A 140122-nucleotide genomic window follows, 5' to 3' on the forward strand; every position below is an offset into this window, starting at 1 on the left:
CAACTCTTCTTTGAACTTACCGACAGGACATCAAAGACAAAGGTTATTTTTATTATAAAGCAAGCCGACGTCGGAAGCCGACTTTGGACTCGGACGCCGAATTTTTTTTAAAGGATATCAATACAAAGGTTATTTTATTGCAAAGCAAGCTGACCTCAGAAGCCGACTTGGATTCTTTTAAGTGTGCCGATTTTTTATATTTTAGCTTCGAATAAACAAAGACGGCCGAGATATGGAAGCTAACTTTGGTTTCTTTTCACCAGTATTCGCGACATTTTTTAAAATAAAGTGAAACAATGAACAGTTTTTAAAGTTTACAATATAGTGCTTCGTGCACGAACATCGATGACACAGCATCATCCAGAAGATTTGGAGCAAAATAAAATCACGTGATGAATTCGTGAAGGCCAGAAGAGAAACAGATCATTTCGCCGACAATATGAACGTTAACATGGATGAAACTCTAGTGTACTTTGATCACATTCCTAGATGGACTGATGATAAGATGGGCGTCAAAAGTGTGAGAATTAGCGAGACTAGTGTAGATTGGAAAAATCTGACTTTTGTCCTTGCAGTCTCCGCTTCAAGTGGTGTGTTGTCTCTAACATTTTTTCACGGCATGAGAAAGCTAAAAATATATTCATCTACCAAAAGAATAGATCCTACGTGTGCAGGAAAAGGTTGTGTTGATGAGATACTGCTGCAGTGGATCAAAGAGTTTTATCTCAAGTACACATTTTTATATTTTTTTTTAATAAAATTTCAGTTGGAGTGCAATTTCCGACATGTAATTTTCGAATGATTTAAAAGGTGTCCCACAACTTACGACTCGAAAAAAACGATGTGTCCCAGAACAAACAGTGCACAAAAAAAATTACTTTTAAAATTAATTTATGGTGTCCCAACAAATACGGTGTCACAACATATACGGTAAATACGGTACTGGTACCTTGAGCGCACATGCAGTTCATTGCAATACAGCCAGTGGATTTACAGGCTAATAGTTGATTCCAACTACACATTGCCACAAGACTTTGTCTTTGAACGGTCCACTTTACGGCGAAATATTTCCGCTAAGAGGATGTGAATTTGTAAAGGTCTCGTAGACTACCTTACGTTGGGGTGGGGTGCTCCCAGTATTACCTTTAATTATTACAGAAAACCAACCCTGGCTCGTTTTTGTTAGAAATTGAAGTAGTGATAGAGATGCAAAGCTCCGAGCCCCCAGTCGGCGATATCGACAGTTAAATTACTGAATACACAAAAGGTGAAATTCAAATAAACAACAAATTTAATATAGTCCTTCCTCAAATGAAATTCAATATTCAAAACCCTATCACTCGTCTTTCACTCGACCAAGTGACGGCCTCTTTCATCATCTGACTTAGTGTGATTGACTTTCCTCCTGTGTTTCTACTCATCTGTAGTATTTCTTAACTCGTACCCAGTACCTCTTCAGTCCAACAATCACGTCCTTCACCCTTCCACTTCCGTTTTCTCCTTGTATTGTCTCCCAGAGACTCGGGACCAACTGTACCAGGGTATTTCCCTTCTCTGTCTCCTACAGCTCCTCCGGTCCCTAAAAGCTTCCTGTCCGAAGCTCCTTTGCAATTCCCAGAATAACAATGTTTTCCGCCAATTTCGAATGACGTCGGAGTAGCTTATAACTTCCTTATGTAATTCCCGCAAGATGGTTTAGCGACTACTGACGTTTAGTTTCAAGACAATAGATTTAAACTTGCGATTCCAATGGTGGCCACGCCTTGCTCAATTCCAAGTGGATGTCGATTCACCCATGGTCTACATAATTAGCAGACACTGCCCCCTCCCCGGCAGTCTGTCAGGGGTGGATTTACGACCCTCGCTTGATGTTCCTTTGAGCCTAACACCGGCAATTCATGCCACTTACCTGTGAATCGCACGCAGCCAAATAAGGTGCCAGTAACAAGTTCCTATGGCCATGTTATATACAACTGGCTTCCCACCCGTTCTTTTGATGTCCGCTTACACAATCGTAATATAAGCCGGCCGGCCAGCTGTGTACACATCGTTTTGACACTCATTGTTCGCAAGGCTGACACTCGCAACATTTGTGAAGCGAATAATTAGCCTCAGGGTCTAGCATATACATGTTACAATCTGGCTATTGTTCCTTACTTATAATGTGACAGAATTGTAAGTTGTTTTCTTCCTGTCTGTATTATAGGATAGAACGATTTTATACTAATATTTATTCTGGATTTTAGGTACCTCCGACTTGTCATGTAATGCAATGTTATTAAATTTATTATAGTCTGTTTACAAGTTCACCAGTATATAACTGAACAGAAGGATTGTATTCACATTAATGTTGCAAGTCTAAGGGACGAGAGAATGCTACTTCTAGTACTGTAAGATTCTCGTCAGATAAAGGTTTACATATGGACCTGATTATTATGATAATCTTGTACAGTGGTCCAGAGGATTTGATTTTTATAAAATAATCAACTTTACTTACGCGCATGCGTCACGTACGTAATTGCGTGTTATACATGACTGTCACAGATAATACACGGATTTCGATGTTATATTTTCAGCTGAAAGCGGTGAAGGAGTGATAGTGATAAAGCCATAGTGACAGCGCTATGTTTAGGCCTGGCCATAGGGCAAAGCGAACGAGGCAACCGCCTTGGGCTCCGTGCTCTCAGGAAATCAACTCCGCAATGCATGTCTTTTCGGCGGTAGGCCCCCTAACTGTTGTGGGCCCCGGAATTTTGTCCTAGGTGTCCTACACTGTCCGACGTAGTAAAGAAATGTTTCAATCCTCTTTAGCTCTGGTCCAGAAAATTTTAACATTAGCATTCTCAAGGTTGCGAGAATTCCCACCTGGGTATTGTTCCTTCTCGTGTTCCCATGCGGTCTCAGCTTGTTTTTTGGATGCACTGCTTTTCTCAAAACCGATCGCTTTAAAGCGTGCAACACTACCCACCTCCGAAAATGTAGATCTGACAACGGAAAATATCTAATAAGTATCGGCAACTTTACGCTTCGCAAAAACACGTATCAACAAATTTTGTTTAAAAAATTATGCTAATCGGTAGTTTAAATTACTAACAAGAAATTATTAGACTGACGTAATTAAGTCGTGAAAATAAACAAAGTAATAGGTTTTATTAACATACAGACATAAGCTCGGAGTTGGTCGGCGTTGGGATAACCATATTTGAATTGGTAACACTCAGTCTCGACCGCTCCTGTGGCCTAGTGGTCAGAGCGCCAGCCTCGGATGCGGGAGTTCGTGGGTTCGATCACCGGCCGAGTCATACCAAAGACTTACAAAAACAGTACTAAGAGCTGCCTCGCTTGGTGCTCAGCATTAAGAGGTTAGTGTTAGGACTGGTTGGCCTGGTGTCAGGATAATGTGCCTGGGTGGGACATCATGCTACATGCCTGAGGCATGATGCCCAAGTGCTAGACATCACTATAAACTGCCACACTGCAGACATCCTAACGATATGACTGAAAAATTGTTAAAGTTACGTTAAAAATCCAAATCATACAGTCTCTCATAATTATACATTTCAATGCGGTTTCCGTATTTTCAAGTACATATGTTGTGCATTTATCTCAGTCTTTCTAGTCTTTTGAAAGCCGCTTTGTTGAGTGTATGGGTATAGGTTAGGTTGGGCAATTTGTAAACTTTGGGTGCTAGTTGATGTCTAGAATTGTCATTATTTTGCCTATTCTACTAAGACTGCAATGGTGAAGGTAGTCATCCACTTTTAAGCAACTTGACACACTTGCATGGTATTTTTTAGTCTCTTAATGAAGGGAGTAAGTGATGTAGAAATAGCAAGCGCTCGACTTATTTGCGTGTTGAAACTGATGCGTCCATTTTAGGCGGTTTTTTTTTGTGTTTTTTTTAGCAGCATCTCTTCTAATGACTTAATGCAGACATGTACATTGTTATCTGAAGTGATTATTTCACCTTTGTATGGGTTTGTCCCATCGTATGGTTTTGTGTTGGGGAAACTGTTCCCAGTCTTTATGAAATTCACCAAGGTTAAGTTTTCTATACTTGAGGGACTTAACGATAATCCCGTAAACAAAAACGGTAACATAATTATTTGGAGGAACACCAGAAGTCAAATCAACTCGGATCATCCAACTTGCTTTTGTCTTGCCATATAAATCAACTCGGATCATCCAAAACTGGATTCTGTCTTGTCAAATATATTAACTCGGATTATCCAGTAGATTTAGTGTTTAGGAAAGCCAGCTGGTATACATTAAAACTGTATGGACTGACACGGATATCTTGAAAACAACTTGCTTTGCCCAAATACTAAATATGTACTGTGTTCATATGTCTAATACATTTTTGAGGTAGGGTAGATTTTAGCTCTTACACAATTAATTTGGTAATGATACTGAGCAGTGAGAGCACATGCTCCACACCTGCTTCTTTGTTCATTACGTGTGGACTGTGTACAGTACATTAGCAGCTGTAACTAGTGCTAAATTGAAGGCTGCAACAATTATTACTTGGAAATATCACCTTTGATTGTCAAGAACGTTCAGATATGTGTACCTTCCCCAGACAGGCATGAAACTGCATTAGCATTTCGAAGTAAACCACTATGGGTTAGCAGTTTCCCCAGCATAACAGATTCAACACTGTGCTTGTCATGAAAGGAGACAAAATGGAGATTTGTCTCAACAGAAATTGCTTGTGTTGGGCTATTAAACCTCAGATGAACCAATCAATTAAATGTCTTAATACTTAGCCATGAACCTAGTCTGTCATGACAGCTGCCATCTAATACATACAGACTGAAACTTGTCTTGCCATATAAATTCATATAAAATGATGTAATAATAAATCCAGTTATCATGTCCTACCTCTATATACAGGTCACCTGGGCATATAGGATAAAATGTTGTGAGCCTCAGGTGTCCTATTATAATGTATAGATTTTAACATTATAAGTTCTAATATTCCTTTTACATTAGTTTGTATACATATACTTCAATTGCTGGCTACAGACTGAAATAACGTCCTTTTTAATCTCTCCCCCTCTCTGTCTGTGTGCATATACATTTATAAGTAATAGAAATAAATCTGTTATGACACTAGCTTTTTGCTGCTAGTTCAAAAAATATTTATTAACATAACTGAGGTACAGGCCAACCCCATTATAATGTACTTCGTTATAACACAAATTTGGATATAACACTAGTGTGGCTCCCAAATGTTCACAGCCTCTATAAAATTCTCCTTCCATCATAATTTTATATTTACTGAGTTTTATTTTCACAGTAGGTGCCAGTTTTCTTTCTTAGGGCTGTTCCATTTAAACATACATGTGTCCCAGAGAAGGCAGTTTTTTTTATAATTATGTGCCAGGGTACTTTGGTTTCAACGAGTTCACATTAAAATGATATGAAAATTCTAAATTGCATCCATGGGTAAGTACCCCACATTAAAAGTGCCTTCCCTGGGTGCCAGGTATGTTTTACTGCAACATCACTTAATTTGGTGAGTTGTTATTGTATTACTAAGAAATATGTCATCTATCACTGAATAAAAATGTCAAAGATTTACTACTGTCAATGCAAACCTGTTAATAGGACATCAATGGACCTGGGTTTTTTTCAGTCTCTTTCCCTCTCTTTCTCTTTGTACATAATACAAGCACAAGCAATAAACGTGGTATGCCACACAAAAATTTGCTGCTAGTTCAAGATATATTTACTAACAAAAGTTATTAGGTGGAAAAAACCCACTATTATGCACAGAATTTTGGATATAACACTAGTATGACTCTTTCAATTTCCTCATGATTGATTTTAATTTCCAAAAAACTGTATTGTGAATGTTCAATACAGATCTGTTGATAAGACATAACTGGATTTGGTTGTTTTTGTTGTTGCCTATAAATTCTGAAGATGTTGGCTCTGTTGATAAACTAATTTGCACTGAACCAACTACAATAAAGCTATGAATTCCTTTTGTGTTTTTTTTTTTTTTTGTATACAAGTGTCATTTACTGCGGGGAAAACAAAAGACCACTTACAATAAAGCTATGAATTCCATTTTGTGTTTGTTTTTGTATACAACTGTCATTCACTCCAGGGAAAACAACAGACCAGCTACAATAAAGTTATGAATTCCTTTTTATGTTTGTCTTTGTATACAATTGTCATTCACTCCAGGGAAAACAACAGACCAGTTACAATAAAGCTATGAATTCCTTTTTGTGTTTGTCTTTGTATACAATTGTCATTCACTCCAGGAAATACAACAGACCAGCTACAATAAAGCTATGAATTCCTTTTTATGTTTGACTTTGTATACAATTGGCATTCACTCCAGGGAAAACAACAGACCAGCTACAATAAAGCTATGAATTCCTTTTTGTGTTTGTCTTTGTATACAATTGTCATTCACTCCGGGGAAAACAACTGACCACATACAATAAAGCTATGAAATCCTTTTGATGTTTGTCTTTGTATACAATTGTCATTCACTCCAGGGAAAAGAAAAGACCACCTACAATAAAGCTATGAATTCCTTTTTGTGTTTGTCTTTGTATACAATTGTCATTCACTCTGGGGAAAACAACAGACCACCAAAGCTTCTTCATGAACTGATATACACATCCTCACACCAAATATTCACAAGAAAAAGTCAATCACCTGAATTAAGAAATTTATTAATTTACCTTATTAATTGCAAATGATCAAAAATAATCCCTCAGCAAAATGTTGTTGCAATAAATCAGTTGCTGCTCTATTTATGACAAATGACAGAAATTAAAAACAGTTAAAAATATTACAAAACAAGTGACACATTTATGTACATGTGCTTGAGTGTTGTCAGACAATCACCAGTAAATCATTCAGCTGCTAAAAGTAAAAGAGTTCTTCAATAAACAAATATAATCTATTCCCCTTCTGTAAATAAGCAGAATTAAATATTTTGTTGATGTATATAGTACAAGCCCAGAAAATTTATTCACTATTGCTGAACATGTGTTTGAAGTTTTTTTTTTTGTCATTTGCTATGTAATTCATGTACCCCCCACTCTACTTCATCTTGCCTATAAAATGTGTGAATATAAATATATCTATGCATCATGCCTTGCATGCTTGGTTTACAGTCATCATGCTTGGTTTACAGTCATCATGCTTGGTTTACAGTCATCATATAACCGCTCTGGTGGTCTAGTGGTAAGAGCATCCACCTCAGATGTGGGAGGTCATGGGTTCAATCCCAAGCCAAGTCATAACAAAGACTTACAAAAATGGTACTAACAGCACTCAGCATTAAGAGGTTAGTGTTAGGACTGGTCAGCCTGGTGTCAGGATAATGTGACTGGGTGGGACATCATGCTACATGTCTGCGGCATGATGCCTCAGTGCTAGACATCAGTATAAACTACCACACTGCAGATACAGTACCGATATGCCTGAAAAATTGTTAAAGCTATGTTAAAAACCCAAATCACAAACACTCACACAGTCATCATATGGCTTCATCAATATGCTTAAAATCTGACTCAATCTTTTCTAGTTTTGTAAGACGTAGTCAGAAATGCAGATCACAGTGATATACATTTTAAATGTCCTTGCGATGCTACGTTAAGTTACAAATGAGATATTTGCTTTCATCCTGACAGTGAATATGACATGTGCAAATGTAGTTTTTGGACACCTTAGTTTGGAATACAACCAATTATGATTTAGTTGGTATAGGGCGTTACTGTTATAAAATATGCTGCTGTCTGTGCTTGTTGTGTTAGTGTGCAAAACAACAGTTATTTGCATATTTTTCTGTTAATAATGATCACATTTCAATTAATACTCAGCTCAGTTCAATTAATACAGGGCTCCTTTCATGTAATCTTTTCTTTTCAGAGATTAACTAAACTGTTTGAAATCTGTCAAACTGTCCTTGCTAATGAAATCTAATTTTTGCATTGAATTCAGCCACATTATGTTCTCTTCTGGGATTATTAAACACCGTTTCTTTGTAGTTTTGAGGACACTGTTAAGGATTAAATGAGATTAACTGTTTAGTACACATGTACTTCAACTATTCATGTTCTTTTGCCAATTTTCTTAAACATGCATGTACTAAACCAGTTTTCTGTAAACAAACAAATTATTTAATACAGTCATTGTGTTTTAAGTATTCTTGTTAAACATGCATCCATTTAAAGTTGGTAACTGCATCACTGAGGCTGTATATTTATACTCATCCCCATCCCTCATCTTGTAGAGTCTAGATATTACTCGTACAACATTTCTGCAGTTGAATGACTTGTTTCATTACTGCATCATATGACACATGATGGCACAATGGACATATCATCATGGTATTATGGGGTTTCCCTGTATTTTGGGATGTACACTAGCAAGTTTTTGTTGCCAAACTTTTGTCCTCAGTTAACTCAGTGTCCTTAATTTCATTTTCAGTTTTCTTTAAAGGGAACACATAAGTTATAAAATGCAAGAAAATATGAAATCAATTTCACTAGTATATGCAGCCAAATTATCAATAACTTTTTGTCTCAGTTTCACCAATTAAAAGTTTCTGCTTTTACTTACTAGCAGTACTAATATTAGCATTAAAAGTCATATTTTAACATTCCTTTGCAAATCTGCATGACCATTAAATGCAACCAATCATTAACTGTCAAAAACTTTTATATTTCATGCTATTTTGTAATTTCATCACCAAAATAAATCCATGAATACATTTCATGTTATTCTGCAATTTAATCACCAAATTAAATCCATGGATAAATTTCATGTTATTCTGCAATTTAATCCCCAAATTAAATCCATGAATACATTTCATGTTACTCTGCAATTTAATCCCCAAATTAAATCCATGGATACATTTCATGCTATTTTGCAATTTAATCACCAAATTAAATCAATGAATACATTTCATGCTATTTTGCAATTTAATCACCAAATTAAATCCATGAATACATTTCATGCTATTTTGCAATTTAATCACCAAACTAAATCCATGAATATATTTCATGCTATTTTGCAATTTAATCCCCAAATTAAATCCATGAATACATTTCATGCTATTTTGCAATTTAATCCCCAAATTAAATCCATGAATACATTTCATGTTATTCTGCAATTTAATCACCAAATTAAATCCATGGATACATTTCATGCTATTTTGCAATTTAATTACCAAATTAACTCCACGAATAAATTTCATGTTATTCTGCAATTTAATCTCCAAATCAAATCCATGAATAAATTTCATGTTATTCTGCAATTTAATCACTGCATGTTTCATAACTCTCTTTACCACAGTAAGTATGTAAATTTAATGCACACTTAAATATGCAGGTCCCAGACCCAGTACAATTACTTAATGCACATAGACATATGAAGGTCCCACATGTGATTTTACAATAAATTCTAGTTCATTTATGCACGTTTATTTGAAGAAAAAAACGTTAAATGAATTCACTGCCCAACATGATGCCTGAAACATATTTAAAACTATTCTGTTAAAATAATTTTTTTGTAATCTTATTGAATACTATTCACTTGATTCCTCTTCCAGAAGAGCAAGACACTATTTCCCCAATTTTCTACCATTCTAAAATAATTAGACATACTTAAAATTATACAAATATAATATGCAATTTATACATAAAATATAATTATAATGGAAAAAAGTGTATAGATTTAAGCTCGGAGAATATGTTGCTGCAAAATGAATTTATTTATAAAATTTGGTAGAAATTTGATGAATTTACTCCAGAAATCTTTTTGAAAGCAGTTTTCACAATTTGGGAAGTTTTTGTGGCTTTAGGCTTCTGTATGTTATGTCCTACATGAAAATAATATCCAGTCACATTTAGATCTAAGTGCACTGCTGATGAATGTTTTAATGACTGACCTGCCCGTAATATGGATTTTCATGACATTGTACACAAATTTTCCCTTCATATTCTATACACAATTCTGGGCATTTAAGTGACAAAATTTATAAATAAAAAGCAAGATTTTCATCCTAAGGCACTGTAAGAAATACTTTTCCATCCTTGATTTAACTTTGATAATAATTTTTATTGCTTGCCCAATACGTAGTCATCCCATGCATATGTTCTTCTAAACCACCAGTAAAAAAGACTCCACCTCCAGCCTCTGAGCCAGCCATAAACCTCATTGCCCAGCATGCCTAACACTACTGCCACAGCAAACTGAACTAGTCTGGTAACAGAGGGGAGGAACCACTCAATCTTGGAGGTTTCTGAGGATGAAGCTGGGTGGTCTGGAGACTCTGGTTCATCTTGATAGACTTGGTGTTGGCTTATCTTTCCAATCTCATACAGAATCTAAAGTGAAAAGCAGAAATAATATAATGTCTTTAGTGTTCAATAATTTTGTGGAATTAAATAGCAGTATAGTTTATAAATTGGATATGTATTAAGAGAAAGCACAGCTGTAACAAAATTAAGATTTCATCATCATGTAATTTATTTGCAATTTTATGTGGATAGATACTCTTTTCTATTAATATATTTCACTGTACAATCATATCTTAGAAAATAGAGAAAAAAAACAGAAAATATCTTAAACCTGATTTACTTCAACCAAAAGGGAAATTGCTTTTTTCCAATTCCTTTGCTTTGGTAATTGACCACGTCATGACTTTCGTTTTCTATTACTTCAGGCAATCCACAACCGGCCCTAATGTTAGCAATACAGGTTTTAAAAGTTAAGTCTAAGCTAAAGACATTTGATTGGTCAATTTTAAGTCATACTTAAATTTCAGCCAATCATAATGCTGGACTTATGACCTAAATTTCAGACCAGATTTAAGTTCTATTGGTAAATAAAACTGTAAATTTGTCCTGCACATTTTACAAAATACATGCAGAGATTGCTTACTTTAAAATTACCATATTGGCAATGGAAATGACATTTTTAAAGTTGAACAAACTGGCATAAATTATAATTTACTACTCTGCAAAGCTTCATGTTGCATTCAATTGTTATAGATAATTTTTAGCATTATCAGTGTACAAGTAACTTCTTGTATAAAATAATGCAAGTCAAAACATTTCAGCATCATTAAATTGTTACCAATGTTAAATTTTGGTTTCTGAGTGACATAAGATTATTGCACAGCATCAATGTAAGAGCACTGTGAATGGCACATACTATGCCTGACTTAAGTTTTTAATAGTCCTCTGAGAAGAAATTAGAATTAATAGTCCCTGTGAAGGAATTAGAATTAATAGTCCTCTGTGAAGAAATTAGCATTAATTGTCCTCTGTGAAGGAATTGGAATTAATAGTCCTTTGTGAAGTAATTAGAATTAATTGTCCTCTGTGAAGGAATTAGAATTAATTGTCATCTGTGAAGGAATTAGAATCAATAGTCCTCTGTGAAGAAATTAGAATTAATTGTCCTCTGTGAAGGAATTAGAATTAATTGTCCTCTTTGAAGGAATTAGCATTAATAGTCCTTTGTGAAGTAATTAGAATTAATTGTCCTATGTGAAGGAATTAGAATTAATTGTCATCTGTGAATGAATTAGAATAAATAGTCCTCTGTGAAGAAATTAGAATTAATTGTCCTCTGTGAAGGAATTAGAATTAATAGTTCTCTGTGAAGGAATTCGAATTAATAGTCCTCTGTGAAGGAATTAAAATCAATAGTCCTCTGTGAAGAAATTAGAATTAATTGTCCTCTGTGAAGGAATTAGAATCAATAGTCCTCTGTGAAGGAATCAGAGGGGATTGATTGACTCTGGAGATTATTGATCAATGGGTCTCAGTGACCTTGACCTTTCATCAATCTAATTTTACCCAATCTAATTCATACCTTTGGTCAAGGTATGAAGTCTTGAACTAAGGTTACAGCACTGAAACAGACAGACACCAGAACCTTTGCCATACTTTTTTACCCTAATTTTAAGAATCCATAAAGTTTGGTCATGGAACTTTACTCTAACAAAATAGTTTTTACATTCAAAACCAATTTTGAGCCACAATGACCTTAAGGCATGTGGTACAGAACTAAAGTTATTATGCAAAAAGCAGTTCTCTTTCATTCAGTGTCCTTTGAATACTTTACCCTCGATATCAATAACTTCAATAAGCCAAGTAAATAGCATCCACAAACTTTAGTATAAGTCTGTGATGTAGAACAAAAGTTATTGTGCAGAAACTATTTTTTTAAAATTCTGTCACAGTGACCTTAACCTAAAAATCTCATATATTGTTTACCAATATGCAAGTCATTCACAAACTCTGCTGAAGATACATGGTTAAGAACTGAAATTTTGTTTAGAAGCCATCCTTCTTTCAGTCACAGTGACTTTGAAGTGGAAGCTATCCATTTGTTTGGTCAAGTTGAGTGATGTAAATAAATATTATTATATATTCAGCATTTTTCTACTTTGAGTTATGTTGGCCTTTTAATCCCGAAGTCAATATGCAGAATCCTTACCCAAATTTCAAGCCATCAACAAAGTTTAATTTTGGTATTTGACACAGAAACTGATGTTATTCTATGGAAACCATTTATCTTCTTGCAGTCATTGTTCTTGGACCTTGGACCTTTTGAGGCTGAAAATCTTTTACCTTACCCTTAGTGCAAGCTATCGACAAATTTTGTGAAGGTACATAGCTGAGAAATGAACTGTCATTACAAAAAAACATTTTTTCTTTAACTCACAGTGACCTTGGTATTGGATGTTTTGAACCTCAAATCAATAGGCTTCTTTTTACCTCAGGTGCAAGCTTTCTGGTCCATGTATGTGATGTAGAACTAATGATATTGTACATAAATCATTTTTCTTCTTCCAATCAATTTAACTTTGACATTTAACAATTAGACTAAAAGGTCAACAAGCTTTTTCCTTATCACAATTACAAGTTATCTATAACATTTGTTATAGGTATGTGATGAAGACCAATGTTATTATATGAAGACCATTTTCTCTGTGTAGTTATGATGACTTTAATGTTTGACATTTTGACCCTGAATCTCAGTGGACTTCATCCTTTCCCAAGCAATCAACAAAGCTGAACAGAAGTTATGTGCAGAATAGGTTCATGTACAACAGAATGGACATGGCATATGAAAACTTTTACTCTCTCCCAAACCCTTTTTAGATGACTCTAATGTTTTGATTTGGCCACCCTGTCATCAGCTAAAACAAGTTTTATTAATTGTAACATGGATTCCCAACATAAAATTCCTTTATGAAAGGGTAAAATTGAACCAATTCAACCATTTAAATAAATTCAACTGTACAACCATGCTGACTCAGAACTTTCATATGATTCACCCTAAATTAATTTAATGTTTGCAGAAATCTGCAAATCTTTCTAATGGATTTCAGCTGTCACTCTTTACACTACTGTGTCAAGAAGGAGTTATTTAAAGTTACTTGCAGGGGGAATGAATGGAGCAACATTGCTACAACAATGTAGGGAAAAATTAATAAAATGCCTCTATGAAGCTTTTAATAGTTTCCATCAGCAATTATAAACATTAATTATCAAGCATAAAATGGACTGAGAATAAAATAATCTTGATAACAAAATCAAAGTCCATTTTCAAATTACCAATTCTATCAATCCAGCATCATGAGTCAAAAGCCAAATATAAACAAAGTCAGTTATGCAAAAAATATAGGTCAGTCACTTACTTTTGTACTGAAGATACAATACTTATTAAAATGCATACCTTCATAAAAGTTTCATGATTTCAGGTATAACAGCATACATATGGGATGCAAAAGAACCCATCTAGTTATGAGCTAAATCCAAAAACTTGCACAAACCCAAAAAAATGTGAAATGTAGGCCACAGTGACCTTCTTTTGTTACATGGTTGACCTACTAAATGAGATTCTTATAATCAACTAGTCAGATAATCATAATATAATGAGTGCTGGAAAAATAAAATGTGAACAAAAAACTGTTCACAAGTTAGTGATGCATGAAATACAGAAGCAAAAAGATTTGTCAATACATTCATCATTAGATCATAATATGCAAATGGTTTCACAGTGATTGATACAAAATTTGAAAGACACTATAATTAGGATTAGGTTCCAAGTCTAAAATGGCAATAACTCAAAAGAAAAATTGCAGGAACTCTGATTTTTCAATATTCACAGCTTCTCATGATGACCATAATGTGTACCATGTTCCACACTGATTCATAAAAAAAAATCAAAGACTAGATGGATTCAAAAGATTTTGTCATACGCTGTGTTCAGCTGCATGTCAAAAAGGGAAATAACTCATATATAAATTGCAAGACCAAAGTGGTTTGCTGACTTATGCATCTTCAGAGTTACCCAGTTTCATGGCAATCCAATGAATACAGCAGACAACAAGATTGTGTGTCACATGGCTGTACCTGTGGATTCCTATAATCTCCCACCTGAAAAGAGGCAGTTATAAAAAATATACAAGATGGGACACACACTTTCACTTTGCATGAAGTGCTAATGACTGCATCATTATCACCAGCAAAGTTGCAAGGCGGAAACAAGGTCTACCTTAGCTTATTTAATAAGATCCATGGCTAATGTTATGACTTATGTAAAAGAAAGAAGTGAAACCAACAAATTTAGTAAAGTCTCCGAGTTAAAAGTAAAAATTTATGAGATACTTATAGTATTGCGAATTAAATCCCAAATAATCCTAGAAGTCTTTAATATCATAAATCCAGAAGAGTAGGAATGTTCAGAATAAATTCCAAAAATCTGGATACCTTGATGTACTACAATGATACAATCCACAATGTCTTAGAATGAGTTCTCATTAATCCCATGAGTAGGCACAGAAGTTGCATATGAATCACCATTTCACATATTACTTAACTGAGTAAAAATGGTTAGTGTGATACTGTACTTTAATGACTGTAGTGGGTTAGCCTGTTGTGCCAATTTGATTATGTGAAGTTCACAAGGTGGAACAACTAATATAGGTAAATCAATGAAATATGAAAAGCATATTGAAGAACAAAAGATATTACATATCATTGTATTGAATAAAAATGTTTACACCATCTGTATTAATGATTATTGACTAAACTGTGAACAGCAGCAACATTTCCTTGAAATCTGAATTTTCTCCATGTAGGCAGGCTAAAGTAATGCATGATTTCTTCAGTTGCTGGTAGAGTGTTCAAGTGTCATTCATTTTTTAAGGTGATTTGGGAAGCATTTTGCTATCAACAAAGAAAGCAAAGCCCAGCAAAAATAAATTTCAGAATTCCTGGTTGATGGAATTTTTCTTCATGAAGCACACCATTAAGGGGCAGGGATATTTAATTCTTTGCAGATGCTGCCAACAGCATATCAACAGACATTATTCCAGTTTGCATGATGTCTGTTGAAATAGGAGCACTGCCTGTAATATATTCAACATGATGAATTAACAGTCAGGTTATTTCTGTCTTATTTATCTTAATCTTGTTAAAATACAAACTATCAATTGACCAATGCTGTGAAGGTCAGTAATAAGCACAGGCTCATGTTTGCATTGATAAAACAAAAACGCCCCGAGCACTAGACAGAGACATTTATTACTGCTGTATTACCTGTATAGCCTTTTCCCGGGTTCTTCCTCCACCATTAATACTGGCTGCCATGTATAGCCTATCGTGTGCTGAAAAATGGCATTAAACCCTACAACAACAACAACAACAACCTGTATAGCCCCCATTAACCTTGCAAATTTTAATTCCCCCACTTTCTCCCCAATGAAATAGTCAGACCTAAATGTGAGGTATATTCATTTTTCTATAAAGACAAGCATATCTCATGATCATTAGAAAGTGAAGACTGAAAGGATGTGTAGGAATACTCTCCCATCTAGTCCCTCCCTCTACCCCAATCCCTGACCAGGTTTATTATTACTTTAACTCCTCAGAGGGAATTGATCTGGTTGATACCTATGTTCAACAAATCACTTTATCTTGTCATTTAGAATTTTATATACCCCATTTTTGATGGTGTCGCTGGTGTTCCTGGTGCAACCCGTATTGCTACATGTTAGGTCATGATACAACTGTATTGACAAGACCTATAACTGCAGCATCTGGATTTTGAATGATACCATTGACTTGCAGCTGGGATTTGGCTAAAGCGGTGGAAAAAACATAAATATAGAAAACTATCTTTTAAATAGGGACATAAACAAAGTAATGGCTAGAAATATCTATAGACTTTTTATTTAGATTACAAACCCTGTGTTTTAAATATTGTAGATAAACAAAGTTAGTTTTTGTAATGCTAAACATAAGCCTGAAAACAAGATTTTTCCATAGTGTTTGAAATGTTAAACACATTTGAATGTAATTTGATTGGATCACAAATTCTATCTATATCTTCAATATCTATAATTTTGGGTCCAATAGAGGGCATCAACTGAACTGTGGTATATTTTATAAAGTTTCTAAAGATCTTCCTTTTTTGAATATATTATTACATTGTTGTATTTAAATATTGTTTCTGCACATAAGACCCATCCAGATTCATTTAGTTGTGTAATGGTTGTGATGCAATAGGACCATGTCAGTCATAGTTTGTGTAGTGGATGTGATACAATAGGACCATGTCAGTCATAGTTTGTGTAGTGGTTGTGATGCAATAGGACCATGTCAGTCATAGTTTACGACATAATCAGTAAAATGCAAGGGTAGTCACTGAAGGAAAATGTTTTCTCAACTGAGGTAAATTTACTTCTGGTAACTGACCATGGGGCCTGGCTTCTACGTTCTCATGAGAGGAAATATAATAAGTTAAATGCCTGGAGTTTGATTTAAACAGAGATGTTGATCCCTACCAGATTTAGAGTGTGTGATTGGTAAAAATAAAACTGTCTATTGTTCTGATTAATATTGCTACTAGAGATCTTTGTATCAGATTAGATGATTTCTATTATCTAATAAAGAATACAGTTTTTATTGCGGTCTGATTGGTTAAAGTGTATAGACACTTAGGTACCAGTAGTAGCAGAAAAGTTTGAACAGAACCATGCATCTAATTAAATCTATTTTTTGCCATCCAATGGATTTTAGCAACCTGATGTACATTTTTATGTAATGTCACTGCGGCTATGATGGTTTACACATTGAGCATGGTGATGACAATACTAAATCCACAAACTATTTTTTTCTTTGTCAGTATATTAAATGCCTTGAAAAAGACAGACAAGTTATTTTCCGATTTGAACTTCCAATCCTCTTCTATAGGCTTATAAGAAAAGTTGGTTTATTTTCCGTTTGATGACGATGCCTTTTTTGGTCACATGCACTGACCCCCCTTGGGACCTCAAAACTCACTTTCTGAATCTAAAAAACCCAGCATTTTCTGGGAATATGGCAGGTATGCAGAGTATATGAAGGAACTTTATAATACAGGATAAGATTAAGACAAAATCCATGTTATAAAAGCTATTGTCAGTGAAGGTCTAATTTAATAAGAACCCAGGCTAAATTCATTCTTAAGTTGGGCAGACTATATGAAGGGTTTTTACAGTGAGGGATAACAGAACATGTATTAACAATATAAGCAACGGTATAAGCATGCAAAAAAAATAATAACTCATTTGAGTCAGAAACATATGACATTCATAATTAGGGTTTTAGTGTAATATAAGCAATGGGATTTGCATGCTAATGTAAACAATGACTCATTTTGAGTCAGAAACTTGAGACGTGCATAATTAGGATTTCTGTGCAAATATAAGCAACGGGATTTGCATGCTAAAATATACAATGACTCGTTTAGAGACAGAAGCTTGAGACATTTATAACATGCAATACAATTATGGCTCTACAGAGCTCATCTGGAGAAAAACCAAAGATTGTTTCATGAATAATAATCATTACTATTTAAATCATAATCAGTTCTAAACATATTTCCAAGTCATTATTTTTTAAATTCTTATATTCTGGAGTCACCAATGAAATGTTGTTTTGGCTAGATATTACAGGAGAGAAGTGTTGTAAATATAAAATGAAATAGGTATTAAAATTTACATTGACAATTACCACTGTGATAGTTCTTACACAAATTGCAATTTACTTGGGGTGTATGTGATGCTATTTATAAGAATTATCACAAAGATAAAACTAAAAAGGTGGCCATAAAAGATGCTCCTACCCCTCCCCCTTTTTATCCAAAATTGATAAGATTCATCCTAACTCCAAGCACAAGTCAGCCACTAAGACTGGTCTGTGCCTATAATGTAGAATTAATGCTATTGTGTGGAAACCACTTTTCTTCTTTCAGTCAAGGATATCACTCTTGGACCTTTTGATGCTTAAACTGACAAGCTTCTTTCTTAACCCAGTGCAATCCATCCACAAACTTTGTTTCTAGATACACAATATGTAACTTACATTATTGTGCAAAAAATAAATTCATTTATCAGCCACAGTAACCTCCTTGACCTTTGACCTTTTGATACCAAAACTGATAGGCTAGTTTGACCTTTGGATCCCAACATCAACAGGCTTCCTAATTACCATGTTTGCAACATTTATGCTGCTGTGCAGAAACCATTTGTCTTTCTTCCATCACAGTGACCTTGTCCTTTGACATTTTGATCCCCTAACCTAAACAGCTTCTTCCTTACTCCAAGTGCAAGCCATCCACAAAGGTTATTCCAGGTCAGTTGTGTAGAAAAATATGTCATTGTGTGGACACCTTTTTTCTTCTTTCATGCACAGTGATCTTGACCTATGAGTCCAAAAGCAACAGGAGTCTTCCTTACCTCAAGCACAAGCTATCCATGTGAGCTAGTCCTGGCATGTGATGTAATTGATGTTATTGTGTGGAAACCATTTTTCATCTACATGTATTAGTCACAGTAACCTCCTTGATCTCTGACCTTTTGACCTCAAAACTGATGGGCTTCGTTCCTTTCCCAAGTACAAGCCATCTACAATGTTTGATGTAGGTATGTGATATGGCACTAATTTTATTATACTGAAGCTATATTTCTTCTTACAGTCACACTGACCTTAATCTCTGAACTTTCAACTCCAAAATCAAAAGGCTTCTTCCCAAGTGCAATCAACCTACCAAGACTAATCCAAGAACAGTTTACTGTGTGCAAACTAAAGTAATCATGCAGAGGAGGAAATATTATTAGACAGATGGGCAGAGAGACAACTCTAAATTCATAAAAAGGCAGGAGAATAATATTTGGAAGCTGACCTCAGAGTCATAAAGAATGCCAAATTTCAGGTCAGTTCCTCAAAACTTTCTGACCAAATAAAATGTGGAAGCCATCCTCAAGTTTATAACATATTCAAAATTTCAGGTCCATTCTTCTGAAGTTCCTGACCTACTTTCACAAACAAGAATTGTATTTTATTATTTGTATATTCCTTAACACTAAAGGTTGCACCACTCATAAAAATGCATCTGCAAGGAACAACAGAAGAATATTCATGGTGATAGGAAGGGTGAGGGGCAAGAAAATATAAACCTTAAAGAAAATAGTAAACAGTTTGAAGCTCTGACTTTCTATCCTAAATTTAGTACTGAAAGAAAGGTGGTCAATTAAACTTTATCTCCTTTATCCAAGACATTTTAGTCATGGAAATGATCAACATTATCAGCACCAGGCATATCAAACGCACTACAAAAAGCTCCTAACTAAAGACATATATATAAGCCTGAATTAAACACAACATATACCTTGATACATGTCCAACATTAAAGTTTTGATGGATACCTGGGCAACTCATTTGTTGGGTACCTGGGCAACTCATTTGCTCTGCTCAAGATCTAGTGATAGAATGTGAAAGACAAGGCAAAATGTCAGTGAATGAAGATGATTTTCAGAATCAAGAAAGAAGGGCTCAGAAGGCACTCTCTTCAATTAAACATGACATCATGGAATTGTGTGCAAAAAGTTTCCATATCGTTGTATTTTAACACAAAGATAAAAGAGGTCATGTTGCCTGCTTTGTAATTATGCATAGAACAATAGCCATTGTCATTGTATGTTTTGTAATTATGCATACATCATTAGCCATTGTCAGTGTGTTTTGTAATTATGCACAGAACATTAGCCATTGTCAGTGTGGTTTATAATTATGCATACATTATTAGCCATTGACTCAGTGTGGTTTGTAATTATGCATTAGCCATTGTCAGTGTGTTTCGAAATTACGCATAGAACATTAGCCATTGTCAGTGTGGTTTGTAATTATGCATACATCATAAGCCATTGTCAGTGTGGTTTGTAATTATGCATTAGCCATTTTCAGTGTGTTTTGTGATTACACATACAGCATTAGCCATTGTCAGTGTGTGTTTTGTAATTATGCATACATCATTAGCCAATGTCAGTATTTTGTAATTATGCATACATCATTAGCCATTGTCAGTGTGTGTTTTGTACTTATGCATATATCATTAGCTATTGTCAATGTTTTGTAATTATGCATACAGCATTAGCCTTGTCAGTGTGTTTTGTAACTATGCATACATCATTAGCCATTGTCAGTGTGGTTTGTAATTATGCATAGAACATTAGCCATTGTCAGTGTGGTTTGTAATTATGCATACATCATTAGCCACTGTCAGTGTGGTTTGTAATTATGCATAGAACATTAGCCATTGTTAGTGTGGTTTGTAATTATGCATTAGCCATTGTCAGTCACTTGACTCACTGTATTAAGTTTACATCCAGGGTTCATGCCATGTACATGTACATAGGGATTATATCTTTCAGTATAGCCACACAGTGTGATGCCATCTCAGGATAGCATAATGCTGTCCCATTTAAATGTATCTGTTTTCTATTTAAAGTTGTTCTGGATTCCAACTGTTAGAAGTGCAAGTGTGTGTGTGTGTGTGTGTGATTAGAATTTTTAATGTAGCTTTAACAATTTTTCAGTCATATCGCTACGATGTCTGCAGTGTGGCAGTTTATAGTGATGTCTAGCACTGGGGCATCATGCCACAGGCATGTAGCATGATGTCCCACCCAGTCATATTATCCTGACACCACGCCGACCAGTCCTAACACTAACCTCTTAATGCTGAGTGCCTAGCGAGGCAGCTGTTAGTACCATTTTTGTAAGTCTTTGGTATGACTCTGCCGGGGTTTGAACCCGCAACCTCCCGCATCTGAGGCGGACACTCTAACCACTAGGCCACCAGAATGGTCAGGTAAAAATGTAGACAGTACAAAATATTACAAACATTACCATGTGTTAGATTAATATCGATACCAGGCTGCCCAGACTATGGAGAAATTTCCAGATAAAAGTCTGGAAAAGATGCCCAAACTATGCTGCCTGCAGTATTTTAATATCACGCAGATATACTTGATCTCATCTCTTAAGAAAGTATTAACAGTATTGAGATTCTATGTTATAATGTACATGACATAAATAATACACTAGGTTTGTTTACAACAATGCCTACGACATTCTTCCTGATTGATATAAATCTATTTTTCATTATCTTCAATGTATGATTCTGGCATGTTTAGGTATCTTTATTAATTGAATTTTAAACACATAGTGCCACAACATTTCTGTTTTACTTCTTTTTTTTCCAGCCCTGGTTTGGTTATCCATTGCCGAGTTTTGAAAGCCAAAGTGGGCCAATATATGTTTCATCCAAAAATGTACTTTAAAATCTTAAAAGCTTCATATGCTGGTCACCTGGCCAGGTTTGACTTTGATCATTATACAATGTATAAGTAAACCATGGTCTACAAAAACCTAAAGCTGAAATGAAAACAAGCTGGTCAAATGTTTGGAGCATTAGATGGTACTGTAAACATCAAGTAATGTAAAATGAATTAAATAAAAGCATCATCTCAATTAAACCCATTTTAGGTTGACAAAAGTAAAACCGATTTTAGGAAGAATGTAGGTCGATCATTTTATCTGTATGTGGGCTAGGCATCATGTTGATGTAATGCACATTATGATCTCATAATCTATAAAATGTCAAAATGTTATCAAGGGATGAAATCAGAGCCTATCCAGTAGAGTAAATGTGCCACTATGTGCTATTGTTTTTTCATATTTTCCATGGACTGATATCTCCAAATTATCTATGCAAATACAGTTTTGGGCAGGCAAAAAATAAAGCTTCATTAACTGAGGACTAGGACACTAAAATAAATTAAAATTTATACAAACCTCCCTAGCTGCTCTTTCTCCGGACTCTATTGCTCCCTCCATATAACCAGCCCTGTAAGTAGCACTTTCTGTACCAGCAAAGTGAATTATTCCAAATGACTCACGGAGATATCTGTGTATATAATGATTTCGTTCTTATAGTCTCTTAGTATAATGGATATCACTGAATATAATGATTTCTGTCTTGTAGTCTCTTAGTACAATGGATATCTGTGTATATAATGATTTCGGTCTTATAGTCTCTTAGTAAAATAGATATCTGTGTATATAATGATTTTGGTCTTAAAGTCTCTTAGTAAAATGGGTATCATTGTATATAATGATTTCAGTCTTATAGTGTCTTAGTATAATGGATATCATTGTATATAATGATTTTGGTCTTATAGTCTCTTAGTATAATGGATATCTGTGTATATAATGATTTTGGTCTTATAGTCTCTTAGTAAAATGGATATCATTGTATATAATGATTTCAGTCTTATAGTGTCTTAGTATAATGGATATCATTGTATATAATGATTTTGGTCTTATAGTCTCTTAGTATAATGAATATCTGTGTATATAATGATTTCGGTCTTATAGTCTCTTAGTATAATGGATATCATTGAATATAATCATTTTGGTCTTATAGTCTCTTAGTAAAATGAATATCATTGTATATAATGATTTTGGTCTTATAGTCTCTTAGTATAACGGATATCTGTGTATATAATGATTTTGGTCTTATAGTGTCTTAGTAAAATGGATATAATTGTATATACAGTAATCCCCCTCTTATAAGTCCACCCCTAATGCAGCAGGGAAGTGGCCTTATAATGAGGGTGGCCTTTCTAGAGGGGGATAACAAATGTGAATAGTAAATACATACGAAGAAAGTCACAAGTACATTTAATTCTAAAACATTTAATATTTTCATTAAAATATCACATGCATGTTGTGAAATAAATGAAAAACAAACTGTTAAATCATTTTCAAAAGAATGTTATGAATAACCATTGATATAGTTTTAAAACTGTCTTTATAATTATGTTACAGATCACATCATCTGTCACTCTGTTGGTAACAGTCTAAAAAACAAACCAGTCTTGTCACAATTAAAAATATCCTTGCTGTCATATCCCCTGCAAATATCGTTTAGTCTTTTGTTCCAATCTTCAACAACTTCATTATTAACATCAGCTGATTCTCCACTAAGGACAGAACACTTAACATTGTGTTGCACTTGAAATCTGTGCAACCAACAGTTACTTGCAGTAAAGTCGTCATATCCCAATTCAACTGACAAAATTGTTGCTTTTTCTTGTCATTCAAATCAGGATACAAACATCTCCTGGCTGAAACGATCTTCCTTTCTCTGTCCTTTTCACCTTCCCACCTCTGCAAAATTGTTTCCTTATCTTTTACGATATTGTTTATCTGAGTCTTTCCGACATTAGTTTTCCGCAAGGATCCTCGACCCATCTCCCCACCCCGAACCTCTCGGTCAGTTGAATTACTTTCACTTTCTCTTCTAAACTGACAATTTTTCTTTTCCTCGATGACATGTTGATCTTTTTGCAGTAAGTTATTCATGTTGCCAACTACAATACTGATAAAACAATTTTGTATGCCTCTAAACAAACTGCCGTGTTTTTAAAGGAAGTGATCTTGTCATGTTATTCGTTAGTCACAGTCTGGTACCCTATTGTTTTTATACATTTCTTTACACTAAGTGAGTGAAGCCAAAACGACTTCGATATGTACCATTTAACATCACGCAGATTTGACCTCGCGGCCATTAAGATTTGTAATTTTGACAATTATTGTCAGTAGTAATAGCCACTAATTATCAAAGTGAACATTTTACTAAGGGAAGCCATAAAGACTATCAAACCATTTTCCTGCTGACTTGGATATTGTACATCGATACTGCCACTTCTCAGCTGTTACTACTGTTCAATAATTGTAATCTTAACAATTATCAGAGTGACTAAATCGGACATCTTATGATAACACAGCAGTAAGGCTAATTGGATTACATGTACTTACCCTTTTGTATGAATTAAAATTTGAGTCTCTCGGTTTTTATGGAATAAATTTGGCTTCTCGTGAGGCATAAATGATATAATATTAACCTTAGTGGTACATGTACTTTACTCAAAACTTCTTTCAGTAACGAAAACCTGACATCAGGAAACAGAAATCAGATTACTTAACATACGTTATGAATAAAATACTGGTTATGGAAACATATTCAAATAAAATGCGGCCGCTTGTGAGGGGCAAATTTTATATTATTGCACTAATATGCTGGCCGCTGGTCACATTAGCCGGGTGGCCTTTCGCGAGGGGTACTTTTGAACACAAACTCGTCGGTGCCAACGGATTCTGGAAGTAAGGAGCGGGTGGCAGCTGGTCAGGGGGGCCGTTCAAGAGGGGGACTACTGTAATGATTTTGGTCTTATAGTCTCTTAGTATAATGGATATCATTGTATACACCACTCCCTTGATAACTCGCGCACATTGGGGTCCAGAAACATCGACCGCACTATAAGTGAGGCGTGAGTTATCGAGGGACCTATAAAATAAGCCCAAAACCAATAAAGTGATTGACGACATAACGGAGAAATAAGGGGGGGGGTAGGCAGATTATACTGTTGAATACTCACTTTATAATCGTTCTGAGATTAACTGTTAATAAATATCTCTTCATAACGGTGTACTTTATTATTTCCTCATAGGACAGCATTAATTTCAGGATAAATTACAGTATATTGAGGCGATCATCGAAAACATTATACCACGTGGTTTCCGTTCGCTTAACATGTGTACCACTTCACACATTGTGTACTACATCACTAATTTTTATGTTGAATTGGATACATTCTAGTTTTATTGTTTGATCCAAATTAGATGTTTTTTTATATACAAAAGATCGACTCTTTTCGAGAAACAGTGTCGATCGAACAATAGATAGATAAATAGATTTGAATGTGATAGAAGTAAAATGGAAAACAAAAAAAACAAGGGTTAATCAGTACTAACATATTTAATTGGTCTACAGATTTAAAACAACGTAAATTAGAACAAGTTAATACTTGCTGTTTGTGCCACGCTTGACAAATATCAATTCAGTTTTTGAAAAAATCAGTTATTTTTGTGTGTGTGTTACTCTTGGTTTCTCTGCCGCCGAGCAAAATCCTTCAGATTTCTCAACTGCATGAGTTTTACGTAGTCAACATTTTGGGTCTCCAGCCACCTTATGGCAATATCAAAATATTTGATTGCTTCCTGTGCAGAGGGGTGGTGGGTGCAACATCTGTGTCTTCATCACTTTCAACACTTGTGTTACTCCAGTTAGAATCGTCTTCTGCTGAAATTTGTTCGCTATAGAAATAATTATAGTTTCATCTGACATGTATTCGGCTGTGGGGCAATCATTGTCAGCACAAATCCACTCCTCCATATCATCAAGAGAAACGCCCATCTCAGGACCATGAGTCTGTATGAATTTCTCCCAAACAGCCTCGGCATTAATGACATCAGTTTCACTGAAACATTCGAAGTCACTATCATCATCGCTGTCTCTGTTACTGTTTTGCTTTACGTCAAAGGCAGCTCCAAGACCCTTAATCCAGCATCCGAGGTCTCTTGTAATCGACTTCTTTTTTTTAATGCAACAAACACTTCCCCAAGTTGTTGATCAAAACAAAGCCAGCATGTACATGTAATTAGGTTCTCACAGAAGTACTCACGGGTTTCGATGTGACGGTCGATTGACTCTTTTCATGTTTTCAATAAACAGAATATGTTGTGATTATAATGTTTACACTGAAATGGAATTAAAGGATTAGAACATGACTTTCACACAGGAAGACGTTTAATTGGTGTTTATTTCATTCTCTGTTGCCACCTGTTAGCATTTACCAGAAGTTTTCATTGATCGCTATTTCACCAGACTGTTTGTTTACAGTATACTGACAACTATTTATCATAAAAACTTACATAATATATGATATCTTTAAACAGAGGTCTCGCTACAATTTTAAAACTGGGTCTTTCTGCCTCTGAATTCAATCACTAAATATCAGTACATTTTCTCACTCGGCCGCTAGTCAAAGCCTTTGAACTAGCCACCTAGCTGTTGCATCATGTTCTTTTTTTCTTTTAATGTACTCATAAAATGGCAACAGTACATCAAAGAGTCTTTCAGTCACGGAATTCTGTCAATGTAAATATCAGCACAGTTAACTGATCAACACATTTTCCCACAAAGCAGGTGGCTGAAACAGGACCGGCAAATCTTTGAATTTTCCCGCGCACCTATTATATGCGTACGGAGGACTCCTGCCTCAGTGATTTTCTGCGTCCCAGGTCAAAAATTGGCGTCCAAATATGCGTAAGTAAGCGTTTTTGAGATCTCTGAAATTAATTCTTCTTTAGAACTTGCAAATTTCAAAATATGGATTATTTTTTTACAGGCATTAATCACCATTTTCGATGATAAAACAAGCAATGTATCAAGGTTTTATTTATCAATTCTTATCGTAATTTTTTCATGTTCAGCATATTTTAAAGATATTTTAAATACATTTTCTCTGGAAAAAATCGGGAGCCAAGACGGGCACCGCGTTATAAGCGGGATCGCGAGTTATCCGGGTGCGAGTTATCGAGGGAGCGGTGTATAATGATTTTGGTCTTATAGTCTCTTAGTATAATGGATATCGTTGAATATAATCATTTTGGTCTTATAGTCTCTTAGTATAATGGATATCTGTGTATATAATGATTTCGGTCTTATAGTCTCTTAGTATAATGGATATCATTGAATATAATCATTTTGGTCTTATAGTCTCTTAGTATAATGGATATCTGTGTATATAATGATTTCGGTCTTATAGTCTCTTAGTATAATGGATATCATTGTAAATAATGATTTCAGTCTTTTAGTCTCTTAGTAAAATGGATATCATTGTATATAATGATTTTGGTCTTGTAGTCTCTTAGTATAACGGATATCTGTATATATAATGATTTTGGTCTTATAGTGTCTTTGTAAAATGGATATCATTGTATATAATGATTTTGGTCTTATAGTCTCTTAGTATAATGGATGTCTGTGTATATAATGATTTTGGTCTTATAGTCTCTTAGTAAAATGGATATCATTGAATATAATGATTTTGGTCTTATAGTCTCTTAGTATAATGGATATCATTGTATATAATGATTTTGGTCTTATAGTCTCTAGTATAATGGATATCTGTGTATATAATGATTTCAGTCTTATAGTCTCTTAGTAAAATGGATATCATTGTATATAATGATTTCGGTCTTATAGTCTCTTAGTATAATGGATATCATTGTATATAATGATTTTGGTCTTATAGTCTCTTAGTATAATGGATATCATTGTATATAATGATTCTGGTCTTATAGTCTCTTAGTAAAATGAATATCATTGAATATAATGATTTTGGTCTTATAGTCTCTTAGTATAATGGATATCATTGTAAATAATGATTTTGGTCTTATAGTCTCTTAGTAAAATGGATATCATTGTATATAATGATTTCGGTCTTATAGTCTCTTAGTAAAATGGATCATATGCATAATGATAATCCAGGATTCTTTGAAAAGTTTGGTTTTTAAAAAGAAATTAACAGCGCAATAAGAAGGCATGTAATTTTATAACTGGGACAATATAATACAAACATTGCTATGTTCTGGAATTTAATAAATCTCAGCTGTTTGTTCTAAATAAACTTCTCTTGTTTTCTTTGTGAAAGCAAGATGTTTCCTTAAACATAACAGGCAATTTACAAGCATTTTCAAGCAATATTAAAATTCTGAATAAATTTAAATTAAATATCAAAATGTTTCACAAATTGTACATGTTACTATCTACTGGTATGTTTTCAATACCATTATAAATGGAAAAAAATTTGCAAGAGAAAGTAAAGCTTACTTTTCTTGGGCATGTTTACCAAAAGGTTGCTATCAGTGCATGGCATGTAGTGATATGAAATTCATATACAGAATTTTGGATGCAAACTGACATTAAATTACCATATTTACAGCATATATTGGAACAATGTATTTGTTGAGAAATCATGAATTAATTTTTTAATTAGTTCTTTTGTGCACTGTATTTTCTGGTCCACAGCATTTAAATCAAGTCATAAATTGTGGGACACCATCAAAATCAATTGAAAAAGTACCCAAATTTAAATTTTATAAAAGAAAACTTTAAAAAATCCTGCTGCCAGTGTTGTTTGCTTACACTTTCCCTGCTGACTGCAAATTTGCTAAGAAAAAGAGTTCAGGTAAGAATTAATCATTTGTGTATATGAGAATGAGATGAATTTTTCTTTCTAAGTTATGCTTTAGCAAAGTTTCTTCTTGATGAAGTGCTAAAATTTATTTGCAATTCTTGCTCATCACAGGATTTATTTTGGCATAATGACTTTGGATGAGCATAGCAGAATCTATACATCATAAACCATTTCTGATATGAGTACCTAGATTACAGTATTGTAGTTATGAATAGGTTATAATGCCAATATACACAGAGCAATGACCAAGACGGGCACATAAACCTTAATCACTTATCACAGCATTCCAACCTCCTGAGTACTAAAATACTGACTGCTTATGACAAAAATACTGATTTTCAGGAATAAATACTGATTTTTAAAACTGTAATGCATTTGTAACTATTTAGAACATCTACAACCATCAGTAAAGTAGAACAGAACCTTACTTAATTATTTAATGTCAAAGTTGCATATGTTCCATTTGGGTACCCACATAGAAGGTGCAAGAATGCAACACACACTCAGACACAGGCTGTTTACAGAAGCCTTTTCAACAACTTGGTCTCTGTCTGTCTGTGTGTGTCTCTCTCTCTCTCTCTTGTGATACTGCTGGATCCAGTTTTCAGTCTGATAACAATCAAACCTTTGAGGACAACCTAACATGATTCGTTTCTCTATTCTATATTCATGTCAAAAACCAATGTGTCGTGTTATCTGACAAAAGCGATGACACTTTGGATGCATATGCTGCATAACTATACAGAGTTCATGGATATATTTTTGCCTTTAATAAATTGCTTATGACGAACAAAAAAATAGTTAAATACAAGCTTAATTTCTTTTATTTTTTTATCAAATAAGAGTTGTATCTATTTTATTGTAAAATGTGGGTGGAGGGAATAGAAGGATGCAAACTGAACACAATTTCTTTTGTTTCTTATGACTTTTGGACATATAATCTAGAGGAAAAAATTCTCCATAAGTTCTAGGACAGGAAAAGAACCATTATTTTATGATGTCCCAGTATATACAGCAAATACAGTAAGTGGGCTTTGATATGGCATATTTTTGTGTACAACACTTAAGGAAAAAAGCAGTTAGTTAATGCAACTAAAGTTTACGTTCCCTTACCTTCCGTAACTTGTCATTGCACCAGGTGGCATTGTACTAACATAGCATCCTCCAGAGTATTCTTCCGACATCCAGTTGTGTTCTACATACCCAACAGGCTGACAAGACATGGTATGATAAAAAAAATGACATACAGTTATGTTCTACATACCCTACAGGCTGACAAGACATGGTATGATAAAAAAATGACATACAGTTATGTTCTACGTACCCAAAATGATGACCAGGCATATTTGTATACAAAAATGACATCCAGTTGTGTTCTACATACCCAACAGGCTGACAAGACATATTGGTATACAAAAATGACATCCAGTTGTGTTCTACATAATTACCCAAAAGGCTGACAAGACATATTGGTATACAAAAATGACATCCAGTTGTGTTCTACATAATTACCCAACAGGCTGACAAGACATATTGGTATACAAAAATGACATCCAGTTGTGTTCTACACACCCAACAGGCTCACAAGGCATATTGGTATGATAAGCGAATGCTCTTGCAATATACATATAGAAATAACTCCTTTTATCTCTAATTCTTGTCAAATTAAGATGACAAATGAGATGGATTTCTCAAGACAAACAAGGTAGATTTGGCTGACCTGATACACATCAACAACATGTAACAATATCTATAAAACTAGGAAACACGTGCTTAATGCAATTTTTGTTTAGCACTGTATAAAAAAATTATACCACAGAGTTACTGTGTACAAAATAAAATTTGTCAAAAAGTATAAGGATGGTACAGCATTTAGGAAGCAAATCACTGTTTCCATCTGTGAAGTTTATATCTAATTATAGATGAAAGCTGAGTTTCACAACAGACTAACTACAGATGGAAGCCTAGCTTAGTTTCATACGTCTAATTGTGTTTGTAAGGTAAGTTTTATGCTAGACTAATTTTCTTACAATAAGCTGGCAACAGCCTGAACATCAAACCTGTATATATTTATTTATTTATTTATAGTGTTTATATGAACACGTACCTGAAGAAACTTGGTTGACTTGAAAACATTCCTATAGTGTTCACAGACTGCTTGTTTTCTAGCACAACAAGAAATTAAAGAATATGAGATCCTGAATGTTACCAAAGGTACAAAATATGAGACATCATAATAAAGATAAAATTTTGCCTAATATGGCATGATATGTGGTGATAAAGATAACACTTTGTTTAATATGGCATGAGACATGGTGATCAAAATAACACTGCTTAATATGGCATGAGACATGGTGATCAATATAACACTTTGCTTAATATGGCATGAGCCATGGTGATCAAGATAACACTTTGCTTAATATGGCATGAGCCATGGTGATCAAGATAACACTTTGCTTAATATGGCATGAGCCATGGTATCAAGATAACACTTTGCTTAATATGGCATGAGCCATGGTGATCAAGATAACACTTTGCTTAATATGGCATGAGCCATGGTGATCAAGATAACACTTTGCTTAATATGGCATGAGCCATGGTATCAAGATAACACTTTGCTTAATATGGCATGAGCCATGGTGATCAAGATAACACTTTGCTTAATATGGCATGAGCCATGGTGATCAAGATAACACTTTGCTTAATATGGCATGAGTCATGGTGATCAAGATAACTAACACTTCGCAAAATGAAGCTTGCATTGCAAGACCATGAAAATTTAACTGATGTTTTGGGGTTTAATGCCATTTCTCTGTGCAAGATAATCTATACATGGCAATCAGTATAACAGGTGGAGGAGGAACCCTGGAAAACCCGAGTAAACCACCAACCCAAAAGAAGCTAACACTGGCCAAGCCCAAGACTTGAACTCATATGGACAGAGGTGAGATGGCAGTGACTGCAGTAAAGGCAAGCACTTCAGACCACTCCGCCACACAGGGCTCCTTGAAAATTTAGTCATTTGTATTAATTTATTCAATTAATGCCTGTAGAAAGAACTATTTATTGCCAAAAATATAACAAAATGATGTTAACTTATTAGTATCCCTTCAAGCAACCAACAATTTATCAACAAAAACAAAACCACAATGCATTCAGCATGAAGAAATCTAGAGTTGTAAGTGATCAGAAACGTATAACATAATCCCCACCATTTTTTGGCATGTACCAGTAACTTTAAAACAACCTCAAAAAATGATGGCTAGGCAAGCAACGCTGCTTGTCTTGCCTGTTCAGAAGGGTGGCCAGAAAGTGTTCTGGATGGATGATAGGCTTGGTGGCCAGCTGGTTAGCAAAATTCACTGGATCCCAATGCAACTCCATGTTCAGTGGCATGGATGTTTAGTATGCAGCATTGCTCAATCACAAGTCACAATGGACCTCTGATCACAAGTCACAATGGACTTCTAATCACAAGTCACAATGGACCTCTGATCACAAGTCACAATGGACCTCTAATCACAAGTCACAATTGACCTCTAATCACAAGTCAAAAGTACAGCAGATTGGACCAATGGGGTGACTGACCATTAGCTGGGGAGGTAGCAAACAGCATAGAAGACTACATCCTCTGGGCTGATATAGAATGTGAGGACACTCTCTCATCAACTCCGAACCACTATATTCAAGATATGAGAAGAATGAAGGGAGAAATTCCCCCAGGCCAGCAATTGTTTCCAGCACAGGTCTATGTATTAAATACTCCAGCAGCATTTGAAAAGGGTGTGGTATTTGCATCTTTAAAGTGCGATGCACCTCCAATTCAAGGTGGTCATATATACCTGTTGCAGTTGGCATCGTATGTATTAGCTTCGATGAGACCATCATCACGTACTCTTTAAGTATGAAAATGTTACTTTCAGTTGATTTTGACTTCGAATATCTCTTTACTCTTCAAGCTCTTGTGCAGAACTGTGCACCATATCTCTCCAACCAATCTCTGCACCAAACAATTAGCTACTAGATTAATAAACGATCCTATTATGACATTCAAGAGTGACGTGTAGAAATGACACTGATTTTAAGGATATCAAGAGACAATGTGGGACATATTGACCTAACTGAGTGAAAGTTTATACTGCCAAACACCCAGCTGATGGTGGTACAGATAGGTAATGGGTAAGAGTTACTTCCCTTAGTATAATGGTGGTGAAAATCTAAATTTTTGTCTTTTCAGGAGAATTGCATTCAAGGTTGCATGTCAGTGTGATTTGGAATGTATTTGATGGAGAAAAGATGCTATAAAATTTCATCAAATTATACTAAGCATTGTTTGAGAAGTCATTTAAATGTTTGTCTGATTTGGACTTTTAATATAGCTTTAACAATTTTTCATCCAGATCGTTCCAGTGTCTGCAGTGTGGCAGTTTATAGTGATGTTCACCAGTGGGGCAGCACACGCATGTAGCATTATGTCCCACCCAGTCACACTGTCCTGAAACCAGGCCACCCAGTCCTAATGCTGATAAGTAATTGGTATGACTTGGCCAGGGTTTGAACCCGTAACTTCCCACATCAGTGGCAGAAGAAGTCATTTAAATTTTTTAAAGTCTTGCAATGGTTGCCATGTCTGATGGCATATCAACATCATCTGGAAAAAAATGAAAGACCTTCCCGATATGCTTTCTGTCAACTTTTGTCAAATTCTGCAAAGCAATATATTTGAAGTCATTTAAAGGTTGTTCTCTTTTGGTAATGCCAGCCAGGTTTGATGGCAGATCAGAATCCTTTGTAAAAATTGTGCAGACCCTCACTGCCATGATCAATCTGGTGTAAAGAAGCAATTACTTAGAGACTGTTTCTCTTTTTAGTAATGGCAGCTATATTTGATGGTGGACCAAAACCATTTGTACAAATCTGAAAGCCGTTCAGGCAAATTTGCTTTTTGTCAAATTTCATTAAATTCTATTAAGTAGATTTCTAAGAGTCATTTATGAGGCTTTTCTAGTTATAGACATAGTGGCCATAGTTGATTGTGGCTCAGAGTCATTTGTATAAACTTGAAAGTACGTTATGTTGCTCTCTATCTAAACCATTCATATTCTGTCAGAGAAGAATTAGTTCAAAGCTTCTATTTTAAAGTTATGACAGCCATATCTGATGACCAATCAGCATCATCTGTACAACCTTGAAAGCCATTCATGATCTCTGCTGAATTTGTAACAATTGGTGTTGTGTTTTTGAGAAGTTTAAAATAACAATTGTTGATGGATGGATTACATGCAAAGAATGCAAGGCAATACTACAAGCTCACTTCTTGGTCTTACAGTCAGGTGATCCTTGTCAAGGAATTGTATAAATCCTTTTCATTTATTAAATACATGTACTCAGGTTTAGTTTTTTGTGTACAACGATGCCTGAGGGTGATGTGTGTGTGTGTGTGTGTGATTTGGATTTTTAACGTAGCTTTAACAATTTTTCAGTCATATTGCTACAATGTCTGCAGTGTGACAGTTTACAGTGATGTCTAGCACTGAGGCATCATGCCGCAGACATTTAGCATGATGTCCCACCCAGTCACATCATCCTGACATCAGGCCAACCAGTCATAACACTAACCTCTTAATGCTGAGTGCCAAGCGAGGCAGCTGTTAGTACCATTTTTGTAAGTCTTTGGTATGACTTGACCGGGGATCGAACCCACGACCTCCTGCATCCAAGGCAGATGCTCTAACCATTAGGCCACTGCAGTGGTATCCAAGGGTGATTTATGTATATTCTCTATAGTGAGTTCGGTTCATATTATGCCACACCTTGCGAAGTGCTTTCGATGAGAAGAACTGAATACTTCCAGTGCACAGACGATGTATTGTGGCATCGTCTGTGTATAAATGCCTCACCGTAAGACTAAACCTTTACATTACAGAACATCTTGTCAGTGAGTGGTCTATTTTAAGGACTTGCACATCTTCAGCTGTAGAGGTATGTGAGTTATTAATTTCTTGTGTATAAGTTAGAACTATTGTACTACCACGTTTATTATTGTATATTTTCTATGTAGCTTCGACTTACGTAGTATCATGCAAATAAATTGTATTCTTATTTGTGACTTAGCAAGAGATTTATATTAGCAATATATAAAGTTGCATTTTTTAAAAACGTTTAGTACCGTAGGTTTCTTGTTGGGCACAGTTAGGTTCACTTCTGAACTTGTGTATTGTTTTGTAATTATTGTGGTGATAATGTAATCTGTGTAGCTTACCATATATAATGTTATTACATTTTATCGTCTATGCCCGTGTCATGCATAGTACACGGTGTTAAATATATTTTCAGCTGACCAGAGTCATCAGAGTGATCGGACTGACCAGAGTTATCTGAGTTGCAGCTGTATAGCTGACCAGAGTTATCAGATTTATGAGAGCGATCGGAGTCTACGTGGTACCAGCTACAGAGCTTACCAAAGAAGTTGACCATAGCAACTGTGAAGCTGAACCATAACAGCCGTAGAGCTGAGTAAACAGTGTTGCTAGTCAAGCAGCAGGTGATTGGGCATTGCTGACCGAGATTGGTGAGTGCTGATTGCTTGATTGACCAACCTGGAATACTGATTGCTTTACTGACCAGTGTGACTGGTAGCCAAGTGTGCTGGTGATGGAGTGTCTAACTCCATACATGTAATCTTTTAGCCGTGGGCTAATTTTGGGGTTTTGTAAAACCCAGTGTGTTTTGGGGACTGCAAAGATATTTTGTACACCTGTCCCTTTGTTTTCATCATTTTCACTATTTGAGTGCATACATTTTTACTATATGAGTAAATTACCACAGTTTTACTATTTGAGTAAAACACATCATTCTTTCATTGTGAAATCACTGTAAATCATTCACCCCTTGTTCCTGTACTGTGTAAGGTCATTTATTCGTATTTTCATCATTTAGTTCGTGCGGATTATGTTAACTGATCCAATATTTGGATATTATACACACGTATTAATCAGAATTCTTTTCTCATTCAAGTCATTCGTCATTAAACATTGTATTTGTATCACCATCAAAAGTGTTCTGATGTAAATCCTAAATCCCACCCAGTTATCTTGTTACAATCCTAGCCAGGCAAGTTAAAAATTGAAAAAGAAAATGAAAACCTGCCTAATGAAAGTCTATACACATGTAGTAAAGTGCTTAGACCCACCCTAAAATTACCTACAAAAATATGCATTAATTCAGCATTCTTTCGCTGCCTGAAAACTTAATGTATCTGATTATATGTCAGAGGCCTACCTCTGATTTCACAAGTACTGAGTTATGTTTGATACCTTTCTTCCTTAGTCATGTGGATTACCTCCCTTGCCCTGTCTGCTAGGATAAATCCCATGATGGCAGGGTGGGAGCCATCAGGTTTGGTGTCATCAATACAATAGGAGACAATGCCTGTGTCACTTACTGCACTGCCACACAAGTCTAAATTGTAAAGACAAATATTTACTAGCAGAAATCATTTGATTATAATTTGCTTAGAATTACCTTGTAAAAGGTAGGACGAAGTTGACACAAGGCCTTAGCCCAAATAATACTAAACTAGGAGCGCTAAAACTTGGCAACAAAACCAGTGAACAAAATGAACCTCATCTACCTTGAACTTGAAGAATTTGCTAATTTTGTAATTTTATACTAGAAAATCTATTTTGTCTGCAATCACTGTAACCATTGTTGACCTTGACCTAAATTAATCTTTGAACCATGTATATTTTAGCAGCCTCAATGTCCTCTAGTGACTTTATATTAATAGCCTGATGACAAAACATCCTGCCATAAATAATATAAACATCAGTACCATAAATAATATAAACATCAATGCCATAAATATTATAAACATCGATGCCGTAAAGTTCTATAAACATCAGTACCATAAAGTAATAAAAATATTAATGCCATAAATATAAACTTAAAAATCTTCAGCAATAACAAGATTTTAAAATTAGCAGCTGCAGCACACATACTGAATGTAAGCTTGGCACCAATTTCATTAAGACAAACATTATTGCCATAAAGTAATGAAAACATTAATGTCATAGATATAAAAACATCAATGTTATAACATAATATAACATATAAACATGAACATTGTACTATATTATAATCATTAATGCCATAAAATAATATAATTATGAATGCCATAAAGCAATATAAACACTAATATAAACACTAATGTCATAAAGTAAAAAAACAAACATCAATACCATAAAGTAACAAAAACAAAAAAACAACAGTCTCTCAAAGGGACTTACTCTCTTTTATCTGAAAATCTCTCAGAATTCAAGATCAATCCAACTCATCCTTTCAAATGTAATGTGTTGAAACCATCTCTAATATTTTTCGTCATTAATAAGACTGTCAAATTAGCAGTGTGACACACATATTGGATATCATAATGATCATCCAATCAATAGTGACAACAAGATTTTTAAGACAGTTGTCATGGCAACTATGTTGGATATATGACTGGCACCATTTTCATTTGGGACCAACTGGGTGTCATAAGAAGAATACTGCTGAAAACCCTATGTTGACATAATTGTTTTGGAGAAGAGCTGAGATAACAATAATTTTCAGGCCATGACATTGTATTTAGGAGAAGCAACAACAAGGTTTTCAACATGGCTGTTGCAGCAGCCATATTTGACATCAGATCAGCACCAGTTTCATTTGCGATCAACTGGACATTATTTGAAATCTTCTGGTAAAACCCAACATCTTTATAACTTACTAAAAGTTGAAGCAGAATTGTGATTTAGGACCAGCTAGATATCATAAGAAGTCTTTCAGTGGAATCTTGATATAACCATCCATTCAGAAGCCATGTTCCTTTTATTGTCTAACAAGATTTTCAGGATCTCTGTACTCTGATCTTTATGAGAGATGTCACTCTGCAGTGATGGGTTTGATGTTACAAAGCTTGGCTGTGGAGTTTTCAAGTCACATATTTTACCAACTATACAAAACACGCAGAGTTTATAACATCTGATGTCAGCATTTGGAACCATTCATTTAGAAATGGGTGACTGCAGGGCAGTTTTTGATGCTTTATCTGTCCTTTCATTACTCCTAATACCATTGTAACATGACTGGGCAATCAACTGTCCAGAGTTCTTTTTCTGGATTGTATGAGCATATCATACCTGTGTAAGATCTGGTATTAATGGGTTGTCAAGTTTAAGGCTTTGTAAGGTTTTCAGTTAGGATATCTAATCCAAAAAGATGATGAAATTTGTTTCAAACAGGTTTCCATGTAGTTCAAATACTTTAGTGTAGCTATAATTTCTGCAGTAGAAATTTAGACTTTATTTGATGGACTTAAGATGGGATACTGCAATGGCTTCTTCAACCTTGTTCCATCATGAAACCACCTTGTCATTATAGATGCCTCTGATTTCACTAAATTTATGTTGGAAAACTAGATCTGTTGACTTTTTAAATCGGTGAAGATCAAATATAATTTGTGGGATGGGAGATAACCAAAGAGATCATTTGGGAACACAGAATTCTGCAGTATTTATAACACTGGTTATTGCTGCTACATATTCCAAACAGGGCGTAAACAAAAGGTAAAACTACACTAAAAAATGGTATCCTGATACCTTTGACCTAATAACACCAGCCAAAGACACAATCCAAATGCATATAGAATGTGATAGGTACAAATATGATGTCGTATTCAAAATATACATTCAATCTGATCAGGTTGAATAAGTAATAATGATAACACTATTATTATTATTATTAATATTATTACTCACAGATGTGTCCTAACGCTTGCTACCATGGCCCCACCCTATGAATCAATCCATGGACTATTATGGTACAAACAGAATGGGATGATACAATATTCCAAATATAAAGTGAACTGAGTGAAGATATACTTAAATATAACAAAAAAATAGTTAACCCACAAAAGTGTCCTACTTCTTGACCACATGGACTTGGCCCAGAAGAAGGTATCCTACTCCTTAACCACATGGACTTGGCCCAGAAGAAGGCATCCTACACCTTAACCACATGGACTTGGCCCAGAAGAAGGCATCCTACTCCTTAACCACATGGACTTGGCCCAGAAGAAGGCATCCTACTCCTTAACCACATGGACTTGGCCCAGAAGAAGGCATCCTACTCCTTAACCACATGGACTTGGCCCAGAAGAAGGCATCCTACTCCTTAACCACATGGACTAGGCCCAGAAGAAGGCATCCTACTCCTTAACCACATGGACTTGGCCCAGAAGAAGGCATCCTACTCCTTAACCACATGGACTTGGCCCAGAAGAAGGCATCCTACTCCTTAACTACATGGACTTGGCCCAGAAGAAGGCATCCTACTCCTTAACCACATGGACTTGGCCCAGAAGAAGGCATCCTACTCCTTAACCACATGGACTTGGCCCAGAAGAAGGCATCCTACACCTTAACCACATGGACTTGGCCCAGAAGAAGGCATCCTACTCCTTAACCACATGGACTTGGCCCAGAAGAAGGCATCCTGCTCCTTAACCACATGGACTTGGCCCAGAAGAAGGCATCCTGCTCCTTAACCACATGGACTTGGCCCAGAAGAAGGCATCCTGCTCCTTAACCACATGGACTTGGCCCAGAAGAAGGCATCCTGCTCCTTAACCACATGGACTTGGCCCAGAAGAAGGCATCCTGCTCCTTAACCACATGGACTTGGTTCAGAAGAAGGCATCCTGCTCCTTAACCACATGGACTTGGCCCAGAAGAAGGCATCCTACTCCTTAACCACATGGACTTGGCCAAGGAGGAGTCCTACTTCTTGACCACACAGACTTTACTCATAAGAATAAGCAATAAAATCAGTGCAGTCAATGTATGAAGACACTGTATGCAAAATTTAAAGTCAAAATGTGTAATGATGCTCTATTCAAAACAAAAAGTCCATTTTTATGTGCCCCCATTATAATATCTGACCCCAAGGCCCCACCCAGGGATAAGATTGGTATTGAGAAAAGGAAAGTAGACAAAGTGCCTCCCAATTATAATTCTTGCTGCCATAGCCCCAACCTGGGCAACAAGTGCTATCAACAAAAGGGAAGTACAGAGTATTTGATGATAGAGAATAAATCAGGAAACAGGTTACAGAAGTATAGGTGATGAATTTAAGTGATGATAAATGCGTACTTAATATAAATGACTGCATCTCTCCACTCATCAGATGAAATGATACTGAGAGAAGGAGGGTATATGATAATGTTATATTCCAAATTTAATGTGACTTGGAAAAGGAATGATGGAAACCTGGGTGGAAAAAAGCTTTAACAATTTTTTGTAACCAAAATGTGTTTTCACTATAATTGTTTATGCCATCACATCACCCAGAGGCAAAACTCATAGACAGAAGTGGTGGTGATAGTAGAGGAGAATGTGATGATATTAAATTTCAATTATTAAGTGAATTGGGAAGAGAGTTATAGATATATAAGTTTGGATATAAATTGAATGAAACTGTGTTCCCATTATAACTATTGACCCCATAACCACACTATTCTGTATTGATAGATTAACCAAAATTTGTCCACAATACCCCATGAACACTCATGGACTGTTCTGTACTGAATAATTAATCAAAATGCATCCCCAATATAATTTTTGACTCATGTGGTCATGGACAGATGTTATACTGAACAAAGTCATGCAAGTAATAATTCTTCATACCATGAACACACTCATGGACCATTCTGTACTGAAATATTAACAAATATGTGTCCCCAATAACCCCACACTCATGGACTACTCTGTACTGAAATATTAACAAATATGTGTCCCCAATACCCCCACACTCATGGACTACTCTGTACTGAAATATTAACAAATATGTGTCCCCAATACCCCCACACTCATGGACTACTCTATACTGAAATATTAACAAATATGTGTCCCCAATACCCACACACTCATGAACCATTCTGTACTGAAATATTAACAAATATGTGTCCCCAATACTTCCCCACTCATGAACCATTCTGTACTGAAATATTAACAAATATGTCTCCCCAATACCCCCACACTCATGAACCATTCTGTACTGAAATATTAACAAATATGTCTCCCCAATACCCCCACACTCATGGACTACTCTGTACTGAAATATTAACAAATATGTGTCCCCAATACCCCCACACTCATGGACTACTCTGTACTGAAATATTAACAAATATGTGTCCCCAATACCCCCACATTCATGAACCATTCTGTACTGAAATATTAACAAATATGTGTCCCCAATACCCCCACACTCATGGACTACTCTGTACTGAAATATTAACAAATATGTGTCCCCAATACCCACACACTCATGAACCATTCTGTACTGAAATATTAACAAATATGTGTCCCCAATACTCCCACACTCATGAACCATTCTGTACTGAAATATTAACAAATATGTGTCCCCAATACCCCCACACTCATGAACCATTCTGTACTGAAATATTAACAAATATGTGTCCCCAATACCCCCACACTCATGAACCATTCTGTACTGAAATATTAACAAATATGTGTCCCCAATACCCCCACACTCATGGACTACTCTGTACTGAAATATTAACAAAAATGTGTCCCCAATATCCCCACACTCATGGACTACTCTGTACTGAAATATTAACAAATATGTGTCCCCAATACCCCCACACTCATGGACTACTCTGTACTGAAATATTAACAAATATGTGTCCCCAATACCCCCACACTCATGGACTACTCTGTACTGAAATATCAACAAATATGTGTCCCCAATACCCCCACATTCATGAACCATTCTGTACTGAAATATTACAAAACAATGTGTCCCCAATACCCCCACACTCATGGACTACTCTGTACTGAAATATTAACAAATATGTGTCCCCAATACCCTCACACTCATGGACTACTCTGTACTGAAATATTAACAAAAATGTGTCCCCATTACCCATGAATACACTCATGGACTGTCCTGTACTGAAAAAGGCATGTATGTGATAATGTTTTATTCCAAACATTATGTGAATTCAAAAAGGAGCCAATATAGAAATATAACTGACCAAAAATGCTAACCAAAACTCTTCAACCAAAATGTATCCCCATTATAATTCTTGACCCTATCATTCCATCCTGGGGCGGAGCACATGAGCATAAGTGGCTCTGAGACTAATTTAGTATAAAATGATATTATATTCTAAATATAAAGTAGATTAGGTTACAAAGATTACTAAGACACAAGGGGTGAAACAAAATGTAACCAAAGCTATAACCACAATGCATCCACATTATAATTTGGCATCGCCAAGGTAAAGAACCTGGGATTGGTACTGAGTGAAGGGTAGCAAACAAGGGGGCATAATCCAGGAGTGGCACCGTGAGAACAGATATATTTGATTTTATATAGCAAATATGAATTGAACTGTGCAAGCATTGAATTCACTATAAGTGCATGAAGAAAACAACCAAAGCTGTCCAAAGATGCATCCATATACCCACAAACGGCACACACAAATTCTAGATGCCCCCATCTTAGGGACGTAATATAAATACAGTCAAATATGTCATGGGCAGCTTCCTCTGTAAAGTGAGCAAAGTGACCTCTAAAGAACTGTGTTACTTAAAATGACTGATTTCTTTAATATTATTCTCTGTAAGACATATGATTGCTTAATGCAAGTGAACTTTAAGACAGACATGACTATTAATACTACAAAGGCTTGGACTGTGCTATACCTAACTTTTTCCAGAAAGGTTCTGGGTAGAACATGATAGTTTTGATGATGGATCCCATAGGAATTCTCTGTAGGAGTTGTAGTTTCTGGGATGGCAGAGATGGCTCAAACTGAATCCTGTTTAACAAGGCCTGTGGCACAGCACTGATAACATACCTGGACTGAAAGATACAGTATTAAATAACTATCAAACAATTTCCCAAATGTAATTTTTTTTGTCTTTGTAGAAAAAACAACAACATCCAATTTCTATAAATTTTATGAAAATGTCTTTAGTTGATTTTTTAATACAATCATATTATGTTCTAAATCTGTGAGCTTAGTATATTTTATGATTTTTTTAATAAAAAATATCAACTTAAAAGTCTTTTAAAAACAAAGGTTATCTATTTATAAATAAATTTATTAGAATGTCAAGAGGGTGGCATTTAGTGACATCTTTAAAAGTTATATTTTATTTCATTCTACCTGCACACCAATTAGTATTTTAGTATAAATTGATTTAATAATTTAAAATGGACATGGTGATGCAAATAGAAAAAAATAGATGAATTCAACAGTTATGTGCAAAAAATAAATCATATACAAATAGTGACAATTTCTCTAAAGTATTTATACCATGTAAATACACATACACACCTTTTGCATAAATGGTGTCAATACACATAAACACCTTTTACATAAATGATGTAAATACACATACAAACGTTTTATATAAACGGTAAAGAAATAATGCAGAAATATGCAAACCAAAAATAATCTTGACTTTCCTAATGGTAGACAATAAAAGATCTGTTCATTGTAGCAGCAATATTTTAATATCTGATCAGCATTCTTTTAATTCAGAATGTCATAATTAGTCATACCAAAGACTTATAAAAATGGTACAAACAGCTGCCTTGCTAGACACTCAGCATTCAAAGGTCACTGTTGGGACTGGTCAGCCTGGTGTCAGGATAATGTGACTGGGTGGGACATCATGCTACATATCTGTGGCATGATGCCCCAGTGCTAGACATCACTATAAACTGCCACAATGCAGACATCATAGCGATATAACTGCACAATTTTGAAAGCTACGTCAAAAATCCAAAACACACACACACATTGTCTTCTGGTAAAAAAGTTATATTTATATGACTTTCAATTTAGTATGTATGACAAGAAAAAGATTTTCAAGATGGCTGCCATGGTGACTACACTGTATGTCAGATCAGCATCGTTTACATCTAGTGCCAACTAAGCACCATAAAAAGTCTTCTGGATGAAAACCCAATGATGATGTGACTTTCTAGGAAACAAAGCAGTAATACTTTAAATATGGCCACTGTGGGGAGCCACACTGAATATCATATTGGTAATATTTAAGACCACGTGGCAAAAACTCCATGCTATTATTACTTTCTTCTGAGTAGAAATAGCAATAACAAGGTTTTCAAGATGGCTGCATTGGTGGCCATACTCAATTTGCCACCATTTTCATTTAAGACCAACTAAACTTCATAAGAAGTCTTTTAATGGCACAATTATACCGATACAGCCATCCAGAGAGAGAAGCAATAGCAAGATTTAAAGATGGCCACAGAGATGGCCATATTAATGTCTGGGTGGCAGCATTTTCATTTAGGACCAACCAGACAGCATCAGAAGTCTTTCTGTTGCCAATTTCTCATTTCTGTTTGGAGAAGTAGAAACAGCAAGATGATTACCACTGTAGCAATTCTGGATGTCAAAATGTTGGATGTCAAAACAGCACCAGTTTCATAAAGGACCAACCAGTCTTCTTAGAAAGTCTTTCTATTAAAACCAAATGTTGACACAACCATCAATTCCACTAAAGTAGTTATATCAAGGCCATATAACCATCAATTCAACTAAAGTAGTTATGTCAAGGCCACACAACCATCAATTCAACTAAAGTAGTTATATCAAGGCCATACAACCATCAATTCAACTGAAGTAGTTATATCAAGGCCATACAACCATCAATTCAACTAAAGTAGTTATATCAAGGCCACACAACCATCAATTCCACTAAAGTAGTTATATCAAGGCCACACAACCATCAATTCTACTAAAGTAGTTATATCAAGGCCATACAACCATCAATTCAACTAAAGTAGTTATGTCAAGGCCACACAACCATCAATTCCACTAAAGTAGTTATATCAAAGCCACACAACCATCAATTCAACTAAAGTAGTTATATCAAGGCCACACAACCATCAATTCAACTAAAGTAGTTATATCAAGGCCACACAACCATCAATTCAACTAAAGTAGTTATATCAAGGCCACACAACCATCAATTCCACTAAAGTAGTTATATCAAGGCCACACAACCATCAATTCAACTAAAGTAGTTATATCAAGGCCACACAACCATCAATTCAACTAAAGTAGTTATATCAAGGCCATACAACCATCAATTCAACTGAAGTAGTTATATCAAGGCCATACAACCATCAATTCAACTAAAGTAGTTATATCAAGGCCATACAACCATCAATTCAACTGAAGGCCATATTGGATGTTGACACAACCATCAATTTAACTGAAGTAGTTATATAAAGGCCATATTGAAATGTTCTGGCAGCACCATCTTCACTGGGGACCAGATAGATTTTATAAGTCTTTTAGTGAAAATCCCATGTCAATATGACCTTCAATTCTTAAGGAGTAGCCATAACAAGATTTTCAATATAGACATTGTTGTGGCCATATTGGATGTCTAAGTAACCCAATTTTCCATTAAGAACCAATCAGCCCTTTGGCTGAATATGTGTGCAAGTTTCATGGTAGTTTAGGAGGGTTAACAATAACAAACTGGTGCTAAATGTACCAACAGATGACAGATGGACAATAGGCTGTCCACAAGACGTCCTAGTCGATGACCAGTAAGAGCTAAAAACACAATAATGTCAGGTGTACAGAACTTTTTTACTGCAGTGGATTTCAGTATTCAAATGCCAAACTGCCGAACAGGTTTATAGCAATATAGTTAATGAATCTCATTTTTATCCAGCTAATTAGCTAAAGATGTAGTTTTACAGATTTTTAATTTTGTAGATATGACCTTCCACCAAACTTCTAAATTTATAGTATGTGTAAAAAAAAAATAGTTAATTTACTTTGAATCCTTTTGCCTCAGGGTCATTCCAGAAATAACAGGGACAAAGGAGGGTCTAAATCATTTATTTTAATAAACTGTGACTGGTATGAATAATCAAAATTGAGTTAAAATAGCCCATGTGTGAGATCAGTATTTATGTATTGAATATACTCAACGTGTACAAGTTGGGTCCATCTGTAAACATCATGGAACAGGATCTGCATCTTATCTGAAGCAGCTTGTACAGTAGAACATCCTAAAGTGACCAAGTATTATCTTATCTGAAGCAGCTTGTACAGTAGAACATCCTAAAGTGACCAAGTATTATCTTATCTGAAGCAGCTTGTACAGTAGAACATCCTAAAGTGACCAAGTATTATCTTATCTGAAGCAGCTTGTACAGTAGAACATCCTAAAGTGACCAAGTATTATCTTATCTGAAGCAGCTTGTACAGTAGAACATCCTAAAGTGACCAAGTATTGAGTTAAATTAGCCCATATGTGAGATCAACATTTAGCAATCAAATATACTTGTGTCCAAGTTTGGGTCCAACTGCAAGCACCAGAGAACAAGATCTGCATCTCATATGAGTCAATGCAAAAGTAGATCAGGATTTCTGTTGTTCACAGCTGGATCTGACTTCTATGTAGGTATATACAGTATATAAAACTTTTCAAAGGTCTTTATAAATGGTTACCTACTCAGTAGTTCTCATGACAGAGCATTTCCTCTTTCAAAAATAAAGATTTTTTTGTTGTTGTTGTTCTTGTAGGGTTTAACGCCATTTTTCAGCACACGATAGGCTATACATTGCGGACAGTATTAATGATGGAGGAAGAACCCAGGAAACCCCCATAAAGAACCACCAACCCACGAGAAGCTACTGGCAAGCCTTCTCACATACCCACATTGACTGAATCTGAGACTTGAACCCACACAAACAGAGGTGAGATGGCAGTGATCCGTAACGGAGAGCGCTTTAGACCACTCGGCCACTCGGGGCCCTCTAAAAATAAAGACAATATAGTCTGATGAATCAAAGTACCTTGTACACACTGCCCTGGTTGTCAGTAACTCTAACTGTGCCCCCATCCTGTTCAATTCTAATGACAGGTTTGGAGAGTAAAACACCATGTCCCAGTTTGGCTGCCATCTTCTCTGACAGCTGCTGACTACCTCCATAAAACTTCTTTTCCTACAGAAAAACAAGACACTTGTATTCTAAAATAATATTTTATTAAAACTGCATACAAATATATTAGTACATGCTATAAGATGATAAAATAGTAGATTTGGGTCAATGAAATTACCTCAAAATTAGTATTTAAATGAATGAAAAAGTGGAACAAATATATACCGTATATATTGGGACATGATAAAATAATTTTTTTTTTCCTGTCCCAGAACTTATGGTGAAACTTTTTTCTCACCTAGGTCACATACCCCAAGACTTAAGAAACAAAATAAATTTGTATTGCATTTGTGCCCTCTTCCCCCTCCATTGCACATTGTAATAAAATAGATACACAAAACAATCATTTGATAATAAAAAGAAACTAACAATGTACTGTTATCATTTTTTCCTGTTTTTTTCAATATGAGCATTAAAGAATAAAATATATCCAAGAAATCCATATATGTAGCATAGGCTTCCATACTGCAGCATGTATCGCTTATGTCTGATAACACACGCAACGTTGTTCACTGACATAAACATTGAGAAACAAATTGTGTTTGGTTGTGCTCAAAGGTTTGAGTATTTTATCTGACTGAAAACTGGATCCAACAAAAGTGCAAACAAGAGGAAAATAATGAACTGATATCTTGAAGACAACTGTCATTCACGCATGATGCAGTATTAGGTGCGAAATGATCAAGACTGAATTATATCCACATCTACTGTGTGACAGTATCTTGCAAATAAAAATCATTATTTGAAAACACATTCGCTTGAGTGCAAGTGACAATCTTTTCACCAGCATGGGTTACAAAAGTGTCATTACTATTTAAACTCCAGACATCAATGCTCCTATGTATTAATTATTACTACAAAAGCCAAGGACATAGAAGACCGGGTGGTGAATAAACACATCTAACAGCAAGCAGTAAACTCCTTCTTTGAACTTACCTTAAAGGCATCAAAGACAAATGTTATTTGTATTAAGAAGCAAGCCAACCTTGGAAGCCGACTTTGGTTAATTTATTTTTTAAAGGATATCAATACAAAGGTTATTGTATTGCAAAGCAATCAAACATTGGAAGCTGACTATGGATTGTTTTAAGTGCATTGATTTTTATGGGGGGGGGGGAAATATATAAAGATGGCCAAGATATGGAAGCAAACTTTGGTTCCTTTTCATACAGTGCTTTGTGCACGGACATTGATGACCTGCATCACCCATAAGATTTGGAGAAAATAAAATCATGTAATGAATTCGTGAAGGCCAGAAGAGAAGCAGAAGATTTCGCTGACAATATGATCATTAACATGGATGAAATTCTAGTATATTTTGATTGCATTCCTGGATGGACTGATGATAAGATGGGATCAAAAGTGTGAGAATTAGCAAGACTGGCACAGATTTGAAAAAAATCTGATTTTAGTCTTTGCAGCTTCCGCTTTAGGTGATGTGTTGCCTCTAACAATTGTTCATGCTATGAGATAGCTAAAAAAATATTCATGCACCAAAACAATGGATCGTACATATGCAGGAGATGGGTTGTCTGGATGAGATGCTGCTGTGGTGGATTAAAGAGTTGTATCTCAAGTACAGTTTTATATTTTTTTAAATAAAATTAAGTTGGAGTGCATTTCCTATGTAATTTTTGAATGATTTAAAAAGGTGTCCTCCAACTTATGACTTGAAAAAAATGATGTGTCCCAGAACATATAGTGCACCAACATATACAGTAAATGTGTTAATATTCATTAGCCATTTTTATAATAATTTTAGACAAGTGATCTGTTTAGTGTATTCATCATTGTGTGATCTTGGCATATTTTCTATCATTATATAAGCCACACTGAGAGGTGTGATCTTGACATATTTTCTATCATTATATAAGCCACACTGAGAGGTGTGATCTTGGCATATTTTCTACAATTATATAAGCCACACTGAGAGGTGTGATCTTGGCATGTATTCAATCATTATATGAGCCAAACTGAGAGATGTGATATTGGCATGTATTCAATCATTATATAAGCCACACTGAGAGGTGTGATATTGACATATTTTCTATCACTATATAAGCCACACTAAGAGGTGTGATCTTGGCATGTATTTGATCATTATATAAGCCAAACTGAGAGGTGTGATATTGGCATGTATTCAATCATTATATAAGCTACACTGAGAGGTGTGATATTGACATATGTTCTATAATTATATAAGCCACACTGAGAGGTGTGATATTGACATATTTTCTATCATTATATAAGCCACACTGAGAGGTGTGATATTGACATATGTTCTATAATTATATAAGCCACACTGAGAGGTGTGATATTGACATATTTTCTATCATTATATAAGCCACACTGAGAGGTGTGATCTTGGCATATGTTCTATAATTATATAAGCCACACTGAGAGGTGTGATATTGACATATTTTCTATCATTATATAAGCCACACTGAGAGGTGTGATCTTGGCATATATTCTATCTTTATATAAGCCACATTGAGAGGTGTGATCTTGGCATGTATTTGATCATTATATAAGCCACACTGAGAGGTGTGATATTGACATATGTTCTATAATTATATAAGCCACACTGAGAGGTGTGATATTGACATATTTTCTATCATTATATAAGCCACACTGAGAGGTGTGATCTTGGCATATATTCTATCTTTATATAAGCCACATTGAGAGGTGTGATCTTGGCATGTATTTGATCATTATATAAGCCACACTGAGAGGTGTGATAATGACATATTTTCTATCATTATATAAGCCACACTGAGAGGTGTGATATTGACATATTTTCTATCATTATATAAGCCACACTGAGAGGTGTGATCTTGGCATAAGCTCTTCATAACACTTCCTTCTTGACACCACAGAACTGGCAGACTATACTGAATAACTGGCAGAATACACTCAGTCTGTATGACTGGTAGAATGCTCTGTATAACTGGCAGAATGCTCTGTATAACTGGCAGAATGCGCTGTATAACTGTCAGAATGTACTGTATAACTGATAGGATGTACTGTATAACTGTCAGAATGTACTGTATAACTGGCAGAATGTACTGCATAACTGATAGAATGCTCTGTATAACTGGTAGAATACACTGTATAACTGTCAGAATGTACTGTATAACTGGCAGAATGTACTGTATAACTGATAGAATGCACTGTATAACTGTCAGAATGTACTGTATAATTGGCAGAATGTACTGTATAACTGATAGAATGCCCTGTATAACTGGTAGAATACATTGTATAACTGTCAGAATGTACTGTATAACTGGTAGAATGCACTGTAAAACTGGTAGAATGTACTGTATAACTGGCAGAATACACTCAGTCTGTATGATTGGTAGAATGCTCTTTATAACTGGTATAATGCACTGTATAACTGGCAGAATGCACTGTATAACTGTCAGAATGTACTGTATAACTGGCAGAATGTACTGTATAACTGATAGAATGCACTGTATAACTGTCAGAAAGTACTGTATAACTGGAAGAATGTACTGTATAACTGATAGAATGCTCTGTATAACTGGTAGAATGCACTGTATAACTGTCAGAATGTACTGTATAACTGGTAGAATGCACTGTATAACTGGCAGAATGTACTGTATAACTGATAGAATGCACTGAATAACTGGTAGAATGCACTGAATAACTCAAAATGTACTGTATAACTGGCAGAACGCACTGTATAACTGTCAGAATGTACTGTATAACTGGCAGAATGCACTGTATAACTGGTAGAATGTACTGTATTATTGGTAGAATGCACTGTATAACTGGTAGAATGTACTGTATAACTGGTAGAATGTACTGTATAACTGGCAGAATACACTCAGTCTGTATGATTGGTAGAATGCTCTTTATAACTGGTATAATGCACTGTATAACTGGCAGAATGCACTGTATAACTGTCAGAATGTACTGTATAACTGGCAGAATGTACTGTATAACTGATAGAATGCACTGTATAACTGTCAGAAAGTACTGTATAACTGGAAGAATGTACTGTATAACTGATAGAATGCTCTGTATAACTGGTAGAATGTACTGTATAACTGTCAGAATGTACTGTATAACTGGTAGAATGCACTGTATAACTGGCAGAATGTACTGTATAACTGATAGAATGCACTGAATAACTGGTAGAATGCACTGAATAACTCAAAATGTACTGTATAACTGGCAGAACGCACTGTATAACTGTCAGAATGTACTGTATAACTTGCAGAATGCACTGTATAACTGGTAGAATGTACTGTATTATTGGTAGAATGCACTGTATAACTGGTAGAATGTACTGTATAACTGGTAGAATGTATTCTGTATAAATGGTAGAATGCACTGTATAATTAGCACAATGCACTGTATAATAGAATGTAAACTGTAGAATTAGCACAACGCTGTATAACTGGTAGAATGCACTGTATAATTGGCAGAATACACTGTATAATTGGTAAAATGTGTGTGTGATTTGGACTTTTAACGTAGCTTTAACAATTTTTCTGTCTTATCGCTATGATGTCTGCAGTCAGTGATGTCTAGTCACATTATCCTGATACCAGGCTGACCAGTCCTAACACTAATTTCTTAATGCTGAGCACTAAGCGAGGCAGCTGTTAGTACCATTTTTGTAAGTCTTTGGTATGACTTGGCCAGGGATTGAACCCATGACCGGGCCACATCTGAGGCAGATGCTCTAACCACTAGGCCACCGGAGCAGTCTTAGTAGAATGTACACTGTATAATTGGTAGAATACACTGTATAATTGGTAGAATTTACACTGTATAATTGATAGAATGTACACTGTATATTTGGTAGAATGTACTGTATAACTGGTAGAATGTACACTGTATAATTGGTAGAATGTACACTGTATAATTGGTAGAATACACTGTATAATTGGCAGAATGTACTGTATAACTGGTAGACTGTACACTGTATAATTGGTAGAATGTACTGTATAACTGGTAGAATGTACACTGTATAATTGGTAGAATGTAAACTGTATAATTGGTAGAATACACTGTATAATTGGTAGAATGTACTGTATAACTGGTAGACTGTACACTGTATAATTGGTAGAATGTACTGTATAACTGGTAGAATGTACACTGTATAATTGGTAGAATGTAAACTGTATAATTGGTAGAATACACTGTATAATTGGTAGAATGTACTGTATAACTGGTAGAATGTACACTGCATAATTGGTAGACTGTACACTGTATATTTGGTAGAATGTACTGTATAACTGGTAGAATGTACACTGTATAATTGGTAGAATGTACACTGTATAATTGGTAGAATGTACTGTATAACTGGTAGAATGTACACTGAATAATTGGTAGAATGTACACTGTATAATTGGTAGAATACACTGTATAATTGGTAGAATGTACTGTATAACTGGTAGAATGTACACTGTATAATTGGTAGAATGTACTGTATAACTGGTAGAATGTACACTGTATAATTGGTAGAATGTAAACTGTATAATTGGTAGAATACACTGTATAATTGATAGAATGTACTGTATAACTGGTAGACTGTACACTGTATAATTGGTAGAATGTACTGTATAACTGGTAGAATGTACACTGTATAATTGGAAGAATGTGCTGTATAACTGGTAGAATGTACACTGTATAATTGGTAGAATGTACACTGTATTATTGGCGGACTGCACAATATAAATGGTAGACTGTACTGTATAACTGGTAGTGTGTGCGTCTGTGTGAATTGGATTTTTAATGTAGCTTTAAAAACTTTTTAGTCTTATCACTATGATGTCTGCAGTGTGGTAGTTTATAGTGATGTCTACCATCATGTCCCACCCAGTCACACTATCCTGATACCAGTCCTAACACTAAGCTCTTAATGCTGAAGAACCAAAGAGGCAGATGTTGCTACCTTTTTTCATATCTTTGGTATGACTTGGCTGGGGTCTGATACTAACCAATTAGGCCAGTGAAACAGTATATATATAACACTAGTAGAATGCACTAAATTATTGGTAGAATATACACTGTATAATTGGTAACATGCTCTGAATGATTGGTAGAATGTACACTGTATAATTGGTAGAATGTATAATGTATATGCTCAATGTATAATTGGCAGAATGCACTGTATAATGGGCAGAATGTACACTGTATAATTGGTAGCATGCACTGAATGATTGGTAGAATGTACACTGTATAATTGGTAGAATATATAATGTATATGTACAGTATATAAATGGTAGAATGAACTGGAAAATTGGTAGAATATAAACTTTATAATTCGTAGAATGTACCATATCAATGGCAGAATGCACAGTTTATTGGTAGAATATACACTGTAGAATTGGTAGAATATGCTGTATAGTTAGTAGAATGTACACTGTATAATTAGTAGAATGTACATTGTGTAATTGGTCAAATGTACACTGTATAATTAGTAGAATGTACACTGTATAATTAGTAGAATGTACATTGTGTAATTGGTCAAATGTACACTGTATAATTAGTAGAATGTACACTGTATAGTTAGTAGAATGTACATTGTGTAATTGGTCAAATGTACACTGTATAATTAGTAGAATGTACACTGTATAGTTGGGGGGTGCGTGGCCTGGGCCTGACGTCCCGCTTGCCAAAGGAAAGTGAAGCGTCTCTCATAGCCTCTCCTTCCCAGGTGTAGTGATCGCCGCAGGACCATTGTCTCGCTCTGCGGGGCAGGAGGTTACTTGCATATGGCCTCTCCTACACTATTGTGTCCACAGCAGCACCTTCACGCGGTGCCCCCTGTTTTAACAGAGCCTGCTGTGTGGCGCGACCGAGTACCCGGCGGTATAACTGGGTGGGCAGACTGGGCTCATTAGCCTTGGCAGGCAACCAGTCTAAGAGAAGGGAAACTCTGACCCCAAACCCGGGCAGATGAAGCTCGTTAGCCTTGTCAGGCAGTTCATCTAGGAGAAGGAAACTCTGATTCAAAACCAACCAAGTCCCATCCATTGGATTATGGCTCCACTGCCTTGTGGATATCTTCGGGAGAAGGAAAGGCTACGGGAGTAAACCCAGACAGAAAATCAGGAGTGGAGCCCCTAAGGCGGCTGGGGGTCGACTACGACCTCCTTCCGGCAGCTCCTGCATCCAAACTGGTGCCAAATGTCATGCTCAGCATTCCTTTGGACCCCACCAGCAAGGACGAGAGGGGGATCCTGACGTCTGGGCAGCCCAGGATCTCCATATTCCACGCCCAGGCTTGCGCCCTGGAGAGGACACTCCAGTCTCGCTACTGAGTGAGGAAACAACACGGAAGCTGACAGTTTACGGGTTATAAGTCCCACCCGATTGGCGTAGGGAAGGGGCGCCACGGGTCAGCTTTGACGGTGGGAGGGATCATCGTGTCCCACTGGCCAACTATCGCCCGCCTCAAGCCGGGCAGCCCCCGGTCAATAAGGTGTTGACCCGCCATCGTCTGCCTGCTCCAGTGGGTGTCTGGAGCTCAGTGTGTTGTTCAGCATGACAAGCAGACGGTAATTCCACACCAGACAAAAGAAACAAGAAACCAATAAAGAAGACTCCAGCTCTTCGATTTGCAAGCTGGAATGTGCGCACCATGTGTACAGGCATCTCCGACGACCTCAGAGAAGTGGACGACACCAGAAAGACGGCCATCATCGATAGAGAACTCACCAGACTAAATATCAGCATAGCTGCCCTCCAGGAAACCAGGCTCGCCTCTAGTGGCTCCCTCAGAGAGGAAAACTACACCTTCTTCTGGAAGGGTCGAGAACCTGAGGAGCCCCATCAGCACGGAGTGGGCTTTGCCATCAAAAACAATCTCCTGGCCTCGGTTGAACCTCCAACAAGGGGCACTGAGCGTCTCTTGTCCATCCGCCTCACCACTACTTCAGGTCCTGTCAACATCATCAGTGTCTACGCCCCAACCCTCATGTCATCAGAAGACGTGAAGGATCAGTTCTATGGGCAGCTGGACGAACAGATCAAAGGATGCCCCAAAAATGAACCACTATTCCTCCTCGGCGACTTTAATGCCAGAGTAGGTGCGGACCACGAGTCCTGGCCTACCTGCCTCGGATATCATGGCACTGGAAAGACCAACGAAAACGGCCAGAGACTGCTGGAGCTATGCACCTACCATGGCCTGTGCATCACAAACACCTTCTTCAAGTGTAAGCCACAACACAAAGTGTCATGGAAACACCCCAGATCTCATCACTGGCACCAACTCGACTTGGTCATCACCAGGCGCTCTGCCCTTTACAGCGTCCTCTCCACCAGAACCTACCACAGTGCAGACTGTGACTCCGACCATGCCCTTGTGAGCAGCAGAGTGCGACTACAGCCACATGTGCTACACCGCACAAAACCAAAAGGATGTCTTCGCATAAACACTGCACAGATGTCAGTCCCTGCCAAGGTGGAGGAGTATGTGTCTGCCCTGAACAAGGCTCTCCAGGACCTGCCTGAGTATGACGCTACAGCCAAGTGGAACGCCATGAAGGGTGCCATCTACAGTACAGCTATGTCAATGTTTGGCAAGAAGGAACGACCCAGCCAGGACTGGTTCAATGCACACCTATCAAGGATGGAACCACAAATCGAGGAGAAACGAAAAGCCTTCATAGCTTACAAAAAATGCCCTAATGAACGGACGCTTGCTGCTCTCAGAAGTGCCCGAAGTAACACCCAACGCATTGCTAGACAGTGTGCAAACGAGTACTGGCAACAACTGTGTGAAGGGATCCAGCGAAGTGCCGAGTCCGGACACATCCAAGGCATGTACAGTGGCATCAAGAAGGCTCTAGGCCCTACAGTGAAAGGGGTTGCTCCCCTGAAATCCCTGACGGGAGAGAAGATCACAGACCATGGGCAACAGATGGCCAGATGGGTGGAGCACTACTCAGAACTATACTCCCGAGAAACGTCAGTCACTGATGCAGCCCTCAGCAGCATAAAGAATCTGCCCACCATGGAAGAGCTCGACAAAGTGCCAACCTTAGAGGAGCTCAGCAAAGCAATCGACTGCCTTCCAAACAACAAAGCACCAGGTAGTGACAGCATCCCACCCGAAGCTATCAAACGTGGAAAACCAGCATTGATTAAACCACTGCACGAGCTACTTTGCCGCTGCTGGGAGGAAGGAGTAGTCCCCCAAGACATGCGTGATGCCACAATTGTGACCCTTTACAAAAACAAGGGCGACCGCAGTGACTGTAATAATTACAGAGGGATCTCGCTCTTGAGTATTGTTGGTAAAGTGTACGCCCGCATCATACTCAACAGGCTGCAGTTGCTGGCAGACCGTGTGTACCCGGAATCACAGTGCGGCTTCAGAGCAGGCAGGTCGACGACAGACATGATCTTCTCCCTACGACAACTCCAAGAGAAGAGCAGAGAGCAAGGTCAACCACTCTACATGATGTTCATCGACCTCACCAAGGCCTTTGACTTGGTCAGCAGGAAGGGCCTTTTTGAACTTCTGAGTAAGATCGGTTGCCCCCCAAAACTCCTCAGCATGATAATCTCTTTCCATGCAGATATGAAGGGAACAGTCATGTACAATGGATCATCCTCAACTTCCTTCCCAATTAACAGTGGTGTGAAGCAGGGCTGCGTGCTGGCACCAACACTTTTTGGGATCTTCTTCTCCCTGCTCCTGTCCTACGCCTTCGACACGTCCACGGATGGCATATATCTACACACCAGGTCTGATGGGAGCCTGTTCAACCTGGCACGACTGCGCTCAAAGACCAAAGTGAGAGCTGTGCTCATCAGGGAGATGCTTTTTGCAGATGACGCAGCTCTTGTGGCCCACACCGAGGAAGCCCTCCAGAGACTGGGAGACCGTTTTGCTGTTGCCTGCACGCACTTTGGTCTCACAATCAGCTTGGAAAAAACAAATGTCAGCGTGCAAGATACCACCATTGCCCCTTCAATCAAAATCAACGGTGTCACCCTGGAAGCAGTCAACAACTTTACCTACCTAGGGTCAACCATCAGCAACACTCTCTCGATTGATATGGAGCTGGACAGAAGGCTTGGAAAGGCAAACACCATCATGGCTCGATTAACAAAGAGGGTTTGGGAAAACAACGCGCTGACAGAGCACACCAAGGTCCGAGTCTACCAGGCCTGCGTTCTCAGCACCCTTCTATATGGAAGTGAGACGTGGAGTACCTACATGAGGCAAGAACACCGGCTCAACTCCTTCCATATACGGTGCCTAAAACGCATCCTGAAAATCAGCTGGCAAGACCGTGTTCCACACAGCGAGATCCTGCAGCGTGCAAGAACCCCCAGCATGTACTCCCTGCTAATTAAACGCCGCCTTCGATGGCTGGGTCACGTCCGACGCATGGAGGATGGAAGGCTGCCAAAGGACATCTTATATGGACAGCTGGCCACTGGCATGAGAAGAGTCGGACGCCCCTCACTCCGTTTCAAAGATGTGTGCAAGAGGGACATGAAGGCATGCAACATTTCACCCGATGGCTGGGAAGAGCTGGCTGAGGACCGAGGCACCTGGAGACTGATGGTAAACAATGGCATATCAGTCGCTGATGCGAGGAGAGGCCAGTTGGTGGCAGAGAAACGTAGGAGAAAGAAGAACGCAACAGCAACCACAGTAATGCAGACTTCCCAGTATGTCTGCACCAACTGCAGTAGGGACTGTCACTCACGTATAGGCCTGCACAGCCACAGCAGACGTTGCCAACAGAGACAGGCAACACCCCAAGGGCGCTATTTGCATGGTCTTTCGAGACCGAGTCGCCAATGATGATGACACTGTATAGTTAGTAGAATGTACACTGTATAATTAGTAGAATGTACATTGTGTAATTGGTCAAATGTACACTGTATAATTAGTACAATGTAATAATAATAATGAGGACTTTGTATAGCGCCTAATCTTTAGAAGCTAAGCGCTTTACAACATTAAACAACACATATACCATAAAAAACCCATATATAATGATATTATTACATAAAAAAACACCATTAAATTAGAAAACATAAAAACATGCTGTAAATATCTAAGGTAGGGAACATTATTAGGTCTTTAAGTTTTTACACTGTATTACTGGTAGAATGTACATTGTGTAATTGGTAGAATGTACACGGTATATTTAGTAGAATGTACACTGTATAAATATTAGAATGCACTGTACAAATGGTAGTAGAATGCACTGTATAAATAGTAGTAGAATGTACTGTATAATTAGTAGATCCCATTTTCTATGCATTGCTTCATTTTGAAATTTTTAGACAGGAAAACAAGGACCTTTTTTGTTTTTCATGAAAATGTGTGGCGTTATACTATACAAAAGTTGTAGCCTTACACGGTACAAAATTGATCATTTTACTTGCATTGTTAATGGAATCAATACATTATTATGTGTGTGTGTTTTGGACTTTTAGCACAGCTTTTAAAAAAATTCAGTTATATCACTACGATGTCTGCACTGTGACGATTTATAGTGATGTCTAGTGCTGGGGCATAATGTGCTGCAGACATACGTAAGCATGATGTCCCACCCAGTCACATTATCCTGACACCAGACCGACCAGTCCTAACATGAACCTCTTAATGCTGAGCAAAAAGTGAGGCAGCTGCTGGTACCATTTATATAGGTCTTTGGTATGCCTTGGCTGGGGTTTGAACCAGCAACCTCCCACATCCAAGGCAGACACTCCCACTAATACATAGCTGGTTGACTTTTTCTAGACCTCACACTAAACTAAACCTTTGTTAACAGCAATCTAACCCTCAAAGCACTGGAGGTAATGCAGTCAGAAAATTTGGTACAATCTAGTTCTTCATTAATTTTAATGGAAAATACCATGAATTTGATGATAGTAAAATGGAATTTTAATCAACAGTATTCTATCAAAAGAAGCAAAAGGAACATTCTGAAACTTTGCTTCTAACTGACCATAGATTAACAATATAATGTAAGTTACAAAAGTAGTCAATTAGCAATATACTGTAAGTTACAAAGTAGTCAATTAGCAATATACTGTAAGTTACAAAAGTAGTCAATTAGCAATATACTGTAAGTTACAAAAGTAGTCAATTAGCAATATACCTTAAGTTACAAAAGTAGTCAATTAGCAATATACTTTAAGTTACAAAAGTAGTGACTGTAGCTAACAACTATGATATGTATAATTATATTGTGTGCTTAGCTTCTGTCCATGACTGTAGATTATAATGTAATGGTCAATTATAACTATTTGTCCATGGTTGTAAGTTGTAAATAGGATAATTACACAACATTTGAGTTTGGAACATTCTAGGCATAGTCTTGTTTGCAATTAGATTGGAATTATCCACTGGAATGGTTCACCTCTAGGACAGGTGAAAATGTATGTTACCATATTTCATGTTATTTTTCGTACACAAAAAAATAATTATTAATTTCAGTGTACAAAAAATTATATGTAAAATGGTGATGGACTTGATGAAGAGAACTAATTAACAATAATATTTAAAGGTTAGGTCTGTGAAGTCCTTTGTCCATTTGTTAACAAATACCAGTAGATATTGTAATGACAATAAGAGAGCTTATACACATGGACACCCAGATGTTATTTTTTGCGGGGGTGGTGGTGTCAATCAGCCACGGCTGGAGAGTTAGTATAGTAAGCAGTCTGTAATTAAAGCTAATATTTACTAAGCATTTTGAACAGAATCTTGTAACATATTTTCAGCTTCATTTGCATGATTAAACTTGTTGAGGGGGGTCACATGACCCCCTTGACTTATGCTGTGGGCGCCAATGCTTATGTATCAATCATTGTATTTTCTCAATTAATTATTAATTTTTGTAAAAACAAAATGGCAATATGCTATTTTCCATCTTTTTCTGGCAAACATAAACCTTCTTAGTAGAATTTTATGCCTGATAATTTAATTATTTTTTTCTTCGAAAAATACAAAGTGATATCATATGTACAAAAAATTATGATACATTTAAATAATTATTATTTTGATAACTGGACTGTGTACGAAACATTAAAGGGTACAAAAAAATACATGAAATACGGTAATATAGATCTGATAACCAACAACTCATTCTTGTTCCTTGTAAGTCTGTAAGAAATCCATGATCAGAGCCTGCAGTTGTGTTGTTGAAATTCAATATAATTTCAGAGGAATTTTTTATTTAAATTATTCATTGAGATTAATAAAATGTACATTCACTTATGGACTTATATAATTTACTTTGGGATTATAGTGAACTCATTCAAAGACATCATGGACTGCATCACTGTGTCATATCAGGACATTCAAGACTATTGGAATTTATCTGGAACAATCTATATGTAATAGGACATTTAGGTATATTTGGGATTCAATTCACAATACTGTATGCATCTCTTGAATATTCACACTGTATAGATCAGGGGTCTCAAACTCAAACCACCCTGAGGGCCGCATGAGGGGATTTTCAATGGCCCAAGGGCCACACCACCTTTGTTATCTCTCATGACACCTTGTGATGCCAATCATTTTGCGGGCCACAGGATACGGCTTGGCGGGCCGCGTGTTTGAGATCCCTACTCTACAGTCTTATAGCGAAACTTGCTCTTACTGAATCTTCGTTGCACTGACTAACATTGGTAAAGAAACTTCTTTGTTTGCATAATGCTGATTTAAGTTGCATAACTTTATCATCTCTAATTTTGCCCGCATAAGCATCATATTTCTCACGGTGCATTGTTTCATAATGCCGACGCACGTTATACTCCTTTGGAACAGCTATCATTTGTTGACAAACGAGACATTGAATTTTATCACTGTCCTCAGTGACAAAATATAAATCCTCCCATCTGACCTGAAAAACTCTCTTTTCATCTGCGAGTTTTCTTTTTTTCGAAACAGAAGACATTTTTACGGGCTTTTATGTTTATAAAAATGCAGCAAAATCAACTTTATAATTCAACATCAACTTGATCACTTTACTAAAATAACGAAACCGGAAGTCCGCATTAAGGGCGACAATTAATAGAAAGACTACGAATAAATAAGTCAGAGTTTCTTATGGTTAAAATGGCGCTAACGTTAAAGTTCAAAAGGCGGCGAGAGAAAAAGAAATAAATGAATAGTCAATTTTTTGAAAATCCCAAAATGCATCGCGGGCCGCACAATATGCCCTTGCGGGCTGCGTGTTTGAGCCTCTGGTATAGATGAAATATTAACTGCTTGTTAATTTTACTTAATAAATTGTTGCTTTCACTTCTTTCTGTTACATATTTTGAGACATTGAGTTGAAATAATCAACAGAAGGTGGGAAGATCCATGTTTAACCCTTTACCTCATAGAGCATAGTGACAAAGGGCAGCACGCTATAAATAGAACACATGTTACCTAGTCGACAGCATATGCATAGGCCTGCCTGTGACCTGTTAAGCAATGTAGTGTATGTTACGTTTAACAGCAATTTTAACCATTTTACATTTTTGGTACACATCTATTATATGTGGAAAAATTTAAGAGTAAAGTCCGATTGTTATAGCTGTGTAATTATTTGTCACGGAATAATTTTTTATGTGCTTTAAAATCTTGAGAGAACTCGTTCACCGTCATGTCAGTGAGGCCGCGTGACCAACTGTAGCTGCTATTTCCCATACTCGAAATTAACATGTTTTTCGTCTGCGTCTACATTACTAAGTCATCTGAATTTGATAATTTATAAAAAACTAATTGCTGCCTGCATCAATATCAGAGCCTTTACCTAAGTTATTGAATCTTTCATAGTTGTGATTCTAATCGTGAAAACTTCGTAAGTACTGAATGAAAGCCACAACCACCATTTTGGAGAGTGGAGATTACGACCAAGTTACTTTAAATAGCAGATATTGACCAGTGCATAAACAGCGACCACGTGATCTGACGTAATTGTGATTTGCAGAAATGAATGTAGAATCTAATAGGTGGGTTTTCCCCGAAGGTGGCACTACAAAAACCAGCTAAAAATGGCTGATGTTTACAGCAGGCGTCAAAAGGCGCTTCCATGCGAATGGACTAGAAGCGTCCAAAGACACTTGCATGAGGTAAAGGGCTGAAAAGATTTATTGTTGAAAACAGCATTTCATTGCTGTCCAAAATTTTCCTAATTCAGTGTTCTAATCCATAAATGACACTTGTTAAGGCTTCCCATATATTACCTGTGCTCCATTAGTGATGGAACTAAGCCTTGTGATGCCCCCACCAGAGTTAATATACCACAAGGCAAACAAAAGTGATACTTCATGTACTTCCACACACATTACAGATGCTACGAATATCCTGATCAACTCCTTCACTGTCCTGGAATAAAAATGTATTCGCATCATTCTCCTCATTCAGAGTGACAGACTATACACATAAAACGAATGAATGTAGCTCATCACTCATCTGTATTCAAACAAACATAGTATAGTAATTTAGTTTATCTCTCTGAAACCTCAATTAATTCCAACTTCACTAGAACCATGAAAGTGTCAGTTTGTAGTCAGTCTAGATATGTCCTACAACAACACTTGTCAGTTCGTAACCTGTCTTACATATGTCCTACAACAACTGTCAGTTTTTAGTCAGTCTTATATATATCCTACAACAACTGTATCAGTTTGTAGTCAATCTAACATATGTCCTGCAACAACTCTGTCAGTTTTTAGTCAGTCTTACATATGTCCTACAACAACTGTCAGTTTGTAATCAGTTTTACATATCATATGTCGTACAATAACTGTTAGTTTAAAGTCCATCTTACATATCATATGTCGTACAATAACTGTCAGTTTCAAGTCCATCTTACATATCATATGTCGTACAAAAACTGTCAGTTTCAAGTCCGTCTTACATATCATATGTCGTACAATAACTGTCAGTTTCAAGTCCATCTTACATATATGTCATACAATAACTGTCAGTTTCAAGTCCATTTTACATATCATATGTCGTACAATAACTGTCAGTTTCAAGTCCATCTTACATATCATATGTCGCACAATAACTTTCAGTTTCAAGTCCATCTTACAGTAACTGTCAGTATGTTATTACTTGTACGTTGGTTCCAACTTAATGCAAATCTGGATCCATGTTATTTGCAGCTGGACTTAACTTAAAAGCAAGTATATATGGTATGTTCTGAGTTATGCATTAGGGATAGCTTTAATTAACAAGCAAATAAAAATGAAGAAGATATAAAAGATATAACTGTCACACTAGCACAAAAGGTGACTGCCATATTTTCAGTGATACATTACTACTTTTCGCACCATATAAAAATGAATTGCTTCAATGCTCTCCTCGAAAAAATAACTGCCATACTTTTCAATCTGACATTGATACCTTTGAGCTACACTGACAGGAGTATGATAAATGCAAACAAGAAGAAATATGTTTACACGTTGATTTACATGATACCCAGTGCACCTTTTTATACACATTGATTTACATGATACCAAGTGTGCCTTTTCATACACATTGATTTACATGATACCCAGTGCACCTTTTTATACACACTGATTTATATGATACCAAGTGTGCTTTTTTATACACATTGATTTACATGATACCAAGTGTGCCTTTTAATACACGTTGATTTACATGATACCAAGTGTGCCTTTTTATACACATTGATTTACATGATACCAAGTGTGCCTTTTTATACACACTGATTTACATCAGTGGTTCCCAAGCTTTTCAAGTAGAGGGCCATATCTACTATTTTTGGTAATTAAGTGGGCCACAATGTTATAAAATTATAAATGTTTATCAATGTTTATAAAATAATAAAAGTCGTGTAATTTCATTCTTAAATTTATTAACTTTCAGCAACCAAATTCTAAAACTTTAAAAGCAGTCAGTGTCAGTCCTACACTACAGTCATTTTCGGTTTTAAATCAAATGTTCATTTAACAATTTTAAATCTGTTTCGAAAACCGATATTAATATAACTAATTTACAATTGTAACTGTTCTTCACAACCAGTTACTGAAGTTCATATGCCAGTTTATCAATGTCTGGGCACAAAGCTGTCATGCCCAAAGTCATAAGCGCAGTTTGGTTACTGTCAGTGAGTCTGGAACGTTGCTTGTTTTTTATAATTGTCATTGCAGAAAATGACTGCTAGCATCTATAAGCCGAACCAAAACGACAAATATATCTCTGTGCGAATGAACGCAAGTGTTCAAATTGTTCGACAGGCAATAGTTGCCAGAATGAGATCATATGATCAGCTGAGGGTGAAGCAGGCAGCTCCAGGAATTTGCATCTCAGTGCAGAATTGCATTTCAAATCAATTACTTTGTGCTGAAGGTTTTGCTGAAATTGGCAGATCTTGGCATCCGGAAATACAAACGAATTTATGAAGAGGGCAACATTATCCTCCTCTGCTGTGAACTCTTGAAATCTCGACTGAAAGATATCCAGAAGACTTTCCACTTCAACCTTGTACCGTAACAGGTCAAATTTCTTTTCCACCACAAGTGTCTTCAGAGTTGGAAATGCCTTTAAAGTCCCTTCTGTCAGCTGTCTGATAAACAGGTGCAGTTTCATTTTAAATGCAGAAATGTCATCGCACAAATTTGTGAACAGTTTGTCTGTTCCCTGAAGCCTCGCATTTAAAGAGTTTAAATGAGACGTGATGTCCACCAAAAATGCCAGGTCATTAAGCCAGTCATCATTCTGCAGACATTCCCGTTCTGTAGGCAATTCATCTATTTCAGACAAAAACAGATAGACGCTATTTTTCATGCCCATAAAAGTGACAGTACTTTCCCTTTAGACAGCCAACTGACTTTACAGTGTATCAGTAGCTCACCATATTCCTCGTTCAGGTCTGATAGAAACTGTCTGAACTCACGCCTGTTCAGCGCCTTGCTTTGAAATTTGTTTACACATCTCAGAACAACATCCATGACATGTTTCAGATTTAATGTCTTTCCACACGGTGCTTCCTGGTGAATGATACAATGATATTTTAATATAGTGCGGTCAAAAAACTGTTCCAATGCCAGACATTCAGATTTTTTACCCGTCAAAGCCGGAGCACCATTGGTGCATACGCTATCCAATTTTGTCCATTCTATGTTGTTTTTCTCTACACACAACTTCAGAGTTTCAAACAGATCAATTCCTTTGGTAGTCGCATGCATCGATTCAAGTCCTAGAAGTTCTTCAATGACTTCAAAATTATCGTTTATTGCTCGAACAAAAACTGTGACCTGAGCTGTGTCAGAAATGTCAGTGGATTCGTCCATTGCCAATGAATTATTTTTAATACAATTTTTGACGTGTTGCTACTTGACGATGAACATCACTGGCCAACTCTTCAACTCGCCTAGCCATAGCATTATTAGACAAAGGAATCTGATCAAATTTTGTCTCACACTTTTTATCGCCAAGCATTCTAGCAGCAATTTTAAGCGAAGGCTTTATTATTTCTTCCGCATCGGTGAACGGCTTCTTTTTGCGAGTCAACAGAAGAGCGACTTCGTACGACGCAACAAAAGCACTCCTGCTCTGTTCTTTAGCCTTGGTGAAAAATGACTGCTGTCTGGTCAGAGAACCTTCTGTCTTAGCTATGAAATCTTTTCTTAACTCTGAACCGACCAGATATTGAGCATTTATGTCTGAATGTGTGGTCGTGTAGTGTTGTTCCAGATTGTATTTTTTCGTAACAGAAACACAAAATCCACAGATTAATCAAACCGGTTTACCACTACGACTAGGCACAAACATAAATTTCTCTGTCCAATCTGCGTTGAATTCACAACAAGCAATGTCCTCAAATTTTCGCTTATTAGCATTGTTTGATTCTACATTAGCCATGTTCATGCTTATCGGCTTTAACGGTAAATTTTTATTTGAAAAATCTAATTTCTTCACCAAACTGCAGACTACTAAACAGTTGTAACAGATGACATCATGGCGTCTTGCGCACTCTGATTGGTTGACAAGGCTGGGAAAAGAGAATTTCCAAACGTTTCGTTAGCTAACTCAACGGGCACATTCGATAATTATATCCAAGCACAACAACCACAGAGTGATATATCGAACGCTGACGAAGCTCCGAGTGCTCGACCAAAATGACAGACTTCTTAGACTTAGAAATAACATTCTAGACTCTAGAATACTGTAGATCGCGCATTATTGCAACTTTCGTCTAGTTATTATTTATTTATTTGAAAGTCAAAATTGTTTTGAAATTATTAGAATACATTATAGTAAATATAGAGGCCTCGCGGGCGACTTTCTGAGAGCTGAAGGGCCACAAGTTGCCCACGGGCCATGGTTTGGGAACCTCTGATTTACATGATACCCAGTGCACCTTTTTATACACATTGATTTACATGATACCAAGTGTGCCCTTTTATACACATTGATTTACATGATACCAAGTGTGCCTTTTTAATACACATTGATTTACACGATACCACGTGTGCCTTTTAATACACATTGATTTACATGATACCAAATTTGCCTTTTTATACATATTGATTTAATACATGATACCCAGTGCGCCTTTTTATACACATTGATTTACATGATATCAAATATGCCATTTTATACACATTGATTTACATGATACCAAGTGTGCCTTTTTTATACACATTGATTTACATGATAACAAGTGTGCCTTTTAATACACAATGATTTACATGATACCAAGTGTGCCTTTTTATACACATTGATTTACATGATACCCAGTGCACCTTTTTATACACACTGATTTACATGATACCAAGTATGCCTTTTTATATACAATGATTTACATGATACCAAGTGTACCTTTTTATACACGTTGATTTACATGATACCAAGTGTGCCTTTTTATACACATTGATTTACATGATACCATGTGTGCCTTTTTATACACGTTGATTTACATGATACCCAGTGCACCTTTTTATACACAATGATTTACATGATACCAAGTGTGCCTTTTTTATACACGTTGATTTACATGATACCCAGTGCACCTTTTTATACACAATGATTTACATGATACCAAGTGTGCCTTTTTTATACACATTGATTTACATGATACCCAGTGCACCTTTTTATACACGTTGATTTACATGATACCAAGTGTGCCTTTTTTATACACATTGATTTACATGATACCCAGTGCACCTTTTTATACACAATGATTTACATGATACCAAGTGTGCCTTTTTATACACATTGATTTACATGATACCAAGTGTGCCTTTTAATACACATTGATTTACATGATACCAAGTATGCCTTTTTATACATATTGATTTAATACGATACCCAGTGCGCCTTTTTATACACATTGATTTACATGATACCAAGTGTGCCTTTTTTATACACATTGATTTACATGATACCAAGTGTGCCTTTTTAATACACCTTGATTTACATGATACCAAGTGTGCCTTTTTATATACATTGATTTACATGATACCAAATGTGCTATTTTATACACATTGATTGACATGATACCAAGTGTGCCTTTTTATACACAATGATTTACATGATACCAAGTGGCCTTTTAATACACAATGATTTACATGATACCGATTGTGCCTTTTTATACAGATTGATTTACATGATAGCAAGTGTGCCTTTTAATAAACATTGATTTACATGATACCAAGTATGCCTTTTTATACATATTGATTTAATACATGATACCCAGTGTGCCTTTTTATACACACTGATTTACATGATACCAAGTCTGCCTTTTTATACACACTGATTTACATGATACCAAGTGTACCTTTTTATACACGTTGATTTACATGATACCAAGTGTGCCTTTTAATATACATTGATTTACATGATACCAAGTGTGCCTTTTCATACACACTGATTTACATGATACCAAGTGTGCCTTTTAATATACATTGATTTACATGATACCAAGTGTGCCTTTTTATACACACTGATTTACATGATACCAAGTCTGCCTTTTTATACACACTGATTTACATGATACCAAGTCTGCCTTTTTATACACACTGATTTACATGATACCAAGTGTGCCTTTTAATATACATTGATTTACATGATACCAAGTGTGCCTTTTTATACACATTGATTTACATGACACCAAGTCTGCCTTTTTATACACATTGATTTACATGATACCAAGTGTGCCTTTTTATCTAGATGATGCCTTCATGAAAGAGAGTAAGCATGTCCAATATGCTAGAGTGGCCATTTAAAGGAGTGAGAAACAACTTCTTGGTTTAGAAACATATGGCCATTACTGACCACATAAAGCAGGTGACCATGAAAAACCTGACTTTTATATTGCTACGACTTTATGGTCTTAAACTAAGTAACCAAACAAAGTGAAAACCAAGAAGTCTTGTAAAATTCAACAAATAATATTTTTTCTGAAGATTAGAAAGTGAAATTTTTTAAAAAGATCCTAGAGAATTGTGAAATAAATCCCAAACAGTCCTAAACGTTTTACCACAAGTTCAACAACATAACTGAATTCCAGATATATTACAAACAAATTCTGATATTGAATGTGTTGATATGCTGGCCCTGTAGTCTCGAATTAGCTAATGTGCAAATAGCCTGGAATGTGGTAATGTGCTAACAGTCTTTTGATGTATAATAAACATATAATCCAAAATGTACAGGTTTACATTTGTTTTCACTATAATTCAAAATTACCATTTCTGTCAAAGAATATTATTGCACACTTTGTAATTAAACTGAATATTAACTTGAATAATCCAACCTTATAAAAAACTGAAATCAACAATAATACTGATTTTGCTTCAGATGTTAAGGCAAGAATTAGTAATTTTTCAGATAAACCACATTATATGCAAAGCTATGTCACAATAATAGAGCCAGGATGCAGGTCAGTCACCTCTATAAAACATTCAAAGTTGTCAACAAGTTTAAGAATTGCCAAGTGTAAAACTCAATTTCTTAGACTCAGATTCAAACAAGCATGTTTTGCCATTAATAATGATCTATTTAATCTACACTTATGAAGAAATATTAGATATGCATTATGTTGTATACAAAATAAATGTCACTGGTCAGGTACACCATTAACTTGATTTTGAACACGGTCAAGTACAAAATAAAGATATACATAACATAATCATTAAGCCAATAAATAATACAAATTAAATACTGGAATGTCACATCCAACTGAGTACAGTATTTGTTATTTGATAAAATTCTTGTATGTAGGTAGACTATTAATATAAATTACTTAAAGTGATCCAGTTGCTGCACCACCTCAGTACAAGGAAGCTGACATCATAAGGCAGATATGGCCATTGCTCCCATTTAATTATTAAAATAATAATAATATAAAATACCTCAATCTGAGGCCACATCACCTATAAGGTGGTCCAATTTTATGTCTCCAATCAGTAGACAGGAAGTACTGTACCTTTCTAAGCTTTGTTTTTCATGGTTTGCTCCCAAATTTATTGTAACTGGTACTGCTACTTGCATCTTGGACTTTTTGAGAGAATGCAGATTATATAACAAACAATGGTTTATATGTAATATTTTGACCATATGATTTAAGGATTTTATCTGTATTATCTTTATCTTAATTACAACTTTTAACATCTTTACATTTCATATATTAGCTTCTTTTACCTCAGTTTTATACTGATTTGAAAGGGTTTGTGTTTCAAGAATTTTATTCAATTCTTCCTTTTTAACATTTTTTAACCTTACCTTTAGTTGCCATCAAATAGCCATTGTTGTGCTGTAGTGCCATAAACACTATAGCTACTTAAATTTGTTATTTGCCATAAACGCTATAACTACTTAAATTTGTTATTTGCCATAAACGCTATCACTACTTAAATTTGTTATTTGCCATAAACGATATCACTACTTAAATTTGTTATTTGCCATAAACGCTATCACTACTTAAATTTGTTATTTGCCATAAACACTATAACTACTTAAATTTGTTATTTGCCTCTAAAAGAAATGACATGTGTGGCTAAGATGTAATATTATGATGGGTTAAATTTACATACTAAAATTTACCATCTGAAGCAACTGCAAAATCTATACAACTGGTAGCTAATCATTCACAATATATCCAAAGTATTTTGAAAACTTATAATCAAAGAATAGAGATCATAGAGTACTTGCTTTAACTCACAGAAAAGAATTGCATATCAAAGACAGAGAACCCTTGGACTCGTGCTGGGAAAATCTCTGCAAGCACAACCTCTGGTAATCATAGTCATTATGGATGCAAACACAGAGGATTGGGAGAGCAAGACTCCTACCATTTCAGAATGCCACAAGAATGTGGCCTCCTCCGGATCATTATTTATATATTGACTTCCTCCAGATGGAAACCATTTTGAAAACTTTCCATTGGTGGCTAGAGAACCTACACTGGAATGGAGTCCTCATTCTGTCTGATAACTTCACCATGGTGACTTACCTCAAACAGCAAAGTAGAAACAAGTAATCCGACTTTTTTATTCTCGCTGAGGATTTTCTAAAAGGATAGCTTCAATGACAATCCAGGTTAACATTCAACATATCCTGGGCTGGTTAATGTACTGGCAGACTCATTGTTCTGCAAGAAGGAATGATCTCTTGAGCCCTCAGTTTTCACTACTCAGTAGATGCTCAGTGGGATCAACCTATGATAGACCTGTTGTTGAAAGAGTGGAATACCAGAAACCCCAACCTTTGCCTCACCAGTCCTCAACCCAAAAGGCCTGTATAACTGATGCTCTTTCCAGAGACTGAGATGGATCAGTATTGCTCATGAAGCTCCCTGCTTTTATTGCCAATAACATGCTTCCATTCATGGGTAATCTGATATTGCTGATGATACCTGCCTATTCTGGACACTTCAACTCAAGATCATCTACAGGTCCCGTGCAAGCTCTGAAGTTATATTTCAGGAATATGGAGCCAATGTATCGAGGGAGATCACACCTCATTTTACATTCAAAAGAGGGGAAGGATGATAAATCAATATGGACACTTTCATCCTAAATAAAATGGGCTACCTTTTCCACATTTTGAACTAAACCGACACCGATGAATTTATTTCTCGTATCAGCTCACTAAGGTAGGACAGTCACCACAAACAATGCATAAGAGTGAAACTCTACTATAACTGCAATTATCCATGCTGTGGGATGGAGAACTGAGTACACTTCTATAGTTGTTATTGGAGATCTTTCCTCTTAATGGGTGAATTCAATCTGGAGGAACTTTACCTGTGTGTTGCAAATGGTTACCTTTCCAGGTCATGTCAAGGCTTTATAAAGATGCAGATTCAGACTTCTGCTGGATTTGGGGGAGGGATAATATTTCCCATTCCATATATGTCAACCCCTGGTGAGGAAAAAGTGTAATCCAAGTGGACAAAAATAGTATCCATAGCAGAAAAGAGTAATCCACATATAACATAATAAAATTCAATGAGCATCTGTACAAAGTGATTTATTTACCCCTCTTGGCTTTTAACATCAATTACTGTTTCAAATTTTCATATATAGCACTTTAAGCTTTAAAAAGCAACAGTCACTCATATTGCATTTCAAAATACTTTGTACAAGCTGAGATTATGAATGTTTTGCACACCAATAAGGCAAAAAGTGCTGGGTTACAGAGCCTGGATCTGAATTCCATTTTATTTTTGTTAAAAATACTGAACAATCTCTCACAGTCAGCATTAGAATGGTAAAGAACCAATATTCCTTTCATAACCTGACAAAGAAGAGGAAATATATATCTTCCAGTTATTGGGTCTTTTAGCTTGGAAATAAGGTGCTATTGCACATCAACTCTGCATGAAGTACATTGTCAGGTAGAATGCCAACTTGATACTTCAGTTCTCCTTCTAATTTATCGGCAGCCTCTCCTGCAGCAGCGTACAGCATAACACATGGACAACCTCTATGTATACATTCGAGACATTTTTCAAAATGTAGAATGCAACTCCTTTAAGAATTACAGTCATCACTGATGCAGCACTATCTGAAAACCCGATACAGTTCTGCCAACATATATTTATTCAAAGCATTATTAAGCAAATAAAAAATGTTTTCTCCTGAGGAACCTACTGTTAATTCTGGTAACAAAAGAAGTGTACTCTGACTTTGCCCTTTTCATTGTCAAAATCTCTCAAACAGGTCACTGGCTACAACCTTTTGTCATCATAATCACTACTCCTGTCTGTTGCAATACTAAATGACCCAATTTTCATGGCTTCTGCAATTTTAAGTGAAGTATCTTCTGCTAAACGACTAACAATATTAAATGATTTTGTTCTTACACACACGCATTTTTTACTGCAATCTTGGAATCGGTAAACATCCATTTGAACAAAGGACCAATGTAGTCTTCTACTGTTAGGGATAGTCCATGTTTTATTAAGAACTCGGTAAATAACACCTCTGCATTTATAAAATTTGTGTCCATAACTTAGTTCTGCTATAAAAAATAAGTTACCTTAATAATGGAGTTAGTAAACAAGCTAATTCAAGTTTTTTTTGTTTTACCACCAAGACCAATAATTAAATCATTTACACACAGCCTGCACTTGGCGAGAAGCTGTCATAGAATGGAATGCTGTATTGTGTAATTCATGTATTCATCTTTGAATCGATTTTTTGTCTTTTTCTAATCCATCTGTGAAATTATTTGAAAACCATTTTTGCTCTAACACACACATCGACTAGAATAAATCTGACTCGCCAAATACCTATAGACTGGTTCTGTACCAGATATGAATTAGAACAAAGAATCTATGAGCAAAGATTTAAAATTAGAAAACCAGTCTGTTCTTTCCTAACTAAGCCATACAGCTGCCATAAATAGAAACTGAAGTCAAATGTTTAGAAGTAGAAACCAGCATGTTTCTTGAAAATAGGTCACTGCTACAAATAGAACATAATACTATTAGGAAAGTGCATGCAAGTCTACAGACAAGCGTACTCTTATTTCATAGTTACGTAGAAGATGTCTTCTCTAGAATATGGTCTGAAAGATTAATGGGATGCTAATAAAAATGAGAAAACAAATTATTAATTTTTTGGGGAGGGGGAGATACCAAAAACGCGTAATCCAAATACATTTACACATAAGAGGTAATTAAGTGAAAAAAAGTGTAATGATTATGCCAAAAGCATAATGGTTGGCATGTATGCCCTTTGATGCCACTCCCCAACATAAGGAGTCTGTTTCCAATCAGGTTATCTAGCAGCTGTCTCACATATCTTAGGGACCAGAGGAGGTCTCTTTGGGGTAAGGAGATGTATCTCCCTCCACCTCATACCTATTCTAATAAGGTATAATGATTGGGTAACGTATTTTCAAGAAGAAACTAATTTTATCTAGCAAACGATGTTTCTTCAAAAATACTTACCCAATCATAATACATATACACCCACTCAATCTAACCACATTTATATCAACATAGGAATCAGTCTCCACACATTTACATCAATATAGAAATCATGCCTTCTGCTTCAGCAGTAACTGACAATTTGACAGAATTTAGCACCAATCTCAACATCAAGAGGCGATCACTCTAACTAACCTCTTAGTGGGCAAATAATTTTTAGCTTATTAGTTAATGGGTCTTTAGCCTGGTAGGGCTGGATTTCTGAAGTAGTAGTCGTTCTCCTAAGGTATTATGATTGGGTGGCAAATTTTAAATAAGAAATACATTTTGTTTTACAGATGCAGCATCTGTTATCTACAAGTGTAGAAGAAAAATAAATGCTGAGGTGAAAACTCAGCTCTTTTGGCGAGTATTCCATTTCTGATTAAGAGATCAGTTTTAAAACTATTTAACTATACGTCTATACCTTGTTAATTTGCTGACTCTTCCTTCTAGCTATATTTTCTTTCTTTGCTCAGTCACCTTTACTGTAAAATCTGGTTTATATCGGAAAATATTAAATCTGTATAAGAGTTGTATTTTGACGTCTTTCACCACTACTAATAAGAAAGTATGAAATCTGTACAAACAGTTGTACTTTGTATGCAAATTGTAATAAAGAAAATATTAAATCAGTACAAAGAATTGGTTTTTTTTATTGTATTTCACTACTGCTAAAATGTAAATATCTTTACAAAGGGTTATATCTTGATGTGTGTATATATATATATATATTTCACTATTGCTAAAAAGTAAGGTCATCAGACCTTCACACATTTTGAAAATATGCATACTATACATAAACTGTTCCAACACTACAATAACGTAAGGATTACAGAAATTACTCACAATGCTATGGTTTGATAAGTAAAATAAATGGTTCCAACATAACTACAATAACGTAGGTCTTACAGAAATTACTCACAAAGCTACGGTTTGATATGTAAAATAAACTGTTCAAGCATAACTACAACAATGTGGACTTAGAAATTACTCACAGTGCAAGGGTATGGTAAAGATAATAAACTGTACAAACCTTGTCCAAGCAACTGAGTCGACAAACTGTTTGACTGTCATAGAGTCCCACTCATCAGCCTTCTTGGCTTTCCATGGAGCATCACATGGGACCTAATGCAAAAAATAACATCAAGAAAGAAACTGAATACTATCCTCCAATGTCCCATTAACCTCAATGCTTTCAAACTTTATACCTCATATAATGATGACTTTTGTAGAACTTAATGGTCTATCCAGATTGTAATGGTCTATTCTGAATGTAATATTCTCAATAAACTATGCAACATTTTTGGAAGTGCAAGAAGTCTGTCCAGCACAAGATTTAAAACTTTTATGATGTCAACTTTTTGACTCACACAATACAAATCACATGGATATATATATATATATATATATATATATATATATATATATATATATATATATATATATATATATATATATATGTAGAGAGAGAGAGAGAGAAGAAAGAAAAGTGGCACCATCCAAATATAGTAATAAATGCTAACACTTTTAATCATAGTTAGGAAACTGCAGTCAATGAAAATTCATAAATTAATGTATGCTCAACAGAGATTCAAATAAATGGCTAAAAGAACTGTTTTAACTAAACCAGATAAAATTACATGTTTCCATGACATAAATGTTACCTCTTTTGCCATGCTGTTAATGGTCCTTATAACATGATTTAGGTCTAGGAGTTTTATTGGGTTCCAGAAGGGAGGGATTGTCCCAATATATTTGGCCCATGTACCCTAAATGGAAAAAGTATATACCAGTGTAGTTCATGTTACATTAAAATATGAATAGAACAAAATCCTGTATATACTGGTCAACTCTTTTCCACAACACAATGAATTTTTAATATTTGTAGCAAAGAACTGATGGAATCAAAACAATAATAAAAGTTGAGAAAAATACAAAAATATATAAATTGTGGACTACTCTAGAAATTATATTTACACTAAATATCTTGGATACTTTTAAACTTTTCTCAAAATGCAAAAGAGTATCAATGAATTCTACACATGGAAATTTTAAAGTGAAAGGGACATCCTGACAAAAATTTCCTCTAAGCTAGTCTCAATAACACTCTGTGAACAAACCCCACGATGAAATATTTTACAGAATTTTCATCACCTTCATCATCTGTGGATTACAGTACAGTACTCCCTCAAAGTAATGCTGTCCACTTAAACTACAGAGTGCACTGTCTTATTGTAAGACCATCTTATAATGCACTGCCTTATTGTAAGACCACCTTAAAATGAAGAACATTACACAGGAAATTTTACAAAATATTAAATGGGATCCATTGCCATATATACCTTAATATAATAAAATAACATGCTATAATGAAGGGCATTATAATGAGGCAGTGTTATTGTCTTGCTTAGCATCACTCACCTGAACATTCAGAACAGTCTTTTCTTTTTCACTGACATCATAGAACTGTAATCCAAACTCTTTAGCCAGCCTAAATACTCTGTTCTGTGTGGGGCCAACATAGGCTCCACCCACATCCACTGGACCATGATTTCTGTCCTAAAATTAAAACCAGTAAAGTTTGTTCAAAACATGCTAGGATGAAAACTAATACAATATTGAAAACATTTCATGCCTGGGCTAATTATTTTGTGAATAGTGAAAAGAAAAAATAAATATGAACTTTTCATATAAACTTTTTTTATGTCCAACTGTACAAAATTCATACTAAAATATGGAATGAAATTTGTCAGACCTAATCTGGCATATAGTTGGATGATCTGAGGCTAAAATATCCATGGTATTTTTTGTGACAGTGACCTAACATTTAAACCTTTTCTTGTCACACTGAAACTATTGACAAGTCAAAGTATGAGCAACACACAGTGAATATCTGTCCTTTACACTCGTGTTGTATATCTTAAGGTTGGATACCAGTGAATATCTGTAACTTACGCTTGTGTTGCATATCATAAGGATGGACACCAGGGAATATATGTCCCTTACACTTGTGTTGCATATCTTAAGGTTGGATACCAGTGAATATCTGTTCCTTACACTTGTGTTGCATATCTTAAGGTTGGATACCAGTGAATATCTGTCCCTTACACTTGTATTGCATATCTTAAGGTTGGATACCAGCGAATATCTGTCCTTTACACTTGTGTTGCATATCATAAGGATGGATACCAGTGAATATCGGTCCCTTACACTTGTGTTGCATATCTTAAGGTTGGATACCAGTGAATATCCTTACACTTGTGTTGCATATCTTAAGGTTGGCTGGCTACCAGTGAATATCTGCATGTGACTGTACTTGGGATTGAAGAAGTGCAAAACAATTATCACCATTTTACACACACTGCCAACCCACCCCCACTGATTCTGCAACTTTGAAGAAAAAAATCACCCACAAACAGGTAAAAAGTGAACACTTAGTATAAAAATATATCCAGTAAATAATTCATAGCATTGGGAGGTTGATAGTTTGGAAGTTACATGGAAACACATGAATGTTAAAAGGTGTCATGACTGATACAGATAAGTTCAATAATATACACAAGTAATACTGACAATTGTTATATATTATATTGGTTTTTAAATAATACTGAACACCAATATGTATTGTGCACACAGCATCAAATATGGATTCAATGAATGAAAGCTACTGTAAGCATGGAAGGTAAAAGGCATTTCTTTCCAGTACATAAAATTAGAACTACTGTTTACTAGGTGATAAATAAATGGAAACACAATAATAATTATCTTTTAGACCCTTTTTAAGACAATTATGACAAGAGTTGTGATGGGCAGGCAGACTGACAGACTGAAAAACAGAATAATACATAGTGAAGCCTTAAATTTCTAACTCTTTTCTGATGTGTGGGGATAAATATGACAACCCTCCCCATTACAGAATAATGTATTTAATAAATAACAGCTTATGGAGACATTTTATGAAGGCTTGTTTTTTTGTGGTGTGTCCTTTCTCAAAACAAATTTTTTATACACTTAGGGTAACAAATGTGCAAAGAATCAGAAACATTATGAAAGCATTATCCAGAAACAAAAACCACTGAACCCATTTATGTCTGCCTCAGAAGCTGAGAAGCACACAGAAAACCTTTATCTGCTGATTACAATCATCTTTTCATTTCAAGGTTTGGTTTTCTGGGTTTCATGCCATTTTTAAGCAAATGACAGCCTGTACATGGTGGCCAGTATATGTGTTGTTGTTGTTGTTGTTGTGGGGTTTAATGCCATTTTTCAGCACATGACAGGCTATGCATGGCGGCCAGTATTAATGGTGGAGAAAGAACCCAAGAAACCCCTGGGAAGAACCACCGACCCACGAGAAGCTACTGGCAAGCTTTCTCACATACAAACATTGGCCGAATCCTAGACTCAAACCCACACAGACAGAGGTGAGATGGCAGTGATCTGTAATGGAGAGCGCTTTAGACCACTCAGCCACTCCGGGCCCCGTATATATGGTGAAGTAAGATCCTAGAAGAACATGTGAAGAACCACCAACCCACAAGGAGCTACTGGCAAGCTTTCTCACATATCCACAATGATCAAGCCAAGACTTGAAATCACACAGGGATGAGTTATCTGTAAAGGGGAGTGCCTTAAAACACACAGCCACCCAGGGGACCTCTTTATTTCAATTTTATAACTGTTTAATTCTGAATACAATGACTTAAAAACTGTCTAAATAAAAGACATTCAAGGGACAACAAATTGTTTTTCTCTATGAAAAAATATAATTTATATGTTTAATAGCAGTTAAAAATGATACTATTACTTAAGGGGACATGCCAACAAATATTGATGTAAGGGGACAGGCTAATAAATATTAATGTAAGGGGACAAGCCAACAAATATTAATGTAAGGGGACAAGCCAACAAATATTAATGTAAGGGGACAAGCCAACAAATATTAATGTAAGGGGACAAGCCAACAGATATTAATGTAAGGGGACAGAATAACAAATATTAATGTAAGGGGACATTCCAACAAATATTAATGTAAGCGGACATGCCAACAGATATTAATGTAAGGGGACAGGCCAATAAATATTAATGTAAGGGGACATGCCAATAAATATTAATGTAAGGGGACAGGCCAATAAATATTAATGTAAGGGGACAGACCAATAAATATTGAATGTAAGAGGATGGGTCAATAAATATTAATGTAAGGGAACAGACCAATAAATATTGAATGTACGGGGACAGGCCAATAAATATTGAATGTAAAGGACATGCCAATAAATATTAATGTATGGGGACATGCCAATAAATATTAATGTAAGGGGACAGGCCAATAAATATTAATGTAAGGGGACAGGCTAATAAATATTGAATGTAAAGGACATGCCAATAAATATTAATGTATGGGGACATGCCAATAAATATTAATGTAAGGGGACAGGCTAATAAATATTAATGTAAGGGGACAGGCTAATAAATATTAATGTAAGGGGACAAGCCAACAAATATTAATGTAAGGGGACAAGCCAACAAATATTAATGTAAGCGGACATGCCAACAGATATTAATGTAAGGGGACAGAATAACAAATATTAATGTAAGGGGACATGCCAACAAATATTAATGTAGGGGGACATACCAATAAATAATAATGTAAGGGGACAGGCCAATAATTAATAATGTAAGGGGACAGGCCAATAATTATTAATGTAAGGGGACATGCCAATAAATATTAATGTAAGGGGACAGGCCAATAAATATTAATGTAAGGGGACAGACCAATAAATATTGAATGTAAGAGGATGGGTCAATAAATATTAATGTAAGGGAACAGACCAATAAATATTGAATGTAAGGGGACAGGCCAATAAATATTGAATGTAAAGGACATGCCAATAAATATTAATGTATGGGGACATGCCAATAAATATTAATGTAAGGGGACAGGCCAATAAATATTGATGTAAGGGGACATGCCAATAAATATTAATGTAAGGGGACATGCCAATAAATATTAAATGTAAGGGGACATGCCAGTAAATATTAATGTAAGGGGACAGGTCAATAAATATTAAATGTAAGGGGACAGGTCAATAAATATTAAATGTAAGAGGACAGGTCAATAAATATTAAATGTAAGGGACATGCCAATAAATATTAATGTAAGGGGACATGCCAATAAATAATAATGTAAGGGACAGGCCAATAAATATTAATGTAAGGGACATGCCAATAAATATTAATGTAAGGGGACATGCCAATAAATAATAATGTAAGGGACAGGCCAATAAATATTAATGTAAGGGACATGCCAATAAATATTAATGTAAGAGGACATACCAATAAATATTGAATGTAAGAGGATGGGTCAATAAATATTAATGTAAGGGAACAGACCAATAAACATTGAATGTAAGAGGATGGGTCAATAAATATTAATGTAAGGGAACAGACCAATAAATATTGAATGCAAGAGGATGGGTCAATAAATATTAATGTAAGGGAACAGACCAATAAATATTGAATGCAAGAGGATGGGTCAATAAATATTAACGTAAGGGAACAGACCAATAAACATTGAATGTAAGAGGATGGGTCAATAAATATTAATGTAAGGGAATAGACCAATAAATATTGAATGTAAGAGGATGGGTCAATAAATATTAAATGTAAGGGGACAGGCCAACAAATATTAATGTAAAGGGCCATGCCAATAAATATTAATGCAAGGGGCCATGCCAATAAATATTAATGTAAGGGGCCATGCCAATAAATATTAATGTAAGGGGCCATGCCAAAAAATATTAATGTAAGGGGACATACCAATAAATCTTAATGTAAGAGGATGGGTCAATAAATATTAATGTAAGGGGACAGACCAATAAATATTAATGTAAGGGGACAGACCAATTAATATTGAATGTAAGAGGATGGGTAAATAAATATTAATGTAAGGGAACAGACCAATAAATATTGAATGTAAGGGGACATACCAATAAATATTAATGTAAGAGGATGGGTCAATAAATATTAATGTAAGGGGACATGCCAATAAATATTAATGTAAGGGGACAGACCAATAAATATTAATGTAAGGGGACAGACCAATAAATATTGAATGTAAGGGGACAGACCAATAAATATTGAATGTAAGAGGATGGGTCAATAAATATTAAATGTAAGGGACATGCCAATAAATAATAATGTAAGGGACATGCCAATAAATATTAATGCAAGGGGACAGACCAATAAATATTAATGTAAGAGGATGGGTCAATAAATATCGTCCTTTACAAGTAGATACAGTGGTGACTACTATGATTCATTTCACTGTATATGATATGACAGTATGTTTACTCAGCCAAACATTCCATGTTAAGACATTTTATTATAAGCATTTCCTGTAACACATTCAAATTTAGCACTAATTCTTCCACCAAAACATAATGTCTATTAACAACAAATCATTCTGAATTGCTAAATATTGGAATTGGCTATTAACATTCAAATTTATATCAATAATTAACATTCAGATTTATATATCGGTTATTAACATCTATGTTTATATTAGCAACATCCATATTTATCCAGTTATTAACATCCATATTTATATCAGATAATAACATCCAGATTTATATTGGTCATTAACATCCATATTTATATCAGTTATTAACATCTATATTTATATCAGTTATTAACATCCAGATTTATATCAGTTATTAACATCCAGATTTATATTGGTCATTAACATCCAGATTTATATTGGTCATTAACATCCAGATTTATATTAGTAATATCCATATTTATATCAGTTATTAACATCCAGATTTATATCAGTTATTAACATCCAGATTTATATCAGTTATTAACATCCAGATTTATATTGGTCATTAACATCCAGATTTATATTGGTCATTAACATCCAGATTTATATTAGTAATATCCATATTTATATCAGTTATTAACATCCATATTTATATCAGTTATTAACATCCAGATTTATATCAGTTATTAACATCCAGATTTGTATCAGTTATTAACATCTATATTTATATCAGATATTAACATCCAGATTTATTTCAGTTATTAACATCCAGATTTATATCAGTTATTAACATCCAGATTTATATTGGTCATTAACATCCAAATTTATATCAGTTATTAACATCCATATTTATATAAGTTATTAACATCCAGATTTAGTTCAGTTATTAACATCCAGATTTATATGTTATTAACATCCAGATTTATATCAGTTATTAACATCTATATTTATATCAGATATTAACATCCAGATTTATTTCAGTTATTAACATCTAGATTTATATCAGTTATTAACATCCATATTTATATCAGTTATTAACATTCAGATTTATAGTAGTTATTAACATCCATATTTATATCAGTTATTAACATCCAGATTTATTTCAGTTATTAACATCCAGATTTATTTCAGTTATTAACATCCAGATTTATATCAGTTATTAACATCTATATTTATATCAGTTATTAACATCCAGATTTATTTCAGTTATCAACATCCAGATTTATATCAGTTATTAACATCCATATTTATATCAGTTATTAACATCCAGATTTATAGCAGTTATTAACATCCAGATTTATATTGGTCATTAACATCCAGATTTATAGCAGTTATCAACATCCAGATTTATATCAGTTATTAACATCCAGATTTATTTCAGTTATTAACATCCAGATTTATATCAGTTATTTACATCCATATTTATATCAGTTATTAACATCCAGATTTATATCAGTTATTAACATCCAGATTTATATCAGTTATTAACATCCAGATTTATGTCAGTTATTAACATCCAGATTTATTTCAGTTATTAACATCCAGATTTATATCAGTTATTAACATCCAGATTTATATCAGTTATTAACATCCAGATTTATGTCAGTTATTAACATCCAGATTTATATCAGTTATTAACATCCAGATTTATAACAGTTATTAACATCCAGATTTATTTCAGTAATTAACATCAGATTTATTTCAGTTATTAGCATCCATATCCATATCAACTATTAACATCCAGATTTATAAAAGTTATCAACATCCAGATTTGTTTTCAGTAATTAACATCCAGATTTATTTCAGTTATTAACATCCAGATTCATAGCAGTTATTAACATCCAAATTTATAGCAGTTCTTAACATCCAGATTGATATCAGTTATTAACATCCAGATTGATATCAGTTATTAACATCCAGATTTATTTCAGTTATTAACATCCATATTTATATCAGATAATAACATCCATATTTATATCAGTTATTAACATCTAGATTTATATAAGTTATTAACATGCAGATATATTTCAGTAATTAACATCCAGATTTATTTCAGTTATTAACATCCAGATTTATATCAGTTATTAACATCCAGATTTATATCAGTTATTAACATCTAGATTTATATAAGTTATTATCATGCAGATATATTTCAGTAATTAACATCCAGATTTATTTCAGTTATTAACATCCAGATTTATATCAGTTATTAACATCCAGATTTATAACAGTTATAAACATCCAAATTTATTTCAGTTACTAACATCCAGATTTATTTCAGTTATTAACATCCAGATTTATTTCAGTTATTAACATCCAGATTTATAAGTTATTAACATCCAGATTGATATCAGTTATTAACATCCATATTTATATCAGTTTTTAACATCCAGATTTATATCAGTTATTAACATCCAGATTTTTTCAGTTATTAACATCCAGATTTTTTCAGTTATTAACATCCAGATTTTTTCAGTTATTAACATCCAGATTTATAACAGTTATTAACATCCAGATTGATATCAGTTATTAACATCCAGATTTATAGCAGTTATTAACATCCAGATTTATATCAGTTATTAACATCCATATTTATCAGATTAACATCCAGATTTATTTCAGTTATTAACATCCATATTTATTTCAGTTATTAACATCCATATTTATATCAGTTATTAACATCCAGATTTATATCAGTTATTAACAACCAGATTTATTTCAGTTATTTCAGTTATTAACATCCAGATTTATTTCAGTTATTAACACCTTTTTAGCTCTTACACATGTTTCTCAAATCTGCATCAAATAATAATAGCATTCAAATGAAACATCCACTTAACATTTTGACATTGGAGTTAACTGTAGCAGTAATGGTGAAAAGTTACAGTGTACTTGCACATAAGGTATGTATGACAAATTTATTTGTGACAGACAAAGATTGCAGTATTTACTATAATTGTGTAGGTCCTGCCTCCAACCCTGTCTCTGGCTTCGAGTACTAACACCTTCAAACCAGATTCTTTCAAGAGTTTGGCAGCTGACAGCCCTGTGAACAGATAAGTATCATAAGAATAGTATTGCATAAATTATTGATCATGAAAATATATAAATATTATTGAAGATCTATAACATAAACAAGAGGCCCAACTGAGTATGATATTGTTCACTTGGTCAAGCTTTCAAAAGCAAAGTCATATATGTACGAAAATTTGGAGTTTAAAGGAAAGCCTGGAACACTATGTTGCTGTATAATATGCAGGTTTCAAGTTTTATGCTATAAAAAGACTGGGTTAGTTGGTCAGAATTTTTTTTATTTTAGACTTAGACTAATTTTTCCCTCACCATTTACCAAAAGTGGACTATGCCAAATTGTATATGTTTCGTTAAGACCTTTTCAGTATTATAAGTTATATATTGACAGCAAGATACAAGCATTTACCAATTTAAGCCCAATGAAGGAGTGTAGAACATAAGTTTAATTAAATTGGATAATACATGTGCTTGTTCTCTAAATGGATTATATTATGGATACATGAAATTTTCAAGCTCTACCCATCTTTTCGCTTATTTCAACAAATGTCAAAATGCAGTCCACAATACTAATCAGCTGTCCTTTTTACATGAAATATGTGCTGTTTTTCTCTAACCTGTCATGAACCCACTTCCTCAGAAGATATATTTACATTATGTACACTTCTTGAGAAGATATATTTACATTATGTACACTTCCTCAGAAGATATATTTACATAATGTACACTTGCTCAGAAGATATATTTACATTATGCACACTTAACAAACATCAGATATATTTACAGTATGTATACTTAACAAACATCAGAAGAATTAAAAAAGTGGACATTACTTTATAAAGCATGGAACTGTGGAACATAGCATCGTTGTAAATAAAAAAGCTGCAGTAACAATGAAAAGATGGAAGAAACACTTTTAGATAAAAAAAAAGGACTTAAAAGAACATGTACTCACATGGAATCATGGAACACACAGGCAATGTATGTTGCATTTGAATTATGAATTTGTTATCAAAGGAACTGTTTTAATAATTCTGCTTTATAACTAAAGTCTGTGGGATATTATTGTGTATGGATATTTTATTCTTAACACTGCATGAAAAGTACCAAAAAAATGTATCAGTGATGTAGGTAAATTTGTGGCTGAATTTCATATAAATGTTTATAAGTCAATGATTTGATGTACATGCAGTGTTGCATATTCATTTTATAAGACTTGATGATGTGTTAGTGTTCTTGTTGTTTACTCTTTTCAATTTTTTTCTGATTCTGATTTCCAAATAGAAGCCAAGAAAAACTAAAAAATAAAAGTAACTGATGAAAAGATACCAACTTAGTTGTATGTTCTTATCACTGTCGTTGTTAATTTAGTGCATCTCTCACTCTTTCTCTCAATGTTGTAATGTATTAGTTTTAATCAATTATCAGCAGTGATGCTGGTTATTTACTCTTCATTAATGAATTATGTTATAACTTTAGTGTCCATCTTGACTATTTCATCCCTTATGTCTATTTAGAGTTGCCTACCTTGCTAAATGACACTGTATGAAAAGATACAGAAGCTTTGTTAATAGTGCAACCATTGACAGCATAACATCATAGCCAATGATTTATGGTAAATGTAGTGTTGCATATTCACTTTATAAGACTTACCCATGTGTTGAAATTCTTGTTCTTCACTCTTAAAATTTGCAGATTAAAAAATAAAGTTAATAGATGAAAAGATACCAAAATTAGTTATATTCTAATATCATTGTCATGAATCTATCTCTCTCAATTTCTTAATGTAATTAATTTTAATCATTTATCACCAAGGTGATGCTAGGGTTGGGATTATTTATTTCATTATACAATTGTGTTATGATGAACCTTCTGGGTGAATTAAATTATAACTACAGTGTATATCTTGAGTATTTCGTCCCTCATGTCTGTATTTATAGTTGCTCAACTTGCTGAGAAAAAAATACACTTGCACCATATAGGATAACTAGCTATGTAGGTGAATAAACTAGCACTGTATCATATAAGTGGCAATGTAGGTGAATACACTTGCACTGTACTATCAGATAAGTGGCAATGTAGGTGAATACACTTGCACTGTATCAGATAAGTGGCAATGTAGGTGAATACACTTGCACTGTATCAGATAAGTGGCAATGTAGGTGAATACACTTGCACTGTATCAGATAAGTGACAATGTAGGTGAATACACTTGCACTGTATCAATTAAGTGGCAATGTTGCAAAACTTTAAAGTTATGTTCTCTTATTCTTTTCTTTATGGAAGGATAACACTAGGATCAGCATCCAGAAAACTGGAGGGTCCATATATTTGGATCAATCACAGGTAGTTACATCTGGAAGTGTTTCAGGAGAAAAGTGCAATGCCTATGTTAAAAATACAAGACTAAATATTTACAAAAATTTGTCATTTGTAGAATTTCATAATAATAATAATAATAATAATGGGGATTTTGTATAGCGTCTAATCTTTAGAAGCTCTAAGCACATTACAACATTAGACAACACCTATAACATAAAAAAAATATGATGGTAAAATTGATTACAAAAAACAAACACCATGAAATTAGAAAACATAAAAACATGCTTTTAATATTTAAGGTAGGAAACATTATTAGGTCTTTAAGTTTGTTCTTGCAGTTGAAATAAGTGAGTTTTAAGAGTACTCTTGAATGGGATCACTGTCTTTGTGTCTATGTTCAGTGGGCAATTCATTCCATGTTGCTGGGCCCTGGTATGCAAAAGAACGTTGTCCATATGAGTTCATTTTCATAATGGGAATAATGAGTATACGATTGTCAGAAGAGGAGCATAAGTATCTTGCTGATGTGTACACATGGGTGAGGTTGGATAGGTATGTTGGACTCAAGTCCGTCAGTGAAAAGTAGCACAGAGAACAAATTTTGTGTTTGATTCTGAATTGAATGGATAGGCAGTGTAGGGTAAGAGTAGCAGGGAGGTGTGCTCTGATTGTGGTAATTTAAGTATGATCCGAGCATCTGTGTTTTGAACTTTTTGAAGTTTCTGGAGTAGATATTGAGATGAACCAGACAGAACTGAGTTACAATAGTCCAGCCTTGAAAGTACTAATGAACACACAAGTATTTTAGTGGCACCAACTGAAAGATATTTGCGAATGGAGCTGATGCATCCCAGCTCAAGATACGCAGCCTTGCATATGTTCATGACATATTTGTTGGTGCAATGTGAGAATACTGTCCAGAGTAACACCTAAGTTTCATACTGATTGTGTGAATTTAATGTTGGTGTTGCTGATATTTATTGTTTGGGGTAAAAGATGTGAATGAGAAAGTCTTTGTGTTGTGATCAGAATGGCCTCAGTTTTATCATCATTCATCTGCAGCTTGTTACATGTCATCCATGATTTCACATCAAAAATGCACCTCTCTACACCTTGGATGGTAGCATCAACTTCAGATGGGTGGCTAGATTTGTATATTTGGGTGTCGTCAGCATACAATTGGTGAGACACTGGATGGTATCTATGACACTTGAGAGTGGCTGAGTTTATAGAATGATGAGAACAGTTCCAAGAATAGACACCTGTGGAACACCACAACATAGATTTACTGGGCTGGAGTGTATATTCCATTCGCAGACACAATTTGTGTCCTGTTGACCAAGCAGGAGTTGAACCACAGTAAAGCTGTATCATGAATGCCAAATACATGCTGGAGATGGTGAAGTAATATATCATGGTCTATTGTGTCAAATGCTGCAGACAAATCAAGGAGGGTGAGGACTGTAATCTTTCCACTATCCAAAGCAGAGAGAATGTCATTAACTACTTTTAGAAGAGTAGTTTCAGTACTGTGGCAAGGGCAATATGCAGATTGTACATTGCTAAAAAGACTGTTTGAATTTAGATGAGATACAAGCTGGGATAGAACAACCTTTTCTAAGATTTTTTATATGAATGGGAGATTAGAAACTGGACGGTAGTTCTTTAAATTGTTATGGTCTAGTGTTGGTTTCTTTAGCAGAGGCTTTACAATGGCACTTTTGAAAAATGATGGGAATTCCCCGGATGAGAGAAAGGTTTTAATAACATCAGTTAGTGAAGGCAATACTGGATCTAAGCACTCAAGCAGCAGTGATGTTGGAACTGGATCAAGTTCACATGACTTTGGTGCACTCATCATCGTGATTATACATACTAAATCCATAGAGACAGATGAAATGACATTTAAAAGTTCATATATATATATATATATATATATATATATATATATATATATATATATATATATATATAAGCAACAACATGACAAAAACAAATAGTTTAGACTCTTTAATGCTATGCAATACCATTTTGAAATATTGTCTTTGTTTAGTTTTGAAAGGGGACGAGAAAAAGGTTTATTGTGTTAAGTTATTGGTGTATTTCAACACACAATACTTGTACTATATTTTGTCTATTTTTGTTTTGTTCAGGAAACCATCTGTAAAGTGGATGGGCCCCTGACACAACACATCAATTATTTCCCAATGTTGGACAACAATGTATTTCTCTTTAGAGTGTTACCTGTCATATATCTGTATAAAATTTTCTTCAGCTTCAATTTACGTATTCAATTTAATCCAAAATGTGTATTTTACAAGCTAAAAGACCTTGTCTTGCTTAAATTGATGAATCCTGTATTCTACAATTCTTTTTTTAAATTCTGGTTTCAAATCTCTTATGCAAGGGGGATAATTCTGCATAACCCCATTAATCTTTATTAAAAATTTTATCTTTAATGTGCTGTCATGAAAACGAGGGTGTCTCAAGTTATTACATAACCAAGATTTATTCAAACACATTCTGATTACACATTAATAATCTTCCATGATGGATCGCGGTGCCCCCTGCCTCCGGGAGCATTTCCTATCTAATGTTGCAGCTACTACGGGGAGCAGTTATTAATTACAACTACGATACCTCACATAAGCAAACTGGAAAGGAAAGCATCATTTATATAAACTTAAAAGCTGCGTGTGCCATGATACTTTCAGTCAAATGCGGTCAAATTCTGTTGCATGATTATTTATAGATCATTTCAAGGTTTTCTGTTTATAATGATGACTCCATCATCCCATGATCGGCTTGTACCACAGGTGCTCGAAGCGAGCTTGATGTTAAGAAGAAAAAAAAAACAATCATCTAAAGGAAAAAAATCATACAGAGTGACAAAAATACCTTAAATTACCCCGATGACCCGTTCTGACATAGGACCCTCTCTATCATAATATCTTATATATTATGATAGAGAGGGTCCTATGTCAGAACGGGTCATGGGGGTAGTCCTACCTCAACAAAATCAAAATGTGCTATGTCTTACATGTAGGACTAGTCATGGGGGTAATCTAAGGTAATTTTGACACTCTGTACGATTTTTTTCCTTTAGATAATTATTTTTTTCTTAACATCAAGCTCGTGTCGAGCACCTGTGGCTTGTACAACAAACTAATTTCTTTGTCTACTGGTCTAAAACTGCATTAAAAAAAAATGTTTTACTTCAAGGAGAGCGTATTATTATGTATTAAAACCATTTCATCACATCGGCGACAGCAGTACATGGTCTTTTATTATCACATAAAGTAAGATGAACGTATGAATCGTTTACGCCTTAAAGCATTTTGATTTGTCACGTGATCATATTGCCTTATCAAATTATTTTCAGACGAAATCAGTCTAAATATCTGCATCAGTATCTGTGTAGAGATTTAAGGACCGAAACGGAAGAAGGCGTGTTAAAAACAACGAGTTCCTATGGTAATCCTGCATTTTGGGCCTTATTAGATTGAATATAAGCATAATTTCACAATTTTTCGACCACTCTAAGCAAACAAAGACGAGAGCAAGTAAATTTTTCCAAAATATATGCAGTAAAGCCCCTTTAAGCGCATTATTTACTCTTTTTTTAAAAAATCGATTTCTAGCAAATGTCATTCATTTAAAGGCACAATAGTGCAGCTGAGGGTGAATTTTCTTGTAAAAATGTTGGGACATTTATGTATATCAACTGATTAAATACTATTTATAAGGCATTTCTGGGGTACTATCAAGTACTTAAGGGTTCTCCTTATGAAATACGAGCTCTCTGAAATCTTCGTACGTAGAGTAACGAATCTATCGTCTCTATGTTGAAATCCCGCTCGGCAGTGATCGGCAGATCCCGAATGAATAACACACATAATTGCGGTGACCGAAATTTGCATAATTTTAGGCCACATTGTAAACAATGAAGATGATGATGTAAAACACAACCACGCTACGAGACCGCCCAAAAAGTCAACAACGGTGAGTACGATCTTCTTCTGATTTCGTTCTTTTCTTCTTATCCTTTTCCTAATTTTAATTTTAAGAGGAAACAATGAAATGTATGTAGAACTACTTTTATAGTTATATTTCAAAGTTTCTGTGGTACGAGAATAATTTAAATCGACGTGCTCTGTACAGTATTGCAAAACCCCACAGGTACTCACTTTATTTCTTGCCCAGTAGAATTCGTACTCCCTCACGTCCCCACCACTCAGTTTTATAAATGAAAAGCATGAGGGATATTTAAAAATGCTCAAAATTGAGCAATTTCATTAATCAATTTATAAATTCTAACCAGATTGTCACCAGTGGACCACTAACACCCATCTTTCTGACATTTCAAACAAAGCGGAAAAGAATTTGTGTGCTTCTCCAAGTTAATACTTTACATACACAAGGTTTTAAATAAGCTTTTTTTTTAAAAAAAATCTGCGACTAGAATATGGAATCTAGGTTCAAAACTCGGGGCCAGATCATAAAAAAGTACGCACACACAAACGTACAGTCACTTGTCAGTTGAAGTTTGACCACAGCTTTATTCTTGCACATGTTTATTGGGTATTGTGCACACTGAGTAAATAGACACATAGACTTTGCTTTGGTGCCCATTCGAGGAAAGTAGGGTCCCTTTTTAAAGTTTGGATCCCCACCCCACCCAACACTTTTCCTGATCCAGCCCAAAAAAACTTCCATCAAATCACAACCTCTCATGTATTAATTTCTGATCCAAAGTTAGCACTATATTCCTATAAGTTTGATAAGTCATCATGAATATATTAGTTGTCAAATTATTAAATACATTTACATATCAAAATTCATTAGATAGACTTAAATCAGCTCACTTTCAAGCTCAATTCTAGAGTGATCTTTAAGAGGAAGAGGGAGGATGAGGCATGGAGCAAGAAGTTGAAAAACCAGATGGGGGAGAGGAGGAAGACATGCTGTGCAGCCTAAAAACTGAGCTGACCAAGCTCAACACATAGTTCTGACAAGGCAGACAAGAATGAGGGTAATTGTTTATTTATATCTTGCAAAACAAGTATTATAGATATTGAAAAATGTTTGGTACTAAGTAACTTGGCAAAGACTCTAATATCTATGTCAGTAGTGTTTTGCACAACTTAGAAAACGCATACTTGTATTAAAGGATTAGTTATTTTCCCAAACAATGTATGTTTAAACTGCTTTACTTTTTGTTGCTACTCAACACCCCACCCCAATATGATTTGATAAAGGAAGACTATGCACAGATACCATAGAAAATACAGAGGCCACCTCATTTACATGCCACCTTATATAATACCAAAATGGTAAAAGTATTACAGAGACAATCTCACAGAGTACCCCAATGCACGATGAAATACATATAATTGATATGAAACTAAATACAAAAGGTTTTAACATGGGTCACTTAAATGTACAAGGTATAGTGGAAAAAATAGAACAGATTAAGTTAATGTTGTCTTCCAAGGAAAATAATATGCATGTTTTAGGACTCACTGAAACCAAATTAAATGCTAGCCACAATGATAATCTATTTCACTGTCAAGGCTACAATAAACCATTATGCAGGGACAGAGAGACAGCAGGAGGGGGGGGGTCTTGTATACATTACAAGATGTAAATGCAGAAAGGCGACCTGACTTGGGGTCACATGAAATTGAGAGTATTTTGGTGGAAATTTCTCAAAATAATGCAGAATCATTCCTAGTTGGTTTCATTTATAGGTTACCTTCCTCCAAAGCAATTTGGAATGATAACTCTTTGAAACAAATAGAAAATGTTCATGCACAGGAGAAAGAAACATATATACTCAGCAGTGTAAATAAGGACCTACTCAATACTCAAATAAGGAGTAACTGGATGGAATTTTTTGAATCATTAGGCCTAGTCCAGCTGGTAAATGAGTCCACAAGTGTAACATAAATATCAAGCATTCTTATTGATCACATTTATACCAACCTACCAAACAATGTGTCTTATGTTAATGTACCAAATGTTGGTCTTAGTGACCACTATCCTACTCTTTTGACAAGAAAGGTTAAATGCAACATAAATAGAAACAATACACACAAAACTATCACTTACAGATCTTTCCAAAATTGAAGTAAATAACAATTTCAAGATGACCTATATAAAGTTCCATGGAATATTATCCAAAATTTTGATGACATATGTGAAGCTTTAAAAGTGTGGACTGATTTATGAATGTAGTCTCTAAGCATGCACCACTAAAAGTACACTGAGTAAAGTATGAAATCCAACCTAACTGATTTACTACTGAAATTCTTAATACTATGAAGACACGAGACCAATTGAAGGCAATGGAAACCATGCACAATATCAAGTATGGGGAAATAACATAACAAGTATGATTGAAAAGGCTAAAAAAAAATCCTTATTATCAATCAATGCTTTAAAACACAAAGAGCAACACAAACTCCATTTGGAAAGTCTTCAGTGAACTCATTGGGGTAACACACAAAGATCAGACAAATAAAATTCACTCACTTCTGGTAAATGACACAAAAGTCACTGATGACACTGACATTGCAAATATTTTGAGTGATTTTTTTTCACTAACGTTACCACTAAGTTAAAAGAACCAGTGATAGAAAACAACTATAATGAACTGAAAAATCCCTAAGAAGGGATGTTTCTCTATCCCACACATATAAAAAAAACTGCTAAAAATTGTCTCAGTAAACTTGATATTAAGAAAGCTACAGGACTTGATCAGATTGGTCCACCACTCATTAAAACTTCTGCCTCAGCTATTTCAGATAGCATAACATTCATAATGAATTTAAATATTGCAACCTCATCTGTCCCCAAAATATGGAAAACTGCAAAAGTAATGCCTATGCACAAATCTGGTTCTAAGAATGATGCTGATAACTACCAGCCAATTTCAATACAACCAAAACTTGTCAAAATTGATTGAAAAACGTGTCCATGACTCGTTCATGTCATATTTAACGAAACAGTTGCTGTTACACCCTATTCAATCAGGCTTTAGATAGAAACATTCATGTGAGACTGACTTGATCTCTCTAACTGATAAATGGCTTCAACCACTTGATCAAAGTTGAATAATAGGATCTCTGTTTGTAGATTTCAGGAAAGTTTATGGGTTGGTGTACATGAAATTCTTTTAAGAAATCGAAAATCAACCAATGTGATGAAAGCACAATTAGATGGTTTACTTCAAACTTAAGTGAGAGAACACAACATGTTTATATAAATAATGTTCTATTGGAACCTGGAACAATTTGATATGGAGTACCACAAGGTTCAATTTTAGGTCCATTATTATTGATACTATTTATTAATGGCCTACCACTTTTTACTAAGGGACTCAATTTCATCTACAGATCTCTATGCAGATGACACAACATTATCAGACATCCAAAACACAAAGCACAAACTTTAAATTTGTTTACAGGATGCCCTAAACAAACTGGACAACTGGTGCACATGCAATGGCATAGTGGTAAATACTGGAAGAACTAAAATATTACTTATCTCAACATGGCAAAAAAGAACAAATCTTGGTAGTGATGAACTATGTCTGTCATGGAAGGATACAAATTTGCAAATGGTTTGTCATGATAGACTACTTGGTGTTTTGGTAGATAATAACCTATCATGGACTGAACATGTCAGTAAAAAAGTTAATTCAAGTTTATGGCTTTTCAGTAGGATAAGGTACAGAAAACTATTTTATAACAGTTACATACAACCCTATTTAGACTACTTTAACACAGTGTGGAGTAATTCAAATGATAAAGTCACAGCAAAGCTTGCACATCTTAAAACAAGTGCATTCAGGCTATATCAATCCAGAAAGTAAGCAAGGAAAATTTTAGCTGGTAAGTTAAAATTATTACCTATTAAAGACTGAATCCGGTTGAGAAAAGCCAAAGTAATGTACATGATATCCAATAATAGTGCTCCTGAATATTTACAATCACTATTCAAGTATAGGCTACCTGGGAATACTCCACAACTGTGATCCATGTCTACCAAACAGTATAAAATTCCCAAACCAAATAAGGAATTATTCAAAAAATGTTTCCAGTAATCTGGAACTTTGCTCTCGAATAGTATTCCAGTTGATTTAGAAATGCCAACTCTATTTCCTTCTTCCAAACCAATATCTACAGCAGCTTCAGAGATACACTTAAAATAGATAAATTCCTTTGTATGAGGGCCTAAAGGTAGATTAGCTAAAATCATTTCATATATAGGTATTAGTGATCTATGCTAGTGGCATACAAACATTCAATACTATTAAGGTCAACTTGCTCTTTTTTCAGTTTAATTAATAAACCAACTTAAGTAATACATTTATTAGTTTTATTTTTTAAATACAAAATGGGAACAAAAAATCTATGCAATCTTACTTTGGAGTTCAGCAATTAGACCTGACTAGATTGCAGTTTTTTTTTTAAAAATTAGACATGTACAGAATTCATATAGCCATTTAAGTCTTGTGAAATAAATACTACACTTTTATTCTTCTGTTTTAAATATGATGCATGCCTTAATGTGTATTTCTAAAGCCCCAAAATATGTTAAGATAATACTATATATGCAATATTATGATAAACGTAAGGACTTAATAATCCTAAATTGTTTTATTTATCCAGAATTAAGACTGACACAAAGGCTTGCAAGAAACTTTCTATTTCTTCATATCTGATCTAACATTTTTGAGTAAGAATTTTAATTGCACAGTCTGCTTGGCATTCATTGTTTCCACCTTTGAACTGGTGATTACTGCAAATGATTTCTGTATAACAAATTTACTCGATTCAATGGCAATTTTGAAATTTCTTTAATTCTTTCAATAACTTTTATATATCATTCCTTAAGTGTGTTATTGCCAAAGCTTAATATTTTTATGTACAAAATGTATATCACAAAAGGTATGAATAACTTGACAGGCATGTTGGCTACATTACAGAAAACCTCTTTCTGTATACAGGATATCTGTAGCACATGCCTATGAATGTACAACTTGCACTTTGTACCAATAAAATCAAAATACTGCATCAATTTACAAACAGAATTAAAACTTTGATAGTTACTCTTACAGTGCAACATTTACAATGAATTCCATTTCCAAGGTGGACTCTCAAAGATTGATAATTGATGTATATACATGATTGTTGTAAATGTTATTCTTTGCAACCACTGCGAAAGAATTTTAAAATTGTAAGCCGTCCAAAAACAGACATGCATACATATGCAAATGATAAGGACTTTGTTTTAATTTACAATTGATACTCATCGAGAGGATTCTTTTCATTACCTGATTTCAATGTGGGTACCTCACTATACTAAACAAATCTAAGCTGCAATCAGCCATTCCTATTAGATCCCAATGCAGGAGTCTCTGACTTCTAGAAATGCTCCCCAAAAACTTGTCCATTTTAACATAAACTATCAGTTCTAGTTGCGAAGGAACTCTCAGTGTTCATGTCAAAATAAAAACCATGTGCAGTTTTGATCCATGTGTATTTCACAGTGGAATTTGCTGATCGAAGATGAATAACATTTGAATAAGTGCATGCTCCTATTATTTCTTAAAATATATTTTTTTACATTTTAGAAATAGCATATTACAATTGGAATAATTTTTCAGATTTTTCAAGATCTAATCCTTGATGAGGCTGTACTTGCCTTGTCCAAGATGTACAGATGAAATGTTCTTGTCCTCAACGATAAAGTTGACTTGATGACTGCCAACAGTCATGCTACCTATAGGCAGTTCATACTATGGCAACATGAAAGGTTGGGGTCTGCAGGGATGGTCCTGGCTTTTAAAAAGCTGTCGCCAACCTCAATATTTTGTCGCCAATTTTCAAAAAGTGTCGCCAGAACAAGTAGTGTACATTTTTCCAAGTGTTAATTTAGTCTATTAATGTAACAGGCAATGAAAATTACAAAAGATGGGTTAGTTAATACTTTAATTACAACAAGCATTAACAAAATGATACAAAGCGTTACATAAGATCCATCGCGATTTTAGGGCTGCCCACTTGTTGAATGCAGTTTCAAAGTCTAATTTTTCACATCTGTACATGCTGATTCTCATTAAATTCTTGAGAGATGAGATGCAGAGTTTATTTCTGATGTCAGTTTTTATGAGGTTCATCTTAATGGATCCACGTTCACAGTCTACAGTGCTGACAGGTGACACCAGCAGTCTCTCAGCAGCCCCCCCCCCACCCTTTATGGCTAGCTTCACAAAGCTTTTAGTGAATTGCTTCCTAAATCCCAAGAATGATCACTAAATGCTGTATAAATTTTCTCGACAAGCAAAATAGGATCTCCATTCCCACGAATGAAACTTACACGAGTCAACACCTGGCAATATTGGACCGTATATATAAGCATAAATGCACACCAAAGTTAGGGATTCTTTCACTCCTGTATTTTGAGAAATAAATAATTATTTTTAATTATGCAAAACTGGTTTTTTTTTGGCTATTTCTTGTTGCAGAGTTTAAGTCTCTGCAGCCGTAACACGGATTGATGGCAAAAGGAAAAGATCAATGAGTAAAGTGCTGCACTGGCGACAGATATAATTGTGACTGAGATTTTTTCCATTTGCTTTGTATTTATATACAGTAGTCGGTACTTCAAAGGTCATCAGTTTTCTATGAAGGTTCAGCAAAACTATTATATTGGTATATGTAAAAAAAAACAAAAAACAGAAGGATCGGCCATTCAGTTAATTGTATCTGTTCTATTCGCGTCTTCAGAAGTAGGTCAGTTGTAGGTATAGTTCGGTAGCATGATTGACTGTATCACACAGCATACAGTACTCAGCCCAGATGTCAGCATTAAGCAGATTATGATGTAACAATGCACAGTAAAGATGGGGTTGTCAATACGAACAAAGGATCGTTTGTGTAACAGATTGATTCCAGTGCATTGCTTAGTCAAGTATGTGGCTTCCTTTCGTTCTCCCTTGTAATTTATCCAGTCCAAATCCATGATTGTATGTACAAATTAAATAACTAAAAAGTCTGTCGCCAAAAAATCGCCAGATGGGATATTTTTGTCGCCAATAAGGAAAAAAACTCATGACATGACAAATATCCAGATGGACAATACACTGGCTTCATCCCCTCTAGGCTTGCATGAACTTAAACACTTTCTTGCATGTTTGAATTTGTATATTAATGAATACATTTGACTTCATTCCTTGTTTTCTTATAAATGCACATAATATTGCACCAAACAATAATGCTTTCAGATTTTTTTTAACACCAGTCTATTTCTGTCTATAAACAATGTGGGCACGATCATAAATAATCAATATAAAAAGTTTTCAGCAACTGCAGATACAATATTATACATTATTTTATTTTCAACTACTGATATTTCATAAAGTGTAACCTGCCTTAGCTAACACCTCCATATATCAGACGCTGTTTCATATTTTACATAACTAAAATTGAGAGATCTCCTTCACCACACCAAAACTAGAGTTGATGGTGGTTCTTGAGGTGCCAGGTTTCTACAAATTCTCCTGGGATCATCTTCCTTTAGTTCTCTTCTCCTCTGCATACCCTGCTTTCCCTCAAGTTGGCAGATAAGGGCTTTCTTTATAAGCTCCCTGATGTGGGGCTGTTTTCTTTTCCTTGCAAGGGTAGATGGACCATCTGCCGCTTTTTTTTTGTTGTAACATCGATGCCTGTTTTAAAGAAAATTTTATTTTCTTAACATGTGTGACAAGCATCCCCATGCTAACCCATATTAACTTTTTACCCAATATTAGAGCCTCATGATCAGTTCCCAAAAAGGAGTTGCCAAGGGTTTTTTTTCTTCTTATTTGTTCTATCCACAAAATACTATGTGAGACAGGATGCATTTTTGCCCATTCCTTCAGAAAGCAACATGTTTTCATGAACAGGTATTAGCTAGTAATCATCATGATGACAGCATCTACCCCAAATGTCCTGAGGATATTCCATAAACCCCATATATCCTTAATAAAGTGTGTCAGTCCTCTGGGAAAGTGCTATACATATCACTGGATTCAATTATTAGACTTGCATTGCTAAAATCAAAATAAATATCAACTAGAATGATAACAATACTAATTACAAGATCTGTATGCATGAAAATATTAAGATTCCTTACCACAAATATAAATGTGTGCTGATTGTTGCAAAATGACTTGTATCTAATACAAAGTTTTCATGACTTGTACATGTGAATAATACTCCATTCATCTGATCTCCAGGCAGGGATCATAATGCACAATCAATATATAAAATTATTTCTAATGTCCTGTAGTGAAACAAGCTTACACTATCTCCCCTTCTTTGTTTCTCATTACACCTCAGCCACTATGTATATTGTGATCCAAAGCAGCTAGCTCATTCCTAATCCTGTACACAGGAGGGATGTATGAAAATCTCTTGCACTGTACATCATGATCTGCTGATGAAAAACTTCAAGCTCAGCAGTGCTTCTGCAATTATCAATAACATGTATCTTGTAACAGGTGTTATTTGTAATCTGCTAACAGATTAATACAATTATTAAATAATCATTACTGTTGGTAATTTTTGCATACATAAAATCTTTACTGAAGTGTTTATTGATAGAGTGTCATGGAATTGTTTATACCTGATGTGCATGTATTATACCCGAAATTACCAAAGACTTGAGAAGGAGAGTCACTATACATGTATCATGTGCACACATCTTATGAATTCTAACTTATTCAGATCTTCAAATGGTAAATATATACAGTAATTTATTATTTAGTTGAGAATAAAAATATTTAAAGTGGTCTTCACATTCTTCTTTTAAATACCATGCAATTGTTGCAATCCTGAAATGGCGTACCTGAAATTTAAGTAATACTCCACTGTTTAGGAATCTTTGGTCCAAGAGCACCTGTGCCAAGGTTTTCGGCACTTTGGCTTTCTTCTTGGGATCATCTTCATCAAGCCAAGGCTTTGTCAGCTCTTCATTCTCCAGTTAAGGTTCATGAAGACATTTATTAATGCCTTGGCCATGTGAGAGGATCTACTCATGTGTATTGGTGATGTGATTTAGGACACTCCTCAAGATACTCTGAAAGAATGCCACAATCAATACCTTTAGCACCTAAAGCTGGTCTCTTTTGTCATGGTGACCCCATATTGATAAGACAACTTGATTTATATCATAAAGTGAAAGCTACATTGTAGAACTGGCTAATAGTTAGCGTAGCAGGATTCAAATTTTCCTCAGACTATTGTTACTTCAATATTCTACATTACTATGACATTTCAAATGAATTACTTTTAATAAACTACATACCTAGAAGATTTGGTGATGAATATATATGGATAAAAAATACATTAAAAGAAATCAGAAGATAAGGATTATGCACTGTAATTTTGATTTCATACAAAAGTATACAATAGCAAATCTTTACATATATGTTTCAAATAAAAATACTGAAAACTCACAAAAAATTGTCCATAGCTGCTAGCAGTCTTGCATGAAAACCAAAACTGGTTCATGTCTTGGGACCATTGTAATAAAGCCATATTATCCATTTGTTTGGCAACCTTGAAAAGTAGGTAGATAAAATAAAGTTAAAAATGCATGAAGAGCAATCATCAAAACAGTAACAGCTTTTCAATTCCAAAAGTTTTATAACAGTAAAGAGTGAAAACCAACAAGTCATTTAATTCCCAAGAATAAAAAATTAAAATTTAAAAAGAACTTACAGTATTGTAAATTAAATCCCAAATAAGTTATATCACCAGTCCTAATGAATAAAGTTCTAATGAACTGCCAGTGGTTTCCAAAAACAAACTTCAACTGTTATTTCACTATTTTGTTTTTAAATTAAATATGCCTTATGTGCATTCATCATGAGCTAAGTGGATAGATGGGAAGAGGGTGTTAGCAAGAACTGCATATGGGACATAGATACATGTATAAATGGGAAACGGCATAAAGAAAGCATATGAGGCATGTAGACACAATTTCAATATACAATCACTGGTCCTCTAAGTATTGAGTGGGGAAAAAAAAACAGCTGTGATTACTGGGTTAGCCAGCACAGTATAACTTAACTTTTTTGCATAACCAAAACAATGACAGTTCAAATTATGCCTTTTTCTATGCATCAAGTGGCACAGTTGAAATACCCAACCCCACTTCTGAGAAAGCGAAATTCAAGGGTTTTTTCAAACTCAAACTAAGAAAAGCATTAAGTAGGAACTCAACCTGCTGGCAGTTATAATAATGTCCTTTATCAGCATTGCATTTGTTACATCATTGTTTTTAGTAGAATGGCAATTGTAAGACAACCCCCACCCACACACAAAAAATATCTGCAAGAAATTTGTCATTTTTACCTTCCTGATTCAATAGCAAATACTCCAGATACTGAAGGTGTCTTCATTCTCTCAGTATGTTGCAAAAGCACTTGGCCAGGTGTTGATGTGAAGCATGAAAATGTACTGGCCACCGGTTCTGTATGCTTGGGTTCATCTTTTGCCATATTCTTTGTAACTTAAAATATGAATTAAATATTCATTTGTATTATAAGTTTTGCTTTAAATCTGTTTCTTTGTGCACTGTGTTAAACACTTAGAACTGAAATACTTCATTTAAGCAAGAATACATAATAATAGATCTAAAAGAAATTCACATCAATAAAACTAACTTGACTGCAGCTCAAAACTTTAACTGATAACAATCTGCCAGCCATATATTCTGGTAGCACTACAACATCCTTTCCTATCATGACTAGAGCTCCTTTTGTAACTGTAGTCAATACAGTGCTTTATAATAGATTTACTAGTAGTTGAAAGATGTACAATACAATCTTATTATTTGTTCCATCATGTTTACATGATAAGGTTATTAAACTTTTATGCAAGTAATGTGCATGTCACATTAACCTAAGGTGTGTGTGTGTGTGTGTGAGAGAGAGAGAGAGAGAGAGGGATAGATATGATATAAATAATGATAACGCTTGTAAATGTATCTAAGTTCCCTCGCCGAATTTAAAAAAAAAAAAAAAACCTGTCTCACGAAGATAATTGACAGGTGTACAAAATGACCTTTATGAGCACGCCGTTATAAAAAATAAATAATTTATTCCACCCCAACATACAATGCAGTCACCGAGTGAAATATTGATCAGCCGATCACATCTATTCTGGGCATATCACAAAGCAAGTCCTTGTGCAAACATTGCATTAATAAAACAGTGTGCTTTCAAATTCAGCAGGAACAAGATATTGAAAAATAGAGAACACTTATACATAGGCATCACAGTCACTTGATTCTGGGGAAACTAATGTGTATCACCATATAACAGACATTGGCTTACCTGTCCAACAACAACTTCACCATTTCAGTGTCTGATGCCAGTCCTAACTCTTACATCAATGCTCTCCATCGAACAAACTGGTCCCCAAGACGAATCCTTGATAAGTCCCGTTCGGTTTCTCAGACAGTTTTTCGACGTTTCTTCTCATAAAGCGACAAGCGCGGGCGACCTTTACGTTTTTGACTCTCACGTGTGTCCGCCATTTTTGTTTATAGTAGATATTTAAATTACAACCACGTGACTCGTAACCCGCCCACTGGACGAAGATGACGTATACGTTTTTGTGGTCACGTGAGGCTTCCATAACGGTTCGTGACCTACAAGTTTCAATTAATCAGTTATCAATTGCCCAATTTAATCTTCTCAAACTCTAGGTTATTTTGAATTATTTCAGCATATAAGTCGACACATTTCACTAGTTACATGATCTGTAACATTCACAAAATTACAAACACTCTGCACTATTGTGCCTTTAACGAAGTCACTCAGTCGTACTTGATTTTGATCGATTCGACCGGTAAGTAGACATAAAAGTTGTTCTCCTCCTTTACATTGCTGGTAATGTCAAAAGAAAAAAAGGAGAACAATTCGGTATGATAAGTGGCGAATCTGTCAGAGCTTCGAATATTATACTGATAATATAATCATGAGAAGATTAAATGTGTATTTACATATGTACAGTGTATATATCGTGTTTATGTGTTTTAAAGTAAATAAAGACGTCAGTAACGGAAAAGCCATATACAAACATTCATCAGATGGCAAATTAGATCACGGTAATTTAAGTAATTGCTGTAATCAGAGTCTAGCATTTAAAGCATTCCATGTGGCTTAAAATACGTATTGATTTTTTTTTAAAAAGAGAAAAACCTCGAATATAGATCGAATAATGGGAAAATTTCTTTTTGAGATGGGTGTGATGTGTTGGATATGTCTGCTGTAGCATCCCCTAAATCATACTATTTTCAATAAGAGAACGGGGACCTGGGAATGATTGTTTTAAAAATGTGAAGTGACCCTGATCCACATGTATTATACTCGGCTAAAAAGGACCACATGTACAAGACGGTGGTAGCATGGCTAGGCATAGAGTCAGCTAAGATTTTTTTTTTTTAAATTTGTCAATCTATATCATTCAAACTTTCATTAAGTATATAATGTATGCGAATACATTTGGTACTCTCACACTGTAAGCTTTCATTCCGTGTATAAATTACGATTCGCCTTTTATCATGTAGATGTCCAATCAAGTACTAGTCCGACAAAATCAGACCCCTAAATCTGAACCATCACAAATTTGGCTTTCTAATATATTTGACTAATCAAGTACGACCGAGTTACCGAATTACATGAATTGTGTTATAAATAGAAAACGTTAAGTAATTCTTTGCATTTTATTATCATTTCACGAACACGCGCTCATCATAATTTAAACGGTGTATTTTGGTGTGTATGTAGGTTTTTCAGCGTATTTCGGAGTTTCTAGTAACCCGTTATTTAATGATTGTTTTCCATCTCACCTCTGCCTGCGTGGGTTATAGTCTCGGGTTCGGCCAATGTGGGTATGTGAGAAAGTTTGCCAGTAGCTTCTCGTGGGTCGGTGGTTCTTTCCGGGTTTTTTCCGGGTTCTTCCTCCACTATTAATACTGGACGCCATGTATAGCCTATCGTGTGCTGAAAAATGGCGTTAAACCCAACAACAACAACAACAACCATTATTGAAAGTGGTCCTGGATAAAAATGAAAATATTTAAGGAAGAGAGAGGGCTATCTTTAAAATACGCTACCTACTCTTTTGAGGAATTGAAGTGAAATATGGTAATGTGTATGGGTATCTCATTCAAATACAAGCACATCTACGTATTACGGCTACTAACCACTGATTCCAGCGCCTACCACTATCACGTCTACTTGATCGTCAGCCATTTTAAACGGAAGTCCTGTATTTTAAACTTCGGTATCAGGGAGGGCTAAATTGTTGTGAATTCAAGCAGCCCGTCGTACATGGCCAATTGGCCGCACACGACGTTAATTCAAAACCAAGGATTTAAACCCGAGACCAAACTACTGGAAAGAAGAAATATCAGAGAATGTTTGCATTGTCTCTTCTACTAGATAGGCACCGGTAACTCTACACGTTTGGTAGAATGTTACAATCTGGAATTTTTTAAATTACGATATAAAAAGTGGAAGAGTCTAAAACCTTAGTCCACAAATTTAAGGACTCACTGCAACCTTAAACCAAACCCAAGGAAATGAAAATTGCATCAAAGAAAGGAATAACTATATCAGCATCTACCCCAATCTGATCAAAAACAGTTCTCCACTGCCCAACTTTGAGATCTGATTTTAATCAGATTGGCCCCCACACCACCATATTAAGGGTTTAAATCGCACAGAGCTGAATTGGTCCATTAACTCCGACTGCCTTCAATAATCGTACGTTGATACAGTACGCTCACCACCCCCACCCCACCCTCCCAAAAAATCCAGCGCAAAACCAATCCAACTGTTTCCGATACACTGTTCCACACCATCATCACAACGACGCCATGGCCGACATCAAAGCAAAGAATACCCCGAGTCCGAGTTTACTCTGATCCTTGTCACCTCATTTTTGATATTTAGGGTGTAGGGTCAGAGTCCATTCACTATCGAAAAGTTGGAATTCGCCGACACCATTGGTGTCGGCATGGGGTAGCCGCTTACTAGCCGGCCCAGCAGACTTCGAAATATATCTGCATGAAATCGATAGAAATATAATTTATTTTCTCAAAAATCGTGAGCATAGCTTTCGTCATGTCTTTGATATGCTGACAGACGAGACGAAAGTACTTCGTTGCTGAAATCTGACCTGGATCTTGCGGTTTGCATCTTGAGTCACATGACTATACAAATATCGCAACCTACATGTCAGTGACATCAGAGGTCATATAGCCATGTGTTATCGACAATTAACAAATTTCCGAAGCTGTACATAGAATTTGGACATATTATATAGAAGTCACTTAATGTTTGTAAATAAATATATTTATAATATATTTAATTTAACACACTTAATTCTTAATATATTCTGAGAAGAACGACCAGAAACCTGTCGGTATCGCAGCAGGGTGGAGAAAACCATTTCCGAGCACGTGTCAGCGATGTTTTTGTTGGAGACCACGTCACTACCATATTGACATGTGCTCTCTGGGTAGCGAGTCCGGTTTTCTTCAAATTGCTGCAACATTTACAGCTTTTCGGTTGTTGTTTTCATAATAAATATTTTGAGAAGTTTATGTTTTTTATTTTTATATAAAAATTACGTGACTTTCTTTTATATGCTCGATTTGCTTTCCTACAGCAACACTAGAAATGGTTTATTGTTGACATCACGTGACTATGACCTCTGGTGTTATTAACATATAGGTTGCGAGAATTGTATAGTCACGTGACTAGGAATGCAAATGGCCAGATCCATAGGTGCTCGACGCGAGCTTGATGTTGAGAAAAAAAAAAAAAAAAAAAAATCTAAAGGATAAAAAACATAGAGAGTGACAAAACTACCTTAGATTACCCACGTGATCCGTTCTGACATAAGACCATCTCTATCATAATATAAGAGAGAAGGTACGGAACTTACAAATACTTCGTTCCACCAATGACCCTCTATTTCCTTCTGCTATTTCCGATGTTAAAGGCACACAACCATACTATATGGCTTGTTTTACTCCTGAGATATATTTATATTCATCAAGCTATTATCGACTTTTCTGCGTTGTACCAAACTTACCTTACGGGCTCCGAAACGTGCGATTTATGGTTAATGATAAAGTTGTTAAGCCTATATGGTAAATGATAAAGTTGTTAAGCCTATATGGCTAAAGATAAAGTTGTTAAGCCTATATGGCTAAAGATAAATTTGTTAAGCCTGTATGGCTAATGATAAAGTTGTTAAGCCTATATGGCTAAAGATAAAGTTGTTAAGCCGATATTGGCTAATGACAAAGTTGCTAAACCTATATGGCTAAAGATAAAGCTGTTAAGCCGATATTGGCTAATGATAAAGTTGTTAAGCCTGTATGGCTAATGATAAAGTTGTTAAGTCTGTATGGCTAATGATAAAGTTGTTAAGCCTATATGACTAATGATAAAGTTGTTAAGCCGATATTGGCTAATGATAAAGTTGCTAAGCCTATATGGCTAAAGATAAAGTTGTTAAGCCGATATTGGCTAATGATAAAGTTGTTAAGCCTGTATGGCTAATGATAAAGTTGTTAAGCCTATATGGCTAATGATAAAGTTGTTAAGTCTGTATGGCTAATGATAAAGTTGTTAAGCCTGTATGGCTAATAAAGTTGTTAAGTCTGTATGGCTAATGATAAAGTTGTTAAGTCTGTATGGCTAATGATAAAGTTAAGTCTATATGGCTTATGAATAAAGTTAGGTCTATATGGCTTATGATAAAGTTAAGCATGCATCAGGTATATTATATTGGTATGTTTATGTTTGCTGGCATAGGACACTTTCGTAAATTGGCGCCTGGCAAATTTCTTAACTTTAGGTTATGGCATTTCTAAGCTAGTATTGTGTAATAATTAAAAATATGGATATATTTGTGGATTTGGTCTTTCCGGGTTGTGTTGTTCTTGAAAATGATGTGAGGTATGTACACCTAATGTAGTGCACAGTATGTAGGCAGTGAAATACTAATAGTCGGTTAGGAAGCAGAGCTAGCCACTTATAGCAGTAGCCACGTTGGTTCAAGGCAAGTAGACTATCGCTATAAAACTTAATTAGTATATGTTTGCCTCCTGCCGAAAATAATTCTGCGGGCACCCCTGTATGTAAGGAACATGTTCAAAAAATTTGATCATAGGCTGAGAAAGCGCCTTGTATCAATCACAGCCGGCTTCTCTATTGATACACATAGGCTCATGGTAGTATCCTGTTACATATATCTGATTTAAGTCAGATTTATTTTAATTTAATTGTTTGTCAGTTTTAATTTTTTTAATTCTATTATATGCTATTATAATGTAAATGTATTCACTGGAGATTATATTTTTCCAGAAAATCAGCTGACCTGAATCATTCTTTTGTAAACACCAGGTGTTGATCTAAATCCCGACCTTGTTTCAGAACTTGTAGCAACCTTCCTAAACAATTTATTTTATTTTAAAATGATTGGTTTTCGCCAGGGTCATTTTTGGTGTAGGTGACATAAACACGATCACGTGACCACCCTTTCCATTTCGCAATTCCCGTTTTTCCATTACTGCGCATTTGTTAGTTTTAATAAAGATGCGTAGAGAGAGATTTCTCAGTTTTGGGCTTTTCACACTGATGTCAAGTTATTTTGTTGTAGCCAGATTTTAAGTTATAATATTCTTCAGATCAGTTAGATTTCAAAAGGATTTTTTTTTCTAGAAATATTTTGAGGAGTGCTTACACAGGAGTTTTGGAAAGACATTGCTTACAAATTTAATTTGGATTTCCAACACTCGAGTGCCAATTTTTGCATTTCTACAAGGAACTGTAGATAAGCACAGTCCTGACTGCATCATACATCATCGTCATCCATCTTGGATTTTCCATCAGGATTCGAACTTGAAATTATTAGAACATTTATTACTAGGACTTTTGCAATTTAATTCGTGGATTATTCTTGGAGTATTTTTGGATTATTCTTGGATTATTTTTGGATTTGATTCTTGAAACCGTAAGTTCTTCTCCTTTTTTCAATTTTCCAGAATTTTTCCAGGGAAATAAATTATTTGTTAAATTTTAAAAAGCTTGTTTTTACTCTTTCTCTGTTACTGTTTATTCGAGCCTAAACACGTAACAATCCCATACACGAAGTAGAGGTACGAGTGAGTAGTAATAGGGGGCGTTATAGCGACAATGGAAAATCCAGTCAAAAAGGTCGTGGAACTGTATAGCGACAAGATTTATAGTGACAAGCGAAATCGCAGTCAAAAAGGTCGTGGACCTGTATAGCGACAATGGGACTTACCATTAATATAGGGACAATAGGAATGGAACCGGTAAGGTCACGTCACGGTACTGAAGATTGGTAACAGGGTAGCAAGGGGCTGACCTCAATCAGGACCAAAGAACGGGAAAACCCCTGAACACTTGGCGGGACATAAACATATATAAAACATACAACATACTAACACAAATAACTGTACAACCGACTAATAATAAAATTAGGCAAGAAAGCAATTCTTTTCGAGACATATGAGTGGCCCTGAAAAGGGTCTTTGGGTTCTTCTATTTTCCCCAGTTCTTCAACCATTTCCTCGCTTTCTCATAATTCCTTTTCTTCTTCTTTTTCTCCTTCTCTGGCAAACGTTCAAAATGTCCCAGCATTCTAAATTTTTCCTGCACCTTGATCCAGTTTTCGTTTTGTCTTTCAAACTCTTTCTTTTTTCTTTCTGTTGTCTTGTTCCTTTCTTTCTTTAGCCCAGTAATCTTTAATCTTCTTCACCTCTTCTTTCAGCACTTTTCTCATCATTTCTTCTTATTTAGTTGGTCCATTCCCCACTTCACAAATGACCACTCTGTCAAATTAAACATGTCTTCTAGAAAGCACCTGACTTTGATGATAGTATCAAGTGCCTCTTTCAAGATTCCCACTCTCACAAATTTTGGTTTAATTAAACCTCTTAACTTTTCTACTTCCTCCTCTATCATGCCTTTTACCAAATTCCCGGCTACTTTCAGGATGATCACTTGACTTATCACAAAGTCTTTGGTAACTTGTTTAAGCCTTTCCATCACATAGGCTTCATCCATCATCCTGTACAAACTGTCCTTCAATTTGTTGAGCAAATCGATTGCCATCTTCGTTTATTCAATGTTGAATGGCGCGAACGACGAAGGCTTTGACTTTATATTTGTCTAGCATGGACGTGAAGGAAAACATCCCTTACACAAACTTCGCATATTATCTAATATCCATACAGAAGGAAAGGTAAAAACTATTATATATTAACAAAAAACTAACTCTACTATCCACCCACGGGAAGAAGAAAAAACCCCATAAATATACTATGGACACAGAGGTGAGGAGCAAAATCAAATCACACACATACTATCCACACACGGGAAGGAGAAAAAACCACACACAAATTATACTATCAAACAGCCAAATATCTACTATCCACACAGGGAAAGGAGAAAAAATATTTACTATCCACAGACGTGAAGGAGATAAAACAAACCCAAATTATACTATCCACACACGGGAAGGACAAAAAACAAAACCAAAATATACTATCCCCACACATGAAGGTGAAAACACTAAACCGAATTATACTATCCACACACGAGAAGGAGACAAAACAAAACCAAATCATGCTATCAAAAACTGCAATATCTACTATCCACAAAAAAGGACGCGAACGCTTACAACAACCCCCCCCAAATCGACTATACACATATGTATGCGCACTTATTCAAACACACTCTAGTATCCACACAAACGTATGCGCACTTATGCAAACACACACTCTACTATCCACGCAAACATACGCGAGCTCATACAATTAGAAACACACAATCACATCAGTATTGAGTGAGTGCTTATAATCACATTACTCCACATCCACACCAATTGGCAACTTGAATATTCTCTTTTCTAGAGATTTGGTTAGCCCTGAAAAGGGCTGTTTTGTTTAACTTCAGATGCACCTCTTAATGTGTGCACCTTCCAGGTCTTGCCCCACACACGCAACGTCTACTCCAGTCCTGCTCCCACCTGATGCATGTGGTTGGGAGTGCTGAGGGGGATTGACTGGCGTCACTCTCCCAGTCTTCACTTTGAGGGATAGCGAAGACTTCCCTCCTTGTCCTATTCTACACACGTGGATGCTGCCTTCTTTCGACCTGCGTCCGCTGAGGCTCCTGCTCTTACCTCTGCAATTCTTGGTCCCAGACCTCTATTTGTCTATTTACAAGACCCATATCATCACCCAAAACAAACATGGAACGCGCGAAGCTAAAAGAAAAACTCAGTTTTTACCTACAAACGCTAACTACAAACAAAAACACAGATTATTTTTTGACAAGCTACGGAAACGAATTACTTATAGACACACTTCTAAGAAAGTCAAACAAACGAAGTACTTATAGACACTTTTTTAACTTACTAACAGACCATTGACAATTGAATTAGTATATCTTTTCTAGAGTATTTGGGTAGCCCTGAAAAGGGATATTTTTGTGGACAGGGATTTTTGGCAATCTTTTATCGTCTAAGATTGCGTCCCTGTCTGCTGGCAGGCGTTCCCACAGGATAGGGTCTGCTTCTTCGGAAAAAGAAGGAGAACTTTTTTTGTCTACACGGCAGTCGACAGTAATGAAGTGGGGTACCCTAGAGACAATGGGACTTACCATTAAAAACAGGGTCCCGGCACTCTGGGGACTATGTAAATTTAACATGGGGAAAACTGGCCCGGCACACTGAGGACAATGGGAATTTAACATGGGAATATAGTTTGGGCCTGTCTAGGGACAATGGGAATTGAACATGGGAATATAGTGTGGGCCTATCAAGGGACAAGGGGAAATGGAACAGGGTCGGGACCCTATTTTAATACGGTCCCGACTTGATGGGTTTATGGAAATGGAACAGGCGAAAATTGAAACAGGGAGGGGTCTCTATTTTTTTTTTAAAATTAAAAAAAATAAAAAAGGGGTAGGCAATGAAAGTCAAGGTCTTTTCGAGATATTGGAGTGGCCCTGAAAAGGGCCTTTGGGTTTATGTTAATATGCCCTTAATATAAAGGGCATCTGCGACATCTTCTTAAACTTCGTGTAACTGTAGGTCCATAGACTAAAACTCTTTTGAGGCATCCTTGCCTCTCCACGTAAATCCTACGTATCCATAGGCTGGTGTCGGTCCTATGGACAACTGTCCACTTGGATCGGACATACATCGGTCTCTCCGTCCTGAACATCATCGTTGACACAAGTGTAGAAGATTGAACGTCGGTCCACATGTTGAGGCGCCGAGAACAGGTGAATGAATGCAGTGAACTGCGCTTATTTATAGGTAGAGGAAGGATTGAAACGGATTGAGTTCATTGACCAACACGCGTTACAAAATTCAGTCAGCCCACGTCCAATCGGAAGAGAGCAGTCTGTGACGTCACGTGGTCTATATAGATTCGCTATCGCCTGTGTGCAGTCAATCCATGCGACAGTTTTTCAACATGACGGAAACTCAGAAAACGATAAATTGGGGTGCACCAGCAGTGGAGACCGCCCAAGGGAACCCGGACTTACTTTCAGAATCTGTGAATTGGGATTTTTGTGGATTTTCTTACCTCGCAAGAATTTGTTCCGGTACCTTCGCCACCTTCTCCTTCATTACCAAACGTGGAGAATTTTAGACAGAGACAGAAAGAAGAATTGGAGAAATTTATACAACAGCAAAAGGATGCGGAACAAGCTTTTCTCCTACAGCAACAACAGCAAGAAGAAGAGGTAAGAAAAAAAAAACAACAACAACAACAACAAGAAGCAGCAGCAAAGAAACAAGGGTGTGAAAATCAAACGGTCACGGTACTGTTAGACATTTTATCTGAGTTATGAAGTCTGAAACAAATGTATCAGACTTCTTTATTACGACCGAAGAGAATACGACCTTCCCGAGCTAGACACTCCAACCCTGTGACTAAGCCTACTGTGCCACCCTTAGTGATTTCAACCAAATTATCATCATCAACAGTACGCAGTCCAGAAGTAGGCCTTGGCCGTGGCAAAGGCTTCAGACAGTTAAAGTTGATTGCTTAAACTCACCACTACACCAAGAAAAAAGGCCCTTGTCAGGGCCACCCAAGTCTTTCGAAAAGAGATAGACTTTCAAATGCCAACATCCATTCAAACTAAAAAAAAAACATTTTTTACCCCTATAGTACGTTTCTGTGTATGAGTGTGTGAGTGTACGTTCTTATTTTAAAATCAAAACCCAAAGACACTTACCTTTATATACCTAATTTATTCTTTTATAAATATTTACAATCCAATTCACAATTCACAACAGAGCACTTTGAAAAGTTCATACACTTCTTTTGTCTCATTGTTCACTCTGTTTTTTTTTTTCAATTTCTTCACCGTCACAGTCTTTTCCTCCTCTTCCTCCTCACTTTGTTCCCTTCTTCTTTTTTTCTCCTTATTCTTTTTCTCCACCTGTCTGTTTTCTTCCTCTTCTTCTTCTTCCTCTTCTTCTTTATCTTCCTCTGAAGAATCCCTCTCTTCTGACTCCTCTTGTTTCTTTTTTGGGCAATCTGGAGACCAATGTCCTTTTTCTTGACAATGATAACAGGTATCTTGACTTTTGTCTCTTCTCACCCTTTTTTGGCTTTTTTGACGGTCTGGACACTCTGAAGACCAATGTCCTTTCTTCTGACAGATATAGCAAGTATCTTGACTTTTATTTCGAAAGGAAGGTGAGTAGTCCGACGACTGGTCTGAAGAAAATTTTCTAATGACCCCTCGCAACGCTCTGATGAAATGTTCGATTTGTGTAGTCTCTTCCATCGTTGAGCTCGGTTTGAGAGTGAAATGAATAGTGAAAGGACAAGACACATATCCTTTATATACGCTGGTCTGCCATGACTATAAAGTAACCCATGGTGTTTAAATTTTAGTCATTTGACTTTTTACAGTCAAGATGAAACGATCCATTTCATTCAAGAAGAAAGTAAGAGGCAGAAACGTGATCTATCGCCTCGTACCAGAGCTGAAGTCTTGGCACAGATTCATGCCAGTGATTTTGAAGAGGACATGAGTGAACCAGAATTCAAGCCCAGAGAGTCTTCCTCTAAACAAAGTTCACCGCCCTTAGTCAACCCTAAAAAGTACTATTCCATTCGAGAGACGGAAAAGCGACCCTCTAGCAAATTTAGAACCACGGCTTACAAATACACGGTGAAGTTTAAAGATTTCAAGTCCGAAGTACCGTTAGAGAAAGCAGAAGGGTTCATCACCGAGATGTGGGATTCTTTGCTCACCACACTCAAGCGACAATGTCAACCCAAAGAAGACGATCGCTTGAGACTTTCCATACAACACGATGGCTTGAAATCCCCTGTCTGGATCGAGTTTAGCAACCCTGCAGAATTGACCGCTTCCAAAGTCATGGACAAGATTCAACACGTGCAACAATCTAAAGACCAGTCTGACATCACCGATGGAAAAGCCACACTGGACATGACCCACGTCTCTCCTCCTCAAGGGACAGGACACAAAAAGGTCTTATTGGTGAACGGTCGTCGCAACACCAAAACAAGTCTCGTCCAAATTCACAATTCTCAAGACCAGATGTGTTTAGCCCGTGCCATCGTGGTGGGACGAACCTATGTTGACAAAAACGACACGACAGAATGGAAAAGGACCTGGGAGAACATTCGAAAATCGAACCGAGCCAAACAACGAAATGAAGCAGAACTCCTGTTGCACCAAGCTGGCCTGTCCAAGGACACACCCTGTGGCATTCCTGAGATGCAAAAATTGCAAGATGCCCTAGCTCCACGATACACCTTGAAAGTGCACCCTCAAGAAGTGCGCGGACCTCTCTTGTTTCGAGGCCAAGACTTTAAGGACGGAAAATACATTCATCTCTATCATAACGACGACCATTTCGATACCATTACCGCCATCACTGGATTCCTGGGATACAGTTATTACTGTGAGAAATGTGACTATGGCTATAATAATCGAGAACATCACAAACATTGTGGATCGAAATGCTCAGGATGATTGGCCTCTCAACCCTGTCTGAGCGTAGGACAAGAACCAGTGCATTGTTCAACTTGTCTGCTCACGTTTGTCAGCCCTGCCTGTTACCAACAACATTTGAAGACGCAAGGTTCACAGCAGAAATGTGCTTGTCAACTACTGAGATTGTGCCCCCGTGTGGACAAGGCATACTTACCAATAATACCAAGGCACACGTATGTCGAGGAAAGAAAAAATGTCACATTTTTCACCACATTGTGGACTTGGAACATCAATGCTACGTGCAAAAAGACCAACCCCAAACAGAGAAAGAGGACGGTCACAAGAAGAAAGGCAATTTCATCTTTTTCGATTTTGAATGCATGCAAGAGACTGGCATTCACATTCCTAATTTCTGCGTGGCTCATCGAGCGTGTGAGAAGTGCATTCAAGAACCTATCTTCAGTCATTGCCCTCACAGCAGTGAGATTCCTGGAGGACGTGAAAAAATCTTTCGGGGACCGAACACGCTAGCCGATTTCGCCCGATGGGTCTTAGATCCCATCGACAAGACGTGGAGCCAAGAGGACATCGAACGTTACGGAGATTGTCATCGTCATGCCATGGTGATGGCTCACAATTTCTAAGGATACGATGGACAGTTTCTTTTGAGGTACTATACGGAACATGGCACCGAACGTCCTAAAGTGACTTTGAACGGAGCCAAAATCATTTTCATGCAAGTGGGACAAGTGCAGTTTAAAGATTCGATGAGTTTCTTGGCCATGCCTTTGAGTCGAATGCCTAAAACGTTTGGAATGACAGAAATGGCTAAAGGGTATTTTCCTCACTTTTTCAATACGGAAGCCAATCAACATGCCGTTCTACCCCATTTGCCTGAGGCTCACTATTACGACCCCGACAACATGCGTACCGAACAACGAGAAGCTTTCTACGCTTGGTTCCAGGCTCATGCCTCCGACCCTTTCGACTTTCAGGAAGAAATGTTAAAGTATTGTCGTTCCGACGTGGACATTTTACGGCGATGCTGTGGAAAATTTCGAGAACTGTTCATGGAACACGGAGGGGTCGATCCTTTGAAAGAAGCTTGCACCATTGCCAAAGCGTGTTCCTTAGTGTACCGGCAACGATTCATGCCTGAAAACACCGTGGCTGTCATCAGTCCTCAAACGACCAACTATGTCGAACGTCAATACTCAGTCAAAGCCCTACGCTGGTTACATTACTTGTGCGACAAGGAAAACAAGTGGATTCAGCATGCCCGCAACGGAGGGGGCGAAAAGACTATGGGAACGCATTCGGTCGATGGATGGGACTTAGAAAACCCCAAGATCGTGTACGAGTTTAACGGTTGCTTATTTCACGGATGTCCCGTCTGTTACCCTGATCGTGGCACTAAAAATCAGTTTTTACAACGAACTATGGAAGACTTGTACCAGGCCACTTGTCAGCGATGCCTAAAGTTAGAACAGGAAGGATACCAAGTGGTGGAAATGTGGGAACACGAATACGATCACCGTTTGAAAACCGATCCCGAGTTTAAACGCCTCGTGGAAAGTTACCAGTTCATGGACCCCTTGAACCCGAGGGATAGTTTGTACGGAGGAAGGGTCAATGCCACCTGTTTGCTGTACCAAGCCGACGAAGAGAAAGGAGAAGAAATCAAATACTTGGACGTGTGTTCGCTGTATCCCTACGTGTGCAAATATTGTCGCTTTCCTTCAGGGCACCCACAATTGTTGACGGAACACATCGACCTGAGAAACATTCGACAATGCGAAGGCTTGATCAAGTGCAAAGTTTTGCCTCCCACGAACCTATAGCATCCCGTCTTACCTCACTATTGCCAAGGCAAACTGATGTTTCCTTTGTGCCGTACTTGTGCCGAAACGTGCAACCAAGATCATCCTTGTCATCACACCCAGGAAGAAGGGGCCTTGACGGGGACGTGGGTCAGCGTAGAATTGTTCAAAGCTCTGGACATGGGATACCAACTGTTAGAAGTGTACGAAATTTGCCACTTTCCCAAGACACAACAATACCACAAGGGTGACCCCACGCAGAAAGGCATTTTTGCAGACTACGTGGATGCCTTTTTGAAACTGAAGCAAGAAGCCAGTGGCTATCCGTCCTGGTGTCACACTCCAGAAGACCAAATAAAATTCAAAGAGAAATACCGGGAACAAGAAGTCATCACTTTAGATCACATCGAGAAAAACGAAGGCAGGCGATCGTTTGCCAAAGTGATGTTAAATTGCTTGTGGGGAAAAATGGCACAACGACCGTGTTTACCCAAGACCGAACATTTGATCGACCCTTCCCGCTATTTCCAGATGATTCACGACAAAACCAAATTCATGAAACACGTGGACGTCGTTCGCGAAAATTTGATCTTAGTGAATTACGAAGAAGATCTGGACTTTGTACAAGACGACCCTTTTGGAAAAATCATCATTGCGGCTTACGTGACAGCTCATGCTCGCTTAAAATTGTACGAAGCTTTAGAACTGTTAGGGGAACGTGTCTTGTACTTTGACACGGACAGCTGCATTGACATCCATCACCCGAGTCAACAGCACCCTGACATCGAAGGAGACAGTTTAGGAGCCTGGACAGACGAACACCCCGACGACAAGATTCCAAGTTTCGCCAGTGGTGGTCCTAAAAATTACAGTTACGAATACCGGGACAAACAAGGAGAAGTGCACACGAATTGTAAAGTGAAAGGATTGACTCTGAATTATCGTACCAGTCGAGTGGTGAACTTTGACGTATTCAAAGAAGCCTTGCGGTCTAGAGAAGATGACCACTTTAAGGTGACCACCTATTAACCCAACAAGATTGTACGTTTACCCACTCACCACATCGTCAGTCGACCCTTAGAAAAAGTCTATCAAATTGTGTACCAGAAGCGAGTGCGACTTCCCAATCATTTCACCTTACCGTATGGACACGTCGGTACTGGTCTGTATATAAAAAAGAACCCTAAGCAAGATCGATAGTTCGTTGTGACTACCAAGACCAAGAGAACAAGATGAATACTTTCAGAGAAACACAAAACAAGTTCAGACAGGCACAATTCAAGTTTGGGGCTTCTGAAGTGGAATGCGATTGTGAGCCTTGCGATGGCAACGATGCTGTACGTTGTGACCTTAGCGATGCCGTAAAGCATCATGGGAACTTTAGTGTCACTACCCCTATCATGGAAAGTGATGCTGTGCGTGTCAAACCTGAGGGATGCGAAAGCGATGCCGCTCGTCCTCTTGGACACTTTACTGGGTTTCGTTTTAAAGGTGGATGTCCACCTTCACGTCTACCCCCCAACGGATGTCATCCAGCCCTGAGCAAACTCCTGTCCATCTCACCCAACCATCATTGAAACGAACCTGTGAAACACGAATATTCGTTTCCTGTGCGTTTGTCGGAATACTGCGACTTTGAAAATCGTCTTCAATCGTTCAAAGGAAAATGGCCTAAGTATCTGGGAGGACCGACCCCCGAAGAATTAGCCAGAGCCGGATTTTTCTACTTGGGCGAAGGGGATAAAGTCAAGTGCTTCAGTTGCGGTGTGTCACTTCACCAGTGGGAACCGCAAGATTCGGCCTACGTAGAACATGCTCGATGCTCACCGAATTGTCATTACTTACCCTTAGTGGGACCGAGACATTGAAGTAACTTACCATGTCGTTGAAGAAGAAGAAGAAACCAGATTGGTTAGGAATCAAATGTTGGACATCACCGAGACCAGTATTTAAACTCCATTTCAAAAACGATATTAAATCATTATCTAAAGAACTGCAAGAGAAGATTTACAAGGAAGTTTGGCAGGGGTTTGCCAGAGTGAAATCTCAATGGGTAACTGTAGAACTTTTGTGCCGAGAAATTCACAAGAGGAAAGTGAAAAAAGTCAATCAGTGTGTTAGATTTCTCTGGGTCAAGTGTGCATTCATCCTATTATATCACTCTAGACCGTTTACATCAAAAGAGTTCAATGAGATTCTTGGACGTTACCCTGAATAGCAGTGGTCAGAAATTACTCACTATGTGGATTACTTTTGCTCTAGGAGAAGATTGTGAATTGTGCTGACTGACCTATTCATGGATACTTTACAAGAGAACATTCGTGCTTTGCCTGTGGAGTTGAGAGAACGCATTTACCGAGAGCTGGTCAAAATACAAGTCAAACGTAAAGAACAGTTGCATCCGTTACGCCACCGGTGGTTGAACCACTGGTACCTGAATGGTATAAAAGAACTGATTCGTCAGAAATTGTTCCAGTGGTCAGACCTTGTTCAGCACTTTGAGTTAGTGAATGAACGAAATGTTCATAATTTTGGTTACTTCGAGATTCACCTAGAGCAACGCATTGAGGAAGACAAGTTAAAGGATTACCAACTTATTTTACGTGGAATCTGCTTAGCGGAAGAGGAAACATGTAAACAAACTCTGAAGTGTAGGTTACAGAATGCAAGATTTAGATTCCCAACTGGAGAACGAAGATCTCTAGTTAGAAAGTACCTTTATTGCTTCCGAAATAAAGAGACTATAAAATCAGGAATCCATGTCACGGCTTATGTGACAAGTGATTGAACAGATTCCGTGGAAGGAACTCAATGACCATACTCAAACCGTGGATCATTACCATCAATTATTACAAGAACTGTATCCATTCAATTTGGGTCGACAAGTGGTGTGTGTCTTAGTGACTTGTTTTCTAGGATTTCGTTTACCAGCCGGTTCCTTGTGGACTCTTTACGATTAGTACTTACCACCCAAATGGACTTAAATGGTCACGAAAGAGTCCTTTTACTCAAAGACTTGCGTTTTCATCTGGATACTTCTCGACCTCTACGGGAAAAAAAGATTCGTCAAGTTTTAGCTACCCAAGATGTGTATGACGATGTGTGTGTAGCTTGTGACTTACACCCCCATTGGACAGATGTCCGTGCCTGGAAAGAATGGGGTTTTGAGGCTTGGACCCAAGAAGTGGCCCAGTATGCACGAGAGTTGTTCAAGGAAAAAAGTCACTTTTTAACCAGTGTTAGTGACGGTGCCAGAAGAACCCGTTACCCAGGACAGGACTGTCGTGGACATGCCTGAAAGACCCTTTCGGGAGGACACTTGTGTGACCTTACCCCCATAGAATTGGTCAGAACCTTACCCAAAACATGTTGTACAGACACTTGTTTTTATTCCACGTTAATGGTTTTCATGCGCCTTTTATCGTTGTACTTAAGCCTTTGACTTTTATGTATTTTTGTCTTTCGTATTCATGTTTAAAACATCAATAAACGTGTTCTGAAAAAGTATATAAACACTTGTCTTGTTTATTTTCGTGTCACAAGTGACATTCCTGACACTATGGCTACCTCTGCTGTCTCTGCTCCCTCTTCCTCCACTGTCAAAGTCATCGACGAACACTTAGATGGTGCCAGTTGGGAGGCTTTGTATCTTCGCCATCCCTTTAACATGCTCATTGCTGGACCTAGCGGTTCAGGCAAAACAGAATTCGTCAAATGTTTGATCGAACATAAACATCATTTGATCGATCGACCACCTCAACGCATCGTGTGGTGTTACAAAGAGTGGCAATCGGCGTACAGCCTCTTGAGAGAAAGTCAAGGCGATTTCATCGTGTTTGTGGAAGGCATTCCTAAAGAAGACGACAGCATCGTCTCTGACTCCCGTCAAACCCATTTGGTCATTTTCGACGACATGTTAGGAGAAGACGAAGAAGAAATTAAACTGTGGTTCACGCGCAAAGGACATCATCGTAATGCCAGTGTCGTTTACATCACTCAAAGTTTGTTTCAACAAAGTAAAGCCCATCGCACCATCAGTCTCAATGCGCATTACGTCTTCTTGTTTAAAAGCCCTCGAGATAAATCGCAAATGCAAGTCTTAGCCAAACAGTTAGGAACACCTTGGCTGAATCATGCGTACGACGATGCCACTCAAACTCCACATGCCTATTTACTCGTCGATTTGAAACCTACGACCCCCGATGATTTGCGATTTCGTACCCAATTGTTTCACCACTGGGGCAAGACGGAGGGCCTGTCCTGTACACGTCTCCGTCCTCGACTTAACCGCACCAAAAAAATTTATAAAAACCTCAAACATTTTTCATCCGTCTCACACAACGTCAACATGACGTACCCTCAATCACATCTCCCCGTTAAATTGATTCGTGCCTTGTATGGTATCAGTCGAGAAAAAAATACACAAATACCGGCTCGTTTCTTAGAAGCTAGTCTCAAAAAAGTCTTACGATGGTTCACGGTGACTGCACGTCAATTACTGCAAGGGATCATTCAGATTCCTCATCAAACCAAACGTTTTTTGATCGAAACAAAGTCACTTTGACCCAACTGGCCGATCCCCGCATCGACACTCAAACCAAAAAAACAAATCATTTTGAAACCTGGAGGGAGCGGTACTCTAGGAGAGGTCATCATTCGCTCTCTCTTTAGCTGGGATCCTAATGCCCCCAAAGTTCTCCCCAAGAAAAAAGTCAAACGAAGCTCCAAGAAGAAGAAAAAGACCAGGTCCCCAAGGAGACCTGTGTCTCCAAGAATTTCTCCAGTGGCGGGACCCTCCTCTTATCAGACAGCATCCCCGGAAAAAGAATAGCCCCCAGATAAAATAGCAGAGAAAAATTCCCCAGAAAGAGAAAGGTCCACAGAAAACTAGTTGCAAGAGAGGCACTTCGGCCAGGACGCAACCTTACACTCGCAAACCACGATCTGCAACGGCGGTGACCGCGTCTCCGGCAGCCTCAGGTTCATCCACTTCCCCGTTGATGACACCAAGAACTGAAGAGTACTTGGAGACGTTGATCCCACCAAGAACTTCTCCGTTGATGACCCCAAGAACTTCCCCAGTGGCAGGACTCTTCAATTTAGTGGCAGTGGCTGCTGCTCACAAAGTACCTGCTCCCAAAATCAACGTTCAAGAAAGATCGGGCATGTTACAAAGTTTACTGGATTTGTCCAAGCAAGAACTGGCTCGATTTAGTCCGTTACGTACCCCTGCACGACGTGTCATGCCTGTCCTGAAGTTCATACGCCGTAAAGACAATCAGTGGCGACGCGTTCCAGTATAAAAAAGGCCTGCGACCAAGTACGGTATCAGTGAACTTGCAAAAGATGTCACCTCCAAGAAGTTAGAAAAGAAAGAGACAAAGGCAGACTCGTCATCCGACAAAGCGCTTAGCCAAGCATAGACGTTACCCGAAGAAAAGATACAGTCGTTCCAAGAAAAAGAGGCGTCAACAAAGGGGAGGATTCCTTGGCGATTTTGGGAAAAACATTGTCACCAAAAAAAAAGATAAAAGGGTGTGTGTTAAGTCATCGACGTTAGTGTCTGTTTGGTGAATGTCCCGGAACCCACAAGCAAAGATATCACCCTCCAGAAAACATTCCTCTTCTAAACCCCAAGGAAAGAAAAGGAAAGGACTGCCTCCACGTTTAGTCAAACATGGGGACATGTTATCTGTCCTGTCCAAAGCCTCTCCACCCCTGCGAAAAAAACTCATTCAATCAGCCTCCAATGAGGTCATCGATACCGTGTGCGAATGTTGTTTGAACGTCTTGAAAGGCACGATCCCTTTGTCCAAACACCAGAAACAATGCTTAGGCAAACATCGTCACGTTCTTCGCCAAATGGTTCAAAAGAAAATCCTCCTTCGCCAAAAGAAGAAGATGTTGGTCCAACGTGGAGGAATTTTACCCCACTTGCTAGGCCCCTTACTGAAAGGAGTCTTGGGAACCGTGTTGGGAGGACTGATGGGAGCAAGATAAAAAGGCCCTCTGAAGTCCCAACATCTCAGAATTGACCCCTGACATCCCATGGAAGGACGAAAACTAGCTTTAGTGCCTTACAAGCGATGGATGGAATACCATCGTTGGCAAGAACAACGCACCCCGCATTTACCTCCCAATCCCAATTTGAGCGAGATGTCCCAGTTACAACACGAATTGCAGTCCTTGATGGATCGCCAAGATTTGTCCGAAACAGAAATATCGCAAAAGAACGGTCAACTCTTGCAACGACTGCAACTCTTTCACCAGAAAGCCTCAGACGAAACAGCTCTTCCCACTCTGAAAGAATTTAAGACCTTGATGAAAAGTCCAGCACCATTAGCACTACCACCGCCACTACCAGTGATGAAGACAGAAAAAGGAGAAGAAGAAGAAGGGTTTGAAACTCCACCAGAAAAAGTACGTAAGTTAACAACACCACGTACCTCCAGAATTGGATGGATTAAAAAGATGATGACCACCCCTTCTTCATCAGAAGAGAAAAAGAAGGTGAAGACAGAAGTGAGACAACAAAAGATATCCCCTGTTCAGACATCCTCCTCCTCGACACCTATTGCTGGTCGCACACGCAAAGCATTGCAATCCAAGAAAATACCCCAAGAGAAAAAGAGTAGCATCCTCCAAGAGTGGGTGTCTTATTAACACACAAACAAAAAATGGAAAAAGTGTTAGCCAGCATTTACTACGATCCCTCGCATCCTGCAGGTTACGCAGGAGTTCAAAAATTGTATCGTGCTGCCAAAACTCGACTGAAAAGTCTCCGTTTACCGCAAGTGCAACGATGGTTACAAGAACAAGCTACTTACACTTTACACAAACCCATTCGACGCAAGTTTTCCAGAAGTCGCACCCAAGTGGAAGGCATCGATCATCAACGGCAAGCCTATTTAGCCGTTGTCTCTCATTTGGCCAGCTACAATCGTGGCTACAAATATTTGTTTTGTGTCATCGACGTCTTTTCCAAATTTGCCTGGGTCGTACCCTTGACTTCCAAATCGAGCAGTGAGTTAGTGCGAGCCCTGCAACGAGTGTTGAAACAAAGCGGTCGTCACCCTCTTCGATCGCAAACAGACAAAGGCACCGAATTTCTGAACCAAGCTTTCCAAAAAGAATTAAAGAAACGTGACATTCCTTTTTTTACCACCGAGAATCCCGAAACCAAAGTCAGCATCACGGAACGTTTTCAACACACTTTGAAGGAACGCATGTAGAAATATTTTACGCATTACCACACTCTGAAGTACATCGACATCTTACCGCACCTGGTGCAAGCGTACAACCAATCTTACCATCGAAGCACCGGACGTGCCCCGCAAGAAGTGACTCCCGACAACGAAGTGCTGGTGTTTGAGCGCCTGTTTGGTACGTCCCCAACGAGAGCTGTCCCCAAGAAAGTGGAGTGTTGGCCATAGGAGATTGGGTGCGCATTGGCAAAACCAAACGCACTTTCGACAAAGGTTACTTACCTAACTGGACTACCGAATTGTTTCGTGTCACTGGACGAGTGCATGGCCGTGATCCTGTCGTCTATAAATTAGAAGACATGAACGGAGAAGTGCTCAAAGGAACGTTTTATTTGCCCGAGTTACAACGTGTCACCAAAAAAGAAGACGACGTGTACGACATCGAAAGCATTCTCGAACGCAGAACCCGAGAAGTAGGCAAACGACGTGTCAAAGAAGTCAAAGTACGTTGGAAAGGATATCCACCTAGTTTTGATTCTTGGATCGACGCTTCGCAAGTCATCGACTATAAAAAGAAGTGACCATCATGCCCTTTCACACAGACGCAGCTACGTCGACCACTCCTTCACCCAGTTCTTCTCTGCAAGATTTACAAAAACAACCCTTGTGGGTGTGGTGTGGAGAACGTGTGCCTAAAACGCAAATCGTCTTTTTCTGTCAAATCTTCGTGGTGTATTGTGTCATCGGGGTAGCCATTGCCAATTTGAGTTTACAACAAGGAGACAAACAGTTGTGGACCATTTCATTGAGCAGTTGCATCGATTACCTGCTTCCCAATCCCTCCCTGAAATTCTCTTCAAACGGGAACAACGGGAACCTTGTGTCAGTGCCAGTGTCAGTCACCAGTCCAATAACAATAACAACCCCATTTTGGACGGAGACACTCGTCTGACGTCCAGTAACCCCTCGGACAGCCACAGAACTCTGGAATTATGAGTCACACTAACAACCAATTTTACTTAACCTTACCCAATGACAGTTCCATGGAGGTGTTTCCCCACAACACGTTGTGCTGTTACACGGCCAAATTACCTCAGGCCATCCCATTAGATCACGAAGCCCATTGGGAAGTGGCTTTAGTAGAAATCATTCACCCGACCCAAGTCCTTAATGTCCTTCCTAGTCAAAATATTTTTACGGTGGAAGTTCATGACGAGTCATTGCAACTTTACTTGGATGCCCATGTCAAATATGACAAGAAAGCCCCTAACACAAAAAATCAAAAGTGGATCGACTATCACTTGTCCATTCCCCCAGGCTATTATTTTAGTGGTCAACATTTGGTCAGCACCATAGCTTCCAGGTTTAATGTCGTGTTTGGGAAAGCTTTGGAGAGTGTCAAAAAAAAGTGTCACCAGTACCACAAAGTAGCTCGTCGCTTCCTAATGAAATTTCCTGAGGGGGGTAAAATCATGTCTTTCTTATTTTGTCCTGAATTGTTTGCCATGTTGGGCGGGGACATGGAGATGAAGAAGAAAGTAGAACAAAAAAAAGCGAATTAGTAGTTATTTCCGACAACGATACTTTTGCCAAGTATTTTCGTACCCCAGTAGAACTGAACCAAGGACTGAATTTGAACTTTGTGTACTCCGATGTGGTGGAGTACAACGTGGTGGGACACACCTCCGTACCTTTACTGCGTGTCATTCATTTCAAAGTTGATTCTGCCACGACCGCTGACGAGGAAGGTGGAAACACTTATCACGTCCACCGCGAATTTGTACATCCTCATTATTTGCCTGTCAGCAAGTCGTATTTGGACACGGTTAACATTGTTATAAAAGGAGATCTAGCACAAAATATTCCATTCACGAAAGGAAAAGTCACGGTGAAACTCCATTTTCGAAAACGGTTCTCTCACGACTCGTAAGTCATGCATCCAGTGTACCGAGGGGTTGCTCGACAGCGAGGACACGGTTTAGGAGATATGCTAAAATCGGCTTTTCGTTCAGTGGCCCCGGTGTTGAAACCGATGGTGACACGCGGATTGCACGCCTTGAAAGATGCGACACTGACACACGGTAAAGAATTTCTCCAAAATGTCATCATCGACAAACAAAACCCCAAAGAAGCTTTCTTAAGGGCAGGCAAAAATGTCTTGTTGCAAACGGGTAAAGACCTTTTAGGCCGACGAGAAACTCCTATAAATGCCCTGCACGCTACCGAGTCAGGTATTCAGCAAGGACAAGGCAGAAAGAGACGACGAAGAAAACACCCTTTCACCAGACTTCACACTTCTAAAGCTAGAAAGACAAAGAAAAGAATAACCGTTCGAGACTTAGACGTTTTCGATTATTGAGAAATAGAAAAAATGATGCATCGAGAATCTTGCGCATGTTCCAAGTCGGAACTGGATCTGTTTGCCATGCCCCCCACCATGATGACGATGCAAGAATCCCAATGGGTGGAATTTCATCCCGTCTCCTCTTTGACGGATTCCGCTCCCATCGAGTTTGAAATCAAAGGACAGCCCAAAGATTACATCGATCTGAATAGCAGTTACCTCTACTTGAAAGTGAAAGTGATCGAACCACCAACACTAACCTAGACGCTGATGAAGCAGTAGCTCCCGTCAACAATTTCATGCATTCCTTGTTCAGCGAAGTGGACTTGTACTTGAATAACAAACTGGTCAGCAGCAGAATGGATACTTACCCTTATCGAGTCTACCTGGAAAATCTCTTGACGTGCGGAAAAGAAGCCAAGAACACTCATCTGGATGCTTGCGTGGTATGGAAACCTGACAAAGCGACTAAGTTCGACAGCATTTCACTTGCTGGGAATGATTCAAATTCAACGGGATTTGTAGAACGACGAACGAAAATTGAACTGATGGATCGCTTGCATCTAGACATGTGGTTACAAGAGAAGTATTTGCTGAACGGCGTGGATATCCGTCTGAGACTGAATCGTAGCAGTGCCGCTTTCCATTTGATGGCTGCTGCTGATGCCCCTAACAAAACTATCATTCAAGAAGCCCGACTTTACGCGCGTCGTGTGGAAGTGTTACCTAAAGTGGGAAACGACGTCAGTCAGACGTTGACCAGAACGACCGCCAAGTATCCGATACGTCGCGTGGAAGTGAAAACGTTCACTATTCCTGCTGGACAGCGATCTATGATCCAAGATCATCTGTTTCAAGGACAGCTACCCAAACGATTAATCCTTGGTATCGTCAAGAATTCAGCCTTTAACGGAGCCAAAATCCTTTCCAGTTTCAACATTACGACGTGTCCAAAATCGAAGTCAGTCGCGATGGCAAGACCTTGTGTACCCGACCCTTTGAACCTAAGTCTGGTAAAGACGTGAATAAGATGAATTACTTGAGGTCGTACTTGTCGCTGTACGAAGCCACGGGACAGTTAGGAACCAACACTAGTCACGGTATTTCGTACGACGATTATGTAGGAGGCTACGCTTTGTGGGCTTTTGATTTCACTCCAGACCAAGGCAGCGACGAGGGACATTTTCACCCTATAAAATCCGGTCAGATTCGTGTGGAAGTTCAGTTTGCGAGTGCACTGGACGCAGGGAACATAGTGAACGTCATCCTGTATGAAGAATTTGATAAAACGATAGAAATCAACAGTTTGAGAGAAGTCATTCTAAACTATTAGAAACCATGGAAGACTGTTATCCCTCTTTACCTAGTGGAAAAACTTTGGACATGAAATGTGAGGAGACTGTGGAAGAAGAAGTTATCATGATGAAGCCAGAACAAGAAGCCCATTTAGTCTCCTGTTTTGCCAAACACTTGGTCGAAAAAATTACGGAATTGATCAAAAAAGTTTGCTATGGATGTCAAAACGATCATCCCAGTCAAATTCAAAACGATAAATGCCTGATGCTGAGTCAAGAAGAAAAATTGGACGAGTATCTGGACGAAGCTTGGAGTCTCATCTCGGACGAAGTCGTGTTACATCAGTGGTATAAAGACTTGCGTGAACATTCTTGTCCACCATTAACCACTCAAGAGATTCATCGTATCGAAGCTGTCCTGAATCAGAGTGGGGAGACGAAGCTACATGCCTTTTGCTTGTCAGACATTTTCAAGGAAAAAGTCAGGATCGAATTAATCACTTATTATTACCTGTGAAGAAGAAAGAAAAACAAACAAATCAATGGATACATGGGAACTTTATTAACTTTTGAACCACAGTTCGTACACGGCTTCTTGGAATCCTGTTGTCTGTGCTAAAGATGAACTCCCTCATCGCAAACCTCAAGATCATCAAGCTTATGTGATCAATACGGACGACAGTCATCTCCCAGGAACCCACTGGGTAGCCGTTTACTTTCCTCAAGAAGGATGTGTGGAATATTTTTATTCCTATGGATTGCCTTCTTTGGAAGACGATATCATTGACTTTATGAGAAGAAATGCTCAGACCACCCGATTCAATAATGTGAAATTACAAGGCACAGATTCCTTGGTATGTGGACAATATTGTGTGTATTTTCTGCATCATTGCAGCCTGGGCTATTCCTTAGAACATTTAGTCACTCATTTTGATCCTCGTTCTTCTTCAAGAAACGATGTGAAAGTAGATCGATGGTTTTGTGACCATTATGCTTATCTTTTGTCTCAAGCTAGGAAACGTAGTGTCCATCAATGGCCTAATGACTTCCAACAGTGGAAATCACAATTTCATTCACAACGTTGTCAGCCCTGTCCAAAATAAAGTGTTAGTTAAAAAATGTTTGTGATTTGAAAAAAAATGTTTGATGTTATATTGTTTGATTATTGTTAAAAATGTTATAGTTGTTTGTTAGTGTTAAGTGATTTTGAATAAAAAAATGTTGTTTTGAACAAAAAATGCCTTTGTGGTTTGTTTGGCTATAGGTATCTCGATTCATGCTCTTTGACTTCTTACTATCCCTCTCATTACACTGATGAAACGTTCCGACTCGAAAACTGTATGGGGATGTTTTCCTTCATGTCCGCGCTTTGACTTTAAAAACCGGGGTAATTTCCAGTCTAACCATCCATTGTCCACTCATCCTCCTACGAAGATGTGCTCCAGACTAGCTAAGCTAAACGAAGCCTACGTGAATTTGCATAGGGCCAGACACAGTCTGATACTGAAGCCAGAAGAGATAGAGAATGTGAGAATGTTAAAAGTCACTGAAGACCTGATAGAAGACCTCTTCAGAGAAGAAATGAACAGGGAGAAAGAAGAATGGACAGAGAAGTACAGACTTCAGAAACAGCAGAGAGAGCAGCAACAGCAACAACAGCAGCAGCAACAGAAACCTGAACCTGACAGAGGCTTTGTCGACTGTCGTATCGACACCAAAGAGTTCTTCTTCTTTTTCCGAAGAAGCAGACCTATCGTCAGAAAGTCTATCGTCAGAGGACGTCGCATTCTTAGAAACTAAAAGATCGCCCTAGCTTCAACTTCGCACACAAAAAAAACAGCCCTTTTCAGGGCTACCCAATACTCTAGAAAAGAAATAACAATCGATTTGCCAATGTATGTATGTAGAGTAGTGTGAATATAAACACTGACTCTTTTGTGGTGTGAGTGTATGTGTTTGTGTGGATAGTAGATAATGATAATGTTTTTTGCTGTTTGACGTGCGTGGAGAGTAGATTTGGGTTTGATTTGATTGCTTTGCGAATGTGGATAGTATATTGAAGTGATTAATGAAAATTTTTAAATTAGTAATGGGTAGTAAAAAGTGAGTGAGTGTTTCTTTTAGGTCCGCGCGTTGTTTGGTCATGATCTAGGTAATATAACTTTTGTCTTAGAGGGATGTTTTCCTTCACGTCCGCGCTTTAAATATAAATTGAAAATCGCTCGGCAGTCTAGCTACCCTTGTTGATTGATCAACACTAGAGAATGAGCAGAAGGCTAGCGAAACTGTTGGAACTTCATGTGCACCTGGAATATGCCAGGATCATACTAAATGAACTGGCCGCGGACGCCATCGTCGAAGAGGGAAGGATGAAAGAGGGGGAGAGAAGAAAGAAAGAAGAGGAGGAGAAAAGAAAAAAAGAAGAGGAGGAAAAGGAGAGAGGAATGGCTGTAACACAGACACAAGAAGGAAATTTCAGAATCCCAGTGACAGAAGATTGGGAATCTGAAGCCACTCATTCCGCCTCTGCTCTCCCCCCAAAAAGAGTGAAAGGCGATTGTAGTAGGAGATGTGTGTTTGGTGCCAGGCCTGGAAGGTGCCATAATTAACCAGGTGCAGTGGAGTTAAAAAAACAGCCCTTTTCAGGGCTACCCCAAACCTCTAGAGAAGAAATAGTAATCGATTTGCCAATGTGTGTATGTAGAGTAGTGTGAATATAAACACTGACTCTTGTTTCCTAGTGTGAGTGTATGTGTTTGTGTTTGTAAGCACTGACGTATGTTTGTGTGGATAGTAGATTTGGGTTTGAGTTTAATGCTTTGCGTGTGTGGATAGTAGATTTTGGGTTTGTTTATTGCTGCTTCACGTATGTGGATAGTAGATAATATGAACTGAGAAAAGTAGGGGATGTTTTCCTTCACGTCCGCGCGTTTTAAGTGATGATCTAGGTAATATAAGTTTTGGGTCTTAGGGGGATGTTTTCCTGCACGTCCGCACTTTTTCGTATAAGAACCCAAAGTATTCGTCGTTCAAACCATTCTACAAAGAATAAAAAAGAAGATGGCTTCAAACCAACTTGATAAAATGAAAAAATTGCAAGACGTCCTGGAAAATTTGGGTATGATGGAGCAAATGTTAGTTAACCTAAACGAGGATCACTATTCTTATAGTCCCCATCGAGTGAGAATGGAGATCAACAATTTAAGAAAAGTAAAGGAAATTATCAGTGATCTGATGAAAGAAATAAAGGAGGAGAAGGAGGATGAAGAGGAAAGGATAAGGATGAGAGTATGGAACGGAGAAATTTAAAAGGAAGAAGAAAATGAGAAGAGGAAGAAAGAAGAGGAGGAGAAGCAGAAAGAAGAGAAAAAGAAGAAAAAGAAGGAAGAAAAGAAAGAAAAGAATAGAAAAAGTGTAGGACAGAAAATAAGAAGCTGGTGGAGAAATATAAGAAATGAGAAGAAGAAGAAGAAAACCAAAGGCCCTTTTCAGGGCCACTCCAATATCTCGAAAAGACCTTGACTTTCATTGCCTACCACTTTTTTTTTATTATCTTTATATTTTTTTTTAAAAATAGAGACCCCTCTCTGTTTCATTTTTCGCCTGTTCCATTTCCATAGACCCATCAGGTCAGGACCATATCAAAATAGGGTCCCGACCCTGTTCCATTTCTTCTTGTCCCTTGATAGGCCCACACTATATTCCCATGTTCAATTCCCATTGTCCCTAGACAGGCCCAAACTATATTCCCATGTTAAATTCCCATTGTCCCCAGAGTGCCGGGGCAGTTTTCCCCATGTTAAATTTACATAGTCCCCAGAGTGCCGGGACCCTGTTTTTAATAGTAAGTCCCATTGTCCCTAGGGTACCCCACTTCACTACTGTCGACAAAACCTCTATCTGGTTCCTGCTGTTGCTGTTGCTGCTCTCTCTGCTTCTGAAGTCTATACTTATCCGTCCATTCTTATTTCACCTTCTTGATTACCTGTGCGAAGTGCACTTCTAATAGGTCTTCGGTCCCTTTTAACACTCTGTTATTCTCTATCTCTTCAGTCTTCGGTATCAGGCTTTGCCTGACACGATGCAAATTCTCGTAAGCTTCGTTCAGCCTGGCTAGAACTGAGAACATCATAGAAGGATGAGTCAACAATGGATGGTCAGACTGTTGTTGTTGTTGTATTTAATTAAAGTCGATTTCGTCCGTTAGGGAATGCTCGACCTTTATTCCAGAACAGCTGGATTTTTAATTACTCCTCGGGGAAGGAATTGGTGCCTCATCCCCCTGGCATTTATGTGTTCAAAGAACACTTATTAATTTGGCCATCAGATCGTGGAACTAACTAGTTCCTAACGACCTGAATGTAGGGCCGTCATGATTGGGAATGAACCCAACACGCATCATGATTGACAAGTTGGAAATCAGTTGTGATTGAACGCACCAGGTGTCAACCCAAGCATTTTATAACGTCCGCTACGATTGGTCGGCAGCGATGACGTCACATTAGGATACCTGGTTTTTTGACGGGTGGAAATGGCCCCACATTTAGTCGATGGTACGATGTCCGAGTGAGGTCAGGAAGATGGGCCTCGGAAAGCCAACCATGGATGTTGTGTACTCCCAAAAACACCAGCCCGTACTTATTTCAAATCTAGTCCAATTTGTTAATAGACAATAAAAATGCCAATAATCTGTAAGCCACCCGTGCAATTGTTCAAATCAACTGAGTCTTTAAATTTTGAAAAATAATTCATTCAAAGTTGGAATTTAGTGTACAAAGTGTACATTCGATATACTAAATAAATATTAATCAGTAAAGTCGAAATGACTTAGGAATAGTTGGTATCACGCATAAGAGAAAATAGGAGAATACAAATTTTGATGGTGGTAAAGAAACAAGTCAAATTAGGATACTAAAAATTAGAAATATTATCAAAAGCAGTTTCCAGCCAAAGGAAACTGCATGACTCGCTACGGCAATTTGTTAGGCACTCGATCTTTTCAATTCGAGTGATCCAGGGGTCCTCAGATGTAAGCAGCGCCTGATTTACAGCACTCCTATCACTCAGTCCCAATATATCGGCGGTCCCACTCTTGAAAGGGCCTGGAGACTCGCTTTATATAGTTAAAGCGCGGACGCAATAGAAAATATCCCCACAATATTTAGAATCGGAATGCTAGGATAATTTGATTTGAGGGTGAGGGAAGTCAAAGATCATGTATGATCATACAAGTTGGAAACAAACGACAGACGCATTTTATTTTTCAAAACACAACATTTTTATTCAAATAACTAACAGCCAACAATTAACAAATCAACAATAAAACAAACATTGTTTTCAAAAAACAAATTATTTTTGACAAGATAGACAATGTTGTGAAGTCAAGCTAGATTTCCACTGATGGAAGTCATTCGCTCATTGATTTACACTACGTTTCCTAGCTAAAGACAAAAGATAACCATAATGGTCACAAAACCATCGATCTACTTTGCCATCGTTTCTAGAAGAGTGACGATCAAAATGTCACTAAATGTTCTAAAGAATATCTAAGACTGAGTTGAAGAAAATACACACAATATTGTCCACACATCATGGTGTGGTGTTACAAAGAGTCACAATCAGCGTACGGTCAAGGCAATTCCATCGTGTTTGTAGAAGGCATTCCTAACGAAGACGACGGAATCATGTTTGACCCCAGTCAAACCCATCTGGTCATTTTCGACGACATGTTAATAGAAGACGAAGAAGAAATTAAACTGTGGTTTACGCGCAAAGGGCATCATCGTAATGCCAGTGTCATTTACAGTGTCATTTACATTACTCAAAATTTGTTTCAACAGAGTAAAGCCCATATCACCATCAGTCTCATTGCTCATTACTTGGTCTTGTTTAAAAGCCCTAGGGATAAATCGCAAGTGCAAGTCTTAGCCAAACAGTTAGGAACACCTTGGCTGAATCATGCGTACGACGATGGCACTCAAACGCCACACGCTTATATACTCGTCGATTTGAAACCCACCACCCCCGATTATTTGCGATTTCGTACCCGCTTGTTTCATCACTGGTGTCAATACAGAGGGCCTGTCCTATACATGTCTCCGTCGTTGACTTAACCAAACAATCTTTAAAACCTCTAACACTTTTCGTGTCTCACACATCGTCAATATGACGTCCCTTCAGTCTCATCTTCCCGTCAAATTGATTTGTGCCTTGTATGGCATCAGTCGCGAAAAAAATCCGCAAATACGTGCTCGTGTCTTAGAAGCCAGTCTCAAAGAAGTCTTACGATGGTTTACGGTGACAGCACGTCAATTACTGCAAGGCATCATTCAGATTCCTCATCAAAGCAAACGCTTTTTTTGATAGAAAAAAGTAGCCTTCACACAATTGGCCGATCCCCGCATTGACACTCAAACCAAAAAGCAAATCATTTTGAAACCTGGAGGGAGCGGTTCTCTAGGAGGTGTCATCATTCGTCCCTCTTAAAATGGGATCCTGATACCCCCAAAGTTCTCCCCCCCCCCCCAAAAAAAAAAAAATAGAAACTCCCAGTAAAGCCAAACAAAGCCCAAAGAAGAATAAAAGCAGCGGTGTCAAGACCAGGTCACATCCCCAGAAAAAGAAAAACCCTTGAAAACAGTTTCTACCCGCAAGAGAGACACTTCGTCCAGGACACAACCTTACATTCACAAACCACGACCTGCAATGACGGTGACCGCGTCTCCGGTAGCCTCAGGTTCTTCCACTTCTCCATTGTTGGTGATGCCTACCCAACCCAATTTGACACTCGTTCTTCTTCAGTTGATGAAACCATGGAAACCCATGTCTCCAAGAACTTTACCTTCAGTGGTGACACCCTCCTCCTCTTTGGCTGCAGTGGCAGCTGCTCACAAAGTTCCTGCTCCCAACATCAAAGTCCAAGAGAGATCGGGCATGTTACAGAGTTTACTGGATTTGTCCAAGCAAGAACTGTCCCGATATAGTCCTTTGCGAACCCCTCCACGACGCGTGATGCCTCTCCTCAAGTTGATACGACGCAAAGACAATCAGTGGCGACGCGTTCCAGTATAAAAAAGACCTTAGGAAAAGCATGGCTGTCAGTGTTTTTGTGCTCCTGAACGCCCAAAGAGGTCACCTCAAAGAAGTGCACACCGTCACTATCGTCATTCTCCTGTCCAAAAAGGAAAGACACAAGGGCAGTCTCGTCATCCGACAAAGCGCTTAGCCAAGCATCAGCCTTACCCTAAGAAGACACGGTAGTCCAAAGAAAAAGAGGAGTAACGAAAGGGGATGATTTTTTGGCGATTTTGGAAAACACCTCTTTGACGAAGCAATAGTCAAAAAAAGATAAAAGGGCGTGTGCTAAGTCATCGACGTCAGTGTATTTTTCGTGTGTGTCCCAGACCCAACAAGCAAAGATGTCACCCTCCAGAAAACATCCCTCTTCTAATCCCAAAGGAAAGAAAAGGAAAGGACTGCCTCCTCATTTAGTCAAACATGGGGACATGTTGTCTGTCCTGTCCAAAGCTTCTCCACCCATGTGAAAAAAACTCATTCAAACGGCCTCCAAAGATGTCATCGATACCGTGTGCGAATGTTGTTTGAACGTCTTGAAAGGCACGATACCTTTGTCTAAACACCAGAAACAATACTTAGCCAAGCATTGTCACGTTCTTCGCCAAATGGTTCAAAAGAAAATATCCATTCGTTAAAAGAAGAAGATGTTGGTACAACGCGGATTAATTTTGCCTCTGTTGTCAGGACTCTTGATGAAAGGAGTATTGGTAACCGCGCTAGGAGGATTTGTGGGAGCATGATAAAAGTGACCTCTGAAGTCCAAACATCTCAGACATGACCCTTGAAATTGAATGGAAGGACAAAATCTGGCTTTAGTGCCTTACAAACGATGGTCGGAATACCATCGTTGGCAAGAACAACGGACCCACCATTTACCTCCCAATCCAAATTTAACCGAGATGTCCCAGTTACAATACGAATTGCAGTCATTGATGAATCGCCATGATTTGTCCGAAACAGAAAAATCGCAAAAGTATGGTCAACTCTTGCAACAACTACAACTCTTTCACCAGAAAGCTTTAGACCAAACAGCTCTACCCATTCTGAAAGATTTTTTAAGGCCTTGATGAAAATTCCATCACCCACGCCACCAACACCCCCAGTGGTCATGAGAGACGCAATCCCAGGAAAGCCTGAGGAAGAAGAGGTACGAGAAGTCTTCAAACAACGTCAGCAGCTCCCATTCCTAGTAAGATTGCAGTGTCCTTGTTGACTCTTTCCCCCACACCCCAACGAGAAGAAATGAAATCTTGGGTTAAAAAGATGATGTCCACTCCTCCTTCGACAGAAGTAAAAAAGAAAGAAGGGAAACCAGAAGTGAAAAAGAAAAGAAGCCCAAAGTCATTCTATTACCACCTCCACCACTAGCTTCGACTTCTACTCCCGTAGCCCATCGGACACGTAAATCCGTTTCTAAACCACCATTTCACCCCGTCCAAAGTAGTATCAGTGAAGAGTGGGTGACTTATTTTTTTTTTTTTTTTTACAAAAATGGAGAAAGTGTTAGCCAACATTTACTACGATCCATCCCATTCTGCAGGTTATGTAGGAGTTCAGAAATTGTGTCGTGTTGCCAAAACTCGACTGAAAAGTCGCCATTTATCTCAAGTGCAACGATGGCTGCAAGAATAATCCACCTACACTTTACACAAACCCATTCGACAAAAATTTTCCAGAAGTCGCAACTCGAGTGGAGGGCATCGATCATCAATGGCAAGCCGATATCTCTCATTTGACTACCTACAGTCGTGGCTACAAATATTCGTTTTGTGTCATCGATGTCTTTTTCAAATTTGCATGGTTCGTGCCATTGACTTCCAAATCAAGCAGTGAGTTAGTGCGAGCCCTCCAACTGGTGTTGAAACAAAGCGGTCGTCACCTGCATTGTTGGGGTTGAAACAGCAGGCAAATGTTCGTGTCCACTGTTCTAGTGTATTAATATCATTTTGTAATATAAGATTATACGTATCAAGTTTGATTGATTTGTAGCAAAACAGCCAAATTTCCAAGTCAGATTCAATCATAATGTCATTGCTGTGCAAGGAAAAGAACAATGGTTCGAATACCATCACTTGAAGTACTTTCAGAAGCCTATGGTCCCAATACCATCACTTGAGGTACTTTCAGAAGCCAGTGATCCAAATACCATCACTTGAGGTACTTTCAGAAGCCTATGGTCCCAATACCATCACTTGAGGTACTTTCAGAAGCCTATGGTCCCAATACCATCACTTGAGGTACTTTCAGAAGCCTATGGTCTCAATACCATCACTTGAGGTACTTTCAGAAGCTACTTTGGACTAACCATAGTCGGAACCATTTACCCTCATACATTGTTCTTTGAAGCACACACAAATAATTTATCCAGCATTTGCCAGCTGTACCTGAAATTTCATAATGAATTAATTTACTCTTAAAGAGTTCATGAAGGACAGTATCAAAAGCTTTTTCAAAGTCTAATACAAAAATGCTTACTTGGTCACCTTTACCCAAATATTTAACCCAAACATCAATAACACAAAACTATTGTATTTCGCAGCTGTGTAATTTTCGGAGGGTATGTTGTCTATCAGATATGATACAAAAGTTATTCAAGTGCTTCAGATGATAGGCTAAAGCACTTTGCAGAGAACGCTGTTGAGTGAGATTGAGCAGTAATTACTAGCCTTTCACGATCACCTTTCTTAAACAGTAGGCATATATTTGCTAAAGACCATTCCTTTGTGATGTTGCAGATGTCCAAAGATTGTTGAAAGAGGTATGTAAGTACTGGTGCCAACTCAGACGATAGTTCCTTAAGTATTTTTGGATGCATATCAACCAGACCACAAATGTTTGATGGGCTCAAACCATGTGACAATTTTTGATCCCCTAAACATGTTACTACCATATTATTCAGATTTCATATTTTGGGGAATATACACGGTGAAGCCATGTCACTAAGCTGGTTCAATACTGCATAATTACGTATTCAGTGTTTCAGCTTGCTCTGCTTCAATATTTAATAATATGTATCTCAACAAGAAAATATCATCAGAGTGACTGTTTGGCCCTCTTTACCCAATTATTCTAACTAGTTGGCCCTCTTTACCCAATTATTCTAACTAGTTAGCCCTCTTTACCCAATTATTCTAACTATGTAGTGGGATAGTCCATTCACCGCGATTTTGACTCATATTCTGATCCTTCGTGTATCGGGGCTAATGGCATCTACGCAAATTCTTTATGTCCCCATAATAACACGCCCCCCCCCCGCCCCAGTAAATTTCCAATATTCCTATATCCATTATAATCAAATTCGTCCGGAAAGAATTTAGAGGTGGTGAGCGAGCTATCAATTTTAGTATCATGTATACCAGCTATGCCTAGCTTTTCAACATCAGTAAACAAATGCAATTCCACCTGCTTACCTTTAATCCTAATCATCCACCTGCTTACCCCTAATCTTAAACATCCACCTGCTTACCCCTAATCCTAATCATCCACCTGCTTACCCTTAATCCTAATCATCCACCTGCTTACCACTAATCCTAATCATCCACCTGCTTAGGTGGCGCTATACAGTTTCGCATTTTCCATAGGGGTTAGGATTTTAAAGAAAAAGAATTTCCCCGGCTTTACTCACTGGTTATACTGGCTATTTAAAAAAGACCTTGTATATCTTAGGTATAATGCAAAGAACCTTTAATTCCCTTTATTTTGTTGTATGATTGATGGGTGTACTATGGGTTATAGAGTATACAGCTTGGCCTTACTTCAGATGTGCATCTTTCAAAAAAGTGTTTGCTCTACTTGGTCATTTTCACTTCCGGAACTTCAGAGGTAAATTGTATAAAAAAGAGCCGATAACTTTTTTTACATTTTATATATTTGGTAATTCATTCATTGCACTTTCAGAAGCTGGTATTGTCTAGTCTGGCAAAATTCATTTTCCCTATTTTAATAGCTGCTATGTATATTGTACTTTAGACTAATTCAGGCTGATTTTTTAACACAAGGGAGCAGTCATTTTAGTTAGCAGTGTGCTTAAATCATGTAAAAATTTCCAAAAGTACAATATCCAAAAGAAATATCATCCACATTACATTAATGTAGCATAGAGGTATGCCAACATTCTCTCCATTGTGCATGTTTTAAATGCGAACTACTTCACCTTACATACGTCACTCTCTCAAAAGTACATATTATCTGGTGAGCGCCCCCTTACCCCTAATCCTAATCATCCACCTGCTTACCCTTAATCCTAATCATCCACCTGCTTACCCCTAATCCTAATCATGCTCATTGATGCTAGTGTTAGGGTTTTGTTAGGATCCACGATGACTCGGTAGATAAAGAATCGGACTCTACCACCTAAACCAAAAAACATTATATTTTTGTCGTTCAGATTATTGTTGCTGTACTTGGGTCTGTTTAAGGTGTTACCTCTTCCTTCACTATTTAAGTTATAAAAGAAAAAAACATGTTTAGTTAGAATGAGTGGATTGTTTTCAACAGAGGAATAAGAAAAATTTAGAATGTTACATTTTTATATATATCAAGTAATAGATATAGTTTGAATTTCATTACATTTTAAATTAGTAATTATATGAGCAGTCATTGTTGATGCAAAGGTATTTATCAACACTGTATTCAATAATATTATTATTAACAATAATCCAATAATAATAACAATAATAATAATAATAATAATAATAATAATAATAATAATAATAATAATTTTAATGATAACATTATTATTATTGAATCTCTTGTTTCTTATAAAAAATAATTTCTTTGTTGCTTGCAAGTCAAAAAGCATCACTGAAGTAAATCAGTAGCGTGATAATAACTCTAAGACCGGTTGGATAATAAATGACACTGCTCCCTAAACCCCGCGACTGTTTTCCATTGAGAATTTTTCAAACGTCCCCAACGCCTTACCCCCGGAGCCTCAGTCGAATTGATAAGTGTCAATATGTAAAACGACTAAGATTATTGTTGATGGAAGTGCTAATCAATATTTGACGCACACAATTGCTATTCCGGGACTCTTTTGTCATATTGGGACCATGTATGAAACTAGATATGTACATATTAAACTATGGAATGCTAATTCAAAATGGCTTCGTTTTTCACAATTACAAATTGGGGAGAGTGCGTCACCTTGTTTCTCGACAGCGCTGTTAGGTTTATATGTAAGTTCTTTTTAAACGTTCTTAGTGGCGAATCGTTACTGAGTCATGCTAACATATTCCGGTCCGAATCACACTAGCGGAAAATTATATATTGTTTTCTTCATAAACGAGGAAACATCTAGCTCGGACTGGTTCTACATGGAAATGAAAGTTAAATCTGACGAAGTACAGTTACAGTCAGTTATGATCAGGAGTTACACATAATTCTTTGAGACATAATCTAGTTTGAAACTGCCTCTAAGCCTTCTCTTATGTGGCTTGGCATGCTAGTGAGCTCACCTGGGGAAAGAAAATGCAAACAAAGTTAACTGACACTGACCAAGCACCATTGTTGACTGGACGAAATTATACAAATTGGTTGAGTTATGGATCATCTTGAGAAGAACAAAAACGACAGAAATTCGGTTACATTTATTCTAAAAAAAAGCGCAGAAAGTCAATGTGTGATATTATGCAAGAAAAGCTCACGTCGATGCCGTTAACCGAGTCACCAGTCGAAGACAGTAAAACGTCCAGTGTATGCAGCGACGAAAATCAAATAACTAGTGAGAACAACAATGAGCAAATCAATTAGAAAGACATTTTTCACAATAATATAGCAATGGCATCCACAATCAAAAAATTTCAAAGGCTATAGGAAACGGTGAACAATGCCATAGAAGTGAAGCAGCGCAGCGAGTGTGAGAAATTCTCGGAAGCAATTTCCAAGTTTAATAAAGCAAAAATGATAGCTGAGATTTACAAGAACCCCAAGAAATTTGCTATTGTTAGGATACAAAAGTACAAAGTCTGGTTGTATTGGAGTTGGTACAATACTTAGTGATGGGTCATTTGAGCTAACTTGTGCTAGCATCAAGTTGGAAGGTACTCTATTCAGGTTAACAAGAAAATTTTATGATGATTCCAAAAAAGAACAAGTTCGTTTATTTGCAAAATAACAATTTCGAATTATCATGACACGAAATATAAGATAAGTATTTTGATGGACTAAGTAAAATTATAACACCTGATTTAGAGTTTAGCCTCATCATACATGTACCACCATATGCACCTAAAAGATCAACCAGTTACATTAATTTTAAGCATAAAAAAGTTCACTGTAATTGGGATGTAATCACTGTATAGGTGTATGCCTTGGAAAACGTAAATTCTGCGGCTGAAGATGCCATTATGAACATTGTAAATCACATTTGCTCGCGTTAGCCTTGGTGCTTGACCATGCCTTAGATATGGTATCGTTATAACGACTCGTAGTCAGTTTTATTGTGGATTTGTTCGCGAGTATTATCGTGCGCCCCAGCAGTGACTCGCTTAAGGATATCAACGATCAGAAGTCAATGAAATAACAGCCATGATTGAATCGATTGCAGTTTCTCATCCTGGTAGAGTAAAAATATATTATACATTATATACAGTAATGCCAACTGTGAATCCACTTAGGCAATCCGTGCAAGATCCTGGAATAAGTGTTTTAAGCGGTATATGAGAGACGACATGCTTACATTATTAGGACTCGTAGAGGAGCCGCGTCAGACTGTAAGGCAGAAAAGCGAAACCAGCTTAGCTGCGTATTTAGATTCCTTCACGGGCCACATGGACTGATATTGTACGCATGGTCTCTGATGAACAAAACCATCGTCTATCACAGCTGCTATTGCCGCCGAGGATGTAGCGTATGTCCTTCAACAAGAAGACACTCAGATCAAGTTTTAACCGCGTGTTAGTGATTTAGAAAACTATATTGCTCTTATTCCACGCGCGAACAAATCAGGCAAACGTCCGGGAATCTTATTCATATTAAAGAAATGTTCAATGTAAGAAATGCTGACAACTGTTTTTGAATGTGCGCTGTTTTCTGTGATGCATCATGTAAGCAATCACATAGACCAGCCTCGAAAAGAAAGAAAAAAACAATAGATATGAGAATTGAGTTTGACAATATCGTACTTCTGTGCAAGTTACTGGAATCAGTAAGAATCAGAGACTCATACATGACATTGATGTTGATGTGTTTGTTCAGAACAAAGGTCTGCAGCCGATTCGACTATCACCACATTCATGCAGACAGGTTTAATATTGATTTGTTAGTACTGCATGGCTCAGAGGCGCGTATCATTACCTGTGGATAATTAGATTTTCCCCGACACCGCAAGTAAGAATAGATGAAATTTCCATGAATACCTTGCATGTATGTATTGAGCAAGTAACAGCGGCTTGATCACCATGATTTTTACTGCGATGGAATTATCAACAAAGTCGAAGCGTAGGACCACGCCATAACCCGATAAGAACATTCTGAAATTCATCTCCAGTGCAACGAAAAATTATGAATGCATGAACATCCCATTGAAAGGTTCATATCTCGGCCCTAACGATGAGGTTCCGTCAAACATAAATCAAATAGCTGAACATGTCACATGTGGATTTACTAAACTGTAGTCAGATACGTCGG

At 36.8% G+C, this 140122-nt stretch overlaps 1 protein-coding gene and 1 long non-coding RNA gene across 4 annotated transcripts; both read right to left on the bottom strand.

Moving 5' to 3' along the window:
* Positions 1-6678: 6678 nt before the first annotated feature.
* LOC149799198 (amine oxidase [flavin-containing] B-like) lies at positions 6679-103094 on the bottom strand. 3 transcript variants are annotated; one of them, XM_089958462.1, is made up of 14 exons: positions 102915-103094; positions 83246-83340; positions 75395-75532; positions 74638-74742; positions 74007-74098; positions 61761-61902; positions 46416-46565; positions 42259-42418; positions 35809-35953; positions 30600-30657; positions 29606-29703; positions 22179-22290; positions 19748-19800; positions 10196-10361 (listed from the first exon to the last, which is right to left on the bottom strand). In XM_089958462.1, the coding sequence occupies exons 1-14, from the start codon at positions 102961-102963 to the stop codon at positions 10337-10339; spliced, it is 1422 nt and encodes a 473-aa protein (XP_089814588.1). In that variant the 5' UTR covers positions 102964-103094; the 3' UTR covers positions 10196-10336. The 3 variants fall into 3 exon arrangements, with proteins under 3 accessions (XP_089814587.1, XP_089814588.1, XP_089814589.1); XM_089958463.1 differs by having other exon boundaries at positions 10225-10361; positions 19711-19800; positions 102915-103091; XM_089958461.1 differs by lacking the exon at positions 19748-19800 and having other exon boundaries at positions 6679-10361; positions 102915-103057.
* Positions 90674-99520, bottom strand: LOC149799199 (uncharacterized). Its single transcript, XR_016421106.1, has 3 exons — positions 99155-99520; positions 98544-98774; positions 90674-98163 (listed from the first exon to the last, which is right to left on the bottom strand). It is a non-coding gene; the product is annotated as an uncharacterized LOC149799199 (long non-coding RNA).
* Positions 103095-140122: the final 37028 nt, after the last annotated feature.

This window comes from Sinohyriopsis cumingii, chromosome 5 (assembly GCF_028554795.1).
Source record: "Sinohyriopsis cumingii isolate HCF-2022 chromosome 5, ASM2855479v2, whole genome shotgun sequence".
NCBI lineage: Eukaryota > Metazoa > Mollusca > Bivalvia > Unionida > Unionidae > Sinohyriopsis > Sinohyriopsis cumingii.

Coding starts and splice junctions, on each gene's coding strand:
- LOC149799198 (XM_089958461.1), bottom strand. CDS start 102,963: ATGGCTGACGATCAAGTAGACGTGATAGTGGTAGGCGCTGGAATCAGT. Junction 61,903..74,006: donor GACTCAGTTGCTTGGACAAG/GTTTGTACAGTT, acceptor TTTTTATTCCAG/GACAGTGAAGGAGTTGATCA. Junction 29,704..30,599: donor AGTCAACCAAGTTTCTTCAG/GTACGTGTTCAT, acceptor ATGTCTTGTCAG/CCTGTTGGGTATGTAGAACA.